General features: G+C 38.9%; 2 protein-coding genes across 13 annotated transcripts in view; both read right to left on the reverse strand.

Moving 5' to 3' along the window:
- The window catches only part of CFAP44 (cilia and flagella associated protein 44), a 106,611-nt gene extending 52,153 nt beyond the window's left edge, over nt 1-54,458 (reverse strand). For 5 of the 8 annotated variants that reach the window (XR_006888273.1, XR_006888274.1, XM_046659080.1 and 2 more), the window contains exons 1-17: nt 54,410-54,458; nt 47,635-47,739; nt 42,171-42,326; nt 41,748-41,907; nt 37,695-37,857; nt 33,738-33,840; nt 28,487-28,703; nt 26,652-26,766; nt 23,900-24,064; nt 21,512-21,667; nt 20,780-20,827; nt 20,072-20,171; nt 19,416-19,510; nt 15,768-15,977; nt 15,027-15,137; nt 2,783-2,944; nt 1,481-1,720 (exon numbers count right to left, since the gene is read on the reverse strand). Coding sequence is in view for 6 of the 8 variants with exons in the window: in XM_046659080.1 (XP_046515036.1) it covers nt 1,481-1,720; nt 2,783-2,944; nt 15,027-15,137; nt 15,768-15,977; nt 19,416-19,510; nt 20,072-20,171; nt 20,780-20,827; nt 21,512-21,667; nt 23,900-24,064; nt 26,652-26,766; nt 28,487-28,703; nt 33,738-33,840; nt 37,695-37,857; nt 41,748-41,907; nt 42,171-42,326; nt 47,635-47,734 (2,301 nt within the window). In the remaining 2 variants the exon portion in view is untranslated. Of the gene's footprint in view, nt 1-1,480; nt 1,721-2,782; nt 2,945-15,026; nt 15,138-15,767; nt 15,978-19,415; nt 19,511-20,071; nt 20,172-20,779; nt 20,828-21,511; nt 21,668-23,899; nt 24,065-26,651; nt 26,767-28,486; nt 28,704-33,737; nt 33,841-37,694; nt 37,872-39,350; nt 39,429-41,747; nt 41,908-42,170; nt 42,327-47,634; nt 47,740-53,977; nt 54,064-54,409 lie in introns of those variants that run through there. The other 3 variants (XM_046659081.1, XM_046659083.1, XM_046659084.1) reach the window with 3 other exon arrangements.
- A 4,320-nt stretch (nt 54,459-58,778) lies between these two features.
- Nucleotides 58,779-109,306, reverse strand: SPICE1 (spindle and centriole associated protein 1). 5 transcript variants are annotated; one of them, XM_046659583.1, is made up of 18 exons: nt 109,184-109,306; nt 100,974-101,072; nt 97,774-97,821; nt 93,353-93,496; nt 88,530-88,632; nt 87,627-87,694; nt 86,167-86,279; nt 80,127-80,269; nt 79,781-79,918; nt 79,163-79,428; nt 77,370-77,501; nt 73,813-73,960; nt 71,611-71,835; nt 67,479-67,969; nt 65,586-65,769; nt 62,999-63,101; nt 61,257-61,344; nt 58,779-60,036 (listed from the first exon to the last, which is right to left on the reverse strand). In XM_046659583.1, the coding sequence occupies exons 2-18, from the start codon at nt 101,070-101,072 to the stop codon at nt 59,983-59,985; spliced, it is 2,547 nt and encodes an 848-aa protein (XP_046515539.1). In that variant the 5' UTR covers nt 109,184-109,306; the 3' UTR covers nt 58,779-59,982. The 5 variants fall into 5 exon arrangements, with proteins under 5 accessions (XP_046515539.1, XP_046515534.1, XP_046515535.1 ...); XM_046659578.1 differs by having other exon boundaries at nt 87,627-87,733; XM_046659579.1 differs by having other exon boundaries at nt 87,627-87,733; nt 109,200-109,264.
- Between the last annotated feature and the right edge of the window lie 12,590 nt (nt 109,307-121,896).

Genomic DNA, 121,896 nt, shown 5'->3' on the forward strand with positions numbered 1-121,896 from the left:
AATATAGGATGCCCAGTTAAACTTGAATTTCAGATAAGCAAATACATTTTGAGTGTAAGTATGTTCCATGTACTATTTATCTGGCAACTCTAAGAGTAAGCACTAAATATACATGTTAAATAATTAATAATTTTTGCATGTATGTTTCAAGGATAACAGAACTCTATTACACTATATTATAGTTGTTTCTATGCCTCTCTTTCTCATGATCTGAGGAAGTTTCCTGAGGGGAGGAACCATGTTTTATTTATCCCTTTACCCCTTGAACCCTACACAATAGTGGCCATCAATAATTGTTACATAAAACACAGAAGACAGGGGCTGGCCCTCTGGTGCAGCAGTTAAGTTCACATGTTCTGCTTCTCAGCGGCCCAGAGTTCGCAGGTTTGGACCCCAGGTGCTGATGTGGCACCACTTGGCAAAAGCCATGCTGTAGTAGGCGTCCCACGTATAAAGTAGAGGAAGATGGGCATGGACATTAGCTCCGGGCCAATCTTCCTCAGCAAAAAGAGGAGGATTGGCAGTAGTTAGCTCAGCATTAACCTTCCTCAAAAAAAAAAAAAAACACAGAAGACAGACAAAGGGTAAAGGCACTAATAAATGGAGTCCTAAGGTGCCTCCATCACTACTTTCCATCATTCTTGCTGCTTGCCTCCTTAGAAGTTGCTATCAAAGATATATTCCTAGGAAAAGGTGAAGAGAGGAGTTACACTCTCATCACTCCTTATAGTGACAGTCCATGCTAGGAGGTGTCCTGGCTTGGTCAAAGATCTGGGAGCATTTAGGAAGTAGCGATGATCTTTCACATATACTTATATGTCAATCATTATTTTTTGGTGAGTGGACTGAAATTGTGACAAATTTATAATGAAAGAAATCTTGCTTTGTAATAGATCAATGTTTTATAAGAGTAGAAAACATAATCAGAAGATGTAATTATTACATCATTGTGACAGTCCCTGGTACTTGTCTTCCCAATATCCATTTTTCTCCTCTTCCTTATTTGCCAAGTCCCAGTTTTGCTCAAGGTGGCAATGTGACCATCTAAAAACAGTCATCTTCCCAGACTCCCATATGGTCACACAGCATAGTTGCAGATAACGAAATGTAAGCAACAGTCTACTGGGTAGTGCTGCCATTATTGTCAAAATGCCAATTATTTTCAAATTAAAAAACAACAGACTGAGCTAGAAAACCGCTTAGCCCTTTGCCCTTCTACCTTTAATCCTTCTCCTCTTTGACCTCCTGGAACATGTATGATTGTCATAGACGATAACAGATATAACAAGTAGACACATAAAAGAGATATTAAGGTGATATAAAAACAACTGGCACTCACATTCATTCATCAAAATTCACACCTTCAATAGCAGTTAATAAATGAAGTCTTGCCATATGAAAGTAAGAATGTGCTAGAAAATAACTACAAACCATATTGGATTAGGGCTGAGATAAAAATTATTTATTACATAGTACTCACCAAAGAAACCCAGAACTTCCCTGGCCCAGAGTAAAATCCACAAAGGATGTGACAGGGGGTTGATGGAATAAAGATTTGGGGTAACGGCTCCTCTTCCTCTTCCTCCTTCTCCTCCTCTTTGCCCTGGAGTTCCTTTTCTCCATCTTCTCCCATCTCTGCTGCTAACTGCTTTCTCTTTTCTTCCTTTTCCTTCTCCCTCAACTCCTTTTTTTTCTTTCTCTTTTCAAGTTCTATTAATCTCTTTTGCAAAAGAGACATTAAGAAGTATAAAAACAGCTGTAATTCATGCATTCATTTACACAATTGGGGAGGACAAAGAAAGTAGAAAGAATATAGGGTCCCAGAAAAACTCATAGCTCTGATGTAACAAATAATGTCATTTAAAAACAATCATCAACTTGAGAATATATTTTTATCATTAAAATTTACAAATCATTGTAATGACTTCATTTCTGCATTACCCTCATTGATCCTGGTTTTATAGAAATTACTTTGTCATTTTTTTTCCTCATAGAGAAGCTGAATGTAGTTTCTCTATCACTGTCAGCCCACGAATTAGGTAGACTGAAATAGTCCACTAGCGAAGTCGTTTCTATCCTCAGTAACAGTGTGATTTAGGCCCTCAATGTCTATCAACTGGCTATTGCAAAAGCCCACTACCACTGGCATCCCTACCTCCCATCTTTTACCTCTTTATTCTGTTTACTCCTTAGAATTACCTTGCTAATTTATGTGATCTCATCACATCAATCCCATCCTCAAAAACTCACAATGGATCCCAATGGTCTAAAAATTAAATTGAAATATCTTGGCCGGTATTTAAGGAGCCCCAGGCCTGGTCACAGACCCCACCATCTCTTTCCACAAATAACATCCCTCTGTTTCACCAGTCCAGTCTTCATTTTCTGAAAACACCAAAAACTCTTACAACTCTGCCTTCCCTCAGGATGTTCTCCCCGCTTTTATTGCCTTTCTCCCCATTTTCACCCTCTCAGAATTCTTTCCATTCTTTAAGTACTAAATGTCACCCCCATGTGGTCATCTTTGAGCTCCTCTCACCCCTCCATCAGCATCCTATATTCTTTCCTCTGTGCTCGAAATTCTTTTCTTTTCACTTTGATTTTACTATCGGTTCACTATGGCCTTTCAATCTAGTTAGCTGCTTCCTACCAGGTTATAATCTCCTTAAAGTGAGAGTAACATGTTATTCTTCTTTGTATTTCCCTAGCACTTAACACAGGATATTTTATATTCTAAGAAAGAAAAAATATTAGAAGATAATGCTTCAAGGATCTCTCATACCAGAATCTTAGATTTGACACTTGAGAAATGGAAACATTTTATGGACATGTCTTTGATTTCATAGGAAACGACATCATGGCCCTCCTCTTCTTCCTCTATGGTTGGAAGTGGAGCTTCAAGAACATAGCCATTCTCACAGATGATCAGTAAAGTACTTTCAGGCTAAAAGAGAAAGATTAAACATATCATTTACATATAGGCAGATTTTTAGAAGCATGGCTCAAAAAGATTTTAAACCAGAGAAAATGTAACTCCTACGTATATTAACCAATTTCAAAAGATATTTAATTCCTCACTGCAATTATTATTGGTAAAAATCAATCTTATTAATCACTATAATTATTAATACCAATTATTATTATGTCCTTATTAATAAGCTAAGTGTTAAAATTAAATTTAGATTCGTTTCCTTTATAGATGCCATAACATATTTTCTGAGCCAAAAATGTGGTTGTGAAATACGTTAGCCTAAAGAGCAGAACATTACAATTAGGACTGCCAAGGAAAATCTGCAGGGTGTGGCTGGCATATTCAGCCTCAGCCTCCTTTGAGGGATCATTGTCTATCTGCCCAAGTTCATTAAATGTGGATGCTCCCAAGCTTTTTGTCCTCTACTCTCTTCTCCTCTCTCTCCATGAACGTTTTCTGGGAAATCTTATAGCCAACCCAGGGGTTCATTACCACTCATATGCAATTAGATTCCAAATCAATCTCTCTAGGCCAGACCTCTCTTGAACTCCAAAATCATGTATTTAACCATGTATGGAAAACCCCCATCTTGATGTTCCATAGACACATTATTCAAAATGTTTATTAATTCGATAATTCTATAATTATTTTTTATGTACCTACTATGTATTCGACAGTTTTTTTTTTTTTTTTTTTTGAGGAAGATTAGACCTGAGCTAACATCTGCCACCAATCCTCCTCTTTTCTGGGGAGAGAAAGACTGGCCCTGAGCTAACATCCGTGCCCATCTCCCTCTACTTTATATGTGGGATGCCTACCACAGCATGGCTGGACAAGCGGTGCATAGGTCCGCACCCAGGATCTGAACCAGCGGACCCCGGGCCACCAAAGCAGAACACGTGAACTTAACCACCGCGCCACTGGGCCGGCCCCTCTACTTGGCATTTTTTAAAGTGTTAGGGGTAAAATTATAATAAGAAAAACAGGTCCAATCTCCGCCATTATGGAGCTCACTGCCAATGGGACAATCTGTCATCTAACAAAGCATAGAAATAAATATAATTTATAACTGCAACACTGTTGCAGAAGTGCCACAAGAGCAAGGAGATTGGACAAGGCTTCCTGAGAAGGTGGTACTCAAGCTTCAAAGTGAAGGATGAGTAGAAGAAAATTACATAATGAGTTAGGGGAGGGTTTGAGGGAGCATGCTATGTAAAAGAAGTACCATGTGCAAATATTCTGTGGCACATTTAGGTTTATAAGGAAGTCGTGGGCTTGGATGGTATCATCTAAATCAAAAGAACAGAGTGAGAAGAGAGACTGGGACAGAGCCTTAGGAAACAACACTCGATGGCCGGTGAGGGAGACTGAGAAGGAATGACAAGATGTAGGAGAGGGAACCAGGAGAGCATAATGTCACAAAAATCAAGGGAGATGGTATTTCAAAAACGAAGTAAGGGTCCACAGGGTCAAATAAGGCTAAGAGGTCAAGAAAGATAAGAAACATAAATGCTAAATGGGTATCACTGGTGTCTTTAAATGAGTTGGTTTGATGGAATAACGAGACTAGAAACTGGTAAGAGCATGTAAAGGAAGGTGTGGATGTAAGCAGGTGGAGTCTGTGGGAATAATCAGTCCTCTTGAGAAAATCAGGAGGCGAAAGATGGGGCAGTAGTGTAAGTGAACATAAGTGAGGCCATCTTGTTATGTTAAATGACCCCAGCTCCTCCTGTGTGTGACTACTCACTGCTCTGCACGCGCTCTAAAAAAAATTCACATGCTCGCCCGATTTATGGCCTCCACTTACATATGTGCTCCTCGATAGCTTAATAAATTAAGACTTTGTTCTATGAGTTTTTCTCCAGGAACAGGCTGACCACAGGTGGGAAGCACACCTACAAGATATTTCTCATCACTGACGGAAGAAAAGAACAATGAAAGATCCTGGAGTCCATCATGCCAGAAGGCTGACACTTCTAAACCCTCTCCTTACTGTCCATTTTCCCTCTATAATTGCCTCAAGATTCTGTAATCCTTGAAGATGGGTTTTTGAAACATTAGTCACCTGTCTTCCAATTTGCTGGTTAATTGAATTAAAGCTTCCTTTCCCCATCTCTAACTCATTGTGCTTGGTCGCCTCAGACCGTGGTGAGCAGAGTGAGCCCATTTCTCAGTATGAGTCGCTGGAAGAGAACACGAGGTCAAGGGATCTATTTTTTGTAAGTGGGAGAGACTTGAACATATTTAAATACAGACGGAAATGATCCAGTGAACAAGTGAGGTTAAATTTATGTGATAGAAAAGAGAAAATAGTGTAAAATCTTGAAAAAGTGGGAGAGGGGAGAATCCAAAAGACAAGAGGTAGAATTGGCCTCAAGTAGCAAGGGAGAGAGTATCTTCATTGTAAAGGAGGGAAGAGGAGCAGGTGGATGCAGATGTAAGAAGATTTTATGTTGATAGTGGTAAAAGAGTTCCTGCCTGAGGGCTCCTAGTCTTTCTGTGAACTAAGTGATGCTGAGAATAAGAGTGAAGGTGCTCGTGGGAGGCTGGAAGCTTTGAGGAAAGAAGAAGGTTTAAAACGGTCACTGTGGGTGAAAGAGGGAGTTGATAAAAGCAGTGTCATAGGATTGCTGAGCCATCCCAGGGATTGTGTTGCGGCCATTTGAATCACTAAGTTGTGGAGAAGCTAATCTTCCCTGATGTATGACTATCTCTAGCTGCCCGTGGCTGACCACTGTGGGCAAATATAAATAAGCTGGGGGCATTCGGCGATGGATTTTTGCCAGAGGAGTATGAAAAAAAGACAGAGGGATAAGAGAGATCAAGACATTGGAAGAGTGTTATTGATCCTTATTGAAATGAAGAATCATGAAATTTAAGCTGATATGGAAGGAAGTGAAGAGTGGACTAATGGGTTAGAGAAAGCAAATGGTGAATGAACAAGAGGTCCCTGTGGCATCAGAGAACAAGTACAGCAGGAGTAGCCAGATGAATAGGCTGGAAGGGAGAGAGGTTGAGGCCATAATGTGGGATATTTGAATTGTTGACTATTAAGGTTGCGTTCTTACAAATTGTTATGGTCCGAAATGTGTTCCCCCAAAATTCATATGTTGAAGTCCCAACCCCGAGTATCTCAGAACGTGACTGTGTTGGGAGATAAAGCCTTTAAACAGGTAATTATGTTAAAACAGGTTCGTTAGGGTTGGCCCCAATCCAACAGGACCAGTGTTCTTATAAGAAGAGGAGATTAGGACACAGAAGGACGACCACGTGAGGACTCAGTGAGAAGGCGGCCATCTGCAAGGCAAGGAGAGAGGCTGCAGAAGAAACCAAACCTGTCAGCACCTTGATCTTGGACTTCTAGGCTAAAGAACTTTGAGAAAATATATTTCTGTTGCACAAGTCACCAGACTGTGGCATTTTGTTATGGAAGCCCTAGCAAACTAATAAACAAGGTGTAATACTGCCCAGTAGGTGGCTGTGAAAGCATGTGGATAAGCTGTAAAGATCATGGGAAATGAGGAGCTCAAGAAGCTCAGAGGCTGATGGTGTTTGATCAAACTTGTACATGGTATTAACACCATTCAGAATAATTGCTTATGGGGCTGGCCTGGTGGCTCAGCGGTTAAGCGCACACGTTCCACTTCTCAGCGGCCCAGGGTTCGCCGGTTTGGATCCTGGGTGCAGACATGGCACCACTTGGGACACCATGCTGTGGTAGGCGTCCCATGTACAAAGTAGAGGAAGATGGACATGGATGTTAGCTCAGGGCCAGGCTTCCTCAGCAAAAAAAGAGGAGGACTGGCAGTAGTTAGCTCAGGGCTAATCTTCCTCAAAAAAACAAAAACGACAAAAAAGAATAATTGCTTATACTTGAAGAAAGATAAGAAGAGAAAGAAGAAAGAGAAAGAAGAGAAAGATAACCATATTCTCAAAATTTTAATAAAGGGGCAGGTGGTCAGAAGATGACAGCTATATAAAGAGAGAGAAGATGATGTAGCTGAATTATAAAAACACCTCCTTTGAGATCCTTATCTTAATTTTATGAGTTTCAAGTCATAAAAGTAATATATAAATATTGCCATAAATAAAATCATACTATACAAAGATGTATAAAAGCAAAGCTAACTATTATACTTCTCTCCCTGACCCCGAACAGATATAATGAATGCTAAGAACTAATGTGTATCCTTCCATGCTTTTATCTTCAGAATAGAATTTTTTTCAGGTTGATAAAAGGGTATTAATTTATTCATTCAGCGAAGACATAGTCAATCCAGATCCATGAAGATAACCAGACACACAAAGAAGCAAGACACCAGGAGTGAGAGTCAGCAACACAAATGCAATAGAAAAAAAATCCATAAAGACTTCAGATGTTAAAATTATCAGACAGAGCCCAAAAAACAATTATGTTTGAAGAAATAAAAGAACACCTTGAAACATCTACAGGAAACAAAAAAGTATAAAAACTAACAAAACAAATATGAAAGAGGACAAAATAAAACTACATGACCTAAAAAATAAAAAAGTTGAAATTAGCATCACAAAGTGTGGCTTTAGCACCAGATAAGATAATTGAAGAGATAATAAGTCAGCAGAAAATAGATCAGAAGAAATCAGTAAAATACAGCATGAAGGGATTTTTTTTTTTAAGCTAAAAAATATAGAACAGGTGCTGGCCTGGCAGCACAGTGGTTAAGTCCACGTGCTCTGCTTTGGTGGCCCAGGGTTTGTGGGTTTGGATCCTGGAAGCAGACCTACACATTGCTCATCAAGCATGCTGTGGTGGAGACCCACATACGAAAAACAGAGGAAGATTGGCACAGATGTTAGCTCAGCGACAATCTTCCTCAAGCAAAAAAGAAGAAGACTGACAACAGATGTTAGCTCAGGGCCAATCTTCTTCAGCAAAAAAAAAAAAAAACACAGAAGATAGGGTAGGAAATTTAGATAATAAGATAGAGGAATTCTAACAGGGTACTTGATCAGGGTCTGAGAGAGAGGGTGGAAAAACAAAAGCAACATTTCAAGACAAATTGCCTAAATTTTTTCCCAAATTGATATGTTACAAATCCATGGATTCAAGCACCTACACACATCAGAAGGAAACTGCAGATCACCAAAAACATAGAGAAAATCCTAAACACAGTCAGAAAAGAAAGAAAAAAAATTCCAGAAAAAAACAAAAACCAAGAGAGCTTGTTAATAGCAGACCTCCAGTAAGAGAAGTTCTGAAGAATGTGTTTCAGACAGAAGGAAAAATTCCAAAATGCAAGAAGGAATAAAGAGCAAATAAAGTGGTCAATATGCGGGTAATTTTCAGTGAGTGTTAATTGAATTTATCAATTCAAGATTAATAAGATTTAAGAATATAAATCTCACAAGATATTTTTATTTTTAAAATAGACAACATTAGAAGATCATTCTAGAAAGAAGATAGAGGAATTCTAAGGTGCTTGCATTGTCTGTTAGGAGAGTAAAGAACTAACATTAAACTTTCATGAGTTAAGGGTATGTGTTAAAATGTATGATAACCATTAAAAGAATAGAAACAGATGTACAACTTCCAAACTAGTAAAAGGAAAAGTAGAGTGATTTTTAAAAAATCAGTCCAAGAGAAGGCAAATAAGAAAAAAACAAGAGTCAAAAAGAAAGAACAAAATAAGATGGTAGATTTAACCCAAATTATAATAGCAATTACATTCGTTATAAACTAATTAAATGCTTCAGCTAAAAGACAAAGATTATCAGATTGGATATTTTGAAAATTCCAACTCTTTACAAAAGGCATACCTAAAACATTCACATTACTAGAGATGAAAAGGTTGCTTCATAATAATAAAATGCTTAACTCATCAGAAAACTGACAATTTAAATTTGTATGTACCTGACAGCATGGCTTCAAAATATATAAAGCAAAGAGTGACAGAACCACAAGGTAAAAAATATGCAATCATAACAAAACATTTTTAAAACATCTCTCTCAGTGACAAGCAAATAGAAAATCAAAATAATATAGACAATTTAACTATACAATTAAAAACTTGAGCTAATAGACATGTGCAGAAACTACATAGAGTTTTAAGAATACATATTCTTTTCAAGCACTGTGAAGAGTATAAAATTTGTCTCAATCAGTTTCAAAGAATTAACCTAGAAATAAATAATAAAAAGATAACTAGAAATTCCATGTATTTGGAAATTAAGAAAACACTTCTAAGTAGCCCAAAGTTCAAAGAAGAAATCAAAACGCAACTGAGAAAATACTTTGAACTGAATGATAATGAAAATAATACATTATCAAAACTTGTGGGATACAGCTAAAGCCTATAGCTTTATAAGGTGCACATAAAGGCATATAAAGAAGATACATTAATAATTAATGAAATATAAGTATCCATCTCATGAAATTAGAGAAAAAAACCAAAATAAATGCTAAGAATGTATATGTAAGAAAATCATGAAAGGACATAACAATGAAATAAAAAAACAGAATCAATAAAGTGAAAACTTCCTTGAAAGCACTAATAAAATAGACAATAAAAAGGGGAACAGAGGAAATAAGGAAGGGAGGGTGAGAAAGAACAAATAACCAATATGAAAAATGAAAAGGGGACATCACTACAGATCCTGTGACATTAAGGATATTATGAAAGCTACAGACAATACATTTGAAAATTCAAAAGAAATAAACAAGTTTCCTAGGAAAAAAATACTCTTGCTAAAACTGAATCAAGAAGAACTAGATCTATATGGAACCACAAAAGACCCCAAATAGCCAAAGCAATTTTGAGAAAGAAGAACAAGGTTGGAGGCATCACACTAACTGATTTTAAACTAAAACAAAGCTATAGTAATCAAAGCAGTATGTATTGGCACAAAAACAGACACACTGATCAATGGAACAGAATAGAAAGCCCAGAAACAAACCCACACATATATGGTCAATTAATTTATGACACGGGAACCAATAACATACAATGAAGAAAGGACAGTTTCTCCAATAAATGGTGTTGGGAAAAATGGACAGCCACGTGCAAAAGAATGAAACTGAACCACTATCTTACACCATACAAAAAATTAACTCAAAATGGATTAAAGACTTGGATGTAAGACCTGAAACCATAAAATTCCTAGAAGAAAACACAGGTAGTAAGCTCCTTGACATTGGTCTTGGCAATGATTTTTTGGATCTGACACCAAAAGCAAAGGCAACAAAAGCGAAAGTAAATGGAACTACATCAACCTGAAATGCTTCTGCACATCAAAAGAAACCATCAACAAAATGAAAAGGCAACCTACTGATGGGAGAAAACATTTGCAAATCATATCTGAAAAGCGGTTAATATCCAAAATATATAAAGAACTCATACAATTCAATAGCAAAAAACAAACAATTTGATTAAAAAATGGGCAGAAGATCTGAAAAGACACTTTTCCAAAGAAGACATACAGAGCATACAGAGGGCCAACAGGCACATGAAAAGATGCTCAACATTACTAATCATCATGGAAATGCAAATCAAAACCACAATAAGATATTACCTCACACTTGCTAGAATGGCTATTACCAAAAAGACAATAAACGTTGATTAGAATGTGGAGAAAAGGGAACCCTTGTGCACTGCTGGTGGGAAGATAAATCAGTGCAGCCACTATGAAAAACAATATGGAGGCTCCCCCCAAAATTAAAAATAGAATTACCATGTGATCTAGCAATTCCACTTCTGGGTACTTATCCAAAGAAAACGAAAACACTAACTCAAAAAGATATATGCACCCCTATGCTCACTGAAATATTATTTACAACAGCCAAGATATGGAAATAACCGAAGTGTGCATCGATGGATGAATAGATAAAGAAAATGTGGGGGCTGGCCTGGTAGTGTAGTGGTTAAGTTAATGCACTCCACTTCGGCAGCCTGGGGTTCACAGGTTCGGATCCCAGGCATAGATCTACACATCACTCATCAAGCCAGGCTGTGGCAGTGTCCTACATACAAAATAGAGGAAGATTGGCACAGACGTTAGCTCAGGGACAATCTTCCTCAAGCAAAAAGAGGAAGATTGGCAACAGATGTTAGCTTGGGGCCCAACTTCCTCACCAAAAAGAAAATGTGGTGAAATAATATTGAGGCATAAAAAAAAATGAAATCTTGTCACCTCTGACCACATTTCTAGATCTCGAGGGCACTATGCTAGGTGAAATAAGTCAGACAGAGAAAGACAAATACTGTACAACCTCACTTACATGTGGAATCCGAACAAAACAAAACCAAGCTCAGAAACAGAAAAGAGATTGGTTGTTGCCAGACGCAGGGAGTGGAAGTGGACAAAATGGATGAAAGGGATCAAAAGGTACAAACCTCTACTTACAAAATAAGTTATGGGGATGTAATGTACAGCACGATGACTATAGTAAACCATACTGTATCGCACATTTGAAAGTTGCTATGAGAGTAGATCTTAAAAGTTCTCAGCACAAGAAAAATAATTTTTCGTAATTATGTATGATGATGGATACTAACTAGACTTATTGTGGTGTTCATTTCACAATGTATACAAACATTGAATCATGATGTCCATCTGAGACTGTTATATGTTACATGTTTTAAAAAATTTAAAAAGAACTAGATCTGAATATCACTATAATCATTATCATTGAAGACACTGAATCAATTCTTTAAAATCTCCTCAAAAAAAAAAAAAACCCATGCTAAGATATTTTCACTACAAGTCTGCCAAACTTTCAAAATTCTAATATAACACAAACTTTTCAAGAGAATAAAAAAAGAGAATATTTCCCAACTCATCTTAGGAGATAGAATAACCTTAATAACAAACTTTATCATGAACCATAAGGAGAGAAAATAATACCTCAGTCTTATATATGAACATAGATGAAAAATGCTGTAAAATATTAGCAAACTGAATTTAATAATGTATGAAAAATTCACTGAAAGAGCTAGTTCAAGATATGATAAACCAGTACAGCCACACTCTATGGCCAAGACCCCAGAGAGCAAGGAAGCTAAGTGAGGGGAGCTGGACCTTCTCTGCTGTTCTTTCACCTACAGCCATCTGCCAGCTTACTGCATAGTACCTACAAGTCAAGCAAAATGCAGCGTCCTAGAGCTTTAGGCATTCTCTCAGAAAGGAAGAGATGAAAACTGAAGTCCAAAGCTACAAGAAAGTTAGGACTGGAAGGAACACGATCCAAGAGAAAAGGGAAATGCAAAAAAGAGAGCCTGACATTCTGCTGGGCTTTGCCTTCAAAGCATTCAACAACCCTAAGCTGCATGGGAAGAGGATTTGTTCATTTCATCCAAAGAGTCACTTATTGTTTACTCCACCTTCATTTTTGAAAGACACTACCACTGTGTATAAAATTGTGGGTTGGAAGTTATCGTCTTTTAGCACTTTATAGTCCCATATCTATCAAAGAAATTCAATCCATTATTAAAAATCCTCCTATGAAGAATAACTCAGGTCCAGAAGACAGAAAAGTCCTATTTTTTATGAGGCCAGAAATACCTTCATTCCAAAACTGGCAAGAACACTACAAAAGGAGGAAATTATTACCCTGTTGTGGACATAGGTGTACAACTCCTTAATAAAATATTACAAATTGTGTATGTGTGTTAAAAAATAGTGAGGTGATGTGTGCCAAGATGACAGGAAGGAGGCTGTTTTAGGCGGAGAAGATTGAGTTCAAAGCATAAAGCATGAAACAGGGAGGAACAAAGAGGATGTAGAGGAGGAGACAGAGAAAGAGACGTTCAGGATGCACAATCAACGGGGCTTGGTGAACCACTGAGGGGCAGGGTGGCTAGAGGTAAGGAAGAGACTGCAGCGACTCAAGATTTTCTCATTTTGGTAGCAGGAAGAACGGTAGTCCCTGAAAAATGCAGGAGAAAGAACAGGTCTTAGAGAAACTCTAATGAGTTCCATTTAGACACCTCAAATTACCCCCCGAAATCCGAAAGATCACCAAGTTTTGTCAATGCTACCTCCTACATACCTCTTGTCCACACAGTCTTTCACCCCCTGGTCACATCTTATCTGGAACACAGCTGCCCAATAGATTCATCTACTTCTCATCAGGCCCCCTTGTAACTTCTCCACACTGCTGCCCAGGTGATCATGGTAGGATCATGGCTGGCAGAATGGGTCTGTGTGTACGTGTGATGCACCCTTATTGGAAACACCAAAAATAATAGGCAGAAGCTCACCGCATTCAGGAAGCTCCAGAGGTCTGGGCCAGTGAGTTGGTGAGGACTAACAGCTATTGCTATTGGGACAACTGAAGTATGCAGCATATCAGATACATATGGGAGTTTACTTTTCCCCCCTAGTTTTATTGAGATATAATTGACATACCATTGTTTAAGATTAAGGTGTACGATGTGATGATTTGATACAAGCATATATTGTGAAATGAGAGTAACCTTTTTTGACATTAGGAATTCCCAAATGATAGTATAAATACAAGCGCTAAACAGCAGCACTGCCTGAGATGACTTGAATGATGGTGGGACTTTTTGGTCTACTTTCGCCTACTCTCTATTTTTTTTTAACTTCTTATTTTGAAGTAATTTTTGATTCACAGGAAGTTGCAAAGATAGTACAGAGGTGTATCCTGTACCCTTCCCCCAGTTTCTCCCATTGCTTACCTCTAATTCAACAATAGCAAAACCAGGAACTTGACGCTAATTAAGAATATGTATAGAGTTCTATGTCATTTTATCACATGCGTAGATATGAACCATCCACAGCAATCAAGAAGCAAAACTACCCTATCACCACAAAGATTCCCCTTGAGCTGCCCCTTTATAGTCACACTCACCCCCTTCCACCCACCATTCCTAACCCCCAGCAAATGTTGGTTTCTTTTTAAACTCTCTACCAAGGGAAATTATTGAGAGAGACACATGACATTATGTGTTGCAATATAAATGTTCACGTTTTAACACAGAGCTTCTTTTGTAGCTCTTATTTCCTTCATCTAAACCTCTTGTACCCACCACCTCCTCTCCACCTACCCACATCCTACCAATTCCTCAAGATTAAGATACAATAATACAAAATGATAACTTACATTAACTTCTCCCTTTCTTGATATTTCCCTGCTGTATATTCCAAACACATACTATTTATATCACTAATATTTTAGTCACCAATTCCCTTGTGAAACCTTGTGTTGTTCTGTAATAGAGTTATTTAATTTCTTAAATATGTGTATTTTTTTCTCCTTCAGAAGAGATTGTTTTGTACTGCTTATTAAATCCCTCATCAGTGCCTAGCAAGGATGAAAACAATGAACATTTGTTATTTAAAAAAAATAAAAACAATTTTCTAGATACTACTATATTTTTACAGCCCTTTCCTTTAGAAGCACTTAAAATAGATTACAGATGTTATTTCAATAATCCTGACAGCACATCTCCGCAGTTCATCAGGATTGTTATTATCCTGGAACCTCGTACAGCATCTGGTTTAGACAGCTAGTCAATATTCAGATGACTGAATTATGCTATGCTCAAACTTAGGAAATTAAAGGCATTAAATAATATTGTAATCAATACTGAATCACCAATTGTTATTAGGAAAGAGGCAATGGAAGATTAGAAGAGAAAAAGGAGGTGGAATGGGGGCAGAAGAAAAGTGGAGACAGAAAGATGAGGACAAGTACACTCAGACCTGAGAATTGAACTTCTGAATGTTGGAAGGACTGACAGACCCAAGTCAACAACACATTCTGATGCGTTGTGTATCTGGCTAAAGTTATCATTGTTGAAGCAAAGCCTGATATAACCCAGTGTTTTGGGAGAGGATCACGGCCACCTAGAGTATGGAAGAGAGAGGAGGTAGTGAGGAGGGCATGGAGCTCCTGAGTGATGCTCTCTACTAGCCAAGCTGAGCAGCATCTCTGGTCCCTCACGGCAGGACCCAGGGTGGGGCTAATAAATCCACCTGCTATTTTCTATCTACCAGATCACTTCATTATGTAGTAACTGAGATTTAAGCATGAAGACAAATAAGAATTACTTGCATGAGAGCTCGGAGACCATAATAACTGGCAAACAGGTCCAGGAGTAGTAATATAACCGATTGGCTTATAACCCTTTTCCACTTCAAAGAAGAAGACAGTTTGATCTTTACTCTAAGAAAAAGAGAAATACCCACCAAATATATATTATTATGAAGTCTATTCCATAGAGTACAAAGAAGCATTTAAGAGCTAAAGCATCACCACTTTATACTTATACCTACAATACTCATATATCCCAGGTGATTCTGGGAAAATTCTTATTTCAAGTATTTGTTTCATTTTCCTTGTGAGAACATTTGACAAACCATGTGTTCCACTCTGTGGTTCTAAAAAGATGATCACCATACCTGTACATAAGATTAATTCACCAAAAAATTCCACAATGCATATGCTCACCTATTGATGCATAAAGAATTTACATGGTTATTCTCTCCATTTATGGCAGTTCTACACAAGAACACACTTACGCTATAAAATATTGATTATACGTAAAACATCTTGCGTGGTTCCCAGTTGAAAATTTCTGTTCATTTAAAATAAGCATCAGAACTCAGTTTGTAAGAACATTTTAAAACGTCAAGCACAGACTAGAGTGCAGAAATATAAATACAAAGAAAGCAAAAGAATGGATATATTCTCAGAAATGAATATGAGCAAATAAGGCACCATCAAGTAGGAGGACGAACAAGGCAAGGTTAACGTGAAAGTTCAATGGGAAGCAAATGGAGATCTACTACTTACCCCTGTGGCTAGAATTTCTCCATCACGTTCATAAGCTAAAGCCGTGACATGAGCAGTATGGGGTTTGAAAACCTGTTTCAAACGAATCTCTGCGTCCAAAATTTTTTTCCGTCCTGCAAAAACTGTGAGCTTTTTTGGATCATAAAGTTCAAGAATTCGAACAACCCCATCTTCGAATCCTGCAATAATCTGTGCTCCAGTGTAGCTTACCTTGGATAAAAATTATATGCAAGGGATCTGAAATTAGTTGATTAAGAAAGTTGAACTACATAACAGATACCTCTGTATTTTTAGACTTAAGTAATTAACATTGACTGCCCATTGGTAGTTCCTTATACCACTTTCTGATAACCTCCACGTATTCCAGGGCAGTTCCTTATCACTGCTGACCAAGAGACAGGTAAACAATGGCAACTCAAACATTCAATGAGCAACCGTTGGTGGAGTGTCTGTCTAGCAAGCGCCAGGCACCTATCACCAGCAACCTGAGCATGAGCACGAACAGTTTCCGTCTCTGTTTTCACAGAATTTATGGTCTAGCAGGGAGGATAGACATTAATCACACAAATGAGTGGGGATTATGAACTGAAATAAGTGCTAAGGGAAAAAACATACTCTCTGAGAGCACATAACAAAGAAAGGTGACCCAGACTGACGACTTCCTTAAGGAAGAGCTGGTGGAGGAGGGATCAGAAGGATGCCCAGGAATCAACTAAATACAGGAAGGTGGGAGGAGCACTTCTCAGAGAGGATATAGCTTTTGGAAAGGTCATGTGGCAGGAAAGAATGTAACTCACAAAAAATTATAGTTTGACTAGAGCAACTGAACGAGGCAGCAGGGCTTCCACAAGGGGCTGGAGAGGGAGATAAGCAGGCACCAGGTCACAAAGTGGCTTATGTGTCATTTTAAGGGTAGTCTTCATCCAAAAGTAGTGGGAAGTCATTAAAAGGTTTTTAGTTGGGTGTTTGGCTGGGGAGCGGGGTATGACATGATCGGATTTGCTATTTCAGAAAAGTCATCCTAGCTGCAGCATGAAAAATAGATCTGAGATGGCCTAGATAGGATGCAGGGAGACCTTGGAAGAGATAGCTGCCTTACTCCAGGAGAGCGATTGTGGGCACTCAGTCTGAGGTGGTGCAGCAGAGATGAGGCATGCAGACGTGGTTTAGACAGAGGTATAATGGCCCTATTTGGTGATGACTAGATATAGGAAATGAGGCAAAGGGAGGTGTCAAGGACAACTGAGACATTTACTGAGACAGGAAACACTGGAAGGGAGCCAGGTGTGTGTGTGGTTTGTTGTCACTATTATTGTTTTGGATGGAGGGGTGGCTGAGGCCAGCAGAAGATCACGAATTTAGTCTTGGACATGTTGAGTTTGAGGTCCTCTGAAGATCTCAAAATGGGGATGACATACAGTCTGCAGCTTCGAGGAGAAGTCTGGGCTGGAGACATAAATCTAGCAATGTCTGCATGCACTAAATCTGCTGTCTTAGAAGGCATTCAGGAGAAAGGCAAGAGTATTCTTTAGAGCAGAGTGATGATCTGCGAGGCTGGGCAGTCATGGGAACCTTGGGAATAAGAAAACTGTACTCCACCTAACTCCATTTGAACGTTGTTCATTCAACAAACATTTACTAAATGTCTAAATGTACTGTAAGTGCAGAGGCACTGGAGGTGCAAAGAAGAATAAAGGATGGTTGTAACCAGGAGGAACAGCCTGGTGGGAAAGACAGACAATAAAGCAAATGATCTTAGTATGTTGGGATAAGTGCTATGAGAGAGGTATACACACAGTCCTTAAAACACACATACACAGTCACAGAGGAAGGAGTGCCTAGCTCTGCTTGAATGTGGGGTCATGGAGGGCTGTGCAGAGATGATGTTTGACATGAGCTGAGTTACAAAGAATGATGTGAAACCTTCCAGAAAGGCAAGGGGGTATGGAGAAGGGCATTTCTCCATATGATCGCTATTTGGATACAAGGCCAAAAAAGGAAACGTTCTATGGACATCGCACAAACCATCTCAATAAATGCCTCAATTATGTGGCTGCATTTTAAAGACTTCAAGTGTGAATCTAAATAGATTAGGATGGAGAGGGAGCCAGGTGTGCTAATCCAAATACTCTGTGCTTTCTACTTATTCAAGCCTCGTCATTGTTCTGGCTCAATCCCCCGGCCCGAGTTATTTTCCCGGTCTTGATCCCCTCACGGAAGTCCCCTCCATTCTAGCCATCTCCACATCTATTTTGGGCCTGGAATATTTCTTCTTTGATTTCAACTCAAAACAGTAAGGATAAAACGTTCCCTAAATACTCCCAGGACATTGTATTTAAAACATGGCTGCAAATTCTTTGACCTGCCTCCTGTGGACAGGTGGAGTTTAAGTACTCCCTCCCTTGAATCTGGGCAGAGTTTGTGACTGCTTCACCCAATGGAGTACGACACAAGTGACATTATGTGACTTCCGAGGCTAGGTCATAAAATGCCAGCAGCTTCTGCCATGTTTGTTGGAACAGGAGATCTTGGAGCCGTGGGCTGCCACAAAAGAAGTGTGTGACGGCCCTGAGCCACGGTGCTGTGATAAAGCCCAGGCCACAGCAAGGAGAGGCCATTTGGTAAGCACTCCTGCCGCTGTCCCAGCCTTCAACCCGGGTGCCAGGCTTGTGATAAAGAAGCCTTTAGGGCCAGCCTGGAGGCATAGTGGTTAAGTTCACGTGCTCTGCTTCGTCTTCCTGGGACTCATGAATTCAGATCCTGGGTGTGGACCTACACACTCCTCATCAAGCCATGCTGTGGAGGCATCCCACATACGAAACAGAGGAAGACAGGCACAGGGCCACTCTTCCTCAAGCAAAAAGAAGAAGATTGGCAACAGGTGTTAGCTCAGGGCCAAACTTTCCCACAAAAAAAAAAAAAAAAGAAGCCTTTAGATGATTCCAGGTCCCAAACATTCAAGTCTTCCCAACTGAGGCTCCAGACACTATGAAGCAGAGATAATCCACCCCTGCTGTCACCTGATGAATCTCCAATCCACAGAGTACGTGAGCACATACAATGATTTCTGTTTTACGCCACTGCATTTGGGGCTAGTTTATTACACAGCAATAGATAACTGAACAAATCCCTATGTATAATTTTTTTCCATGGCTCTTGTCATTATCTAACATATGACATATTTTATTTATTTTGTTTATTGTCTGTCTCTGCCTCCCGTCTCCCACTAGAGTGTAAGGTGCAGGAGGACAAGTAGCTCCATCTTTTGGTTCATTGCTATATCCCAGAATCTAGAACAAGGGCCAGCACATTGTAGGCACCGTGGAAACATAAGTGGAATGAATGAGATCAGAGTCAGATGGATGGAGAGTAGACACGCAAAGTGCTGTTGGGGAATTGCTTTGTGAATGGGACTGTTACTAACATGCGGGTGGCATAAAGATAGATTTTCCCTAAAACAAGACCAAAACCACAACAAAAGGAAGGCCATGATATGATTTCTATCATATTCTGAATTAATAAATTAATTTAAAATTTTATTCTTCTCTAAAATCCAGTCAGAAAATATCTCTATTTCCAAGAAACAGCACTGATATATCACATTTACCAATAGATTCTGGTAGAAGTTTATCACAATAACAAACTTACCAGCAGGGGCACCCAAGCGAGGGCGGTACCTCCTTGTTTGAATCTCATCTGAGCCAAAGGAGTTTTGCTAGCAAAATCATAGATTCGAACAGAGCCTATAGAAAGACAGTTTTAAAAGGAACAAGTTATACACATAACATCTTTTTAAACAACCTTGGCTCACTTTAGATGTTGAGCATTATAACAAGAAAGTTCAGAAATAATTAAATCAACCGATAATCTAATAGCCTTTCTTTAGTCGAAAATTTACTCGTATACCCTTAATCATGTAATTTGTAAACACGAACAATAAAGAAAATAACTGATGATTGACTGGTGGGTCAATTTCACCTTGCATGGCCCAATAGACTCACCATGAGTCAAGAAGGAAGAAAGGAGAGGGAAAGAAAAGGAAAAGCATGAATGTGGATAATACCAAAATGAATAGCATCTTCATGAGTAACTGACTGATCGTGTCTTTATTTTAATCTCTCACCACAACCACAGCTGCTGTATTTTGAGCCATCCTCTCTCCGCAAAAAATCACCTGCCTCGCATCAAGAGGCTTCCCTTTGGGAAAAGTTCTCAAACGCTTTTAATCAAACACATTTAAAAAAATTGTATTGAAAGCAAAACCAAAAAGGCCAGGTGCATCTTCACGAAGAGGTCCTACTTACAGTCCAAGGCAGTGGTGGCCATGAGGTAGGTGAGAGGAGAGAGGGCCAAGGCTTCGATGGCTCCAGAATGGAAGGAGAAGAGGCATTCTGGATCTTGGGTCTGATCACAAAAAGACAGAGATCTTGTTAGATCTCAAAGATAGGTTAACACAGAATCAAGGTCAAGTCTAAAGAAATGCAAATAGAACCCTATAACACGTGTGATTTTATCTGAAGAGAAATAAGAAAAAGCGTAATAATAAGTTAGAAAGAGCACTGAGAGAAGTGTGAGGAGGAACCACACTGGCTGTGCAGTTGATGGCTGTGTGACATTGCACAGGTAACTTCAAATGCCAGTTTCTGTGTCTTCATCAGTAAAATGAGATGATGGCCACCACCTGCCTACTCAACAGGGTAGCTGCGAGGATTATATGAGATAATATAAATGAAGATGCCATATGTTTATGAGAACTGTAAAGCACTGTATAATGCTTTGTTATTGTCATTGGCCACTTTTTTGGTAAATTTTTGCTATGAGATAGATCTTTTTTATGTAAGATTATAATGAGAGAGAGAGAAATGAATGAATTCTCAGGAGTAGGACATGTTGAACAAGTTTTTGATGGGAACAATGATCAGATATGGAGAAAGATAAAGCATCCTTTAAAGAAAAATAACAGATTTTTTATTGTAAAAATTAGGAAGAAAATAAAAACATAGGCAACTTACAATATTTGAAAAACTAAGGTCAAGCTTCCATATGGCTCCGCTGGCATCCTAAAAAATTAAATACCTAATAATATTTTACCATTTTGAACTTTTATCAAATTAAGAATTTTCTTCCTATGATTTAGAGAACAAACAATACCAAAACTTTACATATATTTTATGATGTGATTGAAATTTAACAAAAACAACTTCTATAGATCTATATATCTTCTGTACATCTTCTATATATATCTATATATCATACAATAAACAAAGCAATCTCATAATATTTATAGCCAGTTTAACATAATAAAAATTCTAGTTGGTTTTCTGTGTATAAGAGATAGGTCAACTAAATAACAAAATTCAGGAATTCTTCACTGAAGTATCAACAGTAGTCTTAATAGTACAATGGACTGGGGGCCAGCCCGGTGGCACAGCGGTTACGTTTGCATGTTCTGCTTCTCAGCGGCCCGGGGTATGCCGGTTCCGATCCCGGGTGCAGACATGGCACCACTGCAACGCCGTGCTGTGGTAGGCATCCCACATATAAAGTAGAGGAAGATGGGCACGGATGCCAGCTCAGGGCCAGGCTTCCTCAGCAAAAAAAAAGAGGAGGACTGGCAGTAGTTAGCTCAGGGCTAATCTTCCTCAAAAAAAAAAAATAGTACAATGGACTTACAGTGACAATAAATTATATTACTACTTTATGTCCAGATAACTTCAAAGAGCTGAGAGAAGACAGCAGCTTACCTGAGCCAACCAAAAGTTATGTCCAGTTTCGTTCATTTTTATCATCGAGAAGAGTTTAACATTCTTGTCTACTTGAAGTTCATTAATGGGCTCGATCTCTAACAATCCAGTGTCATCTATAGAATCAGCAGTGTCGATTGTCTCAAAATCCCATATCTTATAAAATAAGAAAATACTTTAATCAATTAGCAGTTTCTGAATATATATTTTCTAAGCCAGAAAAGGCCCCAATTTTTTTTTTCAAAAGTCGTTTCTTCTCGTTTCATGAAAATTAATAATGAGTAGGTGTAATTAGAACATCAGCCAAAACCCAATCCCTGGGATTTTGCTCTGAACTGGGGGATGATAAATCATAGTTTTCTTCATATTTACAGAGATTAGTCAGAAAATACAGCCCTAATAAGAGTTCTATTTTGCCCAAGTAAACTTTATTTCAAGGTTTCTGTCGGGTCTTTTCTGCATATAAGGTGGCAATGAGGAGGAAATGGTTCAGTCATTGAGCAAGACATCATAATAAGCCTTGTTTAATACACAGTGGTGGGCCGCTGGAAAGGGAAAAGATATCTTCTTGCTTAATGACTCAAGCACTACCTTCCTTACAAGCAGAGAAAATGCATGTAGATAACGTCTTCATGAGAAAAATGTTTCTCTCTTATCATTGAGTTAGACTGTATAAAAGGATTGCTGTTCTTGGAGTAGGAGACCAGAACGCTAGAGGAAGGACGAGGGAGCACAGCTTCACCTCACGTGGCAGAGAGACCCAGAAGGACTTCCTCCGTGAAGCGCCAAAGCCCAGTCTGGATGGTTCTGCTGACACACCCTGCCGTTGCCCTAGGCCCCATAAGTCAGACTTTGAGAAAGTAACTTTGGGAAGACTGGTGTTGTCCCACAGATTAGCCTCGTGGGAGAGAGGCCCACGTCCCAGGGTCAGGCTAATTCCCAGGAGTTGGGGTAGGTCTTTCGTAGAGGGTAAGAGGTAGAGATTTCCAACTTAAAGAACTGAAGAGATGAGGGCAGACTTTGAAAAGAGATGCAAGGTTAGCAATCAGTGGTGTCCATGAAGGATCTTCTGTGAAATCTTTAACTTTTTTTCTCTTGATATTTTCTTCCACTTGGTATTTTGCCATTTTGGAGCAACATATATCTCCGAAGGATAGTGAATATATTGTATAACAAAATAAAGGACATAAAAAATTCTCAGAGTAATGAGTAAAATCTTACAAGATTAAATTTAATATGGTAAATGTAAAAAAATTATACTTGGGTTCAATAAGGCAATGGTAAAAGGACAGTCTGTGAGAGACATGGTTCAAACAACGCATTAGACATAGTAAGCTCAATAGGTGTCAGAGTGACCAGGCTATGTTTAAAAACACAGTCTTGGGGCCGGCCCCATGGCCAAGTGGTTAAGTTCACACGTTCCACTCTGGCAGCCTAGGGTTTCACCGGTTTGGATCCTGGGTACAGACCTAGCACCGTTCATCAGGCCATGCTGAGGTGGCATCCCACATAACTCAACTAGAAGGACCTAAAACTAGAATATACAACAATGTACTGGGGAGCTTTGGGGAGCAAAAGAAAAAAAAAAAGATTGGCAACCGATGTTAGCTCAGGTGCCAATCTTTAAAAAAAGACAAAAAAAACACACACAGTCTTACTTCTGATAATACTACCTCCTAAAAAATGTCAGGAGAACACTACCACTTTCTTATGAAACGCCTCAGGAGGAATATGTACCAAGGGGACCACAAGGCAAATGACAAGACTCCAAGTTTGCCAGCAACAGCAGGGTGCACGACACAAGTGGGTGGGAGAAGAGGTATAACGATAACCAGGGGACACAGATGCTGGAGCAATGTTCCAGTTTAGCGCACGCTCTGGGGGGGATAGTGTCCAGAGGTGAGGACAAGTGAGTCCACTAGTGGAAGGAGCGACGAGGGAAGCATCCGTAGGCAGACCCTATCAGCTACGCTTTGAGCATATTTCTAATTGTAACCTCAGTAAAAAGTAACCAACAAATGTTTGGCACTTTTGTCCCCTAGAAGATGACCCATTCATACTGGCATTTTAGAAGGCCATCTGTGTCCGCTGTTTATATCCTGCTAACATGGGTTTTCATTTTCTGAAGCTACTATTTCAACAACAGAATCAAGGTAACAAAAGGTCCCCTCAGAAAATTTCAGTGCTAAGATGCTGTAAGTTAATTTTGACTAGAATCTAAATACCATAAGAGAGGCAATATTTAAAATGAATTTGCCCTGGGGGTAAATGACCAGTGATCTCCTTCATAAAGCGACCTTTGTGAGAAACAGAAATCCGATAAAACCAATTGGATGATCTGCAAGGCTTAGATGTGGGTGCTGCTGTCCGAGTATCAGGAAACCTTACCCTGATGCATCCGTCTGAGCCGACAGTGATGACTTCGCCCTCATCCAGCACTATCTGGTTAATGGGACCCTGGTGACAAGACTTCCGGGCAGCTCGACAGAGCTCAACTTTGATGAGGCCGGCTTCCCAAACCAGCATGTTGCCCCATTCTGACCCCGAGAGCACCTGGCAGGTGTGCACAAAGAAAGAAACGTGCGTTACAACAGACAGACGTATGTATTTATGCCTCGAATAGCAGGTGAGAATTATTTTTTAAAGATTATTTTTCTTGATTACGAAAGCAAAAAATTTTAAATATGGAACAATAAATATAGAAATGAAAACTTACTACCCCAGAAACAACCGCTAATCATTTTTTGATGTATTTCTTCTTAATGACATGCATAGTATTACATCATTGTGATTAGGCTGTATGTTGCTGGTGATTTTTCAAATATATCTATGATATATTTCTCTGTACATCTTTTAAGGACATAATCCAGGAGTGGAACTACTGGGTCAAGAGTTAGGGACATGTTTAAAGTTCTTGATAGGTGAGATTCTATTTTTTAAGTGTGATAATATCAAATGTTATAAGATGTTCAACAAGCTGTGAGGCCCTTACTGAACTCAGCAGATTACAGGATAACAGTATTCCATTTCAAACAAAGATAATCATCTGGAACTATCTCATAGTAATCCATTTAACCCAGCACTTCCCAAAGTAGGCACCATGAAACATTAGTTCGTAGAATGTTCAACAGGTGTTATATAATAAGTAATACTAATTGAATATTGACTCTGTGCCAAGCGCTGCTTGAGCACTTTATGCACATTAAGTTATTTAATCCTAAAAACCATACACACTAGGTACAGTTATGGGGATACCATGTACAGTTATGCAGGTTGGGCATTTTATTTTCCCAAAAGAGACGGTTTTTCTCATTCACACAAAGAAATCATATGGCCCAATGGAAGCCGTGACTATTATTCTTCCCATTTTACAAAGGAAAAAACTGAAGCACAGAACAATTAAGAAGCTTGCCCAAAATTACCCAGAAGAGTCAGTTCTAAACCAGGCACTGTGGCTCACAAGGGTCTGTTCTGACTGACACTGCCTCAGAAGACAGATGCTGGGATAAACAGAGTCAAACACGTTTCTCTTCTCCAGGACCCCTTGCAAGCTTTAAGACAGAAGTGTCCGCTGGGAATCACTAGGAAGAATCTCTAGATACAAAGGAATTCGACCAACAAAGTCTTCTGTTCACAGAGCTTCTGTGCAGACTAATGTTCCATGAAACGCCCTTTGGGAAACTGACCGAATTCTCGCCTGCCTGCTCTTGGATTCTGCCTCCCCATTTCCCTCTCCCCAGAGTAACCTATGACCTTACTCGTCTGCTCCACCTCCTGAGTCTACCTATTTTTACCTGTTCCACCCGGTACTAAGCCTCAGCCCACTTGCGGTAGAGTCTTCAGTTAGACTTGAGTTCTTCTGTCCAGTCACTAAAGCCACCAAAAGTCATCACAGCCTACACGGCATCCCTTTCTGAAGCGTCACTTGGGTCTAGCTTTCCTTTTCCATTTGTCCTGACAAAAATCTAGGCTCGCCTCACTTCTTCTTAGATGAAAGCAACCTCTTCCTCCTAGCCCATCCCCCTTCCTCTAATTCACTTGGCACGCTGTGGGCAAGGCACCTACAACTGCTTTCACCTGCAGCTCTACTCGTCCCTCTGCCTCGGACACTAGGACCCGCCCATACTTCTCAAATTCCCTACTCTTTCCCAGCACGAATGCTTTATTCTAAGTAGCCCTCTAAATATATGGTATTTTTTTCCTCACTCTAAACATTTCCTTTTGTGGTTCTCTCACTTAAAATGGCTTCTTTTCTCCCCTATGTGTACACAAACCTGACTGCACCTTTTTAAGATATATCTCACACCATGTTTTTAACAAGGGTTGTAGTGATCTTAGCTTAATTCTTACAGTATTCAGAATTTGAAGTTGGAATGATTTACGATCATGTTATAGGCTTTTTATTTCCTCCTATACACCATGATTTCTACTTGAGAATATACTCCATGAGGTAGATGACTAGACCATTTGGTTCCTTAGAGTAACACATATTTGTATCCCAGCATTTACTTATAATTGGGATGATCACAAATAATACTATGTAACTCATCCTAATAGGAAACCAAATACAATATTAATGGAGAAACGATCCTATATGCAATATGCCTATAAATTTTATAAGAGGAAGAGAGGAAATAAACTAACAATATTAAAGAATAAACTAACAGATGAAAGTTTCAGTGTTATAAATGCCACTGTACAGTGGCTCGATCTTCCTGAATAATCTGACAACAAAAACAAAAGCCACAAGACAGTGTATAACTTTTGACCCGGTGAGTCCCCTTGAAGCATCACGGTGAAGAAAAGATAAACATTATAAACATTGCTACTCTATGGCATGATTAAAAAGACAAGTATCTCACTATGTTAATATATGGAAATGCTTGCCTCCTTTGTGCGTACAACAAAGGAAAATACAAACAGAAAATGAGGCATACACGTGGATTATGACAACTTCATGGAAATATATTAATTAAAACTGATAATCTGAATAGGGAAATCAAATGTTTGTTATATTCACAATTATCGTATCTGTTATTGCTAATATTGGCAGTGCTTTTTAGAATGTATAATGTGCTTTCTTACATGTATGTCACTTGAAAACCTGATTTTATTATTGTAGAATTGTGGCCGTGCTCACCTTCCCATCGGGGAGCTCCATGTAACCTTCTATATCAGTAGTGGCTGTTTTGCCAAACCGCCCTAGTAAACCCTGCAGCTTGAGACCAGTGAACGTTAGAGCCATTTCCCAGAACCTGCAAACAAACAGAAAGAGACTGAAGGTACCTCGAAGGAGTGTTATCTATTTTTATTTTAATATCACCCAGGCATTTACATATCTCATAGTCACATATGTTATTTATTCATTCATCCGATTAATATATATTAAGTATCTACCTATCAGGCAAAGTTCCAGGCAATACAAATTCAGCATTGAGCAAAACAGACCAAAAAGACAATTTTCCTGCCTTTGTGGATATTATATTTTAGAATGTGTTGTCCTATGCAGTAGCCACTAGCCAAATCGGACTATTTTAATTTAGATTTAGAGTAATTAACATGAAATAAAATTTAAAAATCAGTGTTTCAGCCAGAGCAGCTGGTTTTAAGTGCTCAATAGCTACATGTGGCTAGTGTCTGCCAGACCAGACAGCACAGAACACTTCCACCATGGCAGAAAGTCCTACTGGATGGTACCATTTTTGAGGATGTAAAAGTTTTCCCAAAAACTCCAATTTACTTGCTGACTGATTTTCTTGATCACACTGTGCCTTCATTTTCTCATGAATAAAATGGGAATATCAGTAGCACCTACCTCACATAATTGCTTAAAAAACCCTTAGAACAGTCCCTGGTACATAAATCAATCAATAAATGTTAGTTATTACTTACATTTTCTTACTAATAGTCTAAACAAATGAACAGTACGAATGAGGAAAACTATGTAGAAAAAAGAATCTGGCTTATCAACTGGATATAAAATAGTTAATGGAAGGTATCAAAAGTCAATAATATGAAGCCAAAAGCCTATATAACCAACATCCTTCTCCAAGGCTGTTGCAGGTCCCCTGACCATACGTTTCCATGTTCTCTGTACTTCTTTTATAGCACTGCACACGTGAAATTGTTCAGTGTCTACCTTTCCCCAAAGATATAGTGTGTAGAAAATATGCACTTCACTAAATGATGGGAAAACGTAAGGAATTGGAAATTTTTAGCCTATATCTAGCAGAGGATTATTTGAGAATTCCCCCAAGGTTACATTTGAAAATCTGTTCAATTAGTCTATATTTCTAATGAATTCATAAGAAGAGGGCCAGGTTTAAAGCGGAATAAGAGGAATTTAGGACAGATGAAAACATCTGTCTCATAGACACTGGGAACCAAGCCGTGGTCAGCTCCAGGGTGGTGGTAGAAGGTTGTTAAAGAAATGCGTGAGACAGGGTAGAAGAAAGACAGAGAAGGACAAAATCAGTCCACCCTGGAAGCAGATCAGGGTTTGATGGAACAAAAAAGACATGGAACTTAGAGCCAGAGACCTGAGGGTCGTGTGTCAGGAATGATTCCAATATAATTCTTGTTTTACAGATAAAGACCGAGTTCAGAGACGTCAAAATGACTTACCCATCACACAATATTGCTACAACAAACTTAACAGCGGAGCTGAAAGCTCAATATGAGTTTGCAAACACCATGCCAATGTTAGTAAGACATTATACAAACTCTTTTAGGAAGTGAAGCCTCCAAGAAGGCGGCAGGCTAAATTTAAAATCCCTTCTTTTATCTATGCCGTTTGCAGCAATAAATCCCCATATCGAATTAGGAAAGCTACATTACTAGTTAGCTTTAAAAAGAACACATTTAAAAATTATCCTAATGTTAACAACCTCAGCAAAAATGTCTCCAGCTGGTCGATCCTCTTAGAAAATACCCTTACGATAATCTACAAGCACCTGTATCGGTCGTATGACCTACTTGATGTGGCCTGATCCCGATGTAGTAAGCTGCTCGTCATCTTCAGGATTGAAAGTAACCTTAAAAACTTCCTGAGAAAAAGCTTTTGTCCTCAGTATGGGCTGCTCTTCTTTCCAATTCCAGATGGTCAGTGTGTGATCAGGGTTGCCACCAACAGAGGCCAGCAAGGTACCATTGTAGTTAAAGTCCACATAAGCATAGCCCAGATCAGTCCCATCTGCAAGGATGAATGGGAGTCCAATGAACAGGGGCAACATTTATTTCATTTTCAAAAGTGTCTTATCAAAGAAAGGAGGGTGTATATAGGGAGGGAGAGAGAACAAGCAAGCACCCTTGGTAATGTGTATTGATGGAAGAATGCCAAGAATCTCCTAAAGAAACAGTTCCAAAATCATTCATCACCCTTGGCTTTAGAATGAATTACATGATAGGTAGGGGAAGGAGGAAGAAATCTTAATCACATTTTGCATGAGAAAACCATTTTGGGAATATATTCCATTTTATGAAGTGGGGGAGGGGAGACACAAAAGCATGTTAGGTGGCAGAAAGAAATCAAACTATAATTTAAAATTTGCCATTGGAAACTTCACAAAATAAAAATTGTTGACTTCGGGTTTCTGGTTACACATGTAAGGAGCTTGGAAGTCACCATTCTGTCCTAAACACGCGAAAAGCTGACGAGGCTGAAAAATCAACAGCTCTTCTTGGGTCCCTAAGAAGGGGAAAGACACAGGACAAACTGCTGTCCCCCACACTGAAGAGATTGACAGGTAAATACAGGGATTTGCAACCTACCAAGGTAGGGATTCAGGAGGAAAAACAGCCAGCGCTGGGGTAGTGGGACCTGAACTGTAACTGACCAGTTGCTGGAGGCTCAGTGTGGACAAGTCTCAGAATTAAGAACTCTGGGGGGCCCAGTCATAAGGTGGTCCCAACAATACTGTGAGATTTACCTCCAGGAGCTTGACCAGCTTCCCACAGCAAATACCTGGAAAAACCCCCTTGGGCTTCTGGCAGGGAGAGGGGAAAAGAACCATTTTGAAATACACCAGCGCACTCTGTTCTTCTTAATAAGGCCTGTCCTCAGGGGAAACTAATTAACCAGAGCCTTACCTGCTGGGTATTATCACAGCCTAACTCACCTGGGAGAAGAAAATACGCAACTCCAGCCCACTCTTGCCATCCTGTCCCACACGAGGTGGGGGGAAATACTGAGAAATATTTGTGAAGTTCACAGTCCAGAGGCAGAGGCTCACCAAAAAATTGAGACCTAATCCTAGGACTATAGAACGTTTTGCCTCCCCCCAACAGCTCACCACCATGTTACTAACAGCCTGTTTACAGCAGTTCTTTTTACCCACTACATCACGTCTGGCTATCAAGAAAAAATTACAAGGCAGACCAAAACACAAAAAACACAATTTGAAGAGACAGAGTAAGCATCAGAACCACACATGGCACAGATGTTGGAAGGATCAGAGCAGGAGTTTAAAACAACTTTGATTAACATGCTAAGGGCTCTAATGGATAAAGAAGATGCAAGAACAGATTGGCAATGGAAGCAGAGAGATGGAAATCATAAGAAAGAATCAAAACGAAATGCCAGAGATAAAAAACACGATAACAGGGGCCAGTCCCATGGCCTCGTGGCTAAGTTCAGCGTGCTCCCCTTTGGCGGCCCAGGTTTACGGGTCTGGATACCAGGCATGGACCTACACCACTCATCAGCCATGCTGTGGCAGCAACCCACATATAAAATAGAAGAGGACTGGCACAGATTAGCTCAGAGCTAATCTTCCTCAAGCAAAAAGGAAGGAAGATTGGCAACAGATGTTAGCTCAGGGCTAATCTTCCTGAAGCAAAAGAGGAGGAAGATTGGCAACAGATGTTAGCTCAGGGCTAATCTTCCTCAGCAAAAAAAAGAAAAAAGAAAAAACCACTGTAACAAAGATGAAGAATGTCTTTGATGGGCTTATTAGAAAACTGGACATGGCTGAGGAAAGAATCTCTGAGCTACAGGATATAGCAATAGAATCTTCAAAAACCAAAAAGCAAAGAGAACAAAGACTGATAAAAACAGAATATCCAAGGACTGTGGGACAACTACAAAAGGTGTAATGTATATGTAACGGGAACACCAGAGGGAGAAGGAACAGAAGAAACATTTGAAACAATAATGACCGAGAATTTCCCCAAAATCATTGTCAGACGACAAACCACAGAACCAAGAAGCTCAGAGAACACCAACCAGGATAAATGCCAAAAAACTACAGAAAATGGAAGATAAAGAAAAAAAATCCTGAAAAAACCCAGAAGGGAAAAAAAACCTTACCTATGGAAGAACGAAGACAAGAATTACATCCAACTTCTCCTCAGAAACCATGCAAGTGAGAAGAGAGTGGAGTGAAATAATTAAAATAAGAGAAAAAAACCCACCAGCCTAGAATTCTCTACCCAGTGAAATTATCCTTCAAAAGTGACAGATAAAGACCTTCTCAGACAAACATACTTCGAGGGAATGTGTTTCCAGCGGACCTGCTTTGTAAGAAATGTTAAAAGAAGTTCTTTAGAGAGAAGGGAAATAACAGAGTCAGAAACTCAGATGTATATAAAGAAAGGAAGAGCATTAGAGAAGGAATAATTGAAGGTAAAATAAAAAACTTTTATTTTTCTTAGTCTTAATTGAGCTAACAGATAACAGTTTGTTTAAAATAATAACAATGTATTCAACTATGTATGCTTATGTATATATGTATGCTTATATATAAGTGAAATGAATGCTTAAATATAAGCAGGCTTATATATAAGTGAAATGAATGACAGCAATGCTACAAGGGACCAGAGGAAGGAATTATGATTATTTTATTATTATAAGGTACCCACACTACCTGTGAAATGGTATACTGTCATTTGAAAGTGGTCTTGGATTAGCTGTAAATATCTATTGCAACCTCTAGCGCAACCATGAAAAACAGTAAAAAAAAAAGAAATACAACATTTGCTAAGAAAGGAGAGAAAATGGAATCATATAAAATGTTCAATTAAAATCACAAAAGGCAGAAAAAGGGAAGACAAAAATAGAAACAAGAGCAACAAATAGAAAATAGTAGCAAATATGAATGATACTAATCCAACTACATCAGCAATCTCTTTGAATGTCAATATCTAAATACATCAATTAAAAGAGATCGTCACAGTGGATCAAAAAACATGACCCAACTATTTATTAAATATAAAGACACAAATAGATTAGAAGTAAATGAATGGAGAAAAATATACTATGCTAACACTACTGAAAAGAAAGCAGGATTAGCTGTATTAATTTCAGACAGAGCAGACTTCAAAGTAAGGAAAGTTATCATGGATAAAGAAGGACATTACACAATGATAAAGGGATCAATTCTCCAAGAAGACAGAACAATTCTTAACGTGTAAGCACCTAACAACAGACCATCAAACTACATGAGGCAAAAACTGATAGAACTGCAAGGAGAAATAGATGAATCCACACTCATAGTTGGAAATTTCAATACCCAGTCTCTCAGAAATGGACAGATCCAACAGGCAGAAAATCAGTAAGGACATAGTTGAACTCAAAAACACCATCAATCAATGGGATACCATTGACATCTACAGACTACTTCATCTAACAATAGCAGAATACACATTTTTCTCAAGCTCCCATGGAACATTCGCCAAGACAGACCACATTCTGTGTCATAAAGCACACTTTAAAAAATTTAAAGAATACAAATCAGGGGCCAGCCTGTGGCCTAGAGGTCAAGTTTGGCATGCTCTGCTTCAGCAGCCCGGGTTCACAGGTTTGGTTCCCAGGCACAGACCTATACCACTGTCAGCCATGTCATAGTGGCGACCCACCTACAAAATACAGGAAGATTGGCATGGATGTTAGCTCAGGGCAAATCTTCCTCATGCAAAAAGAAGAAGATTCACAAAAGACATTAGGCTGAATCTTCCTCAGCAAAAAGAATGCAAATCATACATTGTCTGTTCTCAGACCCCAATGGAATTAAAATAGAAATCAGTAACAGAAAGATAACTGGAAAATCCCCAAATATGTGGAGATTAAACAATATACTTCTAAATAACACATGGGTCAAAGAAGAAATCTCAAGAGAAATTTTAAAATATTTTGAACTAAATGAAAATGAAAACACAGCTTAAAATTGAAATCGATTAGTAACAACAGTACAGTGAAAATCCTCTGGATGATGACATAGTGATCGATAGATGTCATTATATGTTTGTCTAAACCCATAGAATGTACAACACCAAGAGTGAGTTCTAAGGGAAACTATGGACTTTGGGTGATTATGATGTATTAACGTATGTTCATCCTTGGTAAAAAATGTACCATTCTGGGGCCGGCCCCACGGCCGAGTGGTTGTTAGCGCTCTCCACTGCGGTGGCCCAGGGTTTCACCAGTTCTAATCCTGGGCGCAGACATGACACGGCTCCTCAGGCCATGCTGTGATGGCGTCCCATATGCCACAACTAGAAGGACCCACAACTAAAAATGCACAACTATGTACTGGGGGGCTTTGGGAGAAAAAGGAAAAATAAAATCTTAAAAAAAAATGTACCATTCTGATGAGTCATGTTGATAGTGAGTAGGCTCTGCATGGGTAGGGAGTAGAGGGTATATGAGAAATCTCTGAACCTTTCTCTCAATTTTATAGTAAACCTAAAACTGCTCTGAAAAATACTTTTTAAAAAACTGACAACTGAAATTAATTACACAGAAAACAGAACTGTAAAATAACTATGATGATTAATTTTATGTGTCAACTTGGTTAGATTATAGTACCCAGTTATTCAATTAAACACTCATCTAGATGTTGCCGTGAAGGTATTTTGCAGATGTGGTCAACATCTATAATAAGTTGACTTCAAGTAAAGGAGATTATCCTTAATAATCTGGGTGGGCCTGATCCAATCAGTTGAAAGTCCTCAAGGCAAAACTGAGGTTTCCCTAAGGAAGAAGAAATTCTGCCTGAAGATATAGCATTGGCTCCTGCCAAAGAATTTCCAGCCTGTCGGCCTGCCCTACAATCTTCAAACTTGCCAGCCCCCACAACCGCATACGCCAATTCCATTCAATAAATCCCTCTTCACTCTCCTACTAGCTCTGACTCTCTGGAGGACTCTGACTGCTACAATAATTTTATGTCTTCTTCAGAATGTTGTTAACCTTGAACATGGGATATTTTAAAGATCCTTCTGGACTCACCTCGAAGGATTCTGTAGGGCCTCAGAGAAGGATATTCATAGACGACAATCTTTGGGGAAAATCCTTTCTCAGCTACCGTGAAGTAAGTTTTATCAGGGTGAACCTATAAAAAATCAGAGCTCACTAAAGTATAAAAGGAAGATTTTCATATAAATAGTCGTATGAAGGCAGCATTTAGCAACTGTTATTTTATAATTTGTTTATTAGGATCCACTCCAATAGAAAACTGAAAAATGAGCATCTGATAATAAATACTTGATGATGGATATGATTTAAATGAAAACTGGAAGAATGCTTATTTTAAGATTTACTTTCATTAACAGAGTGATTTCTAACTCTACAGTTTTTTTAATTGCCATCAGAGGAGCTGAAACAGAGGTTCTCAATCTTCAGCACGCAGTGGGATCACATGGAGGGCTTATTAAAGTGTGGACCGCAAGCCCTACTACTAGTTTCTGACTCAGTAAATCAGGGCTGGGTCCCGAGAATTTGCATTTTCATTTCTAACAAGTTCCCAGGGATGCTGATGCTGCTGACCTGGAAACAATTCTTGGAGAATCACTAATTTAGATGAATTGTTTACCCTGAATATAAATCAACCTAAATTTTTGTATAGAAAAAGTCATGTTTCCAGAGTAGTTTACATCTCAATTTAAAGATTTTTGCCTTGAACAAACTTACCACAAATGAATGTAAACTTACTAGAAGTGAGAAAGATACAATATTTCCAAGCCAGATGCAGAGGAAAAATATAGTAAATATGCCTTGGATAAATTATTTGTGTCAGAACATCAAACGCTAGCCATATAAATTGGATAGAATTGTACATTTATTTCTGTTATTTTTGTTCATTGGTAAACCAGGATGCAGGAAGAATAAATGGGTAGCCAAAAAATACAAATAAAAATAGGCCGTTATAAGAATAAGCTATTTAAAAAGCATATTGTACTTATAAAAGTCTATTTTCAGTTACTGTTTTTCAACTCCTGATTATATACCTAAGGCCAAGGAGCTTGGTTCTGATATAGATTGCACTGGAAGTCCTGGTACCCAAGATAGTGTTCCAGTTCTTTTTCTTCCCTCCTCACACGGGGTGAGGAGATCTATGACAGGCTGTCTTCCTTCTGGCAAATTGCCTCTTATTCTTCCATTCGAGTGAATAGCTACCACTTCAACTTGAAACAAGGCTTGGATTTATAGGATGGACACTCATTGAGAATGATAACACTGAAAACAGCTAACATTTATTGAGTGATTACTACATGCCAGACACTGATCTAAGTTTTTTTTTTAATTAATCCCCTTAAATTTCAGGTCAACCTTGGGAGCTTGGATACCATTATCATTCTCATCTTATTGATGAGGAATCTAAGGCACAGAGAGGTTAAGTAACTTGCTTGAAGTTAGACAGCTGGTAAGTGCGAGAGAGAGAATTCAAGCCAAGTGCTGGAGCCAAGAAGCAAATCGAACTAAAAAATAATTGATTCCAAGGACCTGGGGGAAATAGGTTAAGACTATATCTTTCTAGATCCCCATTTACAAAGGAATATTATGTAATATATGTGGGCACAGAAATCTGAGTGGGGATTCAGGCAAATGTTTTACCCTTCTAGGTCTCATACACAGTAAATGAAAAGTTTCTGCCCTTTCAGATTGGAAGATGCTGTGGGGTTGAATTCTGGTGTTTTGCTTTATTTTTACTGGAGACCTTAGAACTAGCAAGTCATTTGTTTTACACTCAACATACCGATTCTCCCTATCTTCTCTGGAGGATAGTTTATATGCCCCAAAACATGTCTCACAGGTTTCTCATAGCCTTGCAAAAGTATTTCTCATCCACAAAGGGATAGCTGTTTCAGGAAAAACAGCAATGTGGGCAGTGGAGGAGAGGCCCCTGTCACTCTCCAGGCACTAACAGCTCCAGCCACACGGAGAAAAGACCCCGTGGACATACGACTGCTCAGAGTCCAGGCCAGGCGGATGAGGCTTCAGATTAGCGGTCTTGACCACGCTATGCCTCCAACTACTAACCTCAAACCAAATTACTGAACAAAAGAGAAAAACAGAAATTTCAAAACTATTATTGGCCATAAAGTGATAGAAAAATAAGTGATATTAGACGTTGCTCAGTACCCTGTAGATGGCGTGGACGTCAGGGCTCATGACACCTCAAGATGGCCCCTGACTGACTTTCCTTCGCACAGCCCAAGACCTCACGTTGGGCCCGTGAATATTTGCACACAGCTGGTGGCACAGAATCATGTATTTGCATATATCTAGCTTTCGGGTTTTTGCTTTTTAATATGGGTCTTGTCTCTCTAGATGGATTTTAAACTCTTTGAATTCATAGAGGTCATGAACCCTTCTTCATTGAAATCCCTGCATGTTCTGAGTAGTGTTGGACACATCGTGTTATATAATAAGTTCTGGCTGAATTCATTAATTGGTCTTAAAACAAACTCCCTAAGGAGGGACTTTCTTATGTACACACGCTATATAGAGGTAGATGATCAAGTAAAAAATAAATTCCAGGTTATCTTTCACTCCTCCATCTCACTATATCCTGTTTCCATAGCCAATCTAAGTTCTATTTGTGGGTCTCAGATTTTCCTCACCTTCTCCATTCCCATTGCCATGTCCCTGCTTCTCTCCTCAAATCAAGAATCTCCAGAACCTCCTCACTCACCTCCACTTCTAATCTAAATGTCCTGTCAGGTCCCATCTATGCTAATCAAAATAATTTCCCACTACTCCCTGCTAGCCTGGCCCAGTCTCTCTGTTGGAGCCACATCGGCCTTTCTGCTGGAAGTCCTCTGCCTCAGCAGGGTGCTGTGAAGCAAACCCTGCACCTTCCACTTCTGTCTGGTCTGCTCACACCCAGCAGGAAGGGCAACAGCAGGCAGACTTCTCTTTGGATAGCGATCCTTCTAGAAGCCGTCTTGGGCATCTCATATGGAACTGCTGCTTGTATGAACCCCAAATCCTGCATATTTCTCCTCCTTTCCCTCACTGTCTCATATAGCATAATCTCAACAGATGCCCCTCTCATGATGCCACAGACACCGAGAAGTCCCTGAGGCTGTCACTGGTGCGAGCAGATCGAGGGACACCTACGTTTAGGGAGCACAGATAGAAAAAGAGCCAAGGGAAAAGCTGGATGACAGGGCCAAGTGCTATGGAGAGGTCAGGTAAGATATAGTCAGAAAGACATTCTTCAGATTTGGCTACTAAGAGGTCCAGGGGGTCACCTTAGTAAGGACAATTTCAGCCAGGTGACGGGAAAAAAGACAGCAGAAGCTTGGCTTTGAAGGGAAGATCAAAACTCAGGGGGTAAAGAGAACACGTGGTTACAGAGGGGCCTTTTAAAAGGAGAACATGTTAATTTAGTATGTTTTTATGCTGAGGATGAAAAACCTAAGGAGATAGAGGCTGAAGAAACAAGAAAGAAGATGACCGATAGAGACAGACACATGAGGCAGAAGGAAGAAACAGGCTTCACACCACACGCAAAGCCTCTCGTCAACTGAACTACTGAATGTACAAAATACTTCATCTCCTGATGTTCAGTTATGTACTTAAATCTTATCTGGCATTTATCTCTAATTATTATTTGAATTATCATTTGTGTTATTCATCTCACTATTTTTTCAGAATAGCAACATAGCATTCAATGTGAAAAAGACTGCCCGACTGTGGGGAAGTCACTTAACCTCTATAAGCCCCAGTTCCCTATCTGCAAATGGGATGATAATATTGTTAATATTATAATAATCCACGGAGATAATATCAATGAACATCGTGGTTGTAATCATTGAATTGAAAATGCCTTAGAATACAGACTGCTGTGCATCTCATGTGATGCCATAACATCGCACGTGGTGTTGGCACCTAACTGGCTGGTCCACAGAAGAATCAAAAAAGATGGGTTTTTTTTTTCCTAAGTTACTAAAGGCATACCCCAATGACGCCAATTCCTGTACCACTGCTACTTCGCAGGTAGATCTGTTCCTTGGTTTTCAAATTCAGAAGGATGAGCTGGTTCCCAGCTACGTACAGCACAGTGTTGTTGTCCAAAAGCTGTAGGTTGGCTCGCTTTCTGCAGTCATAACCAAAGGAATGTCTGAGGGACAGTTGCTAAGGAAAAGGAGTGAAACAGTCACCATCCTAGAGAAAGGCAAAGTAATGAAATAAACATATTTTTAAAATCCATATTCTTGGATAAAGACTTGAGGTTGAAGTAGTTGAATTTTACTCTGAAACTCAGAATTCTTTTATGTATTACTCATGCAATTTTGTTTTTAAATTAGGTAAAAATCCTCCTACTCTAATTTAGTTACTATTTTAATGTTCCTAGAGAAATCCTGAAAGCACATTAATTTTTGTTTTCAATAAAAAGTAAACTTAAACTTTCAATTTGAGTACTATAGAGAGCAAAGCTGTCACCTAAGTAATTTCATTTTCCTCTCTCTTACTAAAACTAAATCACATTATGATGCGGGAGGAAGTCCGTGTCTCTGTCGCCTTTCTACTCACAATGCCTGTTCAGTTTGTGGACTGAACGCAGTAAAAGTATTACATAGGCCTCTTCTTCAATACTGAAAGACAAGAGGTTTAAAATTCTGACATGTTTGTAAAATTCTGACACACCAGTGACAATGTGACTGCTGCAAAAGCTTCATATAAGTACAATTGAAATTTAATCCATATGGACAAATTATGAAAACTGACTAAATAATATATAGTATATAAGTATATATGTAATGAATAGGCTAACATTTCCCTTCTGAGCTCATTAGATTGTAGGGGTGTGTAGAAGAGTGTGTGTGTGTGTGTGTGCACTTCTATGCCATAGAGTAAAACGGCACTAATTCAAAATAGAGGTTAAAAAAAATCTGAGTTAGAAAATATCCTTTAAATGTACATTTCTACTACATTCAAGTTCAAATTAATATAACCCATGATATAAATGTAATAAGTTAAATGAGATCAAGCTATTAAAAAAATTATAGTTTGCAAAAGAAATATATTCCATAGTATATCTTAAGTAGATAGATTCTTATTTCCAAGAATTCATTGTTGAACACAAAAGTTGAAGGATCGTTGGAGAAATCTTTATTTCTTGAGCCCTGTTTAAAAAAATTCTGAGTTTTAGAGGATTCCCCTTATTTGTAAATAAACATTTTCAGGGAAAGAATTATACGTAAATTTTAACAAGGATGATATGTAGATTGTAGAAAAGAGAAAATTTAAATTAATGCAATTTGAATTGGGAAGTATATACAAATTACAACCAACTAAACGTAACTATCCCTCATGGCCTAACAGTTAAATTGAAAGAGAGAGAGAACACTTCAGGGTATTTGATCTTTTCAAGAAAAAGGAATTTTGTAAATTTAATAAAAACATAAATGCCTAAAATTGAATCTCATATAGAAGTGCAAATAAATATGTGATCCAAGGATTTAATTGAGGCTATTCAGGCCTCACAGAGAACATCTGGGGCCTCCTTATGAAAAGAGCGGAACCTGAGGCTCCTTATCTTTACAGAGCCTGGTGTGGGGCAGGAACTTTTGCCTGCCCTCTCCTTCCCTTTCCCCAAACAACAGCTCTCACCTTTCCTTCTTCCTGCTCTCCTTCCTCTTTTCCCAGGTGCCAAGATAATCCTTCAGAGGAGTAAAAGTATGTCTGTAACTAGGAGAGTAGTCATGGGTTACCAGCTCTTCACTAACTTGGATGACCACTGGGAATCAGAGATGCTATCATTTATGCAATATTATCATCTCTAATTTCAGGGGGGAAACTCCCTCTTACTAGCTGCTGCTCTGATTAAAGGCCCTTTCAAATGCAGAACGGGTGGGACCAGTAACTTCCCAAACTCTCCCCCTCTAATCACAACCTGCTTGAGGGCAAAGACTTCTTCTCCCTCCTGTCTGCTTCCTAGATTGCCTAGCACAGAGTCTGGAGTCAATTAGACATTCAATAAATGTTTGCTGAATGAATCAGTGAATGCATAACTAGAGTCTGATCCTTCCCTTTTAACCCCATAGGACAGTGGCAGTCCCAACCAGAGCTTTGAAAATGTTCAAATGTGTTCCGATCTGCCTTTGACTCCCTCTGTCTTATCTGGTCCTCTCTCTGGCTTGCCGCCTCTTAACCTCCTGTGAGAGCTCTTAACCTCCTGTGAGAGACCCAGGGCCTTTGCTGTTTCTTCACGGCCATCTGGGGCCTCCACCTTAACATTGTGTTTAAACACTGTGTTAAGTTCTATTTAATGTCTTTTACAAGTTATGCTACAGTTTGGGTGATATTTTATAAATGACATGTTTCTTAATTGATTTAGAAGACACAAAATTTAAAACTGAAGTAAATTCAATATAACAAAGGATTAAAAGTGAACATAGGGCATACATGACAGCTGACTTTTTCCTTGGAGCTTCACACAGGAAATAAAGATTATACTTGTTCCATCTCTAGAGAGTAGAACTAAGTTTAACGCGTGATGCTCGCAGGAGGTACATTTTGACTCAAGGTGTGGAAGAGCTCTCTAATGATGTGAGCTATCCAAAAATGGGAAAAGCTACTTTGTGGTTTCCCTGGCTTTGAAAGTGTTCAAGTCTATAATTTATGCAGCCACTCATCCAGCATGAGTAGAAAGAATTCACCCATTGAGTCAAAAGTTGAGGTCCTCTGTTCTATTATTTAGAATCTAGGCATCTCTCTCTAACACAGAGATCCTTATGCCCTGGAGCAGCTTGGGGCTGGGAGAAGGTGACACAATCAAACCACCTGGAAAACGTTTTCAAAGTGCATATGCCCAAGCCTCTCTCCACATGGAAAGGATGCAGAAGGTCCAGGAAGGTATCAGAGCATGTGTATTTCAGAAAAAGCTTCCAGGTCACTCTGACGTATACTACCCCATTTGAAAAAAATAGGCTAGAAGAAAGCTAACAGCATGACTTTTGTCAGGAGCTTGTCCAATGGCCAAAACCAAAAGAAGCCCTCAAAAGGGAAAACTCCAAGTGACAAAATTCAGGGGTGAATTAGTTTTAGTTACACCTGGGATTGAAATGAAATAGGGTTAGATGCTATCATAACAATGTGTTCTATTTCTGTATAACAAGCAAAATTGAGTCAGGAAGTCCACCCCCTACCTCTGTAAGGACACCTTTATAAGAGGCTGGTCAGTGGTTTAGGGCCTGTGGTCATAACCACTGCCCATCTGAAGGAGGCACACTAAATTGCTAGCCAAGGGCCTTAGTGGACATCATCTCCTAACTATCTGCTTTATAAACCTAACAACATAAAGTCATGACAAAAACTAAATCTCCTTGTCAATCATCCCCACCTTGACATTTCTTCACACACTCTTATTCTCCAGAGCAACTAAAACTTGTCATTTTGTGCCCCACTTCCTCAGGGTTGTCTTTTCTGATAACTCATCTGATAAATGGACGTGAATATACTAATGCCCGATAAGGGCCACATCAGTGTTTCTAGAAGGGAAATCAGTGATTTTAACTCGACAGGCAGTGAAAAGGGATGCCAGGCTGGTAGAGGAGGTAAACGAGGATAGGCGGTCTTCTGTCTCCTTCACATCATGTCTTATGAACGGACAGCCAGAAAAGCATCATTTCTCTTCATGGTTGTTTGGCATCAAACAAAAGTTTAGTTTAAACTAAGATTATGCATTTCTATCTCAACTTCTCCAAGAGCCAAGCTTCTTAGAATTACCTAAAACAGGGGTTGGCAAACTATTTCTGTAAAGGGCCAGGCAGTAAGTATTTTAGGCTTTGTGGGCCAGATGGTCTCTGTTGTAACTACTTAATTCTGCCCTTGTAGTGTAATGGCAGCCAGACAAAATGTAAACAAACGAGTGTGGCTGTGTTCCAATAAAACTTTATTTAGGAAAACAGGAAGAAGGCCAGATTTGGTCCGTGGGATGTAGTTTGCCAACCTCTGACCTAAGAAGCTGAAACCTCAAAATTATACATATGTCACTGGAGTGGATACACAAGTGTGAGAAGATCCAATGGTATGTTCGAATCCGGAGTCACAAAAGGCGTCGAAATAAGCTGCGTATAATCGTAGAAGAAGGTCTCAGATATTTTCTTCTTAACTTTTTCCTCTGCCTCTTCCGCAGCTGGGGCAGGGGTTTCCATATACCGAGATTCTAAAAAATGAAAATGCTTTGACTAAGAAGAGCACCTGGTGAATCCTAAAATCTTATTTCTCAAAGACAGGAGAAATGTACCTAGTCCACTATACTCTGGTAGTAAGTACTACTACTGGCCCGAAGATAGGCTGCCACCCACCAGGGAGCATGGGAGGAAGCGTCAACATGCCTGTGTGCATCAGGGTGAATGCTGAGTGCTGGATGTGGTTTCAACAGACTCAAAGAGCAACTCTCAACTCCCCAAAACTCATCCTGCTTACCTCCAACGCTTTCCGCATAATCTTCTTGAAGTGAACTTGAACTGCCTTCCAAATGTTCCGTATATGAGTCATCATCCTCTAAATAGGATTCTTCCCCTTCAGTAACTGTTTCATCTGTAGTATTTTCCAAAAATTTGTAATCCTCTTTCACAGCAGCTATTAAAAATAATTTGTTTTAATAATTTCTAAATTTTGAATTAAACATTTTCTTATTTCCAAAGTAGCTAACACTTCCAATGTGTTTGTGCTCTGAACTGAAGGAATTTGAATACTCAATACTTTTAATACTTCCTAGGAGAATCATTTTATTTGGTCACTCTTGGAACTCTAAAAAAAAAAAAAAAAAAAAGCCTTCCCTGTGAGTTAGTCTCCATTTTCATTTCATTTCCAGTATATTTCCTATCACTGCATACTTACAAGAAAGTAAAAGATAAAGAAAAAAAGATTGGTCAGTATGCTGCTATCATTATTTCAATTCAATTCAATTTTACCAACATTTATTATTTAAGGACCCTTCATGTCAGAGACAAGTAATGCTTATTCCAGAATCACCTTCTCCACATATGACTATTTATCTCTGAATGATATCCCAGAAAGAAGTTAAAATATTTGCTTCAGGACAAGCTAGAAGGGAAATAGAACTGAATGGAGGAAGAGTGGCCCTAGGTGTAAGTCACATTCAGATCAAGTCCAAATATGGGTATGGCTAAATTTATCACGCCAAGCAGGTGAAAGGGCTGGGTGCACTTTCAGAAGAACAAGGCAGAAATGCCAAGTATGCCAGAAACAGAATAGAGCCACGTAGTAGACCTATCTGAGATGAGGTTAAAAGATTAGGAATAAGGCCCAAGACTAATACAAATGAGACAGGAAAGTTGGGCCAAGCCAATTAGCTGGACAACAGGAAGGAAAAACAACCCTGGGTACCTAAATGGACCACACTGTTTGAATTCCCTCAAGAGAGGGTCCTGGGTAACTTCTCTCCAGTAATACCATTAGCTCTTTCTTGTTACCGTCTCAATCAAAGACTATTTTCCCATTTCAAGATGAGGGTATTAAAAGCTCAACACTCCATCTGCTGGCCTCCCCCTGGGAAAGGAGGTAAAGCTGCCATTAGATGAGTTAAGGCTGCCACTGGGATGAGGTAATCGCTGCTAAAGGAATTGGCAGCCAATACAGATGAAGGAGAGTAAATAATGAAAAAAAAAATAATGAATATTCTGAGCTTGGTAGAAAGGTTGTTCCACTGACATAAAAAGCGGAGTTTGGAAAAAACCTAATTTGGTAGAAATTAGACACATTAAATCAGGTTGGTGAAGCAGCAGATCTAGGCAACTCAGTGATGACTGAGGACATTTATGATTTTTATAATCCCAAAATAGACAAGTGGAAAGCTTATGGTCTGAAGTGTAAATCAGCATTTGCCTTTCTATTCTTGGAAATAATCTAGAATCACCACAGGAAATGAAAGCCAAAAAAACAAACTGCATTTTTCGTAGAACTAGAAGCCATTAAAACCCCAAATCAGAAATTGGTGGCAGGGCCGGCTGGTGGAAGGGCTGGAGAAATTAGTAGAGACTGAACAAGGATGGGTGCAGGAGGAGGCAAAGGGTGGTTGACCAAGGAGGGGAGATACCACAGTCACAGATCTCAGAAAGAGCCAGCTAAAATTTTTGTTTTATGATCCAGGATTTTATATGTGAGTTTCTTTAGTTTCTTCTTCCTTCTAGCCAATGGAAATAGGAAAGTATGGTGCCTCTCCTCTCCAGCCGCCCCAGGCACAGACTGCCTCCTGCAAATACAGCTGGCCTTTCTGGTTCCTTGCTTACCTCCTCCTTCTCTGTGAGATTGGGAACACAATGAGGAAGCCTGCAAATGATATGACTGTGCACATAGGAAATCTGTCAGAACTACCTATAACTTATTATAATTTTTTAAAGAGGTCAGCATGGTTACTGCATGTAAAAACAACATACAAAAATTATTAGTTGGGACTTCCACTTTGGCCACGATGAAGTAACTAGTACCAGACTGCTCTCCTACTATGATTGTGGAATTATTTAGTTCTCTAATTCTGCCTATTTTTGTTTAAAGTATTGTGATGCTCCGTTATTAGGTGCATACATATCTATGATTGTTGTGTCTTCCTAATGTATTGATCCTTTTATCATTAGGAAATGTCCCTCTGTGTCACTGGTAGTACTCCTTGTCTTGAAGTCCATTTTATCTGCTGTTAATATAGGCACTGCTTACTGTTTGCATTATATATCTTTTTCCATTCATTTACATTCAACTTATTTGTATCTTTAAAGTGTGTCTCCCACAAACATCACAATAATTCTCAAAATGTTAATACAAACATGCATCACTTAATCATGGGAATACATTCTGAGAAATGTGTCACTAGGCAATTTCATCAGTGTGGAAACATCATAGAGTATACTTGCACAAACATACAAGGTATAGCCTACTACACATCTAAGCTATATGGTACTAATCTTATGGAACCAGCGTTATATATGCTGTCCATTGTTGACCAAAATGTCATTATGCAGCACATGACTGTAGTGGGATCTTGCTTTTATTCGCCATTCTGATAATCTCTGCCTTTTTGATGTGAATGTTTAGTCAATTAATAGCTAATGTAATTATCAACAGGGTTGAATTTGGGTCTAATATCCAATTACTTATTTTCTGTGTGTGCCCCTCTCACTCCTCCTTTTTTCCCTTTTCCTCCTTTCCTATTTTCTTTTAGATTGTTTATTCTTATCCTTTTAGATTATTTATTTGGAATTCCATTTTAATTTCTGTTGGCTTTTTAGCTATTTTTGTTTTTTTTTTTAATGGCTGTTTCAGGTATTATAGTATATATCCTTAACTTTACAGTTTACTTAATTAATATTATAGTAATACACATTTTTCACCAATTGATAGAACTAGTCAAAAACTCAGTAGAGACATAGATGATCTGAACAACACTATCAAACATGCCAACTTGATATTTATAAAACACTGTACCTATCAACATGAGGTACTCATTCAAGTGCACATGGGCCATTCCCCAAGGCAGATCACTTGCTGGAACATAAGATAAATTTCAATAGATTTAAAAGAATGAAATAAGACAGAATATGTGTATTCTCTGATCACAACAAAAGTATATTAAAAATAAATTACAATAAGATATCTGGAAAACCTACAAATATTGGAAATTAAACAACACACTTAAAAATAATGTATAGATCAAGGAGAAATCAACAAAGAAATTAGACAATATTTCCAAAACTAAATAATAATTAAAATCTAACATATTAAAATTTGTGGGACAGAACTAAGGCAGTCCTTACAAGGAAATTTACAGCTTTTAGTACATATGTATATGAATACAAGAAAAAAAAATCAATGACCTAAAGTTCCACCTTAAGAAACTAGAAAAAGAAAAGCAAAGATAAAACAAAAACAGAATAAGTAGAAGAAAGAAAGGAAATAACAAAAATAATAAATAATAGAAATAATAAAAATAAAAGCAAGAATCAATGACATAAAAAGCCAACAAACAATAGAGAAAATTAGTAAAGCCAAAATCTTATTCTTTGAAAAGATTGACAAAATTATAAACATGTAGCTAGACCAATCAAGAAATATAAGAGAAACAACACAAATCTCTAATATCAGGAATGAACATAGATTCTACAGTTATACCAGCAAATTTTACAGTCTAGAAGAAATGTACAAATTCTATGAAAGATACAAATTTACAAAACCTACTAAAGAAGAAATGGACAACCCTCTATGTACTAAATAAATTGAATTCATAGTTAAAAATTTTCCCACTAAGAAAATTACAGGCCCAGATACTTCACTGGTAAATTCTACTGGACACTTAAAGGAGAAATAATACCAATTCTACACAAAATATTTTTGAAGACAGAAGAGACCAAAATCCTTCCCAATTTATTATATTCGACCAGATAATTTAGTCCTTTGATAAGAATCAGAAATCAATGTTTTAGTAACTAACAGTCCTTCACTCTTGTAAGAAACGCTGAAGGTTTTGCTGCTACATTTGGCCTAAATTTCTTAATAGAACTCAGTTACAGCAGAAACTCCTTGCTGAGTATGAGGAAGAGTCTACTTTCATCTCTCTGGAAAACCAAGAAATTGATTCACTTTGCATTAGCATTCTAAAGAGTAAGAAGTCGCTCAGATCTTTTAGCAAAACTGAGAACAAGGTAAGGTCTCCAGGAAAGTAAAAAAGCAGCTATCAGGTATGTGGCAGAGATCTTTTCTCACAGCACCAGGGTAGACGGTGTCAAGGTGCCAGCAAATTATTTCACATTAGCATTTAGGATCCTAAAACCCATGAGGTATGAACTAATTTATGAGCTGAGCACAGGGCCCAGCCATGTTTGATAAGAACCACCCCAAAGAGTTCTGACGGAAGAAAGGGAGATCCTGAAGCTGTGCTGGACAAAGGACATGGTCCTTCAATCCACCCATCCAGGAAACCAAAAAGGAGAAAATCCTGTGTCAGAAACTTAGGGAATGGAGAAAAGTGGAAATGGACAAACAAGAGAGAAGGAAACTAAAGTTTTTGAGGAGAGTGATATAATCATATCTTTCGGAAAGAAAACTCTAGCGGTGGTAAGGAGGAGACTTGCACAGGAAGACTTGAGCAGAAATCCTTGTTCTGAGTCCCAGCAGGAGAAGGCAAACATCTAAAATAAAACATGATATGGAGAAATCCTGGATTTACGGGACATGTCTCAGACAGATGGAAAGAATTTAATGTAAATTTTGTAAGTGAATTGATTTGCCCAGGACCTGATCTCCTCTAGGTGAATAGTCAAAATTAAATTTCTGAAACTATATTTAGGTTTAGAACTTAAAAAGTTAAGATTCCACTAAGATATCTAACACCATGATGCCCAGTCAGAAAGAGCCAACCATCTTTCAAAAATCCTATTACAAAATCCCTCACTTTCTCTTCTGTTTGCAATCTATTATATCTTTCCGCATGTTTTCCAATTTAACCCTCAAACAGCTCACAATTGTCATTTTAATGGGTGAGAAAATTGAGGCTCAGAGAGGTGAAATAATTTATCCCAGATCAAGCATCTCTAAGTGGTAGACCCAGGACTCAAAACGAAAGCCCAGCTTTCTTTCCACTACAATGTACTGGAAAAGCCCATGGAAGACTTTGTAGACCCCACAGGAGAGAGCAAGACCAGATGTGCAGACAGCTGATTATCAACGTAGAGATGATAGTAACTTCTACGTGCCCAGGAGCTGGAGATAGAATGATGAAAACACAGGCTCTGCTCTTAAAGAACTTAGAGTTTAGTAAGGGAATTAAACAAGTAAACCATTTCTGTTGTAAAAACTTAGATACGTACTCTTTAAAAACTATTTTACCTAAATTAAATGGTAAAAAACCTAAGCATATATTATCATCTTTACTTACATCTTGGTTCAGATTTAGAGGACCCCTGGGACGGCCTTCTATCACTCTTTGATCTGTCTGATTTCCCCCCATCAGTGTCCTGATCATCTGGCTCCTTCATTTTCCCTGTAAGGGCAAAATTGAGATAGAGAAAGGGATAAAGGTGTAAAATAGAAATCATTCACAGATTTTTTTCCCCTAACAAATTCCACAAGCACCAAACACCACATGTGTTGATAATCGTATGTTTGCACAGTATCTGAGATGATTTCACCAGCAGGAGGGTACAGCCACCAGCAGAGACCTCTGCAGAACTGCAACATATAGTCAGCCATTCCCTTTCTCCTGGCAAACTTGTCATGGTGGTGCCCTCGACCTTTCCAGAGGTCCATAGTGAAACACCACCCAGGTCCGTCTTTTCCCCAAATGCTCCACCATCAAAATTAATCCTTTCTTTGGTTCATCCCCTCCTCTTCCTCTTCCCATCATCAAATTCCCCTGATGTTATTAATCAATTTCCATTTGAAAATATTTCTTGAGGGCACCTAGTATGTATCAAGTCTTATGTTAGGCACTAAATTGCAGTACTGAACTAGAGAGAAAGGATCCCTAACTTTGGGGAGCTTCTTGTTTAGAAATAAACAAGCCATTAAAATATAATGAGTTCTAAACAAAGGAAAGAAGCAGGTGCTGTGGGCATGTATAGCAAGAAGATTAAACTATGTCTGGGGGTTAAGGAAGAGGTGTTTGAGATACGGGTGATGAGCAGAGGCTGGCCAGGGATAGAAGAGGAAAGAGTATATTAGGCAGAGGGAGCTTCAGAGAGAGGGTTGTGTCTGTGAAGGGCTGCAAGTAAGCTACTGGCTAAAGTAGGAGCGGGGGATGGACACTGAAGAGGAGGCAGGTAGCAGATCATAAAATTGTCTCTAAGTTTTCTAAGGAGTTTAGAACTTATTTCTATGGCAACTGAAAGCCACTGAAGGGTTTCAAGGAAGGGAGCGACACAACACTCCCTGTTCTCTGTCCCTCTCTTCATTGCAGCTCTTCAAGTCTTTGAAAACACCTTCTCTATCTTCCTTCGAAGTCTTCACTTCACTTTCCTCAGCGTTCTCCTATGGCATGGCTGGCAAGCAGAAGAGAACCGTGGTTCTATTTGGAGCAGATTTGTGGTTAGATTCAGGTTTGAATCCCAGTTTTGCCACATAACCAGCTAATTAAAATTTACCTCAATTCCTCAACTTTAAAACAGGAATCAAGAAAAAACTGTTTATGAGGGGGCTGTGAGAATTAATTGAAGTAGTGTGTTATTATACCTTCGTGGTCTCTGAAGAAAGGTAAGTATGCCCAAAGCAGATATGACATACACTACATGATCAGCGGAGAGTGCAGAATGACCTACTACCTCCCTTCTTCTGGACACGAGGGTTCATTCCATCTGTTTTCTTGCAGTGACATCACAATGACGCCTTCTCTTGATTTGAGGGACAGTAGTATATTGTTCGAATGTTTTTCCTACAAACTATTTTCAAGAAAGATACATCCTAAGATGCTAATTATGTTATTAAATTTTGTGTTTAGTACTTTGGAGCCATTTTTCTGAGTTACCAAGATGATGTTTACCTTTTAGGAAATGTGTGTGTGTGTTTGTGTATATGTGCATGTGTGTATGTGATGCTTTTTTCTTTTCTTTTTTCAGTTGTTGTTCTCTCCTTCCTTCCTTTCTTCATCTCTCCCTCCCTTCCTCTCTCCCTCCCTTCCTTCCTGCCTCTCACCTGATTGTAGACTATATGCCCATGGGGGTTGGGAGGTGTGTAGGAATCAAATAATAGAAAATTTTTAAGCAGCAAGATCTTTTAAAATCCAAATTCTATCACCCAGTTCAGTTCCTGTTCCTTCCAACTTGGATACACAGACTTGCTTTCCACGTTGTACAAGTTATCGGTTTGTACAAGTCATTTTAATTACAAATAATTGAATAGCGGCTGGCCAAGTGGTGCAGCTGTTAAGTGCGCATGTTCTGCTTCTTGGTGGCCCAGGGTTCACTGGTTCAAATCCCGGGTGCAGACATGGCACCGCTTGGCAAACCATGCTGTGGCAGGCATCCCACATATAAAGTAGAGGAAGATGGGCACAGATGTTAGCTCAGGGCCAGTCTTCCTCAGCAAAAAAAAAGGAGGATTGGCAGCAGATGTTAGCTCAGGGCTAATCTTCCTCAAAAAAAAAATTGAATAATTAATTGTAATAATTAAACAACTAAAAAGTAATGGACAGTGCAAGACAATGTCAGTTACTACAGCTTGGCTGCAGATTATCACATACGGTTGGTAAACTTGTTCAGATAGCTACAAATATACCTAAGCGCCATTTTCTTCCTCGCTTTCAAGTTCTTTATAATTTAAACCTGTTCAAGTCTTAAAACCATTGAGCATATTTACATGCAAGTGGTATTATGCTAGGCACTGCAGAGGACACAAAGGTGAGCAATATAGAGCCCCTGACCTTAAATAGTCTACAATCTAAGAAGAACTTGACAATTTTCTTTTAACATAGTCTCAGAATAAACTTCTCTTCTAAATCATTGATTCAGATGCAGCTCAGGCTGACCAGAACCAGGATGGTATGATACTCATGACTGAAGTGACTCTAGATAAAGATTTCCTTAATAAAAATCAACAATTAAGGTATTGGAAGGAAACTAAAGTACTCTCTAGGTTGCCATGGTACAGGCCCCAAGTAAGTGGAGGCAAGGCAGTCGCTGGGCTTGCCAAGGAAACTGAACTGATATTCTATTGTTGCTAATCAATTAAGAACTAAACGAAAAGTTTTAGTCTGCACGTTTCAATAACACTTCAGTCTATAAACAGCTTTTGGTTTAGGTTTCTATTGCTGCCATACAACTTCAGCAGCTTAAAGTAACACCCAGTTATTATCTCATGGTTTTTGGGTCAGAAGCCGGGGCACAGTTGTGACTCAGCCAGTTCTCTGCTTAAGTCTCACAAGGTTGAAATCAAAGTATTGGCAGAGTTACTTTCATTTCTGAAGGTTCTGGGAGGAAAGGAGCCTATTTCCAGGCTCATTTAGGTTGTTGGCGGAATTCAGTTGCATGCCGTTGTAGGACTGAAGTCCTTGTTTTCTTGCTGGCTGTAGGCCAGGCGTTCTTCTAACCTTCCAGAAGCTGCCCACATTCCCTGGCTCATGACCCCTTCAAAGCCAGCAATGGTAGGACAAGCACCTCTCACTGATTTAAATCTCCTAATTTTCTTTCCTGCTTCCCACCAATTAAAGCTTCATGAGCTCATTTCCCACCTTTTAGTCTTCTCTTTTCTAAATATATTTATTTTTAACATGCTATAACTGAACTTTAACTGGATATATATTCTAATAAAGAGCCTGTAAGACCTAACAAACTTACCCATAAGTTAATCATAAAATGGGTAAGAAACATTATGGTAACTGAAGCAGTCTATAGACTGAAGATTTGAACCACAACAGAAGGCAAATTGGTGTCCAGACAAAAGATTCACACTTTATTCTGTGCTCTCATAAACAATACAGTCCTCAAGTGGCTAATACTACCGTGCGATAAGCTTTCATATCACAAACCAGTTAACGTCAGTTTGTGTACACTGCTGAAGAAAATACTGGAGCCCAAGGAATTTGCCCCATGTTCTGAACTAGCTATACTGGACAAAAAATATTGAGATCCTTTCTTAGCTGCTCTGGGTCATAAAGGGTGACTGAAGAACCTGTGCAGAGCGGTGGAGCAGGTCAGGTAGGAGGGGCTCCTGGGCTCTGGGAGACCAGCAGTGTAATTGGTGAGATGGGTTTTGTTTGCTTGTTTCTGTTGTTTTAGAATGAAGGGGTTGGGAAGTTGTATTGTGAACTGCTGAGGCTTTGGCACCAGATACTTGGGTTCACATCCCACTTTGTCCAAAGAAAAAGGTTGACTTGGTCAAGGGCCAAGGCCCTAGGCTCATTTAACCTGTAGTCCTTGTATATGTAAAATGGGAATGATAAGGTTGTCCGGCAGAGTTATGGTTAGCATTCAATGAGATCTTTTATACCCATAGAATCTCGTGGAAAACTTTTTACAACAGACAATTCTCAGAGTCTTGCTCCCTTTGTGATTCTTTTGTGCAGCCAAGGATAAGATTCAGGGTTAAGGACCATGGATTTATATAAAACACCTAGTAGGTACTCAAAAATGGTAGTTGTTTTTACTACAGTGACTACACCTTCTTTTTGCTATAGCTACGGCTACATAAATAGGATAATGGAATCTTCAGAGTTGAAAGAGGTCTTATCTAGTCCAACCTCCCACCCAATATAAGTCACACATCTACATCGTGGAGCCCAGCACCATGAGAAAAGCAGTCTAGGGTGTTGGTCGGGCTGAGAACATCGGGCTAGAGTCAGACTCACTGGGCTTGAAGCCTGGCTCTTCCTCTTAATAGCCCTGAGGCGTTAAACAAGTACTTAACCTCTCTGCGCCTTAGTATTCTCATCTGTGAAGTGCAGCACATACTTCATAAGGTTGTTCTGAGATCTCAGTAAGTTAATACAGTAAAGCTGTAAGAACAGTGCCTGGCACGGAGGCACTTAGTGTGCAAAAGGGTTGAAGGGATAAATGTATTAATTGCTGAATAAATGAACAAATGAAAGAGCGCTTCAACAGATGATCAATCAGCTTCGATTTAAACCTTCCAGGTAAGAGGGCGAGCAATTCTGTTAATGCTCAACTCTAATTCATATTATATTAAGCCAAAATCTTCCTCTCTGCAACTTGGATCCATTTGGCCCTTGTTCTTTGGAGAACACATAGAACAAGTTTTTCTGTGTACTATAGCCAATCAAATCATTGTAGCTGATTCACTTGTCTCTCTAGATCCCCTCTTTTCCCACTGAAAGCATCTCAATTCTTTCCATTATTCCTCACTAACATGGTTTCAACTCTTTTAGCATCCTGATAGCTCAAGAAGTTAATCCCAATGCACCATAGTTAATCCCAATGCACCATACATCCCTTCCCAATTTTGTATCTTCTTTGAAGGATCTGGACACTTTCCAGAAGAGAGGAAGTATCACTTTACCTCTTGGAGACCTTGTATTCCTTTAAGGCAGCCTAATATTACATGATCTTTTGGGGACAGTGCAGTCTCATCATATACTGACCCATCAAAATCAGGTTGAAACCAACTAGAATGACTAAACCTTACTCATGTGTTCCTAACCACATCCTATGTTATACAACTGAACTAGCTGGGTGTCGGAGTCTATTTGCAGAACTGTCTTAAATCTACTTGCATTAGACTCAGACTCATTGGTCCAGCCTATGGCCAATTCTGTTGACCAACTCATTAGGTAGACTGTCAAGTTTTAGGTCAACCCCGGAGAAGTGCAAAGAAAAAAGAAAATCATAGTACACAGTGATGCAGAGGTGTGTGTTACTAAAAGGAGATTGGCTGGAAGCCAGACAGTACTCCCCAAGGTGCCATCACTCAGATTCCTTCACAAGATTCCAGGGTCAGTCCTCGCTCTCACACACTCAAACACTCCATCTCAGCAGAGTGCCAGAGCCCGTCACCTTAACACTCATGCAGATTGTTGTATAAAACAGTTGCTCAGTCTTTACTTTACAATGTGAAAAACGACTGTGGAGAGAATAACAATAGCTCATGTTTTTTGAGTGTTTACCATGTGTCAAGCACAGCTCTAAGGATTCTTACACGTATTGTTTCATACATTTCTCAAAACAACTGAGTTAGGTGCATTTTACAGATGAGAGAGCAGAGCAGTTACTCTTTGAATTCTTCCCTCTCACTCAACTTATGCAATTGGTTTCCGGGTCCTGTTGCTAAGTGTCCAGCTATTAAGCCTTTTGAATTCATCTCCTCCCTTCTGTTCCCATTGTCACCACCCTAGTTCTGGTCCTCCTCGTCTCACCTCTATCATCACCACAGCCTCATGTCTTGTCACTCTCTTCTCTGATCCATTTTCTACTCTGCCTCGTGTATTTCTAAAATATAGCTTTTAACGTGCCTCTCTTCTTGTTTAAAACCTTTAATGGCTCCCCAATGCCATAGATAAGAACTCAGATTCCTTCGCATGGCATAAAGGTCCTTCATCTTAGGGTCTGTAGCTCATCTCCTGTCACCTTCCCCCTCCTTAGTCCCTCCTTAGCTCCTTCTCCTTCTCAAAAGTTTTTGTCAGTAGCCACCCAACAACTCACGACTGGCTGGTCACAGTGAGTACTTGTATGCAACAAATATCTGTCGTACACCTACTACATGCCATGCATGTGCTGCGCACTTTACCTGCATAAACCTATTTAATTATAACAAGAACCCCACAAGGTAAGCATTACCATCTTCTGTTTTAGAGATGAGGAAACTGAAGTGCGGAGGGGTCAACTTGCCAAGTGTCACACAGCAAGGTGTGGGGCGGGGTGGCTTGCCTGACCCCAGAACCAGGCCCTTTCTCCCGAGACCCCCCTCTCGGGCTTGGCACGGTCTATCTCGTCCTCCTGCTGCCTGCTGTCGTCCGCCCGGCCGGCCTGTGAGCTCCTGCAGGCAGGCACCGCGTCCACTCTGTATCCACAGTGTCTGGCTCCATGCCCGCGAGTGCGAGTCACTCAAGCGGCTGTAGCCCTGATCCGCAGGGAGAACGAAGCGATGGGTTTCAGCAAAGCATGGCTCAGCCTGCTGGGAGGCCGAGTGCAGGTCACTGCTCCTCGACTCGCTAACGGAGTGGAAGGGGAGGTCGCGGGAACAGCCCGACTGCTGGGGTCCAAACTTACCGAAGGCACCGACCGCGGCCGCGCGTTCCTAGCCACAGCCTCCTCCCAGGTCCTCCGTTTACTGCGGTTACCACGGCAACGCCGCCCCGCCTCCGGGAGCGCGGAGACGGACGGGCGGTGAGGCGCATGCGCCGTCCCGAGGCGGCTCGCAGAGACTGCCCCAGGCGGTGCGGCAGGGAACCTCGATCCCTGTCTCGCTGTGGTCCCCGCTATTTCGTGGCCCATGACTCAGGTTCAAAGCCGGACAGAAAAGCCCAGCATTCTACCAGTTTATTATCAACTAAGGATATTTTATTGATAGTTAAATGAAACGACTTTTAAATACTTTCGAAGATACCTGCCCAATAATACAAACCGGCCCAAAGGGGCCCAGAGCGCGTACTAACATCTGCAAAGATACATCACCGGGCTTTAGTTTCTTTTACTTATTTATTTCCTTAGTTTACGCTGTGTTACCGCTGTTGGCCTTGAAGAGTAAATAAGATGTTATGTTGCGGGCTCCTCGGTGGCAGGACTGGGCGCGCACAGTATAGGCCCAGCTTGACAGATTGCTGGGTTTAGCACTTGTTCCTAACTCTCTGTGGTACAGCACTCCCGCTGATTTTTAAGTACCCAATGTTATTGGTTACAGAACATTGTTTCTAAAACATCACAATAATAAGTGGCACAGGACTTTGTATATAGAATGCATAAAAGATTCTTATAATTCAGTAAGAAAAAAACTAACAACCTCATTTTTTAAATGGGCAAAGGACTTGGAATACTTCACATCAGCTATTTAGTGATCAATAAGCACATGGAAAGATACTTAATAGTAGTCCTCAGGGAAATGCACACCACAGTGCACACACTCCACACCCACCAAAATTAAAAAGCCAGCACCAAATGTGGAAGGATGTGGAGCAAGTGGTCTCTCCTACACCACTGTTGGGAATTTAACATGGCACAGCCACTTTGGAAAACTGTTGGGCAGCTTCTTTAAAAGTTAAACATATACCAAGCCATTCCACAGCCAAAGTATTTATCCAAGAGAAACAAAAAATCCTGACCATACAAAGCCTTGTACACAAATATTCATAGGAGCTTTATTCATCATAGCCAAAAACTGGAAATAACCCAAATGGCCACTGACAGGTGAATGGATAAATATCTTTACTCAGAAGTAAAATATCTCAGAAGAAAAAAACTTACATGTTGTGATACACACAACATGGATGAATCTCAACTATGAGTGAAGGAAGCCAGACACAAAATAGTACATAATGTATGATTCCATTTATTATGAAATGCAAACAAATCTATGATGACCAAAACCAGATCACTGGCCGCCCAGGGGCGGAGCAAAGAGGGGCATGCACTGCAGAGAAACAGGAGGAATCTTTTGGAGATGATAGAAATGTTGTGTCTTAATTGTGGTGGTAGTTTCATGGGTATATACAATTCCCAAAAGTCAATGAATTGTCCTCTTTAAACAGATATAGTTTATTGTATATAAATTATTTCCAAATAAAGTTAATAAGAAAAAAATGACTGTACAATATTTTGTGTTTGTTTCCATAATCTTACACAATAACTTTCCAAAAACCTACACCATGCATTTGTTGGTAATATCAAGATGTTCTCTTTAGTCAAGTATTCTCCAGGGATTAAAAAAAAAAACCATTATCCTTGCTATTAACTATTAAATAGTATATCCGGGTGTCTGAAAAGTCAGAAAACATAGGATAAACCTATTTCTAAACAGCATGTTACATTTTCAAATAATATGCTTGATTATTTTCTCTCAATCTCCAAACATCTTTTCAGGTGAAATATCTCTAAATTTAAAGCACCGGGTCGATCTGTTAATCTGAGAAAAACACAGTAAATTTACTGCAGAATGTCTAAAAAATCTGGGAACATAGAGGGAAAATTGTATTTATATGTATACAAAAAAACTGGCAATCATAATTACTGAGTGCTTATTGTGGGTCAGGCCCTGTTCTCAGCACATTTATGTATATTTACCTCACTTAATCCTCAAAACCTTCTAAGAAAGATATATGATCTCTGACCTTCAAATGGGAAAGACGGATTAGCTTGTCCAAGGGACACAGCCCAAGTGGAAGAGATGGCATTTGAATCCAAGCTTTCTGGCTGCAATACTTGCACCCTGAGTCACTGTACTGTGTTGGTTATTTCTTCTAATTTAGGAGAAGTTGAATAATTATTTTCAAAGCCTCAAGTCCTGACTTTACCTCTCACAAGCACTCTGACATTGGGCAACTCACTTCATTCACCTCTAGGGCTCAATTTCCTCCTTCGTAAAGAGGGGAGAGCACTTAACATATCTAACTCAGAGGGTGACTGTGAGACCTAAATGAGATCACAGAGATACTGCCACTTAGCACAGCGCCTGCCACAGCAATGGCTCAGTAAAGGCAGCAGTTATTATTATGGCGCCCCCATACCATACACACTGTAAGATGGCAGCACAGCACAGGCTTTGGAGAAAGATGGTCTATGTTCCCATTCTAGTGCCACCACTCCCTAGTTGTGTGACCCTGAGAAACTACTTACCGTCTGGTACCTCAGTTTCCTCATCTGCAAAATGAGGATAACAGCCTCTACCTCATAAAGGTGTCATGAAGTCATGTAAAGTGGCTAAAACAGCGCTTGGCACTTAGTAAACGAATTAAATGCTAACCCAAATGATTTCACTGTACAGGGTAGGAATGGTTATATTATAACTGTGGACTTAATAATCAGTCTAGTTTCTCTCCTAAGCTGCAATTTGGAGAACTGTAAATTTCATTAAAGTTTAGCAACTGATTGGCAGCTTCCTGAGGAATATTGGAGAAGTCACATGTTATCAAAAAACTTGAGTCTAAACACAAGAACAAGTAATCTGAGTTTGGACTGTTATGGTAAATACCAGTGTAGTACATCACAGTAAAATACAGCAGAGTTCACCGCTCTACAGATCGACCAGTGATTCCCAAACTTGGGCATGCCTCAGAATCTCCTGAAGGACTTGTTACAACAGATACCAGAGTTTCTGATAAACAGGTCTGCAGTGGGGCCCCAGAATTTTCATTTCTAATAAGTACCCCATTGATGGTGATGCTGCTAGTCGGGGTTCATACTCTGAGACCCACTGATGAATATGGCTCTGGAAGCTGAAAAAGAGGCCCCAGGTAGTTTGTTGATTAAAACCTACTATTCACCCAACTGATGATTTGGGGGGCAGTGAATACCTTTATAATATTGTTTCCCAAGCTTAGCTGCACAGTGGAACCATTTGAGGAGGTTTCTAAAAATACTGATGTTTGTGTCCTGCCTATGGAGATTCTGATTTAATTGCTGTGGGGTGAGCCTTGGGCAATGGGAATTTTCCAACGTCCCCAGATGACTCGTGCCCAGGTGACTCTTAACGGCAACCCAGGTTGAGCAGCACTGCTTCAGAAGGCCTAAGAAAAAAAGGCTCTTTTCTCTACATCTATTATTCCTGGAGTTTTTTCAACCTACTTTTGTATTTTATCAGCAAACAAAACCATTTAACAGGATGGATATTTAAATGTCAGTCCCACAGACTGCCAGGGAGGTAGTGGTAAAAGCTTTTTGCATTGGTTCTCAACTCCAGCTGCACATTTAATCACCTGGAGCAGCTTTTTAAGATACCATGCTAAGGGCTCACCCCTCAGGTAGTCTGTTTGGTTTGTTTTTATTTTTTGCAGGGAAAGATTCGCCCTGAGCTAACATCTGTTACCTGTCTTCCTCTTTTTATTCCCCTCCCCAAAGCCCCAGTACATGGTTGTATATCCTGGTTGTAAGTTGTTCAAGTTCTTCTGTGTGAGCCACCAGTGCAGCATGGCAACTGACAGATGGGTGGTGTGGTTCTGCAACCGGGAAGCGAACCCAGGCCGCCGAAGCAGTTAGCAGCGAACTTTAACCACTGGGCCATCAGGGCTGGCTGTTTTTTTTTTTTTTAAAGATTGGCCCTGAGCTAACATCTGTTGCCAATCCTTTTTTTTTCCTTCTTCTTCTTCTCCCCAAAGCCCCCCAATACATAGTTGTATATTCTAGCTGTAGGTCCTTCTTGTTCTGCTATATGGGACACCGCCACAGGATCCGAACTGGGGAAAGCCTGGGCCACTGAAGCAGAGCACACGAACTTAACCACTGGGCCACAGGGCTGGCCCCTCTGTTTGGTATTTTTTAAGTGCTCCCAAAGTTGAGAATCATGGCTTTTGAGTCTTAAAGGAATATAGAGGGGAAAATATAAAGACTCAACCAGCTGGAGAACATTAAGGAAAATGCATGTCAAAAGAATGCATTTACAAACCAAGCAGATAGCTTGACATTTCAATAACATAGGAATAACATTAAAACGCTTGTATATCCCAGATAGGGATAGCATTTATTAAATACCAATTTTCAAAGAGTGCAATACAGATGGAAGAATCTGCAATAACACAAATAAACACAGATGGCTTCATATAAATAAAATAAGTGATACCAGAAGAAAATCATTTTATTTTTGCCACCACAATAATGAAGAGGCTCAAATGAAGGCTGCATGGGACACTTCCTAAAATAGTGATTTACAACTGCAGGAAGAGAGAAGGTATTGTCTGAGAAAGTTCCCCAAGCACTTTCAGTGTGCTGCCTCGACCCCACTGCCACCTCGCTTAGGTTGAGAATTCCTATCATACAGCCAAGGGACAGAGATAATTCAGAAAGCAAGTTGAAGATAGATACCAACATCTGAGAGGCAAACTGATGCCTTGGAGAAAAACCTACCCTGAAAGTTTAGCAGATTCAGGGCTGGGAAAACTGATACTAACTTTTGTATTCAATTCTGGTTCAAATACTAAATATGCCAATAAATTGATGTTATTGTATTTAGACATGTGAGCTCTATGATCATTATTTATTTGATGTATGTTACTATTATTGACGACATTTTCAGATTTAAAGACTACATAAGAATTTTATAATATATACAACCACTCTTACCTGATTAAGCAAATATAAATAAATACTCCCACACCTACTTTTTAAAGCTGTACATTCCACTTGTTGGAAAAAAGTGATGGACTACAGTAACTTCTCCCCAGAAAAGAAACCAAATGGGAGTGTTAAATTTTTCTGAAAGCCAGACTTTAATCACACAGAAGCATTTTACTGTAAGTTATATGCAAAGTAACTTAGTTCTTCAGAACAAAATAAAAATGAAACTCATCATTTAAGATACACTAGACCAAAAAAAGTCTGAATAAAGATAAAAATGTATTACTTAAAAAAAACCTAAAATATTAACAAAATTATTAGATTACAAAACTTTAATTTCTCTATAGTCGAAATTTTATTTACAGGAAGTTGTAGGTTGGTTGGTTGTTGGAAATCTATTTGAAAAGGCCAAATATTAAAATAATTGCTTTATTTCTTTGTTCCATTAGTACTAAATCACAAGATCTTTGTAGGTTTTATCTAAAAGGAGGACATAAAAACTTGAAATCAGCAGCAGGGAAAAGGGAATAGAAGCTCAAGAATATATTACCGAAAACAAACTCTGTAAAACTCGACTTTACTTATGACACGTGGGTAGAAAGAGCAAACCAGCCCTCTTCATTTTGTTTCTCAATCTGTTGGACAAAGAAGCAAAAGGATTTAGAAGGTAACCAGGAACATAAGATCATTTGAGATTTACAATTATTTAGACCAAGTATATAGAACCAAGTCATCATATGCCACTGAATGTACTGGAAATTAAATTGCTCCTGGCAAGTTTTATTCTCTAACAGAGACACTCCCAAATAACTGATTCCCGGGTCAACAGATCCCGTTACTGATTTAGGAGACCTAATTTCTCAAGGATAAACCCAGGGTTGTATACAAATCATAGATACAACTTCTAAAAATGACAAAAAGAGTCATTTGATCTTAATAAACTAAATGTTACCAAGTTCCAGAAACTAAGGGCAAATTTTATAAAATAGTTTACTTTAAAAAGCATTTTTAGAATATAAGACACAAGAAGGGACAAATCTTCCAGTGCTGGGCAATTGGGATAACTGAGTCTATCAATTAATTTGGGCTATAAATACTCAAGGTTTATTAAAACACTATTTGGTCTAATTACTTAAGTTAGGGAGAAGAATAGCAAAGAAGATCCCCTCCCCATCAAACAGTTGTTAGCTCAAGTTTGCAAATGCAATGTTTATGATTTTAAAGATATCCTCACAATTTGCTAGGACCAAACACTCAAAGTATCTATATTTTGCTATATTACCAACACAGAAAAAAGCCTTTTGCAAAAATTTTGGATATACTGTAAGAGGCTTAGATTCTATACATTTTCTGATAGCAAATCAGAACACACGAAGGATGATACATAAAACATTTACTTACCCTTTGTGCCATAACTTCCCTAATCAGTAGCACTCAGATACAGCACATGAGGGTAAAGTGACAAGGAAAGTGACTGGCCCCAGGGCTCACAGAGCCACAGCAAGAAAATGAGGGAAGCAGAATTTCAGTAAACCCACAACTTCAAGGCACACTGTGTGCCCTGCCACACTATTTGGAATGCTCTGCCTGAAACCAGTAATTTCCAGTCTTTGATGGTTGAAATCCTAGTGGAATTTTACATTATTCCTTAGATACTTCAGAAAACAAAAGAAGTGTATGACCTATTTGCTTTTTTCTAATGAAGGTGAATTAGTAATTCTTTTCTCCTGAGAATTTTACATCATCTCTAGGATAACAGGAAGAATAATTAAGAATGGAAATCACTGCATCCGCCACCTTCCACCCTTGTCCTCCTGACCCTACACACATTTCACAACTGCATCTTATCACATACCTTTGCTCTTGGATTAAGAGGCGTGAATCGTCCACTTCCTGAGGTGGCATTTAATGGAGAACAAGAATGACTAGTAGCTCCTGAAGATCTATTTATGAGAAATAAGAGTGTGTGATCTATAATTACTAACCTTCAAAAATTATGTAAGACTGACAAGTCTCAATACTGGCAAGAGCTTGAAAATGAATGGCTGAGTTAGGTCCAAATGAGGTAAATTATTTGTAACATATTTTTACCAACCTAAATCTTTTTTTTTTTTAATTAATAGACCTTCCTTTTTAGAGTAGTTTTAGGCTTACAGAAAGATTGAGTGTAGGCTACAGAGAGTTCCAGTAACCCTCCCCTACCGCCCCAGTTTCCCCTGCTATTAACACCTTGCAACAGTGTGGTAAATTTTTTTTACGATTGATGAGATAATATTGATACATTATTATTAATTAAATCCAGAGTTTACATTAGGGTTCACACTGCATTATACATTCTATGGGTTTTGACAAATGTATAATGACATGTATCCACCATTACAGTATTGATGAGGATTTTAGGCTAGTTAATTTTAAAACTGCAGAGGAGAAGCAGGCTCCAAGGAGTGGAATTTGCTTGCCCTTTGATCAGAGACAGTTGCATTTGTGAAGGAAATCTCCATGCCTCCCTCTCTGCGCCAGGAGGAAGGGGGGATGGCCTTATCTCTGGCAACTCTTAATGGGGAAGGCAAGAACTTAAGTTGTTTACTGTCTGGCAACCTCATGTAACTGACCCCCCCCCCCCCCCCACAAAATCCTCCTTTGTCTTTAGCTGAAGATAATATTTGAGCGGTGACTTCTGCCATTTACTCAATCCGGGTTGATTCTTATCTAAAAGTTGTGGGACCGCCCAGTGGCCGGACCCTACCGGTACTGGTACCATTTTAACTTTTTTTTTTGTCTCGTAAAGAGATAACTCACATACCTATGCCTTAAATTTAGCTCTAACCCTCAACTTGGGGCAGCAGAAGTGGCAGCAGCAACATGCTGGCAGCAGCTCTGCCTGCCCATGGGTTCTGTCCCCATGCCAGCAGCATCTCTGACTGCCCGTGGGTCCTGTTCCCATGCTATTCCATACTATTCTCTAAATAAAAGAGCACTACTGCCAGATCTTAAGAGTCTAAGAAATCTTTCTTTCGACTCCTTGGCTCACCGACCCCGCATCATTTCCATACCGAAAAGTTTTTAACATTAAAAGGGAAAAATGAATGTGCGGGGGTGAAGAAGAATGCCAGGGCATTAATGGAACTTGGAGCACCACAGTGCATGTGAGCATGAACAGTGGAGAGAGAAGAGCCAGGGATGTCCTCAGTGTCACCATTTACCAACCATGTGACCCACCTAGGCGAACCACCCAATCAGCTCTGTGAGCTTCAGTTTCATTTATTGTAAAGGAAGAAAATACTACTGCTCAATTTACCCACCCTGTCACAGATTATCTCCTAATTCTGTAACACATAAAGTACTCCACATACGTGCTATTATCCCATTTTGTTTCAATAGCCAGCTCGTGCTTTTCTACTTAGTTAAGGCTTATTGCTCACTCAGTCTTCTTCCTCCCCCCAAATTCTTCTTTCCAATTACTTTATTTTCTCTACATGAGTGAGTCTGTCTAAACCTGAGTTAGATATTATGAATTTCCTTTTTTCACAAAGAGAATGAAACACATACTACACTCTTGATTTTTTTTTTAAGTAACTTTTCACAGTGTAACCCTACCTTCTTGTATTTATCCCACTGGTAGGAGAGATAGTACTGCATTTTGAGCTTTCTGGGGCTTCTACTCCTGGAATAGATACCTCAATTGTCCTCTTTCCTCCTTCTAAAACAGAAAAATAAACATTAGTTTCATTACCTTTCATTAAAATAAAAATTTAACTTGATCTTCGTCTTACTGAAAATTTCACATTATAAATTTGGGAGTTCTTTCTATATTTTTATCATTATGGCCCACAGATACACTTGAAGGATTTTTTAAAAATGAACTGTGAGACAAGAAACTTTAGTTACTAGTGTCCATTCAACAGCATGCCAATTCATAGAGAGCCAGAATCTTCAGACAAGTAGTATCATGTCAGATCTGGAAGCGAAAAACAGAAATTAAGAACTAGCCCTAAAGAACTTGAGATTTTTGTCACAAGCAGCTTATGTAAAGTTTTTTTAAAAAAAAAAAAAACAGGAAGAAGAAAGAAAATTTCTGAAGTCATTCATAAAACTTTAACTCTGCTAAATCTACTACATTATTGCTGTTACTGAAGACATGAGGAGGGGAAAGTTGGCTGACAAGCTCATATGGCCAATGGCAAGTATAATTATGCACATTTTCAATATTTCAGAAGTAGGTTACCAATCAACAAATATTGACTAAGTGTCGACTAATGAAAGGCTTTATGTCCCTCCCAGGTGGTTCCACAGAGGCTCCTAGGTGTCGCTGCTTAAAACCAGTGATTTCTGGGCTTCAAGGGATAATGAAACCCTATTTAATTTCATAACATATTCCTTGGTTATCCCGGCAAACCACAGAGGTTTTGCATGGCATATGATTCACTTTTATCTTTATCATTAAAGCCCACAGAGGTTCCTGTGAAACCAAGAACTTTACTTAGAAAAGAGTATCTTAGAGAAGAACCACTAGAATGAAAAGGTCACAGGTGCAAATTTACCAATTTGCTTTAGAACTTCACACAAATTACTTAACCTCTTTGTGCCTCAGTTTACTTTTTTATCAAGAAGGTATAATATCAGCTCTGTCTACTTTCAAGGTGCGCCGAGGACTGAATAACAGAAATTGAAGTATTTTTAACCTTAAAGAACTACTGAAACAGATGATGTCTCCCTTGATCACAAAATTCTTCTTAAGAGTGATCTGCTTTATTTGTCCTCATTGCACTCAGCATTAGGTGACATTGTCTCATAGGCTTATTTGCTCATTTGCTTACTGCCTGCTCCCCACCGTGAATACTGGAGAAGCCCAGCTGGGCAGCGACTTATCCTGTTCAGTGCAGCATCCCCAGTGCCCAGAACATGGCAGGCACATAGCGGGTATTCGCACATATTGAGTGGTTTAATTTATTCATTCTAATCAGAAGTCGCCTCTAGACTTCATGACTATGAAGGACAGGAGACAAAGCTGTCATCTGAAGAAGCCTAGAACAAGCAAAGAGGAAGCACTCTGGGGAAATGTATTATCCATCATTTTCCAGTAATTTCCAAAGAGTCTGCTTTCTGGGTCTGTAGTTTCAAAAAAGAAATAATTTCTGACAGAAAAAATCTTACTAGCAGATACCTTAAAGGTAGCCGACTTCACAACCAGCCACAGGACACGGGAATCCCTCTAAAACCCCAAAGCTTGAGCACCTCAAGGAACACAGCACTCACTAATACAAAGCTTCATGTATTACCGACAACGAGAACCTTCTCTTACACTGGGCCAAAATTAATCTCTCTATACACGCAGCCCTACCCTTCGGGGGTGCTAGTGCTTCGATTTGTGGTTAAAGAGCAACTAGAGATCTCCTTCATTTCATCAGTCCCTTGTGAAAGTGAATACTGCGACAACTAATTTTTCAGTTACTCTCCTATTAGTTAGAATCTCCTCTAGCTTTTCACATGCCTACATGTAACAATAGAATAGAAAGTTTAATTCACAAATGAAAATCTTTTAGGGGGCTGGCTCCGTGGCCGAGTGGTTAAGTTCACAAGCTCCACTGCGGTGGCCCAGGGTTCAGATCCTGGGCGTGGAGATGACACTGCTCATCAGGCCATGTTGAGGCAGCGTCCCACATCCCACAACTGGAAGGATATACAGCTATGTACGGGGGGGTTTGGGTAGATAAAGCAGGGAAAAAAAAAAAAAAAAAAAGGTTGGCAACAGTTGTTAGCTCAGGTGTCAATCTTTAAAAAAGAAAATCTTTTAATGGTTTCAATAGAATAATATCTTGTAATTTGTTGATGAAATTATAAATTACCATTTTGATGCTTGTATTTTATAATTAGCCATATAACAGCATACGTCCTAAGTGAATCGTACTGTGTCGAATCCCATTTACATGTAGAGCAACTGAGGAACTCAAGACACCAAACGTGAACTGCAGGCGCCACGGGACAGCATTCTACCTGGACACTGGCCTTCTAGTCCTATTTCTGCCACTTATTCTGCAACTTAGCTCTGTTTCTTTCTATGTCAAATTGAAGGCCCTGAAATATATGCTTTTTGAGATTCCTTTCAGCTCAAGATATACCTGCAAAATCAAGAAAGCGAACACGCTCATGTGTCTAGCTTTTAAATCATGAATTTGTGACCAACCAGTCCATGCTCCGAGAGGTGACTGAATAGGTGACGCTGGTGGAGAGGAAGGATTCAAACCAACAAGCTTCTGCTGCTCTATTAACTGCAAGAGTCTCCCCCGGGCCTCCATGCTCTGCCGGTTCAGCTCCGCAATCCGTTCCTCCATGCTGCCTGGGACCGGAGGCTGCGCTGCGGCAAAAGTCTGTTTCAAAAAGGCACAAATTCCATGTTAAAAATAATCCAAACAATGTTGGCTTTTTGTAAAAATAAACTCTTCCACTAAGAGCCAGAGAGTTAGTCTTCACAGCCCTTGCTATATGCAAACTTGAATAGTGGGCAAATAATAGAATTTACAAGTCAATTAATTGAAAAATCAGGGCAAAAGTAAAGGGACCCTAATCCTTCTAATACTGGTGTCTGATTCAAGAAAGTTGGTCACTCGAAAGGAACGTAAGGGGAAGAGTAAAAAGTAGCCACCCAAGGAATATAACAAAAGTTTAATTTGAAAATTCCTGAGAAGAATGTATGTGTCATTCTTAATAATTTCATTTCATTAAACATGGCCTTTTGGGAAAAAGCAATAATCCCTAATAGAAATCACTAATTTGTTGCTTATGCACATTAGTAAAAAAAAAAAAGAGATAAGCAACACAGCATGAACAAAAGATCATTTGTAATTCTGATTGTAACAAAAAGGGCAGTGAGGGCAGTAATATAAGCTTGTTCTCTCTAGCCTGATCTATATCCTAATTAGAAAAGGAGGCGAGCTCAGTTTTTAACTCCACTGCCTTTTTTAAACCAAGTTGCCTGTTTCAAATAATCTTCAAAACTACAAAATACAAACGTCTTCACTGACTCAAAACTGAGGCGGTTCATACGTACACACATCCATGATACCCACATTGCCCTCATTCCCCATGAGCCAGCGCTCACAGAGGGGCCCCTATCCCCACCCCTCCTAACCTTCCTCAGGAAGCCCTCAATCCACCATTGGTAAAGCCATTATGGAAGGAATCACCTCTGGACGCCCTAGTCCATCAAGCTGCCCGGCTCCTTCCCACTGCTGCAGCGCTGTCCCGTCTCCTATCAGAACCGGACAGCAGCCACTTTGGCTCAAGAGGGTGTAAAAGAAGTCTCTTCCGTCACTGGGACCAGCATGAGGACAGGTGTTATCAACACCCCCCTAGTTGGACCTGAGAATCCCTTTTCTCCCCACAAACAAGGAAATGAAGGTTGAAGTTAACACATGAGCCCACAGTTTATTTAACTTACAAAATTCCTGCATTATAATATGCAGATTTTTGCTACTGAAAGTGTAATCCTTGGACCAGCATCATTTGGGAACTTATCGGAAATGTACAAGTCCTACCTCAGACCTACTCAGTCAGAAACTGCATTTTAGCAAGATCCTCAGAGATTCGTATGTACATTAAAATTTGACTTTAAAAATCCTTTAAAATATCATTTCTATAGGAAAAGGTTTTCTGTGTCCTAAAAAATCAACTACTCATGAATTGAGGGCCAACTACACATAATTCTCTTTTATGAGCCCCTTTAGGAGTAAAAATGCTTTCAATTAAAATGTAGTTGTGGAGCAAACTTTCATGTCAAATTAATTTTATATGCAAAACTTCATTCCTAGCTTAATTTTAGCTTTCCTACACATTTTATCTTTGCCCTATTTCCCTCATTCATTTCCTCATTTTTTTATTTGATCCTGTCCTTGTTCGTGTGATAAAAACCGATAAATAACTTCTACTTATTTTGTGATGAGGACATGACAAAGCGCAAGCCATCTAGTAGCATCCTCAAAGATGTCCAGGATCACTTTTGTAAAGAAGTTCCTTAAGATGCTCCAGCCACGTGCTGAATGTCCTACACGTCCCAAGTCAGTCCTACACTGGTACTCACAGCGGTCATATCGCCTGCATGATTCATCTCCTGCTTGTTTAACTCCCGAAGTCCATCCCCTTGCTCTCCCCCTGGCCCAATAATATTATTCAGATGTGCCTTGATAGCTGAATTCTGCAGTGTCAGCTCAGCAATTCGTGCCATGATGTCCTTTCTTTGTGTTAATGCCTCATTTGTTCTAAGCTGTTGCCCATCTCCCAGTACGGGGGGCTCATCTGAGAATGCGGGGTTTCTCAATTGCTGGCTGACTGAATGGGAACTGCAGAGAGGCTGTGCGAGGTTAACAAAAGGAGCCTGGGTTTTGTTCTCCAAATCTTCTCCCATGTGAGAGACCCTCCACCTCAGAGTGAAGAGACGACTCTCTTCACTTGAATTCTGAATGTCTGTGCCAATAGGTAAGGTCTTCTTTTCCCAATTTTGTTCCTTCTCAATCATTTCCACAGTTGGAGGAATTCGTGAAGCAGGACGAGTTTGAACAGTCCTCCTCAATGCTGTAGAGAAAATCAAAAAATAAACATGTGTTATTTAGCCACAGGTTGGCACTATAATCATCTCATTAGCCCAGCATGGTAGTTAGAGAAGTATTTCAATGGAAAGGTGTGGCTTCTGAATGCCTAAATTATTCTAGCAGGCACATACCAGCAATGGCACCTCTAACAATCAAGCACAGAGACCTTTATATTCCTTAAAGCTTTATCAGCATCCTTATGAAAAATCATCTGCTATGCTCACATTTTAACACATATATTAACTCATAACTGGGAATCTTGTGAGCAGAGCGAGTGTAGATGCCTAACGTAAACTGAGGATAGCCAGGAAAGGCCTCTCTGAAGAAGTAAAATTTTAAAATGGTTACACATGTGGCCAAAAGTAGAGCAAAGAACATTACAGGCAGAGAAAACAACATTTGTAAAGGCAAAAACCAGGGAAGAGCCAAGAAGGGAGAGTTTATAATGATTGTATAAAGTTGATATTTCAAAAAAAGAGATGTAAAAATATTTTACATCAATTATGGAAACTACCTCCAGATGAACAGAAATCAAACAGGGACAAAAGTGAGTGCCTCCCGGGGTGGCCTAGAGGTAGGGGAGAGGAGTCCCTTGCGTGTGCTTTTTCAAAACCACAGGCAAATATGAATTAGAATTAACACTTTAAAGAATGAATGGGAGATGAGGAAATGAAACCAGCACATATATACTCTTGTATCAAGAAGTGTGGCTATAAAGGAAGGTAGAAATCAGTAGCTAAAGGAAAATATTTATGATGGGAAATTTTAGCACAACACTGTCCAATATGGTAGCCTCTGGCCACATGTGGCTATTCATATTCAAATTTAAATTAAAGAAAATTTAAATTCAGTTCCTCAGTCACACTAGCCACATTTCAGTCACTCAGCGGCCCAGTGAGGCTAGTGGCTACCATACTGACTGGAGCAGATACACCACATTTTCATCATCACAGAAAGTTCTATTGAATAGAGTTGTTCTAGGGCATAACCAAATGCCCATGAAGGGCCCTATGTCCCTCCCATCTTTATCTGCATGTTCAATTTAACTAAACAATTCTTTACACATGAGCATTCCAAACAAAATGCTGAAAAACATAAAACTCAACCAATTCAGAATACATATAAAAGGAAGTTCTATCCGCACACTGTAAAAGAAATGTGCTGTGTTATTTTCAACGCAGAACCTGCTGAAGAAGCTAACAAAATGTAGTCTACAGCAGTCCCTGAATAGGTTTGCTTAGTGAACATTTAGTATATTTGCAGTCAGAATAAAAATATTTATTGTAATTGTTTCTTCAAAAGAAAGTTATTTTAGTAGCACCAATGAAAAATAATTTACAGTATCTCAAAAGAGATCATTAGACAAGTCTTTGAATACCATGCGAACATTTAAAAAATTACTTAAGAAATAAAACTTTAACCTGAACAGAAAACAGATTTGAAATCATATTCTCTAAATCTAGCCAGAGTTAATAATACTCTTTAGCCCTCTCAAGAGGAAATATCGAATCACAGAATTACAGAGCTGGAGGGACATAAAGATGTCCTCTCTTAGACACAGGACAACTGAAGTCTAGAGAAGGTAAGCACCTTAGCCCCACGCCTCACAGCCAGTCAGTGGTGGGCAGGCCAAGACTCCAGCACTTCTGACCCTCAGCCCAGCAATGTCTGCCTACCCGAGACAGATCTGACAGACTCTACATCTGCATTATAAATGCCCAAACAAACTTTATGATAGCAAGTATTTGTCATCTTCTTTAACCCCTCATGGCCTCTTCATGTCCTTTTTGCAAACATACATCAAAGTGCAGAAAATCTGACAAAATTTGTATGCCCCAATGACAATAAAAGTTATTCCTCTGTTCCCCTATGTAAGAATATAAACACTCTTTTTAAAGAAATAAAAACTTAGGAAAATCAGGGCTGAATAATACTTTTCTAAAAACTTTGGAGGAGATTCTAAGGCAGTTTTTTTTTTTAATTTTTTTTTTATTGAGTTTATGATAGTTTACAATCTTGTGAAATTTCAGTTGTACATTATTGTTTGTCAGTCATGTTGTAGGTGCACCCCTTCACCCTTTGTGCGCATCCCCAGCCCCCCTTTCCTCTGGTAGCCACTAATCTGTTCTCTTTGTCTACATGTTTAAATTCCTCATATGAGTGGAGTTATACAGAGATTGTCCTTCTCTATCTGGCTTATTTCACTTAACATGATTCCCTCAAGGTCCATCCATGTTGTTGTGAATGGGACAATTTTATCCTTTTTTATGGCTATGTAGTATTCCATTGTATATATATATACACCATATCTTCTTTATCCAATCATCAATTGATGGGCACTTAGGTTGCTTCCACGTCTTGGCTATTGTAAATAATGCTGCAATGAACACAGGGGTGCATGAGACTTTTGGAATCGCTGACTTCAAGTTCTTTGGATAGATACCCAGTAGTGGGATGGCTGGGTCATACGGTATTTCTATTTTTAATTTTTTGAGAAATCTCCATACTGTTTTCCATAGTGGCTGCACCAGTTTGCATTCCCACCAGCAGTGCATGAGGGCTCCTTTTTCTCCACAACCTCTCCAACATTTGTTACTTTTTGTTTTGGTTATTTTTGCCATTCTAATGGGTATAAGGTGCTATCTTAGTGTAGTTTTGATTTGCATTTCCCAGATGATCAGTGATGATGAACATCTTTTCATGTGCCTATTGGCCATCTGTATATCTTCCTTGGAGAAATGTCTGTTCATGTCTCCTGCCCATTTTTTGCTCAGGCTGTTTGATTTTTTGTTGTTGAGTTTTGTGAGTTCTTTATATATTATGGAGATTAACCCTTTGTTGGATATATGACTTGAAAATATTTTTTCCCAATTAGTGGGGTTTTTTTTGTTTCAATCCTGTTTTCACTTGTTTAAGGCAGTGTTTTGATTGAATAACTCTTTTGAAACTGAACCAAAAGCTACAGCTCCAGAAAAATGCACACACAAGACAAATAAATGTAATTTTCCAAACAACGAAGCTGTCCATGGAACTCTGAAGACCATCCATGAACTCCAAGTTAAGAATCCCTGAGCTAAGGATTAACAATAAATTTTTAAAATTTTATTCAAAACTCTATATACGTGCTGCAAAAGTGACTCTAAAGCTATTTTTAATTGCCTATCAATTTTCATTATAAAATTCCCTCAAGTTTTGATGAGAAAAGGTTAATAACCAGATCTGACTTACAAATTCCTTAAGGTCACAGTTCTCGCCTTTCCCTGGTTAAACTTTCATTACTCTCTGGGGTATAATCTCCTCTTGTTTCTTGCCCTTTCCTATGCTCTGGACCACAGGGACAAACAAGATTCCTCTTATTCGGCATTTTAATGCTGACGACTTTGATCCTTCTATCTGAACACTTACAGTTTCTAACAGAACAGATATATCAAGAAATTCAATGTCATATTCCACCATAGGTACAACACACATGATGTAAACACCCAATCCTCCTTCAGCTTAAATGTTATGTATGCTAATCAGTATCTTTTAAAATTCCGCTTATCAGGTAACAATGAACACAATACATTACATATATGAAGCATAAAAAGCAACTGCCTTATAACTTTAGAAGAGGGCACTTACCATCCTGCAGAGGAGAGAATTCTGAGTTGCTCTTCTGTCTGGGTGGCGTCAACAACACAGCCGGCTCAAATATATGTGCTGAAAAACCGTTGGCCGGATTCATACCATCTGGCTGGTTTGGCACCTGAGACAGTTTAACAGGCAAGTCTTCTTGTGGGAATCCAACCACTTCTTCCCCTCTGAACGTCAATGGCATGGACACATTAGCATTTACCGCTGGACCCTCTGAAGAAGATGAGAGGTTATTAGTACTTAGGGGGACTAGAGGCACACATCAGGTTTTTCGTTTTTTTTTGAGGAAGATTAGCCCTGAGCTAACATCTGCTGCCAATCCTCCTCTTTTTGCTGAGGAAGACTGGCCCTGAGCTAACATCCGTGCCCATCTTCCTCCACTTTATACGTGGGACACCTGCCACAGCATGGCTTGCCAAGCAGTGCCATGTCTGTGCCCGGGATGTGAACCAGCAAAGCCCGGGCTGCTGAAGCAGAACATGTGAACTTAACCTCTGCGCCACCAGGCTGGCCCTACATGTCTGGTGTTTATACTTAAATGCACTTCCATAGAGGGCAACATCACATGGCCTCGAGAGCCTTCACCTTCTAGGCCATATCCTCCTTCAGTAGTAACTCACAGGCAGGATCCTGTGGGGCCAGCACTAGGAAGAAGCGGCTGTTTTTGAGAAAAGTGCTGAGGGTCCCTAGCCCTTGAGACCTATCACTGGGATTATCAATGTTAAATCTGTCAGCCACTTAGAATCCCTCTAAGAAAATATCTAAACACATAAAACACTTGCCACTCAGAGACACTCATCAAAGTATTACTTAGAAGTAAAAAAAGGTAAAAAAGCCTAAATGTCCTATTCAACTTATGGGATACGATGGTACAAGAGGTGAAGAAAGGCTTTCAAAACATCACCACAGGAGCCAGTCCACTGGCGTAGTGGTTGAGTTTGCACACTCCACTTGAGCAGCACAGGGTTTGTGGGTTCGGATCCCAGGTGTGGACCTACACGCTGCTCATCAAGCCATGCTGTGGTGGCATCCCACATCCAAGATACAGGAAGACTGGTACAGATGTGAGCTCAGGGACAATCTTCCTCAGCCAAAAAAAAAAAAAAAAAACCCCACCACAAATGAACAGAAGTTAGGAATTTCTAAAACTCAGTATTTTTTTTCTTTCCAAGACCATCTCTTCTCCTCCTGAACCTGAAGCACTGTCATTAAAAGTATTGGCACTACATCAAAAAAGACAAGAGGGGCCAGCTCAGTGGCATAGCAGTTAAGTTCACGCGCTCTGCTTCAGCAGCCCAGGGTTCACTGGTTTGGATCCCAGGTACGGACCTACACACTACTTATCAAGCCATGCTGTGGCAGGCATCCCACATAAAAAGCAGAGGAAGATGAGCTCGGATGTTAGCTCAGGGTCAGTCTTCCTCAGCAAAAAGAGGAGGATTGGTGGCAGATGTTAGCTGAGGGCTAATCTTTCTCAAAAAAAAGGGACAAGGTTGTGCCATTTGTGACAATATGGATGGACCTTGAGGGTATTATGCTAAGTGAAATAAGTCAGATAGAGAAAGACAAACACCATATGATTTCACTCATATGTGGAAGATAAACACATGGACGATGAGAACAGATTAGTGGTTACCAGAGGGGAAGGGAATGAGAGGAGGGTGGGGGGGGATAAAGGGACACATGTGTATGGTGACAGATAAAAACTAGACTATTGGTGGTGAACACAACGCAGCCTATACAGAAACTGAAATATAACAATGTATACCCGAAATTTATACAATATTCTAAGCTGATATGACCTCAATAAAATTTTTTAAAAAAAGAAAGTATTAGCACTAAATACCCACTCGTCTAGGAAGCTAGTTCTACTTTCTATCTGTGTGACTTTGCTAAGTTACTAACCGTCTCTAAGCCTTAACGTCTTCATCTGAAAAATGAGGATAATAGTAACACCTACCTCATAAGACTATTATGAGGATTAAATGGGATAATGCATGTAAAACACATTAAAAAGTACCTGGCATAGAGCAAGTATCCAATAAATATTAGCTGGAAATAGTAGTATCAATCATAGTAGTGATGGTGCTGTATGTGCATAAACAGCCAACCACTCCATATAAGTTTATAGTTTTGTTTGTTTACAATGAGCATTTTAAAACCAATCCGGGATAATAAGACCACACTCACCTGGATTGTCTACAGTTCTTCTACTTGTGGTCCCCCCTTCTGATGCCTGAATCTCCTTGTTGTAATTTATCACAGGACAGCTCTTAATGGCATGTGTGAGCGATATAAGCTGCTCATCTGTTGTGACCATGTACTGTTGAAGCCTCGCCTAGAGAAAAGAAAATCAAATAACATCATTGGCACATCAAATCATCACCTAGATATGCACAACTATCATTATTTTAAATACATTAAGAATTTCAGAATTTCACTCAAACAGTAAAACAATGCACTCATAAGAATACATAATCATAAATATTTTAAAAGTCCTGTGATAGAGGAATAGCTAAATAAATAGTGGAATATTATTAATTAATAAATACACTGTGACAATAATAACAGTTAACCTTTTTATAGGGCTTTTGATTTACAAATCCTCTTTATATAGATGATATCAACTGACTCTCAAGCTCCCCCAAGAGGCAGTGACATCAGGTGGAGGACACTCAAAAGAATATTCCACAGGCATTTAAAGCAATAAACATGAGCACTATAAAAATTTATGGCAAGATATATAAAATAATGTTAAGAGAAAAAATACATATATTATACACACACTCAGAGATATGTATCACCAAGATGTACAAACACTTGATCAAAATTAGAGGTGGTCAGAAGACAGAAATATTATTAGTAAGACTACTGAATGAAGTATACTAAACATTTTTATACCAGCCCAAGTTTTTTCCCAAACTCCACACTCATATATCCAATGGCCTACCCAACATCTCCATGTAGAACTCACATAGGCTTCTCAAACCTAAAACATACAAACCTAAATGTTCCTCCTGAACATCCCCACCTCATCAACAACTCCATCCCTCCAATTGCCCAGTCTAAAACTTGGGAATCACCCATGAGTCTTCTTCTCTCCCATCTTCTCCTTCACCCCATATCCAACCCATCAGCAAATCCTACTGGTTGCCTCCAAAATATATTCAGAGTTTGAAACTTTTCACAACCTCTCCCACTTCCAACCTAGACCAAGCTGCCATGTCTCACCTGAATTATTCCAATAACTCCTGTCTGTAACACTCTGCTTCTGTGCTTGGCCACCTAGAGTCTTGTCCTATAAAGTTCCTAAAGAGGCTCCTTGGGGCACCAGACTACATCACAGGGGTAACACAGGACATTTTAAATTTTCAAGGGAAGCATTGGTGCTCAGCATCTATCAAGCACCAGTGAAATACTAGCTTGAGGCAGTTCACAGATTCAACATAAGATTGAGATACACTCCTTTTGATGATGTCATATCTTCATGAAGCTTAGTTTTCAGTGGTGTCTAAACAGCAATACTACACAAAAATTATTGTGGACGAGGAAATCAGAGTGAAGGTGTCCAATATGATTCCAGACTTTGAGAAGCTGCACAGTGCCCAACAGGTACACACATTCCACTAGTAAATAATTGTGGTTACTTAATCATGAATAAAAGTATGACTTTTCTATCAATTTACACATATTTTTTCAAACAGCATCTAAGTTGCTAAGACATAAATACTTATTAAGTTGTTTGAGCATAACTGCTTAATAAATGGAACTGCTGGGTATTTCTTTTGGCCTAGGAGTATCTTGAGACACTAAAAGCACCATGAACTGAGAAAGGGTGGTGATCTCTGATCTAGTCTCAATATAGCAGCCCAGAGTGATCCTCTTAAAACCTAAATCAGATGACATCTCTTCTCTACTCAACACTCTTCAGCAGTTTCCCATCTCACTCAGCATAAAAGCCCAAGTCTTCACCAGCTGCAAGGCTCCACATGATCTGGCTTATCTACTCTCGTCGCCTACTGTCCTCCCCTTCCCACACTCCACTCCAGCCACACTGGTCCCCTTGGTTTTTTGAGTCAACACCACCCTCCCACCTCAAGATCTTAACACTTGCTGTTCCTCTGCCCGCACTGCTCTTCTCTCAGCTATCTGCCTGCTTGTTCCCTCACCTCCTTCAGGCCTTCACTCAAATGTCACGTCCATGTACAACCTCCCAACCTAGGCACCGCCTCTGCCTCTTACTTGTCTTATTTTTCTTTATAGTACATATCACCATCACCATCTAACTTCCGTATACTTCACCTTTTTTTTAAATGATTTATTTAGAATATAAGGTCCATGAAGACAAAGATTTCTTTTTTGTTCACTACTGTATTTCCAGGCCCACAGTAGGGGCGCAATAAAGATTTGGTGAACAAATAACTACATTTCAAACTGCCCATTTTCCCAGGAGAATTGAAAACATATGTTCACGCAAATACTTGTACATGAATGTTCATAACAGCATTATTCATTCATAATACACAAAAAATGGAAACAACTCAAATGTCCATCAACTGATGAATGGATAAGCAAAATGTGATATATCCACATTACAGAATATTATTGGATAATAAAGAGGAATGAGTACTGATACACCATGGACGAATCTTGAAACATTATGCTAAGTGAAAGAAGTCAGACACAAAAGACCACATATTGCATGATTTCATTTATATGAAGTATCCAGATTAGGCAAATCTATAAAAATATAAAGTAGGATTGTGGTTGCCAGGGGCTGGGGGGAGGAGAGAATGGAGAGTGACTGCTGACGAGTATGGGGCTCTGCTTTGGAGTGGTGAAAATGTTCTGGAATTAGACAATAGTTGGAGCACAACTCTATGAATATACTAAAATACGCTGGATTGTACACTTTAAAAGAATGAGTTAAATGGTATGTGAACTATACGTATAAATAAAAAAATTGCATGTCTTACATCTAATGTCCATTGACACAAACACAACCGTCTACTAACTATTGCTTTTCTAGTCTCTTTTGGCTGATAAATAAAAGTAACAATAACCACCATTCGAGAACAAGAAGATGAATAAAACCATCTTTGCCCTCAAGCAGCTCACAGTCTAGGAGGCAGGTGCACACGTACGGATAACACAACTTGGTAAACGCAATGAGAGCAACATCCAGAGGGTGTCACAAGTGCACAAAGGCAGAATATTTAATGCAGCACAGAGGCAGGAAGGTTTTCTAGAAGAAATACTGTATAAGTCTTAAAAAAAGAAAAGAGGAGCACCTAGCCCGACAAGAGGCAGAGGACTTATAACTATGAAGATACCATAAACAACTTTAAATGGCAAAATGGCACAGGATTACAGGAGGCTTCCTCAAAGGGTATCCTCTGCTGCTTTGAAATTAAAAGTAGCTATCCAGCACTCATGTCACATTTTGGATAAACTGCTAAAGTATTGGTAGCTATCATTTAAATGTAGATTCTGTCTTCCCCACTCAATAGCATGTCCCTTAAAGATAGTAAGTAGACTTATTCCATACACTACTCATGTTCAGGTCTCAGCTACAGTACCTCCAATATAATAAATGTTCAATAAACATTACCATTGATGATAATAAAGAAGTGACAAGTCATCACATCAGCACAACTAAACCAAAGGCAACTAGAAGAGAATCTCATACAGTCTTACAGATGATTTATACCACTAAACACAGAAACGTCTGGGATCTCTTGAAGTACCTGGGTAGCAGTATTTTCTTCTCTAAGAAGAAGAATTTCAGCTGTCAGAGCATCAATGAGCTCTCGATGATCACCTAACACTTGTTCCAGTTGCTGCCTTGTCTCTACTTCTTTACGCAGTTGGAGCTCACTCTACAAAAACATATCAAATAAACCCCCATCAGTAGCATCATAGCTTGAAAACTAAACTCTTTACTCAAAGCTGTCGAAGAAGACAATACTTACAGGGTATATATGTGACGATAATGAGAATGAAATTTTTTTTTTTTTGAGGAAGATTAGCCCTGAGCTAACATCTGCTGCCAATCCTCCTCTTTTTGCTGAGGAAGACTGGCCCTGAGCTAACATCCGTGCCCATCTTCCTCTACTTTATAGGTGGGACACCTGCCACAGCATGGCCTGCCAAGCGGTGCCATGTCTGCAACCGGGATCTGAACCAGCGAACCCCAGGCTGCCAAAGCAGAACGTGCGCACTTAACCACTGCGCCACTGGGCTGGCCCCGAAATATTTTTATTAAAAGATTTACAATTCATTAAAATGTAGTGCTTTATCTGCTTCCCTTCTTTAAACAGAAGATAATAAACAGAACGGTATACAGAATTAAATAACCACAATCTTCATAGAAGAAAGTGCAGGGAAGAACATATACGTCTTGCTTGACTATATGTAGACCATCTCTAGAAGGATACACTGGTGTCTGGTAATGATAGTTGGCTGCAAGGAAACAAATAGGTTAAATGGAAATTAGAGTGGGAATTGTATTTTTCCTCATACACCGTTCTGTATCTTTGAATTTCATACCACGTGAATGTATCAGCAATTCAAAACTTAAGTTTAAAAATAAAATTTAAAATAAATGATAACAGGTGTAAATGGGTCAGCTTTGTAAAGTGAGTGATTAACTAAAAAGAACCTGCTTGTAAGCCTGTGATACTTTCAGAGAGCCAGAGGTACACCCCTGGAGATTCCTGAATGTCAACACTTTCATAAGTCTGACAGTACAATAAATCTTTCATTAAAACGCAATTTAGGAAGCCAGTTCCAAAGAAATTGAAACACCTGAATTAACTTTTCAGTGGTAAATCAACGTTTTTTAATAACAGACTTTCCTTAAACATTTTTTGCCATATTTAACAAATTTCAATACAAAAATAAATAACCATTTAAATAGATTTTTTTAAAGATGACATACAAAGTTAATTCTAATTCCACAGCATTCTGAGGACTGAGTATTACTCACAAATGAATTAAAGAAACCATTCTTGCTTGTTTTATAAATTATTTTCACAACAACAAAATATCTCCCACTTCAGACACTGAAGTAAAGCCTGTCACCGGTCATACGGATCACATGAAGAATCTTCCTAACCTACGTCTACAGACTACAGGCATTCCACTCTCCAAACTGAACTAAAGTGGCAGGAGAAAGCAGAGAAAAGCAGTGGAATGACGACACATTTAGTAGTTCTAATTAATCTATAACTGCCCAACGGTAATATTATTAGTACATGATATAATTTTATTTATAGCAGATTTACCTAACTATATTTTACTAAAACTCATATTAAAATCCACATCACTTATCTGATGTTACCTGTATCAGGATGTAGAGGGAAATTAAGAGGATGAATCTTTACTCCAGATAATCTAAAACTGAGGTAGTTAAACAAAGCTATTCTAATTTGACTATGCTTTATTTGGAGGTTGCAATAAATTAAGTGTAGATGGAAAAAAGCCCACACATTTCCGCCAGCACTCTGAAGAGGAGACTCTAGGAACCCCATGCTCTCACCTCTTTAAGGTACCGAGTCAGGCGACAGAGGGAGCTCACCAGCGACAGGGTGAAGCCCGTGAGACCCTGACTGCTCTGCGGTCCCTTGACCTCGCGTCCTGTCCACCGCTCGTATTCTTCCACTTCGTGTTCCACGTCACGGATCAAGTGTTTGAGGACATCCAGGCTGGGGTTACTGCTATTTGGCAAGTCTGCAGAGGCTGTGTTGGCTGATAATATGTTTTTCTTCAGCTTGGAAGAAGCATGCAAATCTGGTTTTCTTTTTACTGACAATGACAGAAGTCATTCCATTTTAAGACCAGGAAAGATTATACCCGAAAATCCTTTGACTGTTGTTCACAATTTCTAAAAGGTTTTACAGAAGTTATCACCATTTTCTCATAAATATCTACACAGCTTAAACCAGGTTTATATTATCTATAATGAATGTAATAGAACCATCTTTCTACTGAGTTCCACGGGATAAAAGAAGGCATTTCTTGGCTACCATTCAACAAATTCTAACTTAGTTGGATCCAACTGGATGAGTTTAAGGGAAAAGATATTTACTAAGAGACTAAGATAGCTGTATCAAGTTACATGTTTAATAACTCATCTTTGTAAATTAAGAGAATGAACCTTTATTAAATAGTTGTTTTTGCTTCCTTGAGTTCAGCACTTGTCCCACAACATAGCTTGAGTCTAGAGTTTCAGTAGATTCTTCAGGTTGAAGCCTGCTGTGGATTCTCTTGACAGCACTGGTAGCATTCAGAGCAGCTAAAAGGAAGAATATTTCCAAAAATATCTCAAGTGAACAAAAAAAAATTTTTAAGTATATCAATTGACAAGTCAATCAATGTTTTACTCAATTAGGCCAAGACAGTCAAAACTCAAATAACATTCCTTTAAAATTTACTGTGTTTAAGAAAGAACATAATAAAGCAAGCTACAACTCTGTGAGAAATAATACAACATGAGAACAAACCTTTTTGTTCCCCTGACGGAGGGGCAGGTGAAGGAGCTCTTGGAGGGGTTGTTATTTGTGATTGTGTTGCCATTTTCTGCTGCATTTCAGTCCATAGTTTATTAATTAATTCAGAATTATCTTCCTTTAGTTGGTGGAGAAATCTATTAATTATGAGACAACAAGCTATATTAGAATTAATAAGTGCTATCATTTAAACTTTTCAACTGCTTATATGTTTGATTGGGAGAAACTTTTAACAATTCATAATCAAAGGAAAAACATGTTTTGCTTTAACTTATAAGACAGACAGAGAGTTAAAGTGCCAAGTCTTTTTAGTATTAGAAGGAACCATTCCATCTCCCTCCCACTTTCCCAGCCATGTTGGCTCCTAAAGCAGGTGTTCTGCCCTTTCTGAAGTTGTGTGGTATGGGCTCCATCTTCCCCCTTCTTTCTCTAGAGAAAGTACATGGATTGGTCCCTTCTGGTCTCTCTCTCCTACAATGGAGCCTATCCTCCGAGCACAGTCTCTGCTCATCGCTGAAGTAAAGTGACTGGAGCAGTCTCAGCCCAATGTGTGATGGGGACAGGGGAGAGGGAGCGAGAAGAGCTTCACTGTAGGGGTGGAAGAGCCTTTTGCTGTAATCATCTTTATCACTGATAAAGCTGATATTTTAATCTCCAAAGCTGTCTGATTCCTTTGTCTATTTCTCAATTGCCCTGAGACTTAAATGAGGTAGGGGCCCAAAAAGTGAAAACAACCCAAATGTCCACCAGCTCATAAATGGATAAGTAAAATCTATAATACACATGGTACTATAAAATGACAAAGCTGACTTCAAAAATATCAATCATATCAATAAATATTAAAAGCTGACTTTACCAATTAAAAGAAAAAGATCTTCAAATTGGTTAACAAGGCAAGACCCAATTCTATGTTGAATACAAGAGATACATCTAGAACAAAATAATTAACAAAGGCTCTAAACAAAAGGATGAGCAAAGATGAAAGAGGCAATTAGAAACAAGAAGAAAGCAGAGGTTTCATCACTGATATCAAACAAAGTAGAACTGGAGCTAAAAGGCATCAAATGTGACAGACACTTTTAACGCTAAAAGCCATAATTCACAACGAAGATAGAACACTTATGGACATCCAGGTACCAGAATATACAACAGTCACCTTCATAAGGATGGAGGTATTTGACTCCAAATAGAATTAAATATACTGAAACATCAAATGCAAAGAAAAATAGATAGAAACACACCAATAGTAAAATAACACACTACTCTCAATATAACATAGGGGCAAAAATAAGTAAGGCTATGGAAGAAGTAAACAATAATCAATGTGGTAGATCTTATGGATATATGCATAGAACTTTATACCTTATAAATAGAGAATATACCTTCTTCTCAAGCACACATGGAACATTCACAAAAATCTGATCGTATAATAGGCCACAAAGAAAACATTAAGTTCCACAAGTAGAAATATCGCACCACAAGTAGAAATATTGCAAATCACACTCTGAAGGCAATGTAATAAAACTAGAAATAACAAAACAAAAAACAAAGATGCTCTTCTATCTGAAAACTTAAAAAAAACCTTTCTATTAAATAATTCTTAGATAAAAGAGAAAATATAAACTGAAATTACCTAATTTCTAAAATAACAAAACATTACATATCGAAATGTACAGTGCATATTTAAAGCAGTGATTAGAGGGAAACTGAAAACCTTAAACATGTTTATCAATTAAAAATGAAAGAACGAAAATAAATGTACTAAATTCCCAAACTCAAAAAGCTAGAAAAAATAAAGTAAACCAAAAGAAAGCACAAGAAAGGAAATATAGATAAAAACAAAAATTGACGAGTGGGGGCCAGCCCCATGGCCAAGTGGTTAAGTTCGTACACTCCACTTCAGCAGCCCAGGGTTTCACCAGTTCGGATCCTGGGTGTGGACATCGCACTGCTCATCAAGCCATGCTGAGGCAGCACCCCACATAGCACAACCAGAAGGACCTACAACTAGAATATACAACTATGTACTGGGGGGCTTTGGGGAGAAGAAGAAGAAAAAAAAGAAGACTGGCAATAGATGTTAGCTCAGGTGCCAATCTTTAAAAAAAAAATGAATGAGGAAGAAATCAGAAAAATAGTAGCTCTAATTAATAAGTCAAAATTCAGGTTCTTTGAAAATTTAACAAAATACACAAACCACTAACCAACCTAATTTTAAAAAGGGGGGAGGACCAAAAGAAAAGACAAGGGGGAGATCAGCACTGAAACAGAAGACACTTTTTAGAAGTACAGAAATTATTCGCATACGTCTATGGAAATACACTGATAAATCTAGATGAAATGGATAATATAATTTACCAGTATAATACAATTTACCAAAATTGACCTGAATAGATATAAAAAGCTTAAATAATCCAAACTCCATAGAGGAAATAAAGTTATTACAGCACTTCCCCACAAAAGAGCACCAGGCTCAGTTTCACAGGGGATTTCTACCAAACCTTCAAGGAACATACGGTCCCAATACCATATAAATTGTTCCAGGACTTAAACAATTAGGAAACCTTCCAGATGCTTCTTACGAAATCAAGTATAACACTGTTACCTCAATCTGATATTTTATAGTAAAAAATTTATAGACAATATCACTTATAAATATTAATGCAAGAATACTAAATAAAATATTAACAAACAACATTCAACACCACAATAATGAAAATAATACACCACGGCCAGGTGGCATTTATTTCAAGAATGAAAGAACAGTTCAATATTAAGAAGTCCATAATATAATACACCATATTAATACATCTAAGCAGGAAACTTATATGATTATCTCTATAGAATCTGAAAAAGTCTTTGACAAAATTCAGTTTTAATTTCTGGTTTAAAAAAACACTCAAGAAAATAGGATTTGATAGGTATTTCCTTAGCATTATTAAAAAAACAAACAAACCCTCAGTACTGAAGCCAGCACCTTACTTAAGAGGAAACAATAGAGTCATTTTCACAGATAAGGAAAAACACAAGGATGCTCACTATTTCCACTATTATTTAACACTGTCTTATAGTTACTGCTATATACAAAAGAAACCAACCAGACTTAGAAAACAAATAAAACTATGTCTATTTGCAGAAGACATGAGAGAATATCTGGAAAACCCTAGAAAGTCAATGCTAAAACTAACTCAACCAAGATTCAATAAGGTAGCAGGATACCGATAACACACTGAAATCATTAGCCTTCACAAACACTAGTCAGAAAGTGTAACAGAAGAGAAAACCCCATATAAAAGAGTAACATAAAAACAAAAAGACTTAGGAATAAATTTAACAAGAAATGACCAAAACCTATATGAGAAAAACATTCTTCAAAAACGGAAAAGTAGACTTCAACAAATGGAAAAACATACTTTGTTCTTAGATAGTAAAACAACATAATAGACATCAGTTCTCTCTAGTTAATTTATTAATGTAACAAAAATACTAATAAGCTTTTCCTTGAAGCTAGATAAGTTGATACTAAAGTTCATATGGAAATTAAACATGTAAGAATCATTAAGAAAACTGAAGAAAAAAAGGCTATGAAAGAAGTCTATTAAAACACTATAAACTCCCTCTAATTAAAGCAGTGTTGTGCTGGAGCATGACTAGAGAAACAAAGCCAGCAGACTAGAATAGAAAGTCCAGAAACAGATCAAAGTACACATGGTAATTTATGTACACAGGTAGCATCTCAAGTCAGTGGGCAAGGACAGTCTTTTTAATAAATGCTTTTGGGGCAACTGGATTGCCATTTAGGAAAAGATAAAAATTGGATCCATAGCTCATACTATATACCGAAATAAACTCTAAGTGGATCAGAGAACTAAATATAAAAAATAAAAGCACACGAGTATTAGAAGAAAACATGAGTGAACTCCTCTAAAATCAGTTTTAGGAAAGAATTTCAGAGTATGACTCAAGATCTAAAAGAACAAAAATGAATGATAAATTCAAACTGTATATACGTTTTTTAAATCTTTCACTTGGTAGGGAAAGAAAAAAGCCACAGCAAATTGAAAAGACAACAAACTGGGAGAAAATATAACATATTACACAGATAAAAGGCTAATATCTTTAATATGGAAAGAACACTCACAAATTAAGAGAAAAAGAACAAAACTCTAAAAGAAAAGCAGATAAAAGACATGAACAGACAATTCATTGTAATGTCCCTTAAATATATGAAAAGATTTGCATATGAAAAGATTTTCACTCAGAAGAGAAATGCAAAGTAAAACTATACTGAGATAGCATTTCTCACGAATGAAATCAACAAAAATGAAAAAGTCTGACAACACACTCTGGTGTAGGCACTCTTGTATATTTCCAATGGGACTGGAAAATACTACAACCCCCATAAAGCAGACTTCATCAATTTTTAACAAAATTACATAGTATTTACCTTTTAACTCAAAAATCCTACTTCTGGCAATTTACCCCAAATATGGACCTCCAATAATATAAAAACACATATGCACAAGTTATTCACCACAGAATTCTTGTAATTGAAAAACACTGGAAAGAACTTGAATGCTCCTATATATGGTGTTGGGAAAACTGGATAAAAAGGTGCAAAAGAATGAAATTGGATCCCTATATTACACCATTCACAAAAATTAACTCAAAACGGATTAAAGACTTAAACATAAGAGCTGAAATGTAAAACTCCTAGAAGAAAATATAGGGGGAAAAAAGTCCCTTGGCATTGCTCTTGGAAACAATTTTTTGGATCTGAAGACCAAAGCACAAGCAACAAAAGCAAAAATAAAGTGAGACGACATCAAACCAAAAAGCTTCTGCACAGCAAAAGAAATGGTAAACAAAATGAAAAACCAACCTATGGAATGGGAGAAAATACCTGCAAATCATATATCAGATAATGGGTTAATACCTAAAATATATAAAGAACTGATACAACTCAATAGCAAAAAACAATCCAATAAAAAAATGGGCAGAGGAACTGAACATTTTTCCAAGGAAGACATACAAATAGCCAACAGGTACATGAAAAAAGTACTCAACACCACTAATCATGAGGGAAATGAAAATCAAAACCACAATGAGATACCACCTCACACCTGTTAGAATGACTGTCATCAAAAAGAGAAGGATAAATGCTAACGAGGATGTGGAGAAAAGAGAATGCTTGCGCACTGTTGATGGGAATGTAAATTGGTGCAGCCACTTTGGAAAAAAGTGTGGAGGTTCCCGAAAAATTAAAAATATAACTACCATACAATGCAGCAATTTCACTTCTGGGTATTTATCCAAAGGAAATGAAAACAGGATCTTGAAGAGATATCTGCACTCCCATGTTCATGGCAGCATTACATAAGCACAATAGCTAAGATATGGAAACAACCCAAGTGTCTGTCAACAGATGAATGGATAAAGAAGATGTGATATATACATACAATGGAATATTAGTCAGCCATGAGAAAGAAGGAAATCCTGCCATTTGTACAAGGTGGATGAACCTTGAGAGAATTGTGATAAGTAAAATAAGTCAGGCAGTGAATATTAATACTGTGTAATATCACTAACATGTGAAAATCTAAAGAGTCAAACTCACAGAAACAGAGAGTAGATTGGTGGTCACCAGGGGCTAGGGGTGGGGAAATGGGGAGATGGTAAAACGGAAAAAATTTCTAGCTATAAGATGAATAACTTCATACTGTACTTCATGTATAACATGGTGATTATAGCTAATAATATTGTACTATATACTTGAAAGCTGCTGAGTGAGTAGATCTTAATTGTTCTCACCCCAAAAAAGAAATGGTAATTATGTGATGTGATGGAGGTACAGCTAACACTGTGGTGGTAATCATTTTGCAACATACAAGTGTATCAAATCAACATGTTGTACACATTAAACTTACACAATATTATATATCAATTATATCTCAATAAAGCTGGGGGAAAAAAAGAAAGAGAAATTCTTGGACAGAAGGGAAGCACTGTAGATATTTATGCCATATATACATACCTGTCTGTATTCATGTTAGACTGAGAGTCAACAGAGTTATCCAATTCATTCTCACTGTCTTCTGACTGGCTGTTAACAGTTCCTTCTTCTTCATTATCGACTTCATTAAGAGCCTTTCTCAAAACAGCAATAAAAGTAACAAGTGTATATAAACATTCATCCTTTCCTTCTTTTTTTCATAACAGAAGAGAGGTCCCTCCTTCGAAGCTAATCCCTCCACATGTGTTCTAGAACGCAAACCCTCTCTGCTCCACGAAGAGCCCCTTCTCTCTCCTCTATCTTCAACTTCTCTCTCTACTGGCTTCAGCTCATCCACATTTAAATGTGAGAGACTATGACTATCTGAAAGCTAACTTTTTAATAAGTGCCAAACCATAAGTGGTTTTCGGCTAGGAATGTGGCTAACGGGTTTTGGCTATTTAAAATATGTGTAGCATTCTACTTAATTGCCTTTATAAGTAGAAAAGAGTACACATGTCATGTCTTTTATGATTCTGACTTTGTAATTCCCAGGATCATCCCTCTAACTGATGATCTTTGTTTCATAGAAGATACAAACAACTTAGCAAATTGCATTAAACAGGTACTGAGTCCTGGTCATTCCTAAAAAGTTGTATTTATTTTAGTATTAAATTCTTCATGGGCTTTTTAAAAATGTTTTCTATCTCAAAATTCTCAACATTTTGATTAAGAGGTCCAATTGGGTGAGGATACAGCGAATTAATGTTTTACTACTATAATATAATTTTCCCACGTGACTGTCAATAAATTCCAAGTTTCCTGGGTAGCTACTTTTTCAACATACTAATACATTAGAAGGGACTAACACTTAATGAAGAACTATAATCTGGTATTATGCGAGGCACTTTGCATAACTTATCTCAGCTGATCCTCACAACAACTGTAGCAGGTATGTTCTATTTCTATTTAACAAAAAACAAAAAAACAAAAACACTCTGAACCAACTCAGAGCCCTTAAGAAATCAACTCACGATCAAACAGCTAGTAAGCAGCTGAACATGAACACAGATCCACCTGACTCCAAAGTGGGCAGTGCAGAGACTTCCTGCTGTTTCCAAACCGGCAGACGGTGGCACAGTCTTAGGGAGCCAGGGAGCCTGGACTGAATGCCATCTCTGATGCCAATAGCTATATATGTAATCTTGAACAAGTCACTTAATTTCTCTGAGCCTCAGTTTTTTATCTGCTGAATGGGGATAATAATAGTGCCTACCTCCTAGGTAAACACTCAATAAACGTCAGCTATCGTCGTCCAGTCCTATCTCATTTAGTACAAACATTACTCACAGAAAATGCAATACGCTTGAGCGAGAACAATTCTAGCAGCCACGACTTGGTATTTGTTCATAGCTAAGCTTCTGGAACGTCTACCACAATGCCTGCATCAACTTAAACTTAATTTCAGCATGAGCGTCGTGGCTGTGAGCAGAGCACATTACCTGAGGCTCCACAACAGACTCACTGAGGATGGCCTGGGTGACAGGGTCTTGATTTACCACGATGGGACCTTGAGAGGAATCGGGAGCCACTGTTACATTAGGAAACGCTGCACAAGGAAGACAAGTAATGACGATTTTGTTTCATTTAACTAAATTGACTTCACAAGAACTATACACTGCCATAGGTTTGTATCATTATATGAAAATCCTAAATCATAATAATAGCAACTCACATACTGCTTACTATACCAGACACTGTGTTAAACGCGTTCACATAAATCATTTTACCCTCACAAAAGCCCATGAGCTTGTTACTATTAATATTTTACAGATCAGTAAACTGAAACTCAGAGATGGGAAGCAACTGGCCCAGAGTCACACTAATAAGAGGCCACCCCAGGTTCAAATCTTGAACGAAAAACTAATGATCTGTTTTTAGGGATTAAGATAAACAATGGATTATAACCACATTAAAGTGAACAACACTGTGTATCTGACAAGAGGCAAAGTTCCTTTTAGAGAGACTGAAGTTGTTTTAGGTTTCAAATTAAGCTTTACTCAAATTACATATAAACAGATACTTTAATTATATGATAATTTAATATTAATAAACTGAAAATTGTCATTTTAAATTATAATATCTTATACATTTCACCATAAAATATTTTAGTAAGTAATAACAATTTACCTTTCTTTAGCTAAGCAGTTTGTAATAGTTAATATTCTAAGTGAAAAGTAAACAAATTATAATGAATCTATGCCTAACATTTGTATGCTATCTACTTTAGAATACTTGTAATATAAATAATAAGATGCCTGAAAAAAGATTTCAAATTCTTCCAAATAGCTAGCTGTGGGCTACGGTTAACAAAAAGAAGCTTTTGTTTGAATTGAATATTTTACCTGTGCGCCTACGAGGAAAATCAACAAACAGATCTTTTGCTGCAGCCATCAAATGATCAGATTTTTCCAATACATCCTGCATCTGGTATTGATCAGAAAGAATCTAGACACAGGTTAATGATAAATATTATTATTCAGAAAAAAATATAAATATTTATCAATTCACGAAGGAAAAGTCCAAAGACACAGAGCATAAAAATAACCATAGGCCACTACCTTCCTAAGAGCCTTCAGTGGCAATATCCTTAAGTACCAGTAGATGGAGCTATTACAATAATCAGTGGATTTCAAATACTTGGCTACAATCCAAACCAAGAAATAAGCGATTAAATTGTGACCCAGTATACACACAAATGTAAATGTAAACATATAACAAAATAAAAGTTTTACTTAATCTTACTCTTTGAGAACCACTCTATTTTCTTTTTAGTTTCTGTTCTTTTTTTAAAAAAGAAGATGGTTTCAACCCCCTAACTTGACTTCACAATCCATTAACAAGTTGTGATCCACAGTTTGAAAAACACTAATTAAAGAAAGGAATCTTTGAGCCATAGACTTAGAGGTGTTTCAATCACTAAAGTGACTTCATACTCCAGGAATGGGTCATGACCTATAACTTAAAAAAACATGATGCAAGACACAAGTTTTGGGGCATTAAACACAAAAGTGATGCTTCTGCATTTATAATCAAGTTGAGTTTTTATCCTGGAGAGATGAGAACTCAAAAAATACTACTACAGTAGGGCCTTTGATTATGCACTTTCAACTTAACTTTCACAATTACAAGCAAGGATGCACAGGCTGGCATAAAAGGTCAACTCAACCCATCACCACCAGATGGTGCTCTTAACTTGAAAGGAGTCTCGAAATTGGAAACTGCCCAGTTTCCAACAGACTCAAATCAATAAAACATCCAGGAACAAACGCTCTTCACCAGAACTTCTCTAGACCATGGAAATAAGTAGACAATATGACCTCAGTTATTGTTTTAGGACACTGAGAAAAATAACAAGAATCACATTCTGACTTTTTCCCTTCTTCCCCTGCTTTGGCCAAGCAGGTTGGCTGGCTCAGCTGGTGAGAATAAAGTCCTGAATTTGTTCTTTCCACAAACAGTAAGATTTGGAGTTGGAGAAGGCAAAAAGCACATTTGGAGGCAGAAGACTGGCATCTTTGGCCCAGTCAAGAGATACTAAGCAAAATCCGACCTCGTTAACCTTAGTTTCCTGAGGTGTAAATGAAGATAGGACCACCTCCCCAACCCCACGGGAGTGTTGTGGACACAACAAAAACCTGCGTACCACTCTAGAGGTATTTGAGAATGGCGTTACAGCTTAAATTATACCATCCCATGAACCAAATTTCTATCCCTGGTTAGCCACCTTGCACGTACATGCAATTGGAGCTTAGAAAAGAGAGTAAATGAAGTATTATAACCTACCACGTACTAAAAAATTTACATAGAGAATATTTCCTAATGGCAGGTTTAAGAGTTTACAATAAAAAAAGAAAAACCTGGAGCCAGCCCAGTGGTGCAGTGGTTAAGTGCACATGTTCCGCTTCAGCAGCCCGGGGTTTGCCAGTTAGGATCCTGGGTGCGGACATGGCACCGCTTGGCAAGCCATGCTGTGGTAGGTGTCCCACATATAAAGCAGAGGAAGATGGGCACCGATGTTAGCTCAGGGCCAGTCTTCCTCAGCAAAAAGAGGAAGATTGGCAGCAGATGCTAGCTCAGGGCTAATCTTCCTCAAAAACAAAAAAAAGAAAAACCATTGACCTCCTATCAAAATAAAGAGATATAATTGACAGAAGCAGATTATGGAGGAACAATTTTACCATATCAAGACCGGATATTAATTATAATGAGGTCTCCAGGAAAGCTGCTACCTTCTGCTGGTCTCTGTCCAGACTCCTCAGGACAGATGGTTTGAGTGGCCAGAGAAAAGTGCATTGGCTTTCCTTTGCTTTTCCTAGATTTCTTTATCACCTGTCTGATAAAACTCACCCTCTTGACAGGTAAACCAATCTCTGCATATCACTTCCCCAGGTGGGTCTGCAGAGCACAAAGCCAAACTTATGAGTAGCGGGACACATTTAGATTTTCAAAGGATCAGTCAAGTTCCCTCCAAAAACATGATTGGAAACTTCTCACTCTAGCACTTTTGTTCTCTGGTAATAAAAGCCAGATGGAATTGGGAAATTACAAAGAGACTCGGGAAGTTACTAAACTTTTGGAATTTACAAAATTTTTAACCAAAGCCTCCCTCTCCCTGATTTGGATTTGGACTCTTTTTGCTTTTCCCATGGCACAGGTGCATTACAGAGAAAATGCAATCTAAGATGATGCTGGCCAAAGAGCTTTCCTCTTAATTTACGTTATTCTAGGAGCCGTGCTCCTGGGGGATGGGTCCTGGGAGCTGTAACACATAACGATAATGCCTGGGTGGATATGCCCAAGCAGGCTTCTTCCTTTGGTACCATCACATCCCTTAACAGAGACGTTACAAATTAAGCAACATCAAAATAATAACTGCACATATCCTTTGACTCAGCAATTCCACTTTTAAGAATTTATCCTATGAGTATACGTGTACTCAAAAACATATTCAAGGATATTCATTACATTATTTACAGTGACAAAGCAGGAAAAAATCTCTGGGTGGCAGACACTGCTATTACCCACTGATATCCTTTCTTTCCATTTTCCCTTTAACAGCAGAACTCCCAAGTTTCAGCAAAGTACATAGCTAGATTGCCTAACCATCCTCACAGGTGAGAACAGTCAGGTGATGCATTTCTGGACAATGGCATATAAGCCAGAACTTGTGGGTGGTATGTAAAAGCAGTAGCACGCATTCTCTTTCCCACTTCATGCTGGCTGGGATACAGCTGAAGGGAGCTAGAACAGCCATTCTGTACTCAGAGATGGAGGCCCTGCAATGAAGGACCACAGAGCCCCCTAGCTCTGAACTGTTTCTTAAGAGAAGAATTGATTTGTTTTGTTTAAACCACTATAATTTGGGGCATTTTTTTTCCAGAAGCTTAAAAAATACTCTACTACATACCCTACATGTCCACTAATAAAGCACTGAATAAATAACTGGGGTACAACTATATACTACATGGCCACTAAAAAAGAAATAGTAGGTTTCTAAACAGCGACATGGAATAACCTCCAAGATGCAGTGTTAAATGGAAATATCTGAATCTCACTAACAGTAGAGGTTCCTAACCCTGGCAACATATTAAAATTATGTAAGAACTGTCTAAAAATACCTAAGTGGGGCTAAATCCCAGGTTCACTAAATCAGAATAGCCAGAATACAGATATGTCTGGGTCCACAGTTTTTTTTTTAAAGAACTTTTTACCTTTTTTTTGGTGAGGAAGCTTAGCACTGAGCTAATATCTGTTGCCAATCTTCCTCTTTTCTTTTTCCTTTCTCCCCAAAGCCCCAGTACAAGTTGTAAGTCCTTCTAGTTCCTCTATGTGGGATGCCACCACAGCATGGCTACTGACAGACAAGTGTGTGTAGGTCCGCGCCTAGGACTCAAACCAGTGAAACCTGGGCTGCCAGAGTGGAGTGGGAGAACTTAACTACTAGGCCACGGGGCCGGGCCCCAGACATCGTTATTTTTTTAATGGAAGTTCTCAACCCTGAGTGATTCTAATGTGCAGTCAGGGTTGAGAAACACTACACTAGAGCCTGAGGAAGCAGCACCACAGAAAGAAGGCAGAGAAACTTCACGCATCCTCTCTCACCACTCTTCTGTCAACCCCGACTTCCACCACATCTGTTTCTTGTATAAGAAATTCAGGACATGAACAGAAGCTACTCAGGAGGGGAAACAGAAGCCCAGAGTCACCTCAAAGGGGCTGCCTTGGGCCAGATCTGAGTTCTTAGGCCCTTCACTGAGAATTGTCACATAACATTTAAACATACATGACTTGGCCAAGATTACCAAAAGATACTTATCTGTAAAGGACCATTTTCTCTCCATCCACTGTTCTTCTCACAAGCTCATGTAAACATTTATTTGGGAGATATAATGCTCCCTGATGATATATAAGATCAAGACTTTGCATTTTGCTAAGAAGCCTAATGAATTCCTCAAAAGACAGAGTGTGATTGAAAGCTGCAGTGAAAGGTCACCCAGCCAGCCAAGGGCCACGAGCTTCAACACTGAACAGGAAGCAGCACTGCAGACAACACACATCTCTTCTACAATGATTTCAGCCCAAATAAAAGAAGGGTTTTTTGCTGCAGTTTCCTTTTATTTCCCATATTGTTTAATCCTACACACCTGATTACTTATCCAAACACCCTACATCTGGCAAAAGATTAAGCCAAAGACAAGCAGCTTGCTAACTTACTTGTTGGACAAGTACACAACCTTTTTTTTTTCTGCAAAGTAATCTAACAGCACAGCTGTTGAACTGAGAAAAATAATTACAGCAGCTTATATATATATGGCACTAATTATGTGTCAAGGACTGTGCTAGTCAGTTTATTCTATCACTGAAATCTTGTAACAATACAATCAGACAAGGAGTGTCATTCTCATTTAAAAGATGAGAAAATTCAAGCTGAGAAGTTAATAATTAGTTTAAGGTCACACAGCTAGTAAGCTGTAGAGCAGAAATGCAAACACCAAAGCAGACTCTAGTCGTTACTCCACTGCTTTCTTCGAAGTCCACGTGTAGATCACTGTATAAGGACGCAGTAACCACCAGAGCCTCTCCAATGTGAATCAGATTTGGGGGAAAAGAAAAAAACTATGTCTTTCTTCTCTTTCTAATTTCAGATAACGCAGTGTAGCATTACCTCCTTCATGAGAGACAGTCTCCGTTTCTCAAGATTAGAAACTTCTGGCTTCTGCTTCTTCCATTTTCTCCTCAAAGCTTTCTCTTGGAGTTCCCAGTGTACAAATGCTCTATTCTTCGATTTGTGTATTTCATGACGACGTATCTAAACAGAAGAAAAATATAAGAGAATGTGTCAGGAATAAAGAACTTGCTTATTCCAATAGTGGGACCACCAAACAAAGTTCACCTTTTTTATATTTTCTGGTTGAACGTATGTATTTTTATATATATTCATGGCCAAAATTTTCAGTCTTCTAAATTTTCAGAAATGATTTTTAAAAAAAGAAGTATCTAAAACTAGTAAACCTAGATAAAAGATAAAATGAAAAGAATATTAATTTCTACTTCCTTCATATAAGACTATCCAATAAACTAGTGTTTTTAAACTGCAGTTTAGGACATATTTAATGTGTAGTAAAATAAATTAGTGGATCAAAACCAATGGGTTTTTTTGGCTTTTTCTTAAGGTATGCTTTTTGGTGAGGAAGATTGGCCCTGAGGTAACATCTGTTACCAATCTTCTTTTTTTTTCTCCCCTCCCCAAAGCCCCAGTACATAGTTGTATATCCTAGTTGTAAGTCCTTCTGATTCTTCTATGTGAGATGCTGCCTCAACGTGCCTTGATGAGCAGTGCATAGGTCCGTGCCCAGGATCTGAACCGGTGGACCCCAGGCCGCCAAAGCGGAGCGTACAAACTTAACCACTATGCCACCAGGCCGGCCCCAAAACCAACGTTTTTTAAATAAATAGAACATAGAAGTGAAAATATTAAGAGTACATCGCACATAATGAAGTTAATAATTATTTTGTTAAACTTTTCAAGCACATGTGTGTGTATACATGCAGTTATACACACACATACACACAGACGGATCACAATGTAAAAGGCACAAAACCCACTGTGTCACCTTTGGCAAGACACACTCACTTCATGATACTGACATCACTACCAAGAACTAAGCCCTGCAACAGCTGCATATGGAAGTGGGTCCCTGGAGATGCAGAACTCCAGGGAGGTGTTCTTCCTGAAGCAGAAGCAGAGACACAAGGCACAGCTTAAGAGTTAGAGGGGAGGAGTTCACTGAGTGACTGAAGAATAACAGCAGACGTTGGCTTCACACCAACTCCAGTACTCAGAACTAGGAAGATGAACAAAACCTGTAAGTCATCTGATGAAATGTACACTGAGTTTTTACCATGTAAGTAAAAAATCAGTCCATTAAGAGACTAAGAACCAAACAAGGATTCTGGTTCACAAAAAATAAATGAAGATGACATTTTTGAGATGATTGGGGAAATGTGAATATGGATTGGGAATTAGGTAATACCAAAAAATTACTATTACTTTCGTTAGGGGTGAGAATGGCATTGTGGTTATATAAGAAAATGTCTACATTTTTTAAAATGCAAACTGAATATGTAGGCACAAAATGACATGTTCTCCGGGATTTGCTTTAAAATGCTTTAGCAAAGAAGAAAAGGGTATGATAAATGAAACAACTATGGCAAAACTTTCCTAACTATTATATCTGGGTGAACAGTGTATGGGAGTTCTTTATACTTTTGTCTCTACTCTCAAGCAAATTTGAAATTGTCAACCTACAAAAACAGAAATCAGCTTGAGAGGCAAAGCATTTATCTGGGATCAAAGAATTGCAATTCAGGGAGCAAAGATTCAGGTAGAAACCCAAATAATGTCCCAATTACAGGAGAGGGGCTTAGGGTTTTTATGGGAAAAAGGGAGGATAAGGCGAGTTGTATTAGAGTTCACTGGCGCTAGATGAGGTTAGGCTAGGTTTGTACTTCACAGATTGGCCTGAGGTTGGATCATCAGGCAAAAGGCTAGCCCTGTACTTCATTGATTGGTTGGCAATCCAGTCATCAGCAAAGTCCAGTTCCATCCATTCTTACAGACAGGATATTCTCGTCCTTACTGACTTCTTGGAATGTCAGCGGTTTGGTCCAGTTTGGAAGATAAAGAAAACAAGACATGTAGGCAATTTCTCTGAAATGGCTGCTCTGGCTCTATTTTAATATGGCTCCACTTATGCCATCTTTCACAAAATTTTTCATAATAAAAAAAATTTTAAGTCAGTTGGGCATTATTATCCTCAACAAACATTTAATGAGTACCTACTAGGATTAAGATTCCTAGGCCCACAAAGATGTATGAGATATGGTCTCTATCCTTCAAAAGCATTAATAATCTGCCCAGGGAGATTGGGCATATACATATAAAGATAAATGATATATATTAGATGGCATATGCTCAATGCCTTATGTAGGTAGTAAGTACAACAACAGTCCAGAAGAGATAGCAACTGTTGGGCAGCTTCAAAGAGTAGGACTTTACATTTACACAAAGTTATAATAATCAAGAGAGTATGGTACTGGCATAAGGTCAGACATATAGATCAATGGGATAGAATTGAGAGTCTAAACTAAGCTCTTATATTTATGGACAATCGATTTTCAACAAGGGTGCCAAGACAATTCAATAGGAAAAGAACAGTCTTTTTGGTGCTTGGACAACTGGATATCCATTTACAAAGAATTAAGTTGGACCCCTACCACACACCATATACAAAAAGTAACTTGAAAAGGATCAAAGACCTAAACATACGAGCTAAAACTATAAAAGTCTTAGAAGAAAACAGAGGAGTAAATCTTTGTGAACCTTGGGTTAGACAATGGTTTCTTAGATATGACACTAAAACCACAGGTAACAAAAGAAAAAATAGATAAATTGGACTTTATCAAAATTTAAAACTTTTGTGCTTCAAAGAATACCATCAAGAAAGTGAAAAGACAACCAACAGAATGGAAAAAATTGTATGCAAATCATATATCTCATAAGGTACTTGTATCCAGAACATACAAAGAACTCTTACAACTCAACAACAAAAACACAAATAATCCAACTTTATTTTAATTTTATTTTTTTGCATCCCTCCTTTCATCAAGCCCAGTTCATGGTAGTCACATGTTTCCTCTGGCAATTTTAAAATGACTAAAGGATCTGAATAGACATTTCTCCAAAGAAGATACTACAAATGGCCAATAAGCATAGGAAAGGCTGCTCAACATCATTAGTCATTAGGGAAATGCAAATCAAAACCATAATGAGATTCCACTTTACACTGCCTAGGAGAGCTAAAACCAAAAAGATGACAATAACAACCGTTGACAAGGGATGTGGAGAAATTTAAACCCTCATACACACTGGTGAGAATGCAAATGGTGCAGCCACTTTGGAAAATAGTTTGGCAGTTCCTCAGAAAGTGAAGTAAAGAGATAACATACAACTCAGCAATTATACTTCTAGGTATGTACTCAAAAGAACAAAGAACAAATGTTCGCACAAAAACTGGCACATGAACGTTCACAGCAGCATTATTCATAACAGCCAAAAAGCGAAAACAACCTAAATGTCCAACAACCGACGAATGGATAAATAAAATATGGTACATCCATACAATGGAATAGTGTGTGGCAATAACAAGGAATGAAGTACCAATACATGCTACAACATAGGCGAAACTTGAAAACATTATGCTAAGATAAGAAGCTAGATACAGAAGGACACATACTGTATTCCATTTATACGAAATGTCCACAATAGGGAAATCCACAGAGACATAAAGTAGATTAGTTGTTACCAGGGATTGGGAGGAGGGAGAGCACAGGGAGTGACTGTTAATGGGTACAAGATTTCCTTTTGGAGGAGATGAAAGTATTCTAAAATTAGAAAGTGATGATGGTTGCATAACTCTGTGAATATACCAAAAACCAATGAATTATACACTTTAAAAGGGTGGATTTCATGGTATGTGAATTATATCTCAACAAAACTTCTGTATAAAGAAAAACCTATAGTAGAAATTTTCTTTAAAAGTAAGACTTGAACTAGGATAAAGAAGCAAAGTAAGATTTGAACAGGTGGGGAAGAAGGTAGGGAAACTGTTCCAAGTAAGGACAAGAGCATGATTTGGGGCGCAAACGTGAAACTATATATGGCATGTTCAAGGAATAAACTACTACATCGACTAGACCAGTATGCTTGTATACAGAAGTAATAGTAAATAATGCTGGAGATATTGATAGCAAGAAAAAGACAATAGATGTGTACAGGACCACACTGGACCAGGGCGATTTGAACTGTAAACCAGACCCATCTAATGAAATTCTGATACACACTAATTGATATTCCTAGGTAAGACTAGGAAGTCTAGAAGATATGCTTTTTGACTTTATATAGACATAAGCAAGATTAAATATAACTGAACAACTCCAGGAAGGGCCTCTGGTTTCTATTTGGAAGGTTAGAAACCAAATATCAAATAAACATTAACAAATCTTAACTTCTGATATTAAACTTACCAGATCTTCAGGAGTTGCCCGATGAACTGTTAGATCATTCACAGTATTCTGCAAAAAAGATGAACTTTCTTTAAAAGAAAAAAAGGTTTCTTAGAAAATATTAGTACGTACTGGATTTTTTTAATAGGATTTCAATGTTTATTTTCTCTCTTTGGGTAATTTTCTTATGGGAAAAATTCTCTTTAGGTTAAAAAAACTACTTGAAATCAGTTTTAGTTTATTTATGATGAACTGACTTTCCTTTTTTTCAAAAGGCTTCTTTCATTATCTTAAGCCTTCTGTACATTTTTCTCCTACATGTCAGATGGGTCTCAGTTAAAAGACTGTGTATTTAATTAAGCATGCTACCCTCCAAGAAACCTTTCTTTGAAGAGTTAAGGGGTTTTATCATCACATTTTAGCAAGATAAAACTGCTATCTTAAATTGAAATAAAATTATTTATTTTATATCTTTACATAATATACATGTATTTATTTAAATTAAAATGTTAGTTTTATTATTGAAACTTCTTACCATACTTTTTTCACATTGTTCAGAAAGTTATGTCATGCCTGTGAGCAGATATTGTTGGTTTGTGTGTATTTAGGCATGAGTATGTACTGGATTTTCATGGCTGAAAATGGATTCAAAATCCTGGGACCAAGACTTTCTTACTAGGAACCAGTATTCTCAATTTAAATATTAATATGGATTACTTTTAGGTGTCTTACAGAAAATAAGCACTAAATTCACCAAGCAGGAATACATTATATTAAAACCATGAATAAAACAGGGTAGGATACAATTCAAAATGAGTAAGTTTAACTAAAGTTCAAACTATATTCCATGGAATGGGGCACCTCTAAAGATTCCTAAAAGACAGACTGTGACCACTCTGGAGAGGTTCAATTTGTGTCCATGCAAACATCTTAAGCATAGAACCTTCCAAAAGGAGAGATGAAGTTTGAGGGCACCGGACAACTTCGTAAAATGTGAAAACAGTCACTTAAATAAAAAGGCACCAAACCCAGATGGCAGAACTACCACATTACACAACTCCAAGAGGAACCATTAACATCCTAGTCCATGAAAATAGTATCCCTTGAAATTGTGCAGTGCACAGCCTGCACAGCTCAAAGCAGCAGCCTTGCTTTTCGGCCCTTTCCAAAATGACCTCAGCCATTTTGTTACACAGATTTCCTAAGGCAAATCTGGGAAAGAAACAAGTTAGAATTTTACTTCTAAGAGAAATACACAATTGAGCCTGGTGAAATAGCTTCTGATGTATTTAAAGACTTAACTTTTTGGCCATAGTTTATATTTAGCTCAAGCCTTTTCTAACTAAAACTGTTATTCCTTTCATACTGATTTAGAAAAGTACAAGATACAACTGTAAGAGCATGAGAATTGGTTTTAATAATCATAATAAAATTGAGGCATATAAATAAGTGATATGCTTAGAATTAGTTCTCATGGGAGAAGATATAATTTCATCGATACTGCTATTGCTTAAATCTGTTTTTTTTGAAATTGCCTTTAAGTCTAATTTACAAGCCATTTCAGAAAACATCTCACTATTTTTATCAAACAGTATTATTCAGTTTGATCTTTCCTCCCTCATTTACCATTCATTCCAAATGACTTATAACTACTTTCATGCTCAGTCCACCTTCAAAAACCAAAGATTTTTCCAGCACTGAAGATAATAAAAAGTAAATGAGGAAGGTTCTACATGCAATTCCAAACGGTGAGTTTCAATTATGTTTTCAGCAATAACAGCATAACAGAATAAATACTGAACTTCCCAAAGTAACCCCTCTAAAAGGAACAATACTGGGACTGGCCCTGTGGCCGAGTGGTTGGGTTCACGTGCTCCACTTCAGCAGCCCTGGGTTTCACAGGTTCCTATCCTGGGTGCGGACATGGCACCACTCGTCAGGCCATGCTGAAGCAGCATCCCACATAGCAGAGCCAGAAGGACCCACAACTAGAATATACAACTATGTACTGGGGGTCTTTGGGGAGAAGAAGAAGAAGGAAAAATAAAGATTTGCAACAGATGTTAGCTCAGGTGCCAATCTTTAAAAAAAAATGAAAAATGAAGGGGACAATACCTAGGTTATCATGTGCTTTTTTTTCCTTTTACTCAGTTTCATTAACTTAGAATCACACCCTTATAATATTTTATAGCCAATCAGATGGCAACAGAGCAATCTAAACATAGAGAAATTCCCCTGTCCCACTTCGAAGGGGATCAGTTTGTCCAGGATATCCGGCTAATGTGGTTGGCCACAATCGAGAAGGTTCCAAGTCCAAACTAGTCCCTGACTAGTTACTCTCCACAACAGAAAGTAAAGGCCCCTAAGGTCTCATGGAGCAAACCAAGGTACCAGGCTGCAAAAGATCAAAATCCCCTTAGTAATAACAAGCAGAATCCAGGGTGGGAGCCAGGGCTCATGGTCCCGGGTATTTGAGACTTGTCTTATATCTAAGGGAACCTTTGTGGTGAGAGTGACTGGCCTCTGGAGGTGAGCAACAAACAATAAGAGAACAAGGATCACCCGCTTATTTAGCCAAAACTGCAACTCACATAATTATGGTATCACTGGTTGCTCTAGGCAAATCTAAAAAAAGTACCAAAAAATTCAGACTTCAGCGACATAGACTAACTAGAGTTCCCTTTAACCAGTGAGTTCTCAATGTAGAAGTGGGGACACTTTTTTAAAAACACACTCCCCCTCCCTTAGATTCCAATTCTTTTTTTTTTTTTTAAGATTTTATTTTTCCTTTTTCTCCCCAAAACCCCTGGTACATAGTTGTGTATTTTTGATTGTGGGTCCTTCCAGTTGTGGCATGTGGGATGCCGCCTCAGCATGGCTTGATTAGCGGTGCCATGTCCGTGCCCAGGACCCGAACTGGCGAAACCCTGGGCTGCCGAAGCGGAGCACACAAACTTCACCACTCGGCCACAGGGCCAGCCCCAGATTCCAATTCTTTAAAGGAGGTAGAGCTTACAGCCTTGACATGTGTATACTCAAAAACCCCCCAAAGGATTCTGCTCTTCTTTCCAAGACCTAGGATATCACATGCCCAGAAAGCCATTCCACTCTATACACGCCAAGCCCTACTCAGAGCACCGTCCTGAGTGACCAGGGCCACGTCACCACATCTGTCCCTCCAGAGTAATGTTACATTGTTTTATTCTCCCACCGAGACTTACATCCCATTCCTGCTTCACTGGTGTTTTCTTCTTCTTCACTTTCAGGGTTTTCCTTCCTCCTCCCCGGGGACCATAACGGTTCACTCTGACAAATGACATCTAGGAATAAGAATCACATCAAATTTTAAAAATAAAAGAAAAAGTTATAATTAACCATCATCAGAGGGGGACAAAGAAATCGAGAAAAATACATTTTAAAAAGTCAAAAGAAAAATGTAAGCATAATGAAAGGAACAGGCTACCAAAATACTTGGTTCCTTCACTATAGTTAATAGAAAGTTGATATCGATAACTATGATAAAAGAGGTTTCAAGTCAACAACTTATGTAATTTGCTTAATAAAGATCTGTAGGAATGCAGAAATTATGACCTAAAGCAGAGTGCTAGGACAGTAGTCATAAGTTCTGTCATCAGTTACACAAATTCACAATTAATAGAGAAAATATCAGTCACACACTTAATATGAATGCAAGAAGAGAAGGGCAAAGAGAGTTCCTTTTGAAGCACTCTGACACTCAATATCACTATCAGACCCATATGTGCTTATCTTAAAATAAAGGCAGCTAAATTTTAGAGAATGAGTTATGATGCTATTTCTAGTATACTCTTCATATAGTACTAAATAGGAGTGATTATTGATACTAAAATAGAATTTGGAAATTATCAACATTTGCTTGGCACTCTTAAAACAGTAACGTGAAAGACGCTGGACTAGACATTACACAAAATTAGAAAAAGATTCATTGTCCGTGCACACTAGGACTTTATAATACGTATACATGACTTCAAAAGCAACATATACACAACTCCTATTCCAGAACTTCTTTACACACCTAAACAATTACAGAACTTTCCAGCTGACCCCCTTACTCCAAATTATCCCAAAACAAAGACTCTAGTATCATTCTTAAGTACATTTAGAAAAAGTCATTTAGTCTACTATAATAAAAACGCCTAAATGCAAGTATTTTCAAGAGTTTGCCCTCAATCCTCTTTACCCTCTGTCCAATCTCACTCTTATCAATCACATTCACTCTTTAAACATGGTATCTACTTTCAGGATTTGCAATCAAGCAAAGGAGATAACCACATACAAGTTAGAGAATAACATTTGTGTCTCATTACGGTGATGGTGATGATGGTGACAGGGGTGGCAGTGGTAGTGACGGCATTAGCTAACATGCATTGAATGCTTTCTACAAGCCACATACTGTTCTAAGCTCTTCCTGTATATTATCTTCTTGAATCCTCACAATAATCCCATGAAGTATTTACTATTTATTACCATTTTAAAGATAAGAAAACTAAGGGACAAAGAGTTAACCACCTGTGAAGTTTATACAGCAAGTGCCAGAGCCATAAATATCATTTAAGAAGATATGGAATGGAATAGAACTCAGAATCCAAAACAAACTCTTACATTTATGGTCAGTTTATATATTCAACAACAGTGCAAAGAAATAATTCATGGAGAAAAAAGTCTTTTCAATAAACAGTGTTGGGACAAGTGGATATTCATATGAAAAAGAATGAAGTAGGACTCATACCTCACACATATATAAAAATTAACTTAAAACGAATCACAGAGCCAGCCCAGTGGTGTAGCAGTAAAGTTCACGCACTCTGCTTTGGCGGCCCAGGGTTCACAGGTTTGGATCCCAGGCATGGACCTAGCACCACTTGTCAAGCCACATTGTGGGAGCATTCCACATAAAACAGAGGAAGACTGGCACAGGTGTTAGCTCAGGGCCAATCTTCCTCACCCCCCCCCCCCACCAAAAAAAAGAAGAATCCCAGACTCAAATGTTAACAGGTAAAAGTATAAAACTCCTAGAAGGGTAAATCTTCATGAACCTTGGGTTAAGCAATGGTTTCTTAGATAAGACATTAAAAGCAGAAGCAATCAAAGAAAAAATAAGCTGGACTCCATCAAAATTAAAAATGTTCATGCTTCAAAGGATACCATCAAGAAAATGAAAAGACAACCAAAAGAATGAGAGAAAACATTTGTAGATAATATATCTGATAAGGAATTTATGTCCAGAATATATAAAGAACTCTTACAACTCAACAATAAAAACACAAATAATCCAATTTTAAAATGGCTAAGGGATTTGAATAGACATTTCTCCAAAGAAGATACTATAAATGGCCAATAAGTTTGGGAAAGCTGTTCAACACCATTAGTCATTAGGGCAATGCAAATCAAAACCACAGGAGATATCACCTCACACTCCTAGGATGGTTATAATCCAAAAGAAGGAAATAACAGATGGGGCGAGAACATGGAGAAACTGGAATCCTCATATATTGCTATGAAAATGTAAAATAGAGTCGCCACCTTGCAAAACAATTTGGCAGCTCCTGAAAAAGTTAAACATACTTACCATAGGACCTAGCAATTCTAGTCTTAGGTATATACCCAAAAGAATCGAAAGCATAGAATTGAAAAACTTGTACATGAATGTTCATAGCAGGATTATCCTTAATAGACAAGATGTGGAAACACCCAAAACGTCCACCAATTGACGAAGGGATAAATAAAATATGGTGTATCCATACATTGTACTATTAGTTGTCAATAATAAGGAATGAAGTATTGATAGATGCTACAACATGGACGAAACTTGAAAATATTATGCTAAGAGAAAGAAGCCAGACACCAAAGGCCATACATTATGATTTCATTTATATGAAACGTCCAGAATAGGCAAATCCATAGAGACAGAAAGTAAATCAGTGGTTGGCAGGGTCTGGAGAAAGGAAGGAATAGAGAGGGACTGCTAATGGGCACAGCGTTTCTTTCTGGAGTGATGAAGATGTTCTGGAATCAGATAGTGGTGATGGCTGCAAACTCTGTGAAAAACCTCTGAACAGTGCACTTTCAAAGGGATAAGTTTTGGGGGCCGGCCCGGTGGTGCAGCGGTTAAGTGCATATGTTTCACTTCAGTGGCCGAGGGTTCGCCGGTTCAAATCCCGGGTGCAGACATGGCACTGCTTGGCACACCATGCTGTGGTAGGCGTCCCACGTATAAAGTAGAGGAAGATGGGCATGGATGTTAGCTCAGGACCAGTCTCCCTCAGCAAAAAGAGGAGGATTGACATTAGTTAGCTCAGGGCTAATCTTCCTCAAAAATAAATAAATAAATAAAATAAAGGGATAAGTTTTATGGTATGTAAGTTATATCTCCATAAAACTTATTTAAAAAGATATGGAAAAATATAATAGTTGTTCAAAAAAGGTTTCTAATGTATTTACTCTTTAACCACTTGGATCTTCAATTTACTCTGCAGAAACAAAGGGGAACCCTAAAATGTCACTAAATCTATATGATGAATAATGCATCCATTAAAATTATATTACAAAGAATGTTTGCGGGCTGGCCCCGTGGCCGAGTGGTTAAGTTCGCGCGCTCTGCTTTGGCAGCCCAGGGTTTTGCCAGTTCGGATCCTGGGCGCAGACATGGCACCGCTCATCAGGCCATGCTGAGGCAGCATCTCACATGACACAACTAAAAGGACCCACAACTAAAAATACACAACTATGTACTGGGGGGCTTTGGGGAGAAAAAAGAAAAATAAAATCTTAAAAAAAAAAAAAAAGAAAGTTTAAAGACAAAGAGAAATACATAAAAAGTTAAGGGTAAAATGTAGAATACAGAACTGCATATATAGCATACTCAATGATGTTAATATACATACATTATTAATAAGGCACTTATCTGTGCTAAGCACTTCACACTTAATCTCACAGCCCTATGAGGCACATACTGTCATGAGAGACAATATACAACAGTGATTAAAAGTACAGTTGGAAACCAGACTGCCTGGGTTCACATGCCAGCTTTGCCACTAACTGTGAAATGGAACTAATTAAATAAATACAGTGCTTAGAACCCCTGCCTAGCACACTCTGAGTTCTATTTAAGAGTTAATGATGCTGATGTTAGCGACAACTAACCTTCTTTCCCAAATGAGAAAAATGGGGCTTAGAGAGATTAAGTATATTGCTCCAAGTCACACCAATAATAATGGACAGAGCTGGGAGCTGACACTCAAAACCAGGTCAGACTGACTAATTGTAATGCACCTTCTAGAAAATAGTGCTAGAATTGACTGATCTCTGGTTGAGTCTATATTTTCCAAATTTTCTACAATAAACCTATGTTACTCTTAAAATAATTTATTTCAAGTTATATTCTTCAAAATACACTTAGTCAGAGGCTGAAATTCCACCAGCCTCAATTCTGAAGAACCAAACATGAATCTAAAGCATGCAAAGGCTTATGAGCAGTCAAAAGGCCCATATACTTGTTTCTTTCATTAGCAAGGCCCCCAATATAACTATATCAAAAATTTAGGAAAAGCAGTACTTTTTTATCATAGCTATTTATACACTAATGGTGACTTCTAATGGTAAATACAACATATCCAAACAGATGAGACTTCTTAAGCAAAGAGGTATAGATATTAATTTAAACAATTGACCAAATGCCTGAGTATTATTTGTGAGGATGTGAAGTTATCAATTTTAGCATAAGAAAGTGTAACATCCAAAGAAACCATATTCATGTAACAAACAAAAACAGTGATGAAACAAAGGTATACGCTATGGTCTGAATGTGTTCACCCAAAATTCCTCTGTTGAATCCTAACCCCCAGAGGTAATGGTAAGAGGAGGTGGGGCCTTTGGGAGGCAAGCCCTCATGGATGGGATTAGTGCTCTTATAAAACAGGCTCCAGAGAGATCCGTAGCCAGTTCCACCATGTGAGGACACAGGGAGAAGCAAGAAGAGGACCCTCACCAGAATATGACCATACTGGAGCCTTGATCTCATACTTCCCAGCTTCCAGAACTGGGAGAAGTAGATTTCTGTTGTTCATAAGCTACCTAGTCTCTGGTATTTTGTTATAGAAGCCCAAATGGACTAAGATAGTAAACAACTGTTGCCTTTTTATTTTTCACTTCAATTTAGCCCAGCAAAGCTGGCTGCAGTTACTCTAAGACGGCCCAAACGAGTGGTGCCCTTGTACAATTCCTCCCCCTTGAGTTTGGGCAGGACTGGTGACTTGGCTTTGGGATTTTTTTCTTTTTGCTTCCTGTGACTTGTTTTATGCAATAAATAAAGCAATTGGGAGATGGCATTCCTGTGATTACATTAGATTATACAAGTCTGTGTCTTAGGAGAGGGAGCAAGAGATTCTCTCCTGCCAGCCCTGAAGAAGCAAACTGCCACGTGTGACTGCCTATGGAAAGGGCCATGTGGCGGGGAAGTCAGAGAACTGTGGGCAGCCTCTAGGAGAAAGTCAATGAGAAGACGAGATCCCTCGGTCTTCCAGCCACAGGGAAAGGAATTCTGCCAACAACCTGAGTGAGGTGAGCCTGGAAGCGGATCCTTTCCCCAGTTGAGGCTCCTGATGAGAATGCAGACCACTAACAACTTAATCACAACTTCATGAGACCCTAAGCACGGTACCCAGCTAAACCATGTCCAAACTCCTGACTCACGGAAATTGTGAGATGATAAATAAGTATTGTTTTAAGCCACTAAGTTTGTGGTAATGTGTCGTACAGCATAGGAAACTAATATACTGGCCAAGTCTAAGTTCCAGCCTGTGTATGTAAGATCACAAAGGTGTCACTAAGCTACTGTCCCATCTCTGGGCTTCCGTTTACCAACAAACTTCATGAAGGAGAGGCATAGCTAAATATACAAAATAAAAAATAAAAGGCACAGCACTTTTATTTACGAAGCCACAGTTACACTTCAAACCTTTGTAACACGAGGATGACCTTTGCACTAAAAAGTGTCCTCCTGACATCACCAACGATGGTGACCACATTTTTCTTAATCAAGGATCAGACTCTCTGGTCTAACAAAGGGATTTTGTGCCACTTAAAGAAACCGGATATCGTAAGCGAGCTATAGTTTACATGCTGACTTGTGAAACTGTAGAGAGATTCTGATGTTTTATAATGTTGAGTCAAATAAAATTAGCACGGCCGAGAAAATCTAATCCTGTCTGGAGAAAATCTAACATACTAATAGCTTCCTAATTGCTAAAAATCGTTGGTCCCTTCTTATTTCTCAGGTCCTTTCCAGCTCTAAAGACTCCCACTCCGGGAAGCCCTCCCCTCCCTGTGCTTCCATGACACTCTTTCTCCTGCTTTTTCTCCTCTTCTTTTGTCCTCCTCTTTGCAGGCTCTGTTGGCCCCTCCTCACAAACCACATAATCACAGATCTTCACCCAGTTCTATCCCAGTCCTCCTGTCCTTCCATTGGACACCCTCTCTCTTCATCCAATAACTGTTTTTGAGAGTCTGCCACATGCCAGGTGCTGACCAACTTCTGGAAATACAATAGTCAACAAGTCTAATGTGGCGCCAGCTCTCCTGGAGCTTACTTTCCAGGTCACCAAGGGGGAGTTCACATCTTCCCTCAGTGATCTCACCCACTCCCTTGAGCAAAGTTATGAATGCACTGGGCACACAAACACACTGTGAAAATGAGTCCCAAATCAAGACTTCACACCTTTCCTCAAAACACTAAATGCTCATTTCCAACTGCCTTCTATGCACATCTCCCAAGTATCTCAAATACAGTAGGGTCAAAATACAGCTTATCATCCACACCTCCTCTCCCTACCAACTTCTAGTTCTTGATATACAATTGGCTTGCTTGGTAAATGTTTTCTGAATTAAGCTAATTTTACAGAATTACCATCCTTCTAGTTGGTCCAGTTTAAAACTTGAGCATCGCTTTCTCTTCCTTCTTGTCTCATAGCCAATCAGATACCAGAATCTATTCATTCTTTCCCTGAAATATCTCTCTCATCTGTCCCCCCCTTCATCTCGACTACGAACATTTCTGTCCAGTCTCTGACTATTTCTCTTAATTGAACTTCCTTTCATTTATTCACTCACTCCCTTCAGCATCCATCTATTACTTCAACAAATATTTTGAAAGCACCTGCCAAAAGCCAGGCACGAGAAACAGCAAGAAAATAGAATAGTCTGCACCCTCACAGAGCTTAGAGTTTATCAGAGGATCATGATTAAATGAATAATTGCAATAAAAGGGTAATGTAGGAAGTAAGTCCAGGGTCATGGAAATACCTAACCTACTCTACACAGTCAGAAAAGACTGCCTCCTTCCTCTAATTCCCCCAAAAATGTTGAAACTGAGAGCTAAAGCACGAATAAAAGTCAGAAGAGGAGGAAAGAATGTTCCAGGTAGGGGAAAAGGCATTTACAAAGGGTTTGAGAAGTTCAGGTTGATTAACAGATTTGAGAGGGTGAGAGGCCAGAAAGGGGATAAAAAGAAAGGCAGAGGCCAAATCGTGGCCTCAGAGCCACAGCCACTTGAACGCTCTCCTCAAGACCTCCAGGGAGCCACTGAAGCAAACTTATGATGAGATTGAACAAATCCACTCTGACTAGGGGACAACTGGCAAAGGGAAACAAGACCTCTTTCCAAACACTGTCTCTTCAATCAATCCCACCCAGATACAGGGACAGAGCAGGGCTCTCAGCATTTTCCTTCCTTCCTCACAAGATTTTAATGGCTCCTCCCTGCAGAGAGGAAGCCAACTCGTGTGGCACTCAGAGCCTCTCCCTCCATGTGGCCCGCTGACCTTCCTTTCCAGTCTTTTCTCCTCTCACATCGCCTTCACATACACTTCCAACCATTCTTCACGCTCTGCCTGGAGCACCCTTCAGACTTTCGCTTCCTTCTCCAAGGGGTTAACTCCCACTCACTCCCTAAAACTCATTCAAGCGGCCCCTTCGGATAAACCCTTTCCTGCCCATCCAACAGACTTAAGTGACTCTCCTGTCCCCAAGTACCCTGGGTAGTCTTGTCTCTCTCCTGCTACAGCGTAAACTCCTTGAAGGCCACAATAGGGCACCCCCAATTTCTAGCTCTGTGCTGAAGTGCCCGAATGCGGTGCGCACGCGCACACTCAGTATGCTCCTAGAGGGAACGCGCTAGACACACAGACACCCAGACACGCATCCTGACACGCACATACACTCGTAAAACAGAGTCGCGGGGGCGCTGTCTGTATCAGGATCCTCTGGCCGGGCGCAGGGATCCCCAGGGAACAGAAGGGGAGCCGCGGCCACCACCGCTCTCCCCGCCCTGTAGCCCCGGTCCCTCAGCTCGGTGGGGCGGCGGGCCGCAGGCCTCCGCCCCGTCATCGCAACCTGCCTTGCCGTTTCCCGACCTCTGCCTCCACCACGACTAAAGCTTCAGGCTCCAGAACCACCCGGCCCGCCACGGGTTGACGCAGCCCGCCGCTTCCGGGATGTTGCCTAGGTTACCGGAGCCCCGCCCCACTCCCTTGCGTATATCCGGTGAGACCAGTGCGCAGGCGCCTCCCAAAGTCTCGCGCCAGCTGAGGGTTTAGAAGGTTGAAGCGAGTCCTGCCGTCGTCTCCTGTTCCCTGTGCAGGTTCCAGGCGAAGCTTTGAAGGGTAGGCGTGTAGCATTAGCCGGTTTCTCGTGAATTCTCCAAAAGAAAGGTGTTGCTCTCCACACCAGGCTTCACATTATCACACTTACTTGCTTTCCGCTCTATTTATTTATTCAAAAATGTTTATTACCACCTACCAATGCGCCAGAGACTGTGCTAGGTTCCATGAGGACTAAAAACAGGCAAGGTTCCTGTCCTCAGGAAGCTTAGTAGCAGACAGCTATCAATGACACAAATGTAAAATTAAAACTGTCAAGTACTAAAAAGTAGTCATACTAACTAGATACTAAGCTTATAGAAATATCTGAAATAGTCAGAAAAGCTGGAAAGCAAGGATGAGCAAGCCACCAGTGACGGTGGTTAGAGCGTTCCTGCTAAGGGAGCCACATGTGCAAAGGTGTGGGGCAAGTGCATGGGGCCAAAGAACTCCAGTTCAGAGGTTGAACTCCTGGGAGGTTGGTGTAAGGGAGGCTGTCCTCATAGACTGGAGCCAGGACAGGCAGAGCAGTGTAGGCCATGTTAAGGACTTTGCAAAGCATTTTATTAGAACACAGTTAATTCGCTCTAATAAGACAACTTCCTTTAATCCCTCGTTTTCTGTTGTTAAGACACGCCCATACATGGATCAGCAAATACATATTCTACACCTTCTAAATGCAAAGAGCTGCCTTCTAATAGTTGCCACTCTGATTGAGGAAGTTTGATGTAGATGTATTCAATGGCCAATCAATATAATCATCTCCTACATACATCCTCAACTCCTGCCCCTCTCTGAGTTACTGTAACACTTGACAAAACCACAATCCTGGCCATGCCAACACTGTATTTACTAAGTGCCTGTACCCTTGCAGCTGAAACTGAAAGGAGAAAACCCCCCACCATGCTGACTTTAAATTCATGATCACTAATTTTATTTTATTTTATTTATTTGTTTATTTTTAAAGATTGGCACCTGAGCTAACAACCATTGCCAATCTTCCTTTTTTTTTTTCTTCTGCTTTTTCTCTCCAAATGACCCCAATACATAGCTGTATATTCTAGTTGTAGGTCCTTCTAGTTGTGGCATATGGGACACCGCCTCAATGTGGCCTGAAGAGCAGTGCCATGTCTGCGCCCAGGATCCAAACCAGCAAAACCCTGGGCCGCTGCAGCGGAGCACGCAAACTTAACCACTCAGCCACAGGGCCGGCCTCCATGATCACTAACTTTAAGTAGGCTCTTAAAGATTCCTGAAGACCATGTTACAGTTCCCTGCTCCATTGATTCTCCTACCCTCCTAGATGACAACTTTATACCTTTTCTCATGTCCCACGTCTTTTCTCTATCCTCAGTCTCAGCCAGTGACCATGCTTCCTATTTCACTGACAACATTGAAGCAATCTGAAGAGAACTTCCATAGGCTTCCATCACTAATTCAATCTTCCTATTAGCATCTTTACCCACAAAGCTGCTTTCCAGAAGCTCAACAAAACCCAAACACCAAAAAGTGTTGATGAAGAACATTACATTGAGGTACATGATATTCAAATTGCTCAGAAGCAGTGAAAAAATCTTCAAAGCAGCCACAGGGAAAAGACATTAAAAAGGAACAAAAATAAGGATAACAGCATATTTCTCATTTGAAGTGTTGCAAACAAGAAGATAGTAGAACATTTTAAATGTATTGAAAGAAAAAATACCTGTCAACCTAGAATTCTGTGTCTGTCAAAAATGTCTCTTAAAAATGAGGATAAAATAAAGATGCTTCCACACGTAACAAAGGAATTTATCACCAGCAGATCCTCACTATGAGAAATGTTAAAGTAGGTACTTCAAGCAGAAGTAAAATGATACCAGATGGAAATCTGGATCTACACAATGGAGAGCACTGGAAATAGTGACGTGCGTAAATATGTAAGATATTTTTCTTGTTATTTAAATCTCTTTAAAAGATAATTTACTACTTAAACAAATATAACAAAAATGCATTGTAAGGTTTGTAATATATGTAAAAGTAAAGTGCATGACAACAATAGCATAAAGCCCAGAGGAGAGAAATGGAAGTATATTATTGTAAGTTTCTTGTACTATTCTTGATGTGTTATAATATTACTTGGAGGTAGACTTTGGTAAGTTAAAGATGTATAGTATAAAGCCTAACACCATCACTAAAATAATGAGAGTTACAGCTAAAAGAGATGATATCTGTAAAAAAGAGATATTCCAAAGGAGATAATAAAAAAATACTTGATTAACCTGCTTAATCTAAAAGTAGGCAAAAAAATAAAGAACAGATGAGAGAAATAGAAAACAAATAGCAAGTCGATAGATTCATATCAATTATTACATTAAATGTAAATGGTCTAAATACCCCCAATTAAAAGGCAGAGATTGTCAGATTGGGTTTTTTTAATTGTTGCCTATAAAAAGAAACAGACATTAATATAAAAATACAAGTAAGTTTAAAGTATAAGGATTGACAAAAGACATATCGTGCTAACACTAGTCAAAAGAAAGCTTGAGTGGCTTTATCAATATTATATGAAATAGATTTCAGAACAAAGAATATTACCAGGAATAAAGAAGATCATTTCATGATGGTAAAGGGCCCATTAAATCAATAGTATATAACAATCCTAAGATATTTATGCATCTAATAAGACAGCTTCAAAATAAATGAAGCAGAAACTGATAGAACTGCAATATGAAATAAAAAGTTCACAATTTAGTCAGAAATTTCAGTCCCCTTCCCTGAATAATTTATACTACAAGTAGACAGAAAATCAGTAAGGTTATAACAGAGTTGAACAACACTATCAACCATCTTGACCTAATTGACATTTATATGATACTGCTCCAACAACCAACATACCCTTCTCACATATACAGAACTTTCAGCAAGATGGACTATAATCTGGACCATAAAACAAGTTTCAATAAATTCAAAAGGATTCAGATCATTCTAGGTATGTTCTTTGACCACAATGTAATTAAATTAGAAATCAATAACATGACGATTCTTGGCAAATCTCTCAAAATGTGGGGAAAAAATACACTTCTAAATAAGCTATTAATTAGACAAGAAATCAAAACAGAAAATAAAATATATTTTTAATGGAATGAAAATGAAAATACAGCATATCAAAATTTGTGTAATGTAACTGAGACAGTAATTCAAGAGAAATATATAAGTAAATTTATATAAATTTATAGCACTAAACACTTATATTAGAAAAGAAGATCACAAATCAATGACCTCAGCTTCTACCTTTAGAAATTAGATAAAGAAAAGCAAGTTAAATACAAAGTAAGAAGAAAAAGGAAATAATAAAGATTAAAGCTGAATCAATAAAATAGAAAAGAAAAAAACAATAGCTGAATTTTTTAGAAGATTAATTAAATCCATAAACCTCTAAGCAAATTCATCAGGGAAAAATTACATATAAATGACCAATATCAGAAATGGGAGACGTAACAGATTCTACAGATATGAAACGAATAAACTAATATTGTGAACAACTTCATGGCAATAAATTTAACAACAGATAAAATGGACAAATTCCTTGAAAGACCTTAATTACCAAGCTTTCTCAAGAAAAAAATAGGTAACCTGGATAGCCTTATATGTAGTAAGGAAATTAAAATTGCAGTAAAAACACCTTCCCACAAAGAAAACCACAGGCCCAGATGGCTTCATCAGTGAATTTTACCAAATGTTTGGGAAGAAATATTACCAATTCTACAAATTCTTCTACACAAATCCTACACAAACTCAAAATGTTGAAGAGGAGGGAATACTTCCCATCTCACTCTATGAGGTCAGCATTACCCTGATACCTTAACCAGAGAAAGGCATTACAAGAAAACTACGGACCAATATCCCTCATGAATATAGATGCAAAAATTCTTAGCAAAATTTTAACAAAACTCATCTAACAAAATAGTTATGGGGAGTGAAAAAAGCCAAACAAAAAGAAGTACATACTGTGTAAGTCCATTTATATAAGACTCCAGAAAATGAAAACTAATGTAGTGACGGAAAACAGACCAGTGGTTTCCTGGGATTGAAAAGGAAGCTTTCTCTGGGTGGTCCAAATACGAGCCAGATAAGTTCCCCAAACCATAAGATGTCCCACTGCTCCTTAGCTTACTTCCAGCTTCCCCATTCCAACTTCTAATTAGACCATTTCTGAAGTCTTCCTCTTATTTCACTATAAACCTTTTCCACTCCTCTCCTATCTTTGAGTCTCTGTGCAATCCAAATGATGGTAGCTGAAATCCTTCCTATATCAAGTTCTGGACAAATAGCCTCTGTTTATGCTCACATCAGTAGTCCTTGTTTCCATAGCTGCTTATATTTTTTATGACATTGATGTTTTTTAATATTGGAAAGATTCATCTTGAGTACTACTATGAAAAGAATCATACTTTTTTATTTTCTTAAAATGTAAAAATACTTAAACTGGGATAAAAATCTTATGGATCTCTGGTTGGTCATGAGGGACAAAAAATAAGGAAGCTGACAGTCATCACCAAGTCACGACCATTCTAGGCTGATTGTTGCAGAAACTGTGGTTTGGCTTCCTACACTGATTGCTCTAGATTGTGGGTCAAGTTCTATTGTCATATATGATCTGGACATTTTCTGTTTGCACATTCAATCTTTCAGTCCCTTCTTTTGGTCATTCTTTTGCTTGCAAGAGTTTGAGCAATTTGGAGAAATCTAGAGATCTGTATTTTCACAACTTGGGATAATCCAGTTGTCTCCATAATCAACTGTATTGTGTGATCTTCTTGACCTTTTTATTGTTGCATCATCATGGCAATTATCCGACAAGAGAACAGGTGCACAGAAGTATTTAAGACTCTAGATAGAGTGAAATAGAACAACATCATGGCCACTATAACAAAACCAATAACAATCAATAGTCCCTGTAAGATGCTTCATAACCAGGAACCCCAAATGCCCAACCCAGGCCAAGAAAAAAAATCCCATAGGTCATGAGGATCAACCTTAGGGAGTCAAGTAGCTTTCTCCTTAAGAGAATACATAGCTTAGTCTGCCTTGCCTGTTTCATTAATCCAAGGAGTAGTAGCAATGGCAGAGACACCATCATGACTAGCAAACAAGAAAGGAAGAGCAATGCAGTTGTCTACCACTGCTCATGCCAATGAGTTGAGACTGATCTATATTCCATCTAGAGCTGATATGGTATCATTAATAACTTCTGCAAGAGTTAATGATAAGTTTCTTACAGTCTTTTCTATTTATATAATTCTCACAATCGGGAAGACTGCTCTGATTGTTAGGAAAAACAATGAGTCAGTAATTCCTCCAAGTAAAGTACCTGAAACATCAAAGGCGGCCTCTCTTTGGAGCTTGTATCTGCGTCAGAATTTCCATCCTTGGTGGTTTATAGAATTAGAGTCTCTGTGTATAAACAAGTCTTGGAATACTATTACTAAAGTGCATGAAGTGTTAGTCTAACGCGAACGAGACCGTGTGTCCTGGCTGCAAAGAAAGTAGTAGCCTATAAGGGCACATGGGGATCCAAGAGAAAAGATGTTGACCATGACATGAAGTCAGAACCAAGACTTTACTTATTTGGATTGCTATTGGTCTCTTCCATGTGGCAAGTATTTGGCCAATCACCCTACAAAGGTTGTTGAATTCAGATTTAGAATTACCTGGGGTCTGATCAATAGATTGTAATAATTGGTTGTTTCTCTGGGAGAAAGGAAACTAGCAAAGTCATAGGTTAATATATTTAAGGTCATTTTCCATGTAGGTGTAAGTGGAACCACCATTGGCTATAATTCCCTATGGTCTCTTCTGATGGGACTGGAATAGCCTAGAGGTTTTTTATCCTGGAGGTCCAATGATGGATGACATATCCAACAGTGAGTAACATTGAGGGCAGAAGGTATTATTTGGATAATCTAAGAATAGTATTTGGATGAGTAAGTTCTGATCTAACAGTTATATTAAAGAGGAAAAAAAAAGAGAGAAAAGGGACCATTATGGGTAGAAAACACTAGCAGTCTGCAGTAAATGAGAAGGAGAATGATTATCGGTAAGCAGGCCAAAACAAAACAGGAATTAGACAGGGGTCTTGGTCCAATGTCTTAGGTGGAAACTGTCCATTATCTGTTGCCATGTGCTATTCCAAATGTCTTGGGTCAACTGTCTGTTTCCAAGGATAGGCTGCTCCTAGAGAATCTCTGAGAATCCTCAGCTTGAAGTCCTCCATTGGAGTAGCCTTCCAGTTATATGAAATTCTGGGTTGTTTCTTAAGTTGTGAAATGTGAAGCCATGGATTGACTTGATGAATTTCCACTAAAGTGTTTGTTGTTAATAGTACGTGATAAGGTCCCTTCCAATGAGATTAAGAACATTTTTTATCCAATGTCTCTTCCAACAGATGAAATTTCCTGGTCGATGATCATGAGGGGCCTATTTAAGAAGTGCCATAGGAAGCTGGCCTTAACTTGTTCATGATAGGCCTGGGTATGGTACATGACTCCCTTCCAATATTTTGCCACATCTGCATGCAGCAGAGAAGAGTCTAATATCAGGGGTAAAATTTCTAAATGTTTGGGCCTTTCTGTTAACAGTTCATAGGGATATAACTGATGTGTCTCTGAGGGAATGGATCATATGGCCATACAGGCCCCTTTAGCCAAGGGAGCTCAAGGATTTCTGAAAATTTTGCTAATTTTAATTTAAGGATGTCTTTGGTTCTTATGACCTTTCCAAAAGTTTGTGGGTCGTAAGGGCAATTTAGTTTCTGAGAAGGGGTAACACTTGACAAAGTTCTCTTATGGTGGCTCATGTAAATTGTGTGCCTTGGTCACGATATAAAAGTGGGTATATGCCAGGTTGGAAACAAAAAATCAAGCAGCTTTTTGGAGACGGAAAGGAATGTTCAGCAAAGAAGATTTTCAGAAAGAAAATGCTTCAACCCATCCTGAAAGTAAACAAATCCCATGGAGAGTGGGAGCTGGCTAAAGTCCATCTGAAGGTGTTCAAAGGGTTCTTGAAGCCGTGCCTCATCTTTACAGTTTTTCCAGGATTATGTTGTTCACAAGTAACACATGATCCAAAAATAAATAAGCTGTCTTTTTTTAAAGTCTCCACATTAATGTTGATTTAAGATAATAAACAATTTGTCTTTACCATGATGAGTAGTTTCGTGGAGAAATTCAGCTAGTATCCATTTGAAATCATCTGGTGCCACCAAATGGCCATCTTGAGAGTGCCAAGGATTATCTAATTGAAGGATACACCATATATTTTCCTTTCTTCCTTTTCCAAATCAGGGGCTAAATGTAGAGATTTGATGATGGCCTCTTTGACTCAGTCCAGAGATGTATCCTTTGGGAGTTTAGTCAGTATCATAACCTTGGTTAAGGCTGCTTGTTTAGCAAAACAGTCTACTAAAGAATTTCCTTTGACTCCCATATTATCTGTGTTAGTCTGGGCCTCAGTCTTTATGATATCCCTCTCACTGGGAAATAGAAGTGCATCTAAAAATTCCTTAACTTGTCCACTTTTTCTTTTTTTTGAGGAAGATTAGCCCTGAGCTAACTGCCGCCAATCCTCCTCTTTGTGCTGAGGAAGACTGGCCCTGAGCTAACATCGTGCCCATCTTCCTCTACTTTATATGTGGGACGCCTACCACAACATGGCTTGCCAAGCAGTGCCATGTCTGCACCTGGGATCCGAACCGGCGAACCCTGGGCCACCAAAGTGGAACGTGTGCACTTAACCACTGAGCCACCGGGCTGGCCCCAACTTGTCCACTTTTTATGGGGGTTCCAGCAGAGGTGAGAAAACTTTTTTGTTTCTACAGCATCGTGTACTACTCCAGAAGCATACCTGCTGTCTGTATACGTGTTTACTCTCTGGTCTTTGGCTAGATGACAAGCTCTAACAAGTGTTGTAAATTGTGCCATCTGGACTAACTTTACCTCAGGTAGAGAACTATCCTATAAAGGAAAGTTTAGATTAGAGATAGCTTGGTAATATCCAGTTTCAAATTTGAAGTATGACCCTAATGGAAGTAAGACAATCAGGAGGTTCCCCTTCTTCTGGAGAGGGCAGAAGAGTGGCAGGATTCAGGGTGCTGCAGCACTGAATAGTAGTGTGAGAGAGAGAGAGCAACAGAAATTCTTAACAGGTTAACAGACCGACTGAAAAACGTTGGGTGTTCTCAGTCAGTAGTAAAGTCCTTACTACATGAGGAACCAAAAGGTCAAACAGGAAACCTAGAATTAATTCAGCAGAAGCATCAACAAGTTTTGCAGAGGCGGTATTGCCCTAAGTCAAGGGGTATTGACCTTTGCAACAGGAGTGAGGGTGAGGCTACAGTAAGTGCTGGGTTTTTGATGGTTCCCATGAAGTTGAGTTAAAACCCCAAGGTTTGTCCAGAACACTCATGCACAAATAGACAAAAGACTTAGCCATTTCATAAAGAGGTGTCACAGTCTCAGAAAAATTTGCACCCACTGTCTGAAATTTCCCGTTAGGCCTAGATGTTGTCTCAGTTGTAGTTTTGTGAGGAGTCTAGGATAAGTTTGGATAGTCTTCATCCTGTCATGAGAGAATGTTTTTCCCTCCTTAAATAGGTCATGCACTAAATAATGGACCATGTTTTAGCAAAATTGTAATTTATCTTTTTTGAAACTTTATCTCCCTTTTCTGTTAAGGCTGAGTGCAAGTAAGTGGAATCACTTTTACAAGCTACTCTGAGCAAAGTAGGATATCATCTACATATGATATTAGAACTGAATCACAATGGAAATTTGGATAGTTAGTTTTCGATTAAGGACCTAAGAAAAATAGAAGAGGGCTTCAGTGAACCCTTAGGGCCTTGCTGTCCTCTCAGCTGAAGGCAAAAGGTATTGACTGTCCTGGTGTAGGGACACACTGAGAAAGGCAGAGCAATGATCCGATACAGGGAAGGAGGTGGTTTGGAGAAGAACTGATAACAGGATGGTATTTAGCATGAGGTTCTAATGGGAAGGGAGGGATAACAATTTATTGATTTCTCTGAGATCTTGAACTAATCCATATCCTTGTCCATTTGGTTTCTTTATTGGCAGGACAGGAATATTACAAGGGTTAGTGCTGGTTATGAAAAGGCCCTTGGATATAAGGCCCTCGACTATAGACTTGAGGCTTTCCTTTGCTCTAGCTTCTAGCTTTGGGGAATTTGGGGTAACAGTTTGATAGGATCTATCTGAACTTTAATAGATTCTGCTCTAATTAATTATGTTTCCTATGTCAATTCCTCTGGGAACTGTAACCTATAGAGAGTCAAGTACAATGTCAAGATTTTCATCTGGAGTATACATCAAGTATAGTAGAAAAGGAAAGGTTTGTATAGAGCAAATACAACTTGATTATGAATAGACAAGTCCTCTGAAACCCCAAGAAATAGTGGGGGTGTGCATTTAATATTACCGTTCCATTTGTAGAGTATATCTCTCCCTAATAAGTGTGTATGGGTGGTATCACAGAGCAGGAAGGAATGTTTTTCAGTCAAGGACCCAAGGGTTGTAGTTAAGGGCTGGGAAATAGGGAAAAATCTGTGAGTTATTTGAAATGCCTACCACTTGTGTTCTATGTTTACTCCAAGGAAGAGGTTGAGCAAAAATGGCAGGGTTTAATGTAGAAAGATTAGTGTGTTAGAAGGTACTTTTTAGTTTATCCTGAAATCTCCTATAATTTCGTATTTTTGTTTGCATGATTGAATTACGGTCTAATCAACTTTAATTGGAAATGTTTCAAGTGTGGCTTTTGGGAGACTTTGACCTATTTTTCTGGACTTTTTTTTTCACCCTGAGGTTTTTTGTGAAAAGAGGGATCCTGTAGGTCCCTCTCTGGATCTGGTCCAATCAGGTTTTGTCATCCAGGATTTAGCATCTGACGTTCTGATCAACATGCGTAGGAGCTGATATAGGTCAGGTAACCCTGGGTCATAGGCACTCAAACAATTCCAAATTCTTCTATGAATATTTGCTGGTCTTGCTTGGGTTTAGGGAAATCTTTCATTACAGCTATTAACTTATCTCAGGTCCACAGTTTAAATTCTACAGTTGCCTGCATACCTGGTTCATGGGAGGGATGGATCCTTAGAGGCAATTGGCATTTGGAGTTTTAGGAGAGTTTTGAGGAAAAGGTAGGGATCTGGACCAGGGGAAGAAGAAGGAGGAGATGCAGAAGGAGAGAGATCAGAGGATAAGGGGAAAGAGGGTGAGCCGGCTACAGGAAGGCAACTCTAGAACAAGGTGGGGGAAGATTTACTGTGGAAACGAGTCTGGGTGGTTGTTTAAGTTTGCCAAATTGCTCACTAGCTTTGACCAAAGAATCTTTTAGTGAAGCAATTTTGAATAGAATTTCATTTGAAGCCTTCTGCAACCCAATCAAAAAATGTTGCCCACAGGGTCTGAGAAATCTCATTCTCTTTCTTTTTCAAGGCACCTCTCAAATGAATAATTTTGTTCAAGTCCAGCGTTCCACAGAGTGGACACTGAAGGCCCAGATCATCCTTGGTGAAGTTATGCCATTTAAAACATAGGTGCAAGAATTAGAATTGTAATGAGTGGACATTATAAGAAGTAGGAGTATTTCAGAAAAGGGAACCCTCATACACTGCAGGTGGGAGTGCAAACTGGTGTAGCCACTATAGAAAGCAGTATGAAGATTTCTCAAAAAATTAAAAATAGGTATGTCATATGATCCAGCTATCCCACTACTGGTATCTGTCCAAAGAACGTGAAATCAACAATTCAGGGGCCGGCCCAGTGGCACAGGGGTAAAGTGCGCACATTCCACTTTGGCGGCCCGGGGTTCGCCAGCTCGGATCCTGGGTGCAGACATGGCACCCCTTGACAAGCCATGCTGTGGTAGGCGTCCCACATATAAAGTAGAGAAAGATGGGCACGGATGTTAGCTCAGGGCCAGTCTTCCTCAGCAAAAAGAGGAGGATTGGCAGCAGCTGTTAGCTCAGGGCTAATCTTCCTCAAAAAAAGAAAGAAAGAAAGAAAGAAAGAAATCAACAATTCAAAGAGATTTACACATCCCTATGTTCATCGCAGCATTATTCACAATAGCCAAGATGTGGAAGCAACCCAAGTGCCCTTCTACAGATGAATGGATAAAGAAGACGTGGTATATAGATATATACAATGGAATAATACTCAGACATAAAGAACGACAAAATCATGGCATTTGCAATAACACGGATGGACCTTGAGGATATTATGCTAAGTGAAATAAGTTAGACAGAGAAAGACAAATACCATATGATCTCACTTATATGTGGAAGATAAACAAACGCATAGTTAAAGAGAACAGATTAGTGGTTACCAGAGAAGAAGAGAGTGAGGAGAAGGTAAAAGGGATAAAGGGGCACACGTGTATGGTGATGGATAAAAAACAGACTATTGCTGGTGAGCATGATGCAATCTATACAGAAACTGAAATATAGTAATGTACGCCTGAAATTTACACAATGTTATAAGCCAATATGATCTCAACTAAAAAAATAAATAATTATTGAAATTTTAAAAAAGAAGTAGGAGTTTTTCCAGAAGAAGAGGCATTAGACTTAGACTGCCTCCTAAGAGCTGGCCAGGGTCAGTTGAAAGTGATACTTGTGCACTTTGAGTCTTGAGCCCCCAACTTGATGATCGCTGCCTCCAAATGTAGACCCAACAAGCTAAATCTCCAGGCAGGCGGAAAACCAGAGAGAATGATCTCTGTAGATCAAAGCCACACTCTCAGGACAAAAAGATCAAGACACAGGGATAAGCTTATCTGGTTTCATTGGTGACCCATAGCAGAGTTTGTCCGAAAGCATGCCAGTCCAGAGAACCACACTGATCTGTGAGGCCAGCTGAAACAAAAGGCTTAAAGGGCCCATGTCTGTCCCCTGCTCTGTGACAAACAACACTTTTAGACAACATAACACAAAACAGAAGCAGAAAAGAGAGCAAAAAGAGATGAAAAAGAATGGTCTGACTCCACCAAAGATGCCAAACGAATGGGAAACAATAACAAAGTCCAGATGTCAAACTGAGACTAGATAGCCAAAGAACTCAAAAGCCAAGACAGAGTTTAGACCCAGCACTGACTGAGCACGTCAATGCGTACTCGACGCTGCAAGCAGTAGGGCACAAGTGGCCTCGCTGGGTACCACACCTTGGTGAAGGCTGGAGTTCGTGGTGGCAGGCAGTACAGATAGTATCTCAGTGGAACCTTCAGGAAAATTATGGACACAAAGACCACCAAATGAAAACAAACAGTGGTTGTTTATTCAGAGCTTGCATAGCAAGCCACTGTCACTTGTGTTTGGCAGAGACTTAAAGGCAGGCAGGGTAGTGGGAAAGCTTAATAATGAGAAAAAGGGAAGCATTCAGAAAAACTCTGATTGGCTCCTGGTGGCATGGGGAAGCTGGAGGCA

The sequence above is a fragment of the Equus quagga genome, chromosome 4 (assembly GCF_021613505.1).
Source record: "Equus quagga isolate Etosha38 chromosome 4, UCLA_HA_Equagga_1.0, whole genome shotgun sequence".
Taxonomy (NCBI): Eukaryota; Metazoa; Chordata; class Mammalia; order Perissodactyla; family Equidae; genus Equus; species Equus quagga.

Bases quoted from the DNA above. Each gene is read 5' to 3' on its own strand.
- SPICE1 (XM_046659578.1), bottom strand. From the start codon at position 101,072: ATGTCATTTGTCAGAGTGAACCGTTATGGTCCCCGGGGAGGAGGAAGG. The intron at 61,345-62,998 runs GTAGGGTTACAC...TCTCATAAATAG, and splicing joins AGTGGGATAAATACAAGAAG to ATCTTCAGGAGCTACTAGTC. The intron at 60,037-61,256 runs GTATGTGATAAG...TTTGTCCAACAG, and splicing joins CTCTTAATCCAAGAGCAAAG to ATTGAGAAACAAAATGAAGA.